Here is a 113444-nt window from a genome sequence, read left to right as displayed (position 1 = left end):
TTGTCTGCAGTTTAGACAGGTTAAACATTATTGGGAAAAGCCTATGTGGAGGGAGTTGATGAAGTTCCACCAGGAGTGGCGGCCGTTGCCCAGGATGGTGCCAAGTACCAGCGAGAGCCTCAGCTTTCCCTGAATTTCATTTGCCGGTTGTCAACAGCCGGTAGGATCAGGCCCCACTCCTGCAAGCTCTATTAACATATAATTGGATTTGTTCAAAGGCTTCCCAAACAGCACTGTTTTATCTCATGCCTTGGTTATCTTTCTCGCATTTAACAATCGGTTAAATAAAGGGCACAGGCAAGCGCGAACAATTCTGCTGGGACCTGCCTGTGCTTGGCCCAGCTGCGTGGTAGCGATCAATAACCTACTGATGTTCCAGCCCTCGCACAAACACAAGTTGGCTTGAAACGCAGAGTGCACAGTTTATGTCTCTGTCTACTGCCCGTGCATGTTACTTAGAAGGAAAAGCAACTTAATTTCTTTAAGTTTGACATTTCTGAACACAGTTGTTATTTCTATTAACTATTAAAATTATCTAGATTTCACAAAAATCTTGGAAAGGTATTTGTGTACTGAAAGCATTCATGTAAAATGTGAAATCATAAGGGAAATTTTGTGTAGGTATGGATTAAGTGTGGCTTAAGTGAACAGGATTTATGGCAGCTATTTTTTACTAAGAGAATAAAGTAAATTATTACAATTTAAAAAAAAAGTCTCAGAAATTATTGGTTTTGTTAATTTTTGCCTTTAATTTCAGGTATTTTTGTATGCCTTCTATTTATTTTATTATTGAGACTTTGCAGTGAAATTGAAAGCAGAGCTCAGCAATGCCCTAAGTTTGGACAGAAATTATAACCTCATTGGAAAACAAACCAAATCTCTGTGTAGATGCAGGTATGCTGCTGCTGTTCTGCACTCTCTATCTGTTAAAATTCAAAGAAAAAGATCTACTCTGAGATAGAACCAGAAAGAGAATGTTTCCAACTAACTGATAGTGCTGAATTTTTTGCTGCCAAAACCTTATTTTAGACACATAGTTTTCTGGAAACCTACAAGTAACAGCTTAAAAAAAAAAAAAAAAAAGTTTTATAATATGACCAGGCTTCCATTGCATGTGGATAAGTTATTTACTTAGCTTTAAGTACACTGTATTAAACTTACCTAAAGCCATAGACTTCAAAGGTAGGATTGGCAGTGTGCAAGAGGCTATGTAACTATCATTGTTGAGGTACTTCAAATACTTAAGAAAAATATCTGTTGACAGGCCTGAAAACTGGCATTTTCTGGCAGTGCATATTCAGTGCACTGAGAGCTATAGAAACGATGATGGCTCAGTGTCATTTCCTTGCTCCTCCACTGTACCTCTGGAAGGAAATCAGAGGTCTTTGTATTTTCTAAGCTCCTTTTATCTTAGGCCCTTTGAAATTATCAAAGGAGCTAGCTAGTCAAAACCAGCCTGGAAAGCGACAGCTGCTGATTTTACCCCCATACATGCCGTAATGTGGTATTTAGTCTCATGAATCCTATAGCAAACCTTATTCAGGCAAAAATGTATTTACCCTTGTTTAAGTAGAAAACAGTTAAAAATGGAGGAGTTGAAGTCATCTGCACCTTAAAGAGAGAGATGCAAGGACAGGGACAGCATGTGTCCTGAGCTACCTGTCTCGGGCATCAGACTTTGACCTGCTACTTCACGCTTTCTGAGACAGAACCTAAGGGCATAAGCAGCATCAAACAGCACAGCTACACAAAACACAATCGGCACTCGGAGGTGATCCTTCTGCCTTTACTTTCTTACCTATAAATGGGAAGGATACTTACTTAGCTCCATCTCACAGAATGATGGAGAAATCCATGCTTCCATTTCAGGCTTTGTAGACCTCTGGCAAAACTAAAAACACACACAAGTGTTGTACAACCAAGGTCATAAAATAAAGAATGAAACTGAATTTTCATATGAAAAGATTTAGGGGGGTTTTGAATGTGTAACGGTTTCTTGAGATCAGCTTTTTTCCCCTTTTTATGCCAGCTGCTAGTTTCTACTGGTCTTTTTGGAAGGCCTTGAAGCAAGTCTTTCATGACGTATGTGCTCTTAGCCTGAACCAGTGACACGATCAATCTTCTGAGCCACTGTCATCTCCTGCACTTTCATGACACAGTGCTTACACTGCTATATTTCACTGAGGAAATGAGGTCACCCAAGACTCACAGACTCCTAAATACAAATGCCTGTTACTGTAGAGCGAGGCAGAAAAACAGGAGCAACCTCAACCCCGGCGTGACTGGAGAGCAAGGCAGCCTGAACAGTCCTGTCACGCAGGACATACGATCAGGATATACTTGTGCATGGGGCCACATAGCAAGACCCATAGCACAGGATTTCTGCCAAAGAAATCCGCTTCTCTCCATCCGGCACAGGGATGAGGAAGAGAGAGAAGAGCTGCAGGACTGCCCTGTACATGCAAATAATGTCAGCACTGCTGTGGAGGAACAACAAAACTGGAGCAAACAGTGTGGAGGGGAAAGTTGAAGCCACCTTATCATTTAATAAACTCATGCCTAATCAATAAAGAAGCAAAAGCAAATACAAAACCCCTGGAGTCCCTCCTGCACAAAGGACTGGGGCTTGAAGTAGGGCTAGCCCCTTCACAAGCTCTGGAGCTCTACCCCACACCGAGTTTCAGACCCATTTAAACTTCCGAGCAATTCTGATCAGCACTTTATGGACACCAGCTGCAGCCGTGGTCACTCCAGCCAGGGAGGCAGCACCGCCTGCGCCTCCTCTGTGGACGGGCCCCACCTTGACGGAAGGTGGGATGCAGCAGGCGGGTGCAGCCACAGAAATACAAAGCAGCAGCATGCAGAAAAATAAACCCATAAGGTAAAAGTCAGAAGGAGAACACACAGCCACTGTAAGAAAAAAGGCAGGGGGTGACAGAAACCTGGTAAGCTAACAAAGGAGGAGGAAGGAGGAACTGTTAGAAGGGCAAGAAGGTTTATCATTAAAAAAATACCCTGCTCTTCCCAATGTGTTTATTTTGGGAACACATTCATTGTGCATGTGCAGCTTATCTCTGTAGCTCAGAGAAAAGTATAGATCAGCTCTCCGCTGTCACCTCGACTGACAGACAGCTGCTGCTGCAGTGGAGTGACAGCTGAAAAGCTGCGCGATTGATTCCAATACCGTCTTGCTCCATTGCAGCTAACGAGAGGTTTGTGTTCATTCTGCTTTTATTGAAGTGATTTCTTCTAATTGCCTATTTAACACGTTAAAAAATACCGGGAGATACAGGTCAGTGGTCCAGTGAGCTGATGTTCAGGCAATGTTTTCCAGGTACAAATGAAGATTTGCTTATGCTCAACACAAAGGCTGCAGAGAAAAAAATTAATGATCTTATCAGGTAAAGCAGGTGTTGTGGTCACACCACCAAGGTCACTAGCATTAACAAAACACTCTGAAAACAGAATTGTGGCACGTTCCCAGCAAGGTGCTGGAGTGTTGTAGAGATAATGTGCTCAGCCTCGAGGGGAAAAAAATATGATGCGCTAACACTCACTAACAGCTGTTAATGGCAGAGTATTGTGGACAGGAGAAGGATGTTTGACCTACCAGTCCTTTGGAGGAAGATGTAAACAACTGGCTTGATTCCCTGCTGCCTTGCCCCTGCTATGGCCTTCTATGCTTGTACCAAGTAAATGCAGCATATATGCTAAATGCTCTCACATCGAAAGAGCTGAGTTTTACCACCACTTGCACGGATATAAAAATCTACGGAAAGTGCAAGGTAGGGGAAAATTAGGACCTGGAAATGCAGGAAGAGGAGCTTATGCAAGTACAAAGTGAACAGGGAGACTCAGAAATGCAGTTATATAGCGACTAAATGAAAACAGCATCTTTTAACTCTGCTAAGTGGTGCCCCAGGAGCCTTGTGAGTCACGGCTACTTGCTTCCATGACAAAAATACATTGTTATTGCCTCTCTTTCCTGAGCCCGCTGCAGAGCCATTGCATCTAGAAAAGAGACAACACAACTCCCTTCTGGATCAGCAGACCGAATAACCCAAGGCCAGCTGCACAGTTCACTTCTGCCGAGCTTACACCTGCAGAAGGGCCGCCACAGCCCCTGCCTCACTTGGCAGTGCAATGGCATTTTGTTACGCAGAGCACAAGGCATACCGTCGCTGGAGCTGGGACACCCTTAGCCCTGCTCCACTCCGTTAACAAATCCATACGTGCCTTACAGCCTTGCTGAAGGCGGCAGTAGTGTTTCACCCACCACAACTTTTAATACTGATAAGGGTGTACAAGCAATAGAGACGCGTTTGTCCTGGCCATCTCGGTGTGAAAAGAGATCAAAAACTATTTACCTGTAAATGAGCACATGGATCCAGAGGTCACTGCGTGAAGTCACCACAAGGTGTTATCAATTAATATGTATAATATGACTGAAATAACCAAGGAGCTGCTAAAGTCCTGTGTACAGCCCCCATCAGTTAATATGTAAAATAGGGAGAGCTTAGGAACTAACTACTAGATAGTGGGACTTTGTAAATAAGTAGGATGTTTAAATCAGAAAAGGTAAAGGATTGTGGTCTGGTCAATAAATCTTGAAGAACAGCACGGAACTGCCAAGATTAGGGAAGAAGTAGGTAAAAGGTAACTCCTACAGGGGGACATCACGACCGCTGACTCATTGACCACCTCCTCAAATGATACCACCTACTCAAAAGAAGACAATGAAGGAAGAAGACAGAGTCTGCGCACTAATTTACATGAGGGGCGAAGAAGAACGAACCAATCATTAAGGAAAATAACAATGAATATGTATTAGTTAAGTGTATAATTATGAGGATTTTTGAAACAAGGGTCTGCTGTCTTGAGACAGGCACCCATTCATATGCATCAACGAAATTAGCTTGAAAATACCTCGACACTGTGTGTTATTGGCTTGCACATTGGGTAAACAAACCCTGTTTGTGGGACAACAAAGGCACTGTGAAGAATGTATGTAGCCTACAAAGACCTCCAGCAGCCACAACAGATTCTTTCTGAAGACACAGAGTCACTGAGAAATATCTCACTTCAAAAGGCCTTGGAGCCAATGAGGCTGAAATTCCTAAGCATGACTTCAGAGAGGGGAGAGGAACTGTGTGGGGCCTGACAAAACCATCTACTGCTAGAAGATCAACATGGTGTGCATCTTTTCTGAAACCCAAAGTGCTGCCCTGACACAGATTTAACATTCAGCTGAAATTTTTAGAAACAAAACTGAAGAGAAAACCAGAGCGTGACAGTTTGTGCCATCTGCATGGAATACGAGCTTGAGTTTTAATAGCATCAGTTATATCATTATTAAAAAAATATTTTTATATTCAAATCCATTTACTGATTATAAACCCTTGAACAAAAAAAGCTAGCGGCATGTGCATTTGCACCTGCTGCCTTTGTGTGCTCCAGCTGACTTCTTGCATATGAAGTTCTGCATCAGTGGGGAAGGCAATACCCTGGTAGGCATCCTTCCCCCTTTCCCCATCCTTCTTCTGATGCACTAGTACAGCAGAGTCTGCTAAAAAGAACACCCAGAAATACTCAGTGGGGTGAGGGGAGAATAGAGTACTAGAAATTAATACTAGTAGAGAGGAGGCTACTATTGTGATGCAATGAGAGCTGTATTTTGACAGTATCCTCTGGTGCTTGCACTGTGCAGCCACTCAAGACTTTACTATGCATACTCAGATCTTGCTGGAGACTCACTACCCCCTCAGCTGCACAGCCAGTATTTCAGGCTATTTCTATTTTTATAAACTTCCTAGACATTTTCCTCATCTTGCATTTAAAAATGTTATCTTTAACTGTATCCCAAGCCCCTCCACCTACTAAGCCATTTGCAATTCCTCTACCAGTATTGAAATAAATGCTATATAGAATCAGAAGCCAGAATCTGCATTACAGCTTCATTACAGAGAGAACCAGAACAACTAGAGGAGTAAGACAACTTGTATTTAATCAAGAGTTTATACAATATGTTGCAGGTTTTTTCCTTTTAGTTACATTTGATAGATTCTTCTTCCCTCAGTAGCTACATTCCCAGTTCGACATGTTACAGACCAAGCTAAGCACTCTTTCCATCTGCAGTTCCTCAGGCTCCAGAAAGACTAGTTACAGGATTAACTAACTGCTCAACAGTATTTGCATCTGCAAACTAGTTCTACTTGTCACATCTGCTTGGCAGCCCAACATCAAAGCAAAGCAGGAACGCTTTCCCCTGCTTGGGCACCAAATTCTCCTCCTGCAGCCAGACCTCGCGGCTGCATTAGAGAGCGATGGGTCAGCTGCGGTGCCGGAGCAGCGTGCGCTGCCCCACCGCCTACGGAGGTGTCACTGCACTGAATTCAGTGCAGAAACAGTTTAGGTAAGGGGTGAGAATGGCTGCAAATGTTTTTTCAAGAGTTTAGACAGCAATAAGAGCTTTACACATAGCAAAAGCCAAACACGCATAACCAATCTATAAACCTTCCAAAATGTTGGAGACCTTGTTCCTTTTTCCTGTATTTTGGCCATGTGCTCCTCCGGTACCCTTCGATCACAAGAAATGCACCTGAGAAACGGCTTTTTGAGAGAACGGATCAATAGAAGCACTACGTGTTGCTCTTGAATTCCAAATGAAGTGATGTGTTCCTACTTAGGATGCCTAGAGAAAGATTAATAATGCACACACCTCTGTTGCTTATTTGTACAAGACCAGTTTCCCTGCTCCCCCCCGCAACCAGCAGTAAATTTAAGATGGCAGCCTAATGTTTGCAGCTCTCTGAGAACAAGTAATAGGAAAGGTAGCACCCAGCTGAAACCACTGTATTCCTTCTATTCACGTTAGGTTAAAATAAAGTAGTTTTGCAATAGCTGACTCAGCCTGGATTTGAATCCAGGATCTAAAGGCAAATTAAATTTCACCATCCACGTTAAGAAAGCAATTCAGCTTCTGAACTGGATCAACTTTGATGCCGCACTAAAGAATTTAGTTGAAATATGGTATGATGAAAGACTCCTGTTCAGCAGCAGATATAATTATCACACTGATCTTAATCAGATCATGAACTTGACTTTAGGATTCCCAAAGGAGTAGTGAAAGCTTGGTCCAGTTACACTGAACTTGGTCCAGAACACTGAAGCTTATCCATCAATATATTACTAGTTCTTTGATATGACAGATGCTTGATGAGTGACAGAGCAAATGCCTTTTTAACTATGATTTTTAAAAAGAATTCTTAAACTGCACTAAAGTGTATGCTGTTATCTTTGAGTGAAAAAAATATAATACATGAAAAGATTATTACAGAGCACACAGAACACAGTTCTTCAAGCACTGGTTTCAGACTTAAAAACATTTGAACACAGGTTCTCTCTGTGGAGAGTCACTTTGTAACCAATTCAAGCCTTTAAATAGCTATTGTTTTAAAAAATTGTCAGCTACAGAAATTGTTTTTCCCTCAGATTCCAAATCCTGCCAGGCCAGGTTGATTAAAACGTTGCATTAAAAAAAAAAAGGGGGGGGGGGGAGGCAATCTAATCACCCCTTATAAAAGTGAAAACAGCAACTCAATTTTTAAAGCATCGTGAACAAAAGGCTATAGCTCATCTATCATTCACATATGGATTCATGTAATGATTCTTCAATTAGAATTATTATCTATACAGCAGCTGAAGACTGAGAACTGCTGATACACTGCAGATGAGAACATTTGCTAGTCTCTGGGCTCCAGCCTTTCTTAAAAAATGATGATCGCACAATATAGATTGCTCGGTTTATATGTGTATTAAGCTGCAATGCCAGCATTTACATTTGCAACATTACAATTTTGCTTTCTTAGGCTCAAGAGAATTTGCTGCATCTGGTAGATTTTATTTGCTTTGTATCTTAGGCAATCGTTATGAACAAAGTGTGAAAAGACGGGATTATTGCTCAAGCAGTCCTTTGTTTTGTTCATTATCTCAGATACTACAAAAGAAGTAAACTAAGAGTGGGCCTGTGAGATGGGTCATTCAGTGTCAGTTTGCTTGCACTATATTATCCCAGAGCTATTTTTATAAGGCAAGTCCATCTGCTCCTTCATTCCTTTCACCTATATAGATAGCGTAAGTTGTAATATCAGAGGGAAAGAAAAGCATCTTGCAGAACAGTTACAGGCACCATAAGGGAGGAAAGTCACTTTGGCGATTCAAACTTCAGCAATCTGAGGGGTCTCTGTCTAACCACATACCCTGCCCCATTGCCAAATGCTACTGTCTTCAGAAGCAGGTATCAACAGAATATATGTTCTGCAGAAGCAGAACGGGAAATGTGCTAGCTCTACAGCCACCGTTTTTCATACCTGCAATGCTCAAAACACACCTCAGTTTCAGTATTTGTTAATACACTATATGAACTGTGGCAGCTTCCGAGCAGACAGATCACTTTGCTACCTCTGCTACAGGGCAGTAACTTTTGACAGAGCAGCAGACTAGGTAGCAAGAATGGTAACCTCCTGAATTTCTCTTTCTGAATCCTCAGCTCTTCTGGAATATTTCAAGTGCTTGCCCATTCCTATTTCACAGCTGGTAATCACATGCTGTGACTTAGAAGATGACAGAGATAGGTAGCTACATAAATAGTAGCTGTGAGATAGCTGCACTAAATGGGCATGTGTTCCTGGTGCTTCTACAGATTCTTGCTGTCTGAACCCCAAGTACATTCTGAAGCCCAGGGAGCCTTCCTAGATGTCTCACTAGTAACATGGACTCTGGAGACAGCAAGTTGGCTTTTGCAGATTTTTGAGGTATGTGGAAACCTTTAGTGACATGTGCCTACGTAGAGATTAGGAAAAGGAGTGCAGTTAATTAAGAAGCTTCTTACTTCACTGTACAATCTTAGAAAAATCTTCATAGAAGACAAATATTGTTAATATATTTGTTTTACTCTGCATAGTTTGACAAACCTATGCCCATGCTATTACCATCTTTCACAGTACTACTTTTAGTGGGTGAGACGTGCCATAGCCATGAAAGCTCCCCATATCTCATATACAAAGGAAATGAAAACTCTGCTAATGGCTGTATGTTCCAATATTATTTCACTACTTTATTATAGATATTAGTGAATAGAGAATAAGTGATTTATACTCTTCTTTGGAAAATACTTTTTATCTACTGAATCTCCTAAATAACCAATTCTTCTCCATTTACTTGAAAGTATATTGCCATTTGAATTACTTAAAATTTCATTATATTTATAGTGACATTATATAATGCTTCCATCTCTAAAAAAATACTAACTGAAGACATTTAAGGGTCAAAGCAAGCAAACAAAACTGAAAACTGGTACACGAGCTTACCAAACTTAACATAACACAAATATTTAATTCAAGAGTTTATACACATGATGGGGCACATTTCTCAAAGTATTTTACATTTCCTGACTTCAGGTGGCACCACTAAGATTTGCGAAGAGATGTAATGACACACAAATTAAAAATGCGTTTTTTCTTTTTTTTTTTTCAATTAAAGCCATCATCTTAAAATTTTTTTTTTTTAAGTAAAAAAAAGTTTAAAAGGTCAAAATCAGAACAAACCACTTAATTCTTTCCCTGGATACTTGTTTATAGAGCTTTGTTGAAATTTTCAGCTTGATTTCAAATGGGAAACATTTCGAAGACAGGAGAAACACTACCTGAGAAAGCAGTTCAATCTATAGTAGAAGCAACTGAATTATTTGCAGCAGATAATTTATTACGAGAACATAAAAAGTAGAGGTTTCTTCCTCTCAGAGAAGGCAACTGCTGTTTTCTTTATTCAGTTTCAGGATATTATTCATCAAATGCTTATTTTAGCTGCCACCATAACCATACACCTCCCTAAACTCTCGTAACAATAGTTCTAATGTTCGTGTTATGTGACTAGTCATTTGAATCAGTAATTTACACTCATTCAGGCACTGAACAACAACATCAAAAACCAGGAAGAAAGGTATCACTAAGGCCTTGTGGTTTTCACTGGCTGCTCCAATATACTGAATATTGAGGCAGTGAGCTGCAGAGTTTTGGCTCCCAAGCTTGTGGATGAGCTTTACTGACTGGAAAAACTGACATATAGCATACTCTCGATTAAAAAAAAAGGGGGGGGGGCAGGGAGGAAGAGAGAGAGGGAGACAAAGAAAAGAAATTTACATCTCCTTATAGCCACAAGGACTCGGTGGCCAAGTTATATTACATTTCTCCAAGGATGTGTTTGTACAGCAAATAACGACTGTGACTGTAGTCGGGGGAGCCATACCTTCACAAGCTTTAATCAATCTAACATGTAACTGTAGCAATAACAATGTAGAAGCAGCAGTTCAATTTAAGCTTAAGATACAATGGACCTCACTAAATTAGAGCACCTTCATGATGATTAGCATACTAATAACTTCAGCATATTAACACCACCTCTTGTATCAATTCATTTGAACATGCCGGATAGACAATCCTTTCAAAAACACCACTATTTTGATTAAGCAATTTACACAGGGCTCTGAAGGATACATGTCTCAGATCCCACCAAACAAAGTAACTAGAGTATTTCCTAACATTTAGAACTCATTAATTGTGGTATCCCCAGTATTACTACATTACAGACAAAGAAAACGTCTTTGAACATTAAGCTCACTTTGAACAGTAAATGACATAAAAACTACATATATATAGTAATTGCATTTAAGAATAACTAAAAGTTTTACAACCTACAGGACTGTCACTGTAGTGATATGGAACCTTTGTTTCATGAACAGACTCTGAATCTATTGTTTGCTTAATGAATTCAAATCAGCAACTGCACACAGCCACAGAAGCAACAGTGCCAATGGCAACAGACACTTCAGAAATGGAGTCTATAAATTTTAACAACAATGGACTAAAAATGCCAAAATACCCTGAGGTCTCACTGGCTCTTGAAACTGCTGCATTAATCCCACAAGGCATTCCTCCTTTTCAGTGGGTCTCTGACCTGATAGCCCTATCAAAGAAAAGATGAAATGGAAAAAAAGACAAAAAAGAAGACAAAAAAAAAAAAAAAAGACGACAACTGTACCTCTCGACTCCACAACCTCTTGCTTTCATTATTAAGATCCCTTTCGGTTGCTGAACTATGCAAATAGTTTCCAAGAGCTGAGTACTGACAGGATATGAAGTATTCTAGGTTTTTCTTTGCCACTGAGGGCTGCTTTGCTCTAGGCAGTTCATGAGAGGGAAGAACACCTGAAAAACACTACTATTCCAACTATCATTTCCTCATGCAGTTTCAACATTGTATTTAGTAAGGGCTATCCCAGCACTTATATAAATCTTCAAAAAGAAATGAGAAGTGGCAAGTATGCTGACGAGAAATGAGATATTTTGAGAGCACTGAAACATTTGTTGCTGGATGGTCCATACCTAGGAAGGAATTCAATCACTGCCACAGAAAAGCCTCTTAATCAAAAACATGTGAATACGCATTCTGTGATTTGCTGAACACTGGTCCAAATAGTCACCCAGAGACTGAAAGGACAGCTCAAGGTCTTTATGACTGTAAAGCTTTACTTTGGCAGATATTAAGCACATTTATATGCTGCAAAAAACTTGTGTCTGGGCCTCTGTCTTGGAAAGAGTATCACCTACTTTCTCTAAAGCTGAATTTTGCCCAACTTTTTTTTTGTTGTTTTCAGATCAAGAACAAATTTTCTGCACTGCAGATTCACAATGCTAACCCAATACAAACCTGACATACTTCAACCAAAACTGTATCTCCCTGTGCTACTAAATCTGTATCTTCTAGTCCTCAAGTTGTTCTGTGCCTGTATTAGAATTACTTATTTCATTTACACTTTTTTCTTTCTTTGCTTCTTTTCTAGAAGTCTTCAAACACTTGTCGAGTCTTTTCAGGAATACATCTACATCTTGCTTTTTAATTCCAATTGCTGAGGCAGCATTGAGGTAAGCACAGGGATAGTCATTTGCATGTGACATAAAGCCTTTAAAAGTGTAGTTATTCACTGTTTGTACAGACCCACAGGGAACAACCCTGAAACAAACAAACAAAATTGTGATTCAGTTAAAGATGCCTTGGATATTTTATGTGATTCCCTACGATTAACACATTTACACAAGTTCCTATACAGTGTAGTACCTGCTTACTCTAAACAAATTAATGTAAGGCAGCTCAGATCAGGCGTTCTCCAAGTTAGCGCCCAGGCATCACTACGAGTGACAGTAGTAGCAGATCCTGAATTAGCTCAAGTCTGTGTGCATATGCATATGTCCCTCCCCCTCTTCAGTTAAATTATTAAGGTCTTTACCACTGGTATTTCTGAACTCCCCAGTGTGGGGGGACAAGACACCTGCAGCAAACTTTCCGATTCTATAACAAGTCCTAACTATCTGACCTGCTCTGTCTCTGACCTGGGTCAGTTCACCCCTCCCTGGGCAACCTGATGACCCTGATCTCCCCAGGATCACCGTATTGACAGCAGCCTTAGTGCAGACATTTGCTTGGCATAGTGTACTGCAGTCCAAAATGTCTGGGTTCAAGTGACTCAGAGAGTTCAGGATCCCAACTTCCCCCACCCTGCCCCTTCCTCTCTACTGTATCTTCCTTCTCCTCCCATCCTATGATGTTAACTTCATATTTATTCCCTCCTTGTAGCGGATACTTTTTGCCACCGCTTTTACCTCTTTCTCATACTAACAGCCTCTACCTATTACACCCTATTTCTCAACACTTTCAGTACATACCCATTCCCTGATAAATCAAGACCCTAATCCACATCCTTACTTGTTAAAGGAACAACTCGCCTTGTGGCTATAGTTAAAGCCTACATGAGCAGTTGACACCAATCAATTGATAAGAATTTACTACCTCTATAGAGACATTCCCTTCAGTTCGTAAAAGAAACTGCATTCAAATACCACTAGGATTAGCAGATCCTTCCACTGTCCAAGTGCTCTGACCACAGGTTATGCAAAAGGCAGTAGGCTACTGAAGTAGGGAGTTGCTATTACTACCACTGACGTTCAGCACAAGCATAACATTTAAAATCTGTTGAAAAGCCGGGTCAAACAGTGTATATGCTAAAAATTAATTACTCGCTTATGTAAAAAAGGAAAAACCTGATACCTTTATATCAGGCAAAGAATTAGAGAGTTTTAACTTCAAAAATTGAACCTCTTGAATCATTTCAGCCAAAGATGACTGAAACTGCAGGACAAGCCAAGGTTAGGACAGGGAAATTAAAAAGACCATCTAACTACAATACATACAGATTTACTGTCATTCATCTGTGCAGGAAGTGGAATAATCCAAGCTAATGAAGCATACCTCCTGATGTGGAAACATTCAACTCTGCTACAAAAAAATGACATTAAGTCTATGGCAGAAGTTAGCATGGCAGCAGTAATATTCAGATTAAGGAATCCTGCCAAAACAAATTTTAAATAATTTTCTTCTTCTAAATGGTTTAAACCAAAATCATTAAAAATTATTTGGCTTGCATTTCCATGTACCAGTGTCTCTAAGAATAAATTCAGCTCAGACTGGCTCAGGTTGTAGATTTTAAATTTTTTTTTTCTTTTTGTAAACACAGTTAGTTCTGGGAAGCAGGATTTTCTTCCATGTGACAAAAGGCTACGTAGAGTATTAAAAGCTTATTCCTCTGACATCCAGCACAACCGTATTTGTGCTGCAATAAACAAAACAAAGATCTGCCCTAAGTAGCTTACAACTTAAGATCAGACAACAGCTGGAAACTAAATAAAACCAAGGGATACTAGGGAATAATGACACTAAATTAAATGGGCATAGATTATCTATTTAGCCTACCAACGCTAACAAAGGGGTCTCATTGCTAACTCAGGCAGGTTGACATTATTAGCACATAACAGTGAAGAAGGCGGCTGTATTACTCTCTGACTCGTTATTATCAGACTGTAATCTGTAATCATGAAACAATTGGTACAAAACAAATATTACAGGATTTCATAAAATATATGCTAATACAACCCCCCAAATTTTTCAACTTCATATAATCCTCACCTCGCTCCAGAAACTTGTCTTGTGAAAAGCATAGATCCAAGCTGTGTAACAGCAGCATCATTATTTTCATCTAGATTCTTCAGTGACATGGCTAAAGTAACAAAAGGTCAAGTTAAAACTACTACAAAGCTTCTTTTTCTCCAAAGAAGAACCACAGAGGACAAGCTGTTTCCCAACAATAAAAATCTAGCCAAATGTTTGTGTTCAGATACAAAGAAAAAAAGAAATATGAATACTACATTTCATAATTTCTAATTTTCCCACAAGCTGTCATAGATTACTTCTTTGGTTAGACTGTACGTAAGGCAGATTCTGCACAGGTAGGCAATATTACTTTGGTGTTCAGCAGAATTTTTGGTTAGAACAAATACCTTGAGTAGGAATTCCATAATCTCTTCTACAGCACTATAAGATGATAGGCAAAATAATTATAACCTAATTGATTTTTAAAGTATTACTGCATGCTCACACCTTCTGCCTGTCTTGATTACAATAAATGACTATGTTGGACAGGAGCAGTTCTGTAAAAAAATAAAGGGCCCAAGTCACTACTCTTACTTTTATAGGTTACCTTATTGGGTTCAATGGTTTCATATCAGCCTAAGAACAATTTAATGGACTGTAGTGAACAATGTTTAATATATAGGAACTGTATGTGAAAGTGCATTATGAATGCACAGTATATTGGAATTTTTTTTTTTTAAAAGATAAAAACCAGCAATTACCTAAGGAAATGGGATTATGTGGTGTGTCTAACAGTCTCTCATTGTGGTTATCTGCCAGCTTCTTCAGCTCACTTGAAAGATAGGAAAACATCTCCTGGAAAAAAAAGATGCAATATTTTTGTTATTAGCCATCAAACAGAGAAAATAGTACCTATTTCACAAAACTGTTAAGCCTCCATTATAACCTACAGGTGCCCAGCTGATCCTCTTTTCATGTGTACCAAGTAAGTGGACCAGGCAATTCTCTGAAATCATTCTATAAAGAAACAGCTCCATTTCCTGAACACTGTTCTTCCCCCTCAAGCTGGTACAAAGCTCTCTATCTGCTCTACTTGGGATGTCAGTCATTCTCTCCGTAGCCCTGAAACCTAGGAACCTTGAAGAGATTCCCACTGCACAGCAGGTCTTACCCCACCCCACTCCCGCAGGAGCTTTCCCCCACCCTAGCCCCCTGAGCCACAGAGAACAAACTGTTACCATCACAGATGGCCACCTTATGGCAAATTGCTCCTTATTTTGCTTTCTCTCTATTAATACATTCCAGACTAAGTAGTGCATTTTGTTACCATGTATCACACAATCATAATTACCACTAGTGCATAGACTTTTTCTGTATGAGAAGGGCAAGACAGTCTCTTAAGGAGATGGCTATGAGTACACATTTGAATGTATTTTGTTTCACACAATATATACTCTCCTGAATATTCAGCTCTATTGTGTAGCCAGTCCTCTTCCTGGGACCAACCTCTCCTGTTCAAGCCTACTAAAAGAATGGAGATATCTGAATTTCTACTATCACTTAATTATATTGCACCTTTATTGTGAAAGTGTCATAAAACTGAGATTTATAAATCACTTGGCTCAGATACAAGTTACACTGCACATAAAAGGCTGCTTCTCTTACTTTATCCATATTTTATTTCCTCCTTTTTCCCTAGTAGTAATCTATGATAATTGCTCATGCTCTTCCTCAGTTTAATATCTTCCTCTTCACCTATCAGCTCAAAATACTTCTGGACAGAGTGAGAATAAACACCAATCTTCTTACTATATTCTTTGGCTTCTTCTCCATTCTTTTTAATGCTTAGTCTCTCATACAAACTAGCAGAAAGATACAGACACTGGGTGGTCTTCTTGAAAGATACTAAACACCAGATTTTTCCTCTTTCTGGCCATAAAGATTGTGCTGCTCATCTGCTTCAACGTGACTGCCTGTTTAAGCATCCTCATCAATTTCTGGACCTGACAAGTGATTTTTCATTCTTTAAATAGTGTTGCCTCTTCTGTTTGTAGACCAGTACCCTGTTCTGACCTGTGGACTCTGACAGATACAAATTACAGCTCGTGATCAAAATTATGTTTTTGAGCAGAACCTCCCAAAGGTCTTATGAAACCAAGTGAGCTTTGTGGTAGCTAAGTTAACAGAATGTTACAGCTGCTTTTCTTGAGCCACTGCAGTGAACCCAGTCTCACTTCATGAGTGACCAAATGAACACAGCTCTTTACCTGTTCTTCGTAATACCACAGAATGAATTCAGCCAGAGAGGAAAAAGTACCATCTTGCTGTCTAAACAAATTAGGCTATTGATTCAACAAGAGAATAAAGCTTCTGCAATACTTGGAACAACAAAAATTTTGGGAGGCATCTATGGTTAATTATCAGAAGTTGAAATTTGTGAAAAATCATTCTTATTTTTCAGAGGCATTTGTAAATCAAGTGATTTTATGGTTTCAATTCAGAGTTTATTTACAGTTCACCCCGTGAAGCTGAAAAACATTTATGTTTCAAATGTTCAGACATTTTTGCCTTCCTTCTGGTCCCTCACTGCATATAAACACATTACTCATTTCTTATTTGCTTTCCACAATAAACATCACCAATGTGTTAGCCATTTTATTAGTATTTTTTTGGAATCCAAATCATAAATTAATTTGTGCTCCCTCTGCTGGCTATTTACTTCTACAACTGAAGCAAAGTATTACAGAAATACACATAAATTGTGTCTACTATGGAGATATTGGTGAAATTAGTACTGAGAAAAACCTGTACTAGAACAGGAAAAAATTCCCAAGTAATTAATTTTTGTGTGGTACCTAGGGAATTCTCTGATGCATCTCTTACAGTATTTATTACTGAAAGGACTGCAAGTTGGTATAACCAGTTACCCACTGTATAGATGTATTAAATTAAATTAAGATTAAATACCTGGGTTATGAGGTGAGCCTTTACATACATAGGAATTTGTTAAAACAAGGGAGAATGGAGAGACAGCAAAAAAACCCAAAACACCCAAGTATGTATTTTCATCAGTTTGACTGAAGCCACCTGAAGACAAATCCAAAACTTCCTATTTTTATGAATGACACTATTTTTCATCTTTCCATTGGAAGCCCTCTAGATATTTTATAGTTTCACAAGTTAAGCAGTTTGTTGCAAAACAGATTAATGGCCTTTCCAAAAAAAGGAAAAAAGCAGTATTTTTGTGAGGTCAAATCTATAACCAACCTCTATTATAAAATATTTCTGTTACATGGAAAATTTATAAGCACCCTAAGCAATTATATAAAAATGAGCTCTTACATAATTGATTTTCTGTGGTAGGCACTCAAGTTTTCTCCAATGAAGCTATTATGCTAAAGTTGCATTGAACAACCCAAGCACTAAATGTCAGTTAAGTTTCATTATTTAACTCACTCTTTCCCCTTAGAAACTTAACACAAAACCTAACCAGGCTAGTGAAATGAATGCTAAACTACGTGAAAACATCTTGCACTTCTTCTGGTCTTTCTAGCACCTAAAACAATAAAATAGCTCAGAAAGTATGAAGAACAAGTCAACAATGGTGTATGTATCAAATGTGCCAAATTACTCAATTATTTGGACAAAATGGCCTACTTCCACATACATATACAAAAATGTTTTCAAGTTTTGTAACAGTTATTAAAAATATTTGAATCATACAGTATTTACATTATAAAACTATTTTTTAATAGAACCTACACTAATATGGGTGACCCTTCATTTGTTGTTCCATTGTGATAGGCACTGTTCTTCTTCCAAATGGAAATAACTAGAGGGAAACAAGTAAGGAAAAAGCCAGTAACTCCAGAGAAAAAGCAGAAGATGGGGGTACTAAATATGCCATTAGTCCCATATCAGTGACAGACAGACAACTAATGAAGGCCAGAAAACCTTTTGTGTAACCACCCAGCTTGCTTACGCTCAGAGTCTGTAGCACTCTGCCTTCCTCCCTACTTCATTCTTATCTGAAAAGATGAGTTGTCCTCAGAGAAGAGCCATATAGCTGTTCATGGCACTGAAGAAGACAAAGCAGAAGAGTAATTTTATAGCCTCTTTGTACTAGATACAGACTGCCAACTCTCATATGCCATACCTAAGACTGATCTGGTCCCATCTTAAACTACTTTGCAGCAGCAGCTGTTTATAATGCAACCATCATAGCCTCTCTTCTGCTTTGCATATTAGACTGACCAGCTGTATCTGACCTGTGAACTGATCAGACCACTTGGCACACCACTTCATGCAGACAAAGAGAGGCTGCAGTGCTGAGCATGGAGACCTGTTAATACATGCCCCAGAGAGCCCCAGTAGAAGGCTTACTTTCTTGAAATGCAGCCAAACACAACAGTAACTGTTCATGTACGTGTGTGATACCTACATATACCACATACCCTCATATATAGATTCTTCTGCATTGCAAGATCAAGAATTTTGTTCTGAATTTATAATATACTGGAAAGTTTTAAAAATATGAAATTAGTTATGGAACTTTTAAATCTTTGTATCATATAAAAGTAATCCAACAGAAACTGCCCAGCAAGTCTTGCCAACCCGATACGGTAACACTAATGCTGACAATCACCACACTCATTTTTTTTAAAAGGTCTTTCTTAACAACGCCAATCAACATATTTTTTTCTTCAGCACTTGTAAGACCTTGCGATCAGGCTCCTTGTGGACCATACCTCTCTAATACATGCTTTAAGTATGTAGGCCTCTTTGAAGCTTCCATGCGTAGTTGGCATTTGTTCAGCTACACAACACCATTTAAGATAATGAATACATTCAGTTAAACTATCTTGCCTCCAGCCACTCTAAAGTTTGAATATGATTCCACATATTTCACATGAGGAAAATCCTGCAATATTCCCGCATGTTTGACAAACTACAGTGTAGCAAACTGACTAGACAAAAAAAAAGAGTAACAAATGTCTGTCTTGTTGTAGGAATATTTGATTTTTTGCAATTTTAATATCCAGCATTAAATGGCTTTCTTCTTCTTCTTAAATTCAATCACAAGTAGAGCAGCAATATAAACTCACACTGAACTGTACAAATAATTTATTCCTATCAGAATAATTACATCAATGATAAACCATGAAACATAAACCCAGTATTTTACTGAATTGTAAAACCCAAACAATGTCCTCCCACTCAGGGTGATTTTAAATATTTTAGATACATACTCCATAAGGACATAAAAATTACTCCAGTTAATCACTCTTAGAAAGTATACAGACAGATGGATACAGATATAAAAAGCTCCATCACATCCCAAGTAACACAGAAATACATTTAAGAAAATCAGAATTATCTTGATCATTAGATTAAGGAAAGTCTAATGAGGAAATTTGTAACTGCTGAAAACAAAATGAAGCTATCATGTCTTCAGTAATATCAGTATAATAATGACTTAAATGGATTAAATGGACCACACTGGAAAATAGTTAACAGGTATTAAACCTGGTATGTAGGCTCCTGAATGTGAACCCTGAATGTAGGGTCCTTGGTCTCCATCAGTTCTAAGGTGTCAATTGAAGTCTACTGTTTATGCTATTGCACAGTGTAACCACTGTATCTGCTCGAGCGTAGGGAGGCTCTACCGAAGGATCTGGACAGGCTGGATCGATGGGCTGAGGCCAACTGTATGAAGTTCAACAAGGCCAAGTGCCAGGTCCTGCACTTTGGTCACGGCAACCCCAGGCAGTGCTACAGGCTTGGGGAAGAGTGGCTGGAAAAATGCCTGGCAGAAAAAGACCTGGGGGTGCTGGTCAACAGCTGGCTGAATATGAGCCAGCAGTGTGCCCAGGTGGCCAAGAAGGCCAATGGCATCCTGGCCTGCATCAGAAATAGTGTGGCCAGCAGGAGCAGGGAAGTGATTGTCCCCTGTACTCGGCACTGGTGCTCAAATGCTGTGTTGAGTTTTGGGCCCCTCACTACAGGAAAGACATTGAGGTGCTGGACCATGTCCAGAGAAGGGCAACGAAGCTGGTGAAGGGTCTAGAGCACAAGTTTTATGAGGAGCGGCTGAGGGAACTAGGGTTGTTTATTCTGGAGAAAAGGAGGCTGAGGGGAGATCTTATCGCTCTGTACAACTACCTGAAAGGAGGCTGTAGTGAGGTGGGTGCTGGTCTCTTCTCCCAAGTAACAAGCAATAGGACAAGAAGAAATGGCCTCAAGCTGCGCCAGGGGAGGTTTAGGTTGGATATTAGGAAAAGTTTCTTTACTGAAAGGGTTGTCGGGCATTGGAACAGGCTGCTAGGGAAGTGGTTGAGTCACCATCCCTGGGGGTATTAAAAAAAGCAGGTAGACAAGGCACTTCAGGACATGGTTTAGTGGGCATGGTTGATGGTTGGACTCAATGATCTTAAAGGTCTTTTCCAACCTAAACGATTCTATGATTCTATATTTGCTACATGTGGCCTGGTTCAGACACACAAATACATACATGAAAATAGAGAGTTTTAAGACCTGACAATGCAGAATATGGAACACAACATAAACTGTACTGAGAAAGCCAAATGAGTTGCTACAAAATCATAACCTTTAGATAAAATGAGTTCTTTAAAAGCAAAGATATTAACAAATTTGGCTATGGATCAGCTGTCATTATCTGGATTACAAAAGGACCTAGAATTAACAAATTTGACTCCTGATCGGATGCCATTATCTGCATTACAAAACGACCTAGAACCCTCTACTCAGATCAGAAAACCACTGTTCTAAACTCCACATAAACATATAAAGAGGACTACTGAAAATTTAGAGCAAGTGAGAAAACATTACTGTTGCTGGTCGTCTTCCATCCTTTCTCTGGAAACATCAAGGCTAAATACAACTACTGAAAACATTCCTTATTAAGCTTCATATATGGCCACCTTTATTCAGACACTTGGACAGCATGTGTGTTACTCCCTTGCTCTTCTGTCCTCAGATACATCACCCCATTTTACTCCTTCATAGCATAACACAATCTCATACTCTTGGACAATTGCACACCCCACAACTGCCAGCTTGTCAGAAAATCCCACTCCATGTACATGCTCCTCTCCCTCATACAATCTCTTACCTTCCTATATTAAACAGTTCATCTGTGTAAAAGAAAAACTGAGTGGACTATTTCTTTCCTTGGTTGTGGGAGATTAATCTCTTCTCAGTAATATTCTGGTCTTTCTGGCTTGAGCTCAAATAACCTGAAGTAACACTCATGTGAATAAGGATAAGGTAAAAAGAGAAAGAAAAAAAAAATACTTGAAGTTTTTTATAGCTGACTTTTTGTGTGAGTAGGTGTAGCTGCACTGATATAGAAAAGAGTACTCAATGTCAAGCTATAAATAGCTCCTGCTGGGAGCCTAATATCTCTGCCTCTGCTTTCACAGAGCACAAGCAATAAACTATCACCATTACATTTTTACAATTCAGGAACAAACAGATTTAAGCAAAAAAAGGTTTCTATTTCTACAGCAAATCCAATAAAAGAAACATATTTACACCATATATAACGCTGTGTTTATAGAGTATACTCACATATGAAATAAAAAGACCTGAAGTTGTAAAAATATAATGCTTTATTCACTTTAGAAATCTACTTCCAAGAAAATGACATGATTCAAAATATACAGCTATTAATTAAGACATTTTATTTATGAAAGAATTATTATTTATGACTTGGAGAATATTTATATTGCCCATTATGTACCTGCTACCAGTGTAAATCTAACATAAAAATCAGCTTTGCAGAAGACAGAGATAAATTCACTTGAGATTCTTTTGGAGATGAGAGTGAAGGGGGAAAAATACAATTTGCTTTTAATGAAGACACAAACTGTACCTGGCAATACATACAACAGTCCAGAATAAAATGTTAGAAACTGTATCGCAATAGTGGCAGAAGTGGTAACTGCTTTCAGTGTTTCAGAAGCCATGTTTTCACTTTAGTTGCACAGATCGCTTCTTAGTCATTGTAAAGCCACTCAGCTGGTTTGGTTTTCTATAGTCTAGCTATTCCTATGGGATCTCAATTGCAGTTCAGAATTTCTGGATGCCTCTACAAGGAGCTAGAAACAAGTCACAGCATCCAGCACTATTGCCCTGCCATGTAATCAGAGGCATCAGCAAGCTGTCAGCAGCAAACAATTGTAATGTAGTTTCTAAATAAGATAATGGAACAGATCATGCATGATTTAAAACTATTAACTTAACAGTACTTAATTCACAGCATTTCCTTACATAAAACTCTCTACAAAAAGAATCCTTTGTGTTTATATATAAAGATAGCAAAATCAGGCCTGTATTATGTCCAGATTTAAGGACAACTCAAGATGTACAGGTTCCAACCTTAGACCACTTGAATGTTTGTGCAATGCAGTTATACCCAACATAAAACATATAGTCTGTGAGAGGCAGAGAAGAAACCTAGCTCTGTATCTAGGTGAATACCTTAAATGACAGTATTTTTCTCTTTTTGTGGCCATGCATAGTATTTATAACCTAACCAGAAGCTGTGATTCTCCAGAGAATGTGGTACACAAACACTTAATTAAACACTATCATAGCACAAAGGCACAATAGGGCCAAATGAAGAACAGCAGAGACCCCTGGGTTACCTCTGACTGTCCGATCTGATGCCCTAGTCCTGGGAGCAGCATGACCATGATGACACAGCACAGTAATTCTCAGATTAAGCTTTTGTGGGCAAAATTCCACTGTATTAGTCACACTTTAGAACAACAAATATGAATACTGTACAAGATAGTACAGGACCTCAGTTTAGCTTTCTGGATTGGAAAACAACATGGAAACCAATCTTACTCATGAGCACCATTTAGCCAAGAAGTAATTATATCATACTGCCTTTCCAGATTCAGAGCTGTGAGCTCAGAAATTCAATGGCTTTCTAGACAGAAACAGGCTTTACCACACAAGGCAGTTTTGACCAAGACTTTGTTACCAGCTCACTTCAAGAAAGTGCTGCTTGCTAGAAAGCTTACCTTTCTTTCTTTCAGTAACTGTTTGTAGCCACTGGCACCGAGAGACAGAAGTGTAATGAGGACATCTAAGGAAGGAGATGCAGATGCTCTTCCTGAAAAAAAAAAACAAAACCAAAAACAACAAAACCAAAAGAAACCAAACCCAATATACAGATTAAATTGGCAAAAATAAATATTATGTGAAAGCAAGCTGAAAACCAAGCTTTCTGCAGTTATTTGGCAGGGATGAAATGGGCCCACGAACCAGTAGTTACCTGGGTACATTTTGCTGATCTCCTGAACGAAGGACTCATTGAAGCCAGCAATGATAGCTCCACCTACTGGAACCATAAAATTTTTGTCCAAGCTCTGCACAAAAGCATCTATCCTGCCTACCCGAGCACCCTTTATCAAAAAGGAACAACAACAAAAAAATAATCCACAGCATACGTTAGAAAAAAGGAAACAAGCAATAGCATGATAATTACACAGCAATGTAATGGAAATAAATATAATTCTTGAAACTCTCTCCGATATTGCATTTGTGATGAAAAACGAGAAAATCACAGTACTACCTTTTCTTAGCATTGCTCACTGTTATTACCATTACCTGCTTACATAGTACCTTACAAATTCCTATTTTGCTATTATTTAAAATATTGATCTTAGCTCCTGAAAGTCTAAGTGTAGCTTATTTTCAACAACAACCAAAAAGAAAACCCTTGGAATTTAATGGGAATTATACAGTTAAAACTGTACAACCCAAAACATTTCAGATTCTCACAGTAAAAGGCTACAGGTTAATGCTTCATTAGAAAATAAGCAGCTTTTTCTTGATACATGTATAAATTTCCATTAAAACAAGAGGGCTGTGACAGCACTCCTTCTTATAAGGCTGCTTGCCTTATAACTTCCTATGGCAGATTTCCCCACTTCCCAGAAAACAAAACATCCTTATGCCTAACCACTCAGATATTCTTAAAGGAAGAAATGTAAATTCTGCAGTACATCTTCAATTTGAGTAAGATGCTACTGTGAACTGTACAATTAAACAGTATGCAGCATAACAGAACCTGACAGGCATATTAAAGAACATACATATTAAAGTATATTCAAATACATACATATTAAAAGTACTGCAAACTAAAACCAAGAAATAGAAACAGAGTTAATACCTATGGCAAAAAGGAGTGAAAAAAGCAGATCCAGCTAAACCACAGTTATTATTTCTATGTTTTAATAGCTTAGTGCATGGGAGATAGGAAGAAGCACTCCGAGTTTGTCAGCTTTTTGATGGCAAGATGAATGCCAGCAGCTATCATTTGATTTAATTGACAGGAAACCACCAGAGGAAAAGCATGACAAATGAAATGGTCTCAAAAGCTCTTTCCCATGATACTCTTGCAAGTTCTGTTCACACTGTGCTCAGCATGTACATACTCCTAAGTATTCATTAATAACTACTTCCTCACAGACAGTACATTTTCTATTGCAGGAAATAAATTTTTGTAAATAAATGTAAAACAAATCAGAGCTCAAATGTATACATTTGCATAACCGAAGAACAACCAACCCCCCCCAAGCAACATATCAAGAAGCCAAGAAGAAACACAGAAACCAACACAATAACAGTTCTATTTGCAGCTTTATAGTCTGAAAAGATTATCATTAGATACATTTCATGCAGTAAAAATCAGCAATTCCACAGCCCCCTTCATGTTAGTATTTCACTAAACTTGTGCAAGTTAAATACAATAAACATATACCAAGTACGTTACAAATAAAGCATATGCCATTTTCTATTTCACATATCACTTCAAGTTTCATCAAAATCCTTCAGTCTCTCAAGACTTAGAAATGCCAACATGACATTACTGTCATAATTATGTATCAAGTCGGTCTGTGCCCAGTTAATAACATAATGTCTTCTTAATTAAAAAAAAAAAAAAAAAAAAAGACCGGCATATTTTAAATTCATAACAGTTCAGGATCCCCTGAATCCTGTTAAAAAAATAGCCACCTATTCTTTTGACACGGGCAACAGAGAGAAAAGAGAAATATTGAAGAAACAGTGCACACACATTGCAATGAGCAAAAATGCAAGAATTCTAGGTTTCTTGGCTGATCTTAGATATTAAGCAACCCCCTCTTCAAACTAAACAGCAACAGAAATTAAACTTTTTCAAACATAACATTGAACTTAACCCAGTTTCCTCAGCTGTTCTCTGTACCAACAGTATTTTAGCAGTGACAGCATCTATAAAGTGTTGCTGTAGAATCTTGTACCTTCAATTGAAAATCTGTAACTCACATTCTGTTGAAGGCTTAATCCCTATTCAAGTATGACCCATTATTTTATTTTTAATCAACAAGTTCAGGAAATATTTTAAGAAAGCTTATTAAGGACATTTTTCCATTAGACACTTGAACATAAACAAAACCTAAATAAATTTGGGGTTATTAAATAAAAAGAATGTAATAGAAATAACAAATATTATTTTTAAGTTCTATTTCCCTCTGTTCTGCTTTCTTAGAAAACTGTTCAAATATCAGACATGCGTGGGATTAGTCTCAAAGCTGTGAAACATCCGATAAAATTTGCTAGTGTTGTCTACAATCAGAGATTTACTTACACTTGTTAAAAAAATTATTATTGGAAATACACAGCTCCTACCTGCTGGATAAGATGCATACATTTTGAAGATTGAACTCCATATGCATTGTTGACAATATGGGGAATGTCATAATTAGCACAAATCACAGCCAGTTCCTCCAGCCTATGAGCATAAAATTGTAATTTAGAGAAGCATTGATAACTGTAACTAATGTTACAAATCAGACCATTAAAAGACTGAAAGGTCTACAAAGAAGTCAGAATGAGAAAAGAAACTTTTTTGATTAGTGCCTTAAGGCAGCACTTGTCATCTTAAGCTATAAAGGTTAAGAAGAAAATTCTGTTAGCTTTTACATACACTACAAATTGTTGACCTGGGCTGAAATTTTTCATGCTTCACTGAAAAGTTTTGTCTGTAAACCAGTAAATAGATCCCAAATCATTCTGCTTCAGATATAAGCATTTTTTAATACTACTTTAAATGATAACTAACAGAGCTTTAGCTATTCATACTTTTTTTCCTTTTCTTCTAATATTCAACCTGAAAATAGCCTAATGGAAGTTTCAAGATGTGTCTTAGGAATGAAAAGTATCACATAACAGGAAGTTTGTACATGCTTCTGTTTATTTCAAAGAACTAATATTTCAACCCTTTGGCTGAAATCTCACTTGCATATTTCAGATAAACTGATTAACAGAAAAGATATTCTTCAAAGGAATGGAAAGTCCTAAAATATCTGAATGTGGAGATGAACGAATTAAAACTTTGTTCAACTGTTTACTCAGAAATAAAGACAACTCTTTACTTGCCTTTAGAAACCCCTGAAATCACAGTGAGCTGAGCCTGGATTGATTTCTCAGTCAAACTAGGATTTATGTGGGTATATAGGTCATTTTGGGTGAGGGCTTTCATCATTTTAAACACATGTACTTAGTACCCTTTTTAGAAGCACTCCAATCATGCTCTATTTAAAAAAAAAAAAACCTCTTGATTTTCCCCAAACTTGTAAATATATTTTAGAAATAAATCTATTTGAAAAAATAAGATAATATCTAATAATTTAAAGTGATGATAAAGGTAATATTATAAAAAAAAAAAAAATCGGGAAACTCTAAACCTCCAATGCATTTTTACTCTATCTCCTTCTGTACAGCCTCTCACTGTAATTTACTGACATTCATATAAAATGTGACAGAGTATGAAAACATTTTCCAAGAGGTGACATTCCTCTGCATTCTATTACATTGCCTAGTGTCATTTTGCAATGCAAAATTCAGCTGCAAACCTCAGATTAAATTTTCTGAACCTCAATCCTTAGGAAAACATCATCATCACTGTATCATCCCTAAAGAAATTGCAAGTATTTAATGATTAGCAAACACCAGTAGTATAATGTATGTATTGATCTTCTACAGTCAAGATATTTGTCAGGAGCTGCATGTCCAATAATTTTTCACATTTATCAACATCCCGAATCCTGAACTATGTAACATTAACAGAATACTTTGGAAACATAACACTACACAGGAAAAAGTTTTTGCCTTCTGATCTGCTGATCTTTATCAGACTCATTCCTCACCTTCGACAGACTCAAAGAAAAACAGTTCCCCTCTTACAGGCTTCTTTTCAAGTGCAGGTTGAGAATTTCACCAAACTGGAAACATAGAGGGTATACTGCTATGTATGTTTGTCTTTCTCACCTCCTGAGACTTAAAGGAGCAATACTCTAGCTTCTACAAGTACTGAAAACAGAAAAGTCTCTTTATTTTTCCTAAAAATATTCTATTGAACAATCAGGTCCGTATTACTACACAGGATGAGAGTGCTACAGTTTGAAAAGAACATGTGATTATGCAAGGGAAGCAAACAATTATGCACAGCACTTGTCTGCTTCCAAGGCTTAAAATGAACCATTAGAAGTGCTGCTAGTCATATCAGAAAAATAAAGCATTCATGTAAGTTTGGCTACTACTCGAATTCTTAAAAGTTACAAATAGGACTTACAGAAATATTTTCCAATTTATTCTTTCTTTCTCTCCTGTTTGTGAAAGTTCATAAAAAGAAAGCTTTGCTCTTTCTTCTAATATTAATGAAAGTAACAAGATACAGAGTTCTGCTAAGTACATTAACTAAAAAAGACACTTATTTTTTCCTTTAGTTCTCTTTTAAATACAGTAGTTTTAGACACAACTCACAGCAAGTAAAAGGCTGAGAACTGATGTCTTTCCAAGGAAGGGGGTTTATACACTAGTGAATTATTCCCATAAAGTTAAATAATACTTCAAAAGAAAGCTATAGGTACACAGGCATAAAAACTCTTACCCTGACCTTTTAATGATCCTAAGCCACTTAAAATTTTAAAACACCACCACCACAACTACACAAAGCCTTACAAATGCAAGATATTTAAAAATAGACTTTTAAAATGGTACACTCCAGAAATGCTGTAAGGGATTTTCCTTCCTGCAGGAAGATGGATCTTATGGCCTTCAACAGTTGACAGTACCCTTTAAATAGAAAGTGCGTTCAAATCCTCCTGTATCTGTGGTATATCATAACACAGTGCCACTACCTAATAATTCATCTCTTAGTTGCAGAGGACAAAACAATTGCATGTCAAAAAGAGGAAGCAGATAAGGAAAAGATTCATTTACCCAAGCTATAAAATAGACCATTCAATTTTGATAGCTGTGATTTAAGTTAGCCAATAAATCTGCAAGTCAACTTCAAGCAATGTTCATAGTATTCTGACAGAATTATATGGTTTTAACTTCCCTCTAGCAAGTGGGTTAACCTATGATAAATACTGGGGGTTTTTAAACGTAGGAAAACAGTGAAACATATCTTTACTTGCCATGTTTCAGAGTCAATAACGTTTCTTTCCTACATTTGCAAATATTCAACTAAATTTTCCAGATAACAAAGTAATTAACAAAAAAGCACGCACTGCAGAGGAACTCTAAACATAAGTCTTTTCAATTTTGTTATAAATTAAAAACAGTTGAAGTGGAACAGCTGAGACACTACATTTAAAACCACATTAAAAAAAGACATCTTGCTAATATCACATCCTTCAGTGTACTACATACAGGCCCATAAAAATATACCTGTTCAATTGCAAAACCTAAGGAATTTGCTTCTTGATACTTATTTTTGTAAGCAATAGAGAAAGCAGTTTTGCAAGTAACAACGGTGCTCATTTTGAACAAATGACTCAATATACCAAGTACTTTAGGCACCTCTACTCCAACATGTCATTTTCAGATTGAGAAGTTTTTCAAGTATTTCATAACCAAGGTACACATTGAAATAATGTCTCAGATGCTCTATTTCCCATCCATAACTGTAATGTTCATCTCAGCTTCAGCTCGTGCTTGAATGACATCTTCGTAGCAACTATGCAAGTTATGTACATGGACACATAATATCAGGAAAGAAAGAAATGTATTTTAAGTTTCTTTTAATGATGATTTAACAGCTGGAAATTATAAGAAGTAGTACCATGCAATCAGGCAGCAAATGTTCAAACCAAGATAAGTTACAGCAGGGGAAATCATATGTTATATAGCACATCTGCCCTAGATACTTCCAAGAGTTTTCTTATATCAGTATATCTTAACTAGCCCTATAAACATCAATATAATACAGAAAAGAGTACCTCAAGCAAAGATTTAAAAATTAGCTGTAGGGCTTTTTTTTTTTTAAAACTGTATTAACACCCTAGGAAAATTCAGAATTGGCTAGAGGAGAAGAGTAGAAAAAGCAACAGTAATATTAAAATGTGGCATTAGCTATGGAACTACATTTCCCGGACTACGTTTCTATGAAAGTCTACTTCTACTACTTTGGTGAAATCATAAGAAAACCACTGCCAAAATGACATTCATTTCACCATGAGAGATCATCATTAACCTCAGTTATATGACGGAAGGAAAACCACCTGCACTATTCTCACTTTTTAAATAGACTTTTCTGAAAGTACAACATTGTTTCAACCTGCCATTTTCCTTAAGCAAGGGGATTAAAGTATCTTTACTAATTGTTGGCAGTAATTAAGCAATTTTAGGAAGATGGACATTCAAAACATGGAAGTTTTGTTTGTTTGTTTTACAGTAACAAATAACACACTTCTTAAAAGACGACTTACCTATCAGGTACCCTTGGAGCAAAGCAAGACGTTGTAGAATGCACACAAAGAATATTTTCAGCTCCAAGAGCCTTGATTTTAGCCTCCACTGCTTCAATGTCTGTCCGTAGCTCATCGCCTTCCAACACATTTTCTATCACCACAGGCTCAAAACCTGACCAAAAAAAGCAAGACCTGAATGTATATCATCAAATCTCTGACTAATTGTGGGGTTTTAGTTCCAGTATATATCTGAAAAATCTTCTTGCTTCTGTTGTTTCAACAGATTCTTTCAGACTTGGATTAAGAACACAGATACATAAACTGTTTTATTGTACAATGTCCATATAGCTAAAAACTACAATAATATTCTTGTTAAATACTGGACTCCAGACAAAAGCTTACCTTACATTCTTTCCATGCAACAGCAACAGGTTTGAAGATTGTTTTAAAAAAGTAATAATTTCTTCCCTTCCAATTAAAGAAAAAAGTTTGAGTGGCACTCTTGTAAAACAGTAGCATACTAAAACAGCGTCTCTAAAAAAGGATGCCATTAGATGTAGCAATGCTATAATGATCATTATGAATTGGCTTTCATCATAAGCCTCTGCCTTATTCAATTCATAAACTTCCAAATTACTTCTTAAAAGATAAAAATGTCTAATTTGACCTCACTTTGAAAGTAAACTTTGTCATATCAAAATCCAAGCTATTTCCCTAGTATTTTATTTTATTTTTTTTTAAGTTTCCAGTTTAAGTTTGTATTTAAGATGTACAACAGCTGAACCTTGTAAGGTTGTTTCTCAAGGACACATATGAGAAACATTTGAAAAAAGGAATCTATCCCCTTCCTCTAAATGCTGGAATGTTTCCAGTTTTGGAATGGGCTGCTCAGGAGGGATGTTGAAAAACCAGAGAGGGTCCATCAGAGTGCTACCAAGATGGGTGTGGTACAGCGCGCACAGCTTAGAAAGAAAGGCTGTTAAGAGCTAGACTTTTCAAGTCTGAAGAGGCTAAGGAGAACATCCAATAACAGCCCCCAACCATCTGAAAGGGAATTACAAAGACAAGAGAGCCAAGTCTCCTTGGTAAGATATAATAAGAGGCAACGGCAACAGATTTTGGCTTGAAAGATTCAAAATAAACAGCAAGAAACGCCTTTTTTTTCATTCAGAGGATAGCACAGCACTGGAACTGCTATCCAGACAGGTCGTGCAATCTCCATCCTCAAAGATTTTCAAGATTCAGACAGACAAAGGCATGGTTGACCTAACCTAGCGCTTAAAGAGTTTTCTTTCTTAAAGAGGAAAGCCTGTCATGCTAGTTGCTCGAATTTCTAGCTTATAAATAAATAAATCAGAAAGGTTTACAGAATAAAACACTGGAAACCATATATTCCCTTCCCCAAACAGGTGTGACATGGCAGCAACATCATGCCAGTTGAAGAGGCTATCACTTTCTTAAAAAGAGAGATGTTCAGGTTACTGAATGAATGTAAAGAAGAGGGCAGCGGAAAGCGAAAGAGTGATTTCCAAAGCAGTGTAACATGGCAACAGCTATGTGAATTTTTCCTTCATGGCTCAACACCATGCCTTAACACTGACTAAGTAAGGCTCAAACTCTACAGAAGAACTCGGACTAGAATGATTTATTGACATCGTTAGCCCTAATCTGGTTTTCAATTAGCAATCTAGAAGGCAGAGATTACATTTAATAGATAGTTGTTAGATACCTGATACCTGCTTCTCACTTACTTTTAGTTGATAATTCTTTTAATTAATTTTGTGATAGCTGTCTTAACTATTAAAAAAATTAATAGATCAATTATATTTCCTCACAACTGTCTCCACTACAAACATAATTTCCTTAGCTTGATGTTCTACATTGAGCACAATATTCGAAAAACACTCCCACTTTTCTTATATACATGTTCTATTTGTTCTGATCTGATTCCTTTTAAACACCTCTGCATCTTACCTGGACAGAATCCCGTCCCTGCTTCCAATTGTTTAGTCATTTTTATGTAATGATTCTTTTATGCAAAATATAAATGTGTCCTAGGAACTAGGACCAGAATCTATGCCACCACCTGCAGATATGTGCACTGAGCTGGAAAATTATGGTCTCCCTCACTTGCCGTTTCCTTGATCCCATGCATCTGTCTGCAGGAGGGGACAGCTTCAGTGCAGGGATAGACTTCTACCCTTAGCTTACTTATAGACTGATAAACAAGGAACTCCATTTGAGAGAAATTAAGGTTTGAACTAAGAAAGACACCAAACTCATTTCCCGAGTGAGCTGAGTGACACTGTAAGATTAAAAACAAATAGGGCAGCAAACACTTCCCATGCTCTAAAAGAAAAGAATGTGCAAATCAGACAGCTTGTCACCTTCTGATCACAATTCCTAGGACACATATGCTTTCTGCATAAATCTAAGAGAGAGATTTGAACCATGAGCCTTGGTTTTACATAACTCTCAGGACAGCAAATTAGGCATCTAACTCTGAGAGCGAACTGTAACTTCCTTAGCATTGTGTTCTCTATTGACTACTTTAGACACCTCTGTACCTCAGCATACACCTACATTTTACAAGGCATTAGGAAGATAACTCATACATGTGATTGCATGTTAGAAATCAGGAGTGTAGAAATAAAGCAGTTAGAACTACTATGCATTACGCCTTTTCGGGATCTGACAGCAAGCATATGAATTGATCACTCTGCTAGATGAAGTTTTATATCTGTTAGAATAACACACAGCATAATCAGTCAGTTCCTTCTTACCTGCAGTTATCATTGACTTAAAGCAAGATTTCTGGTCTATACGTGGCCAGATAATGTATTTTGCCTTTGGTCTCTTGTGCCGCAATGTCAAAAAACACAGAGTTAGACTCATGCCAGTTGCCATAGGAACCACAAAGCAATTGGTCACTGTCCGGACACCTGCCCATAAAAAGCAAGTCAGAAATTGACATGAAGAACCCACGACATGCCCCCACAAACGGGAGATATTTTCAGATTTACACCTACCAGCCAGCTTTATAACATCCAGAACTACTGAATTAGTAAGTTTGTTCAAAAGGCTAGACCCTGCAGCTTTAGGCTGGACTGCAGAAATATCACCTGACCTTCCAATTCCATGGATCAACCTAAACAAAAAAGGTTGAAAACATACATCAAGGTTTTTCAGATCCCAAAGCAATCATTCTTGCTGACTGAAAAGAACTTAATTTGATAAACAATTGTGGAAAATGCTATATCCAATGCAACATCAATATATGCCATAATGAGTTCCATTGTAACAAACTACATGTATTTGTATGTTTTTTTAATTTTTTTTTTTTAACAGTAGATCAAGTAAATGTCCCAGTATGCAAGTAAAAACCTTGAGAAGACCTATAGCAGCAACATCTTTAGCATCTGGTAGGCTTCCTTTTAGGCGCGCCTCAGCACTTCTTGATGTCTGTTGGATTAGCATTATAAATGCTGACATGTTCAGACACACAATTCCAAGGAAAACATAAATCAGTTACCTATACTGTAGCATACCACAGGCATAGTGGTATTATACAGAAACTCCCCCTGACAAATGCTTCACCTCCATTGGGCAAAGAAATAATATATAATGTGACAAAATGTTCTGAAAGACAGTTAGGTTAACGTATCACTTTGCCAATCTTTTTCTACATCTTCACTTCATCTACCTCATTCTACTATTCAATATTATGTATCATGCAATACCATCTCTCTCTGCATTCTGTTTATAAATTATGTTTATAAACTGTGTTTATAAATGTTGGATATTATTTAGCACTTTTCAGGAGTGCAGGATTCTGAAATCGTTTATAAAACATAAGCTTACAGAACTAACTTTACCCATGGCTGAAATGGAGCAGCTGCTCAAGTAAGCTAGTAACAATACACATCTATTTATGGCTTTAATTCTGTTTTTGTCTTGGGAATAGAGTAAAATGCAGTCTGATGAGTGTACGGAATTCGGAACTTCTTGGAGCATAGTTTTACAGCTTAATTTTTTTTTCCCCATTTCAAGCTATAGGTTGAAATCAACAATAGCTTGATAATTAATTGAAACTTACACATAATCCTCACTCCATCAAAAATATTTTCTTCTCTCGTTCCTGCTGTTATGTTCTTAATAGCTTTCTCACGTTACTACTTTCTTTTCTGCACACACGTAATCCTTCCTAAGGAGCAATCCTCCCTAAGACTGGCCTTAGAATTTATTAAGCTGAAAGGAAAGACAGCTTGAGAACTACCTCCTGCTACCTCTACCACTCCCAAAGTTACCTGTAAAACTTACTGCAAAAATAAGTGGTGTGAAGGATGCCTCTAAGCTTTTCCTTGCTATTGCCGACACCCATAGGTGAAGGTGAGATGGCAGGTGACAGAGCTGCATCAGACCAACAGTAGCTAAGTGCCAGCCCAGGCTCTCTCTGGCCAGAAGCTGGGCATGCTTTGTCTAGCATTGTCAGAAAACAATACTTCCTCAGATACTCTCCCCAGTGTGACCCTCTACCTCCCTCACCACACATATCCTAGACTAGAGAGCAGTACAGAAAACAAAAAAAAAAGCCAAACTGATGTATTACTGGCTTTGTTCATTAATTTTTCATGGTACTGTAGGGCTTATGAAAGCCATTAAGCCTAAGTAATTCAACTTCCATACAGTGAAGCTTACTGAACTTCTGGTCTCTAACATGCTTTTGTGTTAATCTTTCAAGGAGAAACATTCCAGGGAATTTCACTTTGTTTCATTCCTGTTAGATAAAACATCACAGTAAGGTACTCAGCACAGAACTCTATGCAAAAAAAAAAAAAAAAAAAGTATATTCATAAAGAAATTAACACAGAGCCTCCAGAACTATAGCATCCAACATACCCATCAAGTGTCAGAAGGGCTACAAGCTTTTAAAAGCTCTTCTTGTCTTTACAGATCTCCTTACTTCATATAAAATCTATTACAGATGGACTGGGTTTTCATGTGCATTATCAACTGATTACATTATAAAGATATTAATGAATATAACAAAATACAAATAGCTGTTCACTAGGAACATTCGATACTTTACAAATACAATATGCAGTAGTTTTTAACAATATGCAGATGAAAAAGATGTGCACTATTAAAAAAGGCAAGTAATGCATAGATTATTTTAAAACAGGAAGACCTCTACTTCCCTTGCATGCAGTTAACTCAACATCTTAAGCTTCTACCAGTTCAGCATACAGGACATAACCCTGACAAAACATTTTTGTTTCATTCAAGACCTTCCAATGAGTTATTAACGAAAATTCAATACAGAAATTTTTATCAATTCAATAGCACATTATATTGTTTTTCTCAAATGCTGTCAAGGTCTCAGATAACAACACACAATAAAATATGCCATTTGAAAGCTTTAGTAATAAATCCGAGTAATTCAAATTGCCAATAATTTCTACCTGTAATGCCTTCGGGCAACAAGTCCTGATGCCACTCTTCCTTCTCTCTCACCCACACCACAGTTGCCCAGAAAGTTATTGCTATCCATTATAGCAAGTTCATGAAGAAAGAGCTCAATGGTGCTTTCATCCCATCCATCTTCAGGACATTTTCCCTTAATAATAATAATAATATAAAGGTAACTATGAAACTCGGAAATTAAAAATGAACAAAACTTTATGCAACTTGTTTGATTAATGTTACCCTTCTTTCCCACTCTGAACAGCAGTTTGTATTTTCATTATGCTGTTTTATATGATCTAATGTTATGAACCTGTATTCAGAGAAAAGTTAAATAAAGATTTTTCCATATATTAAGTGCAATTACATTAGCATATCCTGATATTAAAATAGTCAGGATATTTTTCACTTTCAAGTATTCTTTAAGGCACACACAAAACTACTGCAGCACATACACGTTAATTACTCCCTAGAAGACTATAGGTTATTTGATGTATTCTCTAGACAAGAATCTACTACTACAGGAATTCAACAGAGAAAACTGGATGAAAGGGAGAAAAGTGTGTATTATAGAACCAAAAACATTAATTACGTGCAGAAGGGAAAGAGTTTCACTTGTAACACATCTTCCTATCTGCATATTTTCCTTTCTAGTTATTATCTAACAGGTAAGGAAACCACTTACAGAATATAATGTGTCCAAACCTTCAACCAGAGACATGCTCTTTCTTATGCTCTTTACTGCATTAAGAACTGCACTCATCTTTGCAAATTGCAGAAAAGATCCTCAGAGGAAAGGTACCCATGAACCCATGAAGCATTACTATAGCAGCTCAGCAGTTCAGAGGCTTTTTTACACATCCCAGTAACAGTAAAATTCATTCAGTAAAACTAATTCACTTCTGAAGCGTGGCACGAGAGTTAATTTGAAACAGGGGATGACGTGACTAAGGATGTTCGAGAACTGAAACACCTGAGAAGTCATCCATACTGATTTCTGTACACTGGAGACAAAGAAATGCATCGTCTTGGCACCTTACAAGTATCATTTTTTACCTCATGTAATACGCTAGTATCCTATTGTTTTAAAAAAAGTTTAACTGTTTGCTGAGCCCTTCTCAGCAAACGCACAACCTCAGGCAATCTTTTTTTTTTTTTCTCCCAAGCGCGGCCTCTCATGTTAGGGCTCCGCGTAAGGTCTCTGCCACGACGGCAGAGCGAGCCGAGCTCTCCCCAGCCCCCTCGCCCGGGCCGTGCCCCTGCCACAGGGCCGCCACACCGCTGGGGGAGCTGCAGAGGCAGAACGGCCCGGGTGTCCGCGGGGCCCGGCAGGCCTGCGTGCTCCCGGGGCTGTGCGGGGACGCTCCGGCCGGGGCCGACTGCCCCGCGGCGGGCGGCTCCGTGCTGCTTTCCCCGACTGCAGGGCCGCGGTGCCGGGCGGGGGCCGGCCCCGATTACCTGCTCCAGCAGGGCCCGCAGGCGCAGCTCGTGCGCGCGGCGGCCCTGCGCCCCCTGGCGCACATAGGCCGCCGTCACCAGCCGCTCGCTGGAGGCGAAGTTCTCCGCGTTCATGGCCCAGGAGCGGGCGGCGGGGCGGCTCCCGGCGGCACCGGCTCCTGCCGCCGCTCCCCCTCAGAGCCGGCGCGGCGCTACCTGCGGGACCCGGTCGGTTCCCGCCGGAGACGGACGAGGGGTGGTGTTGCGCAGGCGCCGCCGAAGGAGCGCCGGGGCCCCTCCCCTCACGGAGGCTGACCCGCGCCCGCCCCGCCCCGCCGCCGGCTCCCGTGCCGAGGAGCGGTCCCCTCCGGGGCGACCTCCGACCGGTGCAGGCAACGGGAGGCCTCGGCCTCTGGGCGGAGCTCTGGGCCGCCCCCTGCTAGAGGTACAGAGGCCGCACGGGGCCGCGGCGGCCTTTGCCCGGAGCCGCCGTGGGGGGAGGCTCCCTTTTCCGCGCTCGGGGTGGGCCCGCCACAGGCAGCGCGGGCTCCCGCAGCCGGCGGCGTCCCTGCCTGAGGGGGCAGTGTGTGGGGGGGGGAAGCCCACCAGAAACTAGACTTCTTGGCTGTGAAGAACCCGTTGGTGAGATGTGTGTATCCCCCCCAGCCCAAGTTTAGTATTAGACTGTTGACAACAGCAATGTACCTTCCCTTAAGGTTCCGGTCGGGCTACGAGCCTTTTCTGCTCCTCACAACGCTTCCGTGAGCAAAGGTGGTAGCGTGACTGTCCGCAGCAAATAACGGCAATCTGCTCCCTTGGTGCAACTGCAGCCTGGCCTACCTGCCCGGGCTGTGGGGGCAACGCAAAAATTGCATTATAGGGAGAAGGACATGCTACTAGGAGAGAGCTAATTTGCTTTCTTTTTTTAAGTTACTTGGGAGAAGACAGTTACGCTAGCAGGTAATCTGGGACAGGCATTGCACCTTTGCTAGGAACTGCCAGCGAAGCCTCAGCAGGTGTAAGCTGAGCTGGGGCACAGGGGCTCCTCGGGGCGCTTAAGCGGCCGCCTGCCTCTGCTGTCCTTTGCACTCGGGCAGCCATGGGCGCTGGCAGATTGCCAGTTGCCTTCCTATTTTAGGAACCAGTAGCAAGCGAGAGTGCAAAAACTGAAGAGGTGTGTTAAGTACACGGTATGTTTGTTCCAATGTTTTGTTTTAACCAGTCTGTACCTGGTCAACTGAATTTGTTTATGAAGTCTTACCTGATCCTTCTGTTTTACAGATCTAAGCTCAGGAGGCTAATTAACATGTGAAAAGTACATAGTGACCATCCTGCTTCTGTAGGTTTATTTAGCCTGATTAGGATCTTTCAGGCGTTCTGACAGAGTGGTCTTACACACCTGTTTGGCTTGTTGGCTCAGGCTGTAATTAACACAATTTCTTAGTCCTTTTGAACATAAAGGCTTTGCAAGTTGAATTGTCCCACTTCTTAGTCCCCGTAGTCATCCTGCATCTGGATTGTTACGATGTGTCGTGTTGCTGTTAATTTGGAAACAGCAAGCAGCTCTTCATCTTGTTCTTTATTTTAAAATATCACAAGAGGGCGCTCACCTAAAGCTAAAAGTGCACGATTGTCCATGTATTCCCTTTTTTTTTTTGGTCTGTTTTTCCCGCTCCGATGTTTCGACATAGTGCTCGGATATATATTATAAACAGATGACAAAGTATGCTCTATGGATTAGAAGGACTGAGACAAAAGTGTTAGCATGAGGAAAATGATCCAACTTACTTGCATGATGTAATTGCTAGTAATTTTTAACCAGGTGGCTAATTGAGACTATTAGCTACTCAGAATTAAAATTAATAGTTTGTTAATAACTATGATGGTGAAGTGTATTTTGTTTAATTGTGAGCTGTCATAGCGTTTGAACTCTGCACTACTGAAGACTGAGGCAATGTAAAGGCTTTGTTAGATCAAGACCTGTGAGCAAGTTACAGAATTCCCATTGCAGTAGAAGATGAAAACTAACAGTTAACTGCTTTTAGACATAGGCTAGCACGTGTAGTTGAATCCCTAAACCAGAAGAAATAACTAATGAGTTATTTCTTGGTTAGTTTATTCAAAAGAAAGAGCTTTCAAATGTTTAGAAACCCATGGATGAACTGTTTAACAAGAACGTTATTGAAACAGCCACAACTCACTTGTAACTAATGCAGCTGAAGGGAGATGCAGCCTTCCTTAATGGTCTGCTGGGCAAAATGTCAGACTTCTTCCATTTTGGTCTGATCCTTTTTGTTTGCTTCACACAGAAATTAACATTGGTATAATTTTCTGTATAGAAAAATTACATCCAGTCTCTGTAACCTTCATATACTTGTTTACTAGGCATAAAATGGCTATTCATCTGGAGTCGCAGTTGACCAAATATGTTCACTTTTAACAGAAAGGACTGGAAACAGAAATGCAAGTGTGAACAGATTTTATCAAATGTTACAGATATTAATAGTTACGTAAGTAAATCACACTCAACTTAGTTCCAAAGTCCACTGGCTGACAGGTAACCCGAGACAAAACAAACACAAGTCAAGCATTTCAGTACAGTTTTATTTTGTCAGTAACCGAGCAAAGTAATTTTCTTTCCGTGATCCAGGTTATGTACAGAATGAATCCTTATATAATGCATAATTATGATAATAATGAATAATAAATATGTGCAATTACTATTTCAGCTGAGAACTGACTTGGTCCCAGTACAATCCAGAATCCCAGTTCTATACGAGTACTTCATGCGTGTATCTTTCTCCCATATTTCACCAAAATCTTTGAGTGCTGCACTGAGGAAAACCCCTCTTCTATGGAGAGGTGTGGGGGAAGGCATCTACGTCAAACTCTGATGCAGTGTGCTGGGGTTATAGTTGTATTCTCTTTCTTCCAGTTAGTAACACAAGGATGGTTGTGGGAGCACGGAAATAATGACAATATTGTTTTCACTTGTATTATTTTTAGGTTTCCTTTTGGAAATTACCGCGATGGTGTAGAACAATGTCTTTTAAAGTATGGGGAGGGAGAGCAGCTGGCTAGTGTAAAGTAGTGGCCAGGAGATGAGCCTGTTTCAGATGTAAGAAATAAAGCAAGTTTGGGGGACGTTTTTGGTAAATCACTGGTAGTGAAAACACTGCAGGCGTGGGGGCCTGTGGCTGTGATTTCCAGGAGGAACGTTGAGCAGATCCTGCCGCTCTTAGCCTGTCTTAAACTACCTGCAGACTGACACCAGCCGCCCGCAGCACCCGATGCTGCACCAGCGCTGGCAGCAGCAGCAGCAGCAGCAGCAGGACCTCCCTCCCCCGGCTGACCAGCGGCGGGGACTTCGTTGGACGGGCTCTGCGATTCCCCGAGTACAATTTTGCCGCGAGGCGTAAGTTCCTTGCAAACTGAGGTGCTAGACCCGTGACTGGCAGCTGGCCTGGAGAAGACTTTGGAGCCCTTACCGACCCCTCCCGCGCCCGACGCCGGCTGCCACGCAAGCACACGGGCTGGTTTGGGGACGGCTGCGCAGCCCGCGGGCGCGGGGACACCCCGCAGGAGCCGCTCGGGGCCGCGGCCCCTTTAAGGCAGGTAGCGGCGGCGGGGGCGGGGTGCCGGTGCCGCGCGCATGCGCAGGGCCGTGACAGGAGCCGCGGCCGCGGAGCGGGCTGTGGCGGCCGGCAGCGCCATGGGCTGCGGCGGGGGGGCCTGAGCCTGCCTGGCGGCGTCCGCCTGCCTGCCTCCCTCCGCCTGCCTGCCTGCCTCCCTGCCTGCCTCCCTGCCTGCCTCCCTCCCTCCCTCCCTCCCTCCCTCCGCGCTGGGCCCCCGGCCGCCCATGGCGGAGCCGGGTGCCGAGGAGCCCGACGAGCGTCTGCTGCTTCTGGTGGAGCCGGCGCCTCAGGCAGGGCCACCCTGGCGGGGGCCGCAAAGGGTGAAAGCCGCCCCCGGCGGGGCTGTGAGGCTGTGTGGGGAGCTGGGGCTCGAGGAGGAGGAGGAGGGTGAGGAGGACTCGGGGCCCGAAGGGGATGGAGAGGACGAGCCTCTCCTGCGGGCGTCGGGCCGCGGCCGCCGAGCGGGCGCCGCCTGGGACAAGGAGCCCCGCGCCGCCGCAGGTACGGCCCGGAGCCGCCGCCGGGCTCGGCTGAAGGCGGAGGGCAGCTGCAGGGGGAGCGCCAGCGCGGCTCGGGGCAGGGTGGCTTTGCTCGGGGAGGGCTGACGGGGTTAGGCTGCCCGGGTGTCTCCGGCGGGAGAGGTAGCCCGTGCCCGGTCCTGCCCTGCCCTGCCAGCGAGGCTCGAAAAATACCTGTAGGGACTAGTACGCTCGATGTGCCGTGCCCGATGCTTCCTTGAGGTGTCCCTGTCTCACAGGGAGCTGATTGCCAGCTTTTATGGGAAGGCAGGGTTATCAGTGAGGGGCAGAGGTGCGTTGCCCTTGCTCGGCTTGTGGGCTCGCTGACGAACAGTCTTTGAAGGGAAAGTGCTGTGAATGGCTCGAAGTTCAAATGCTTTGTCTTTATGTGCAGGGTTGCACGAACTCACTTACGTCTTCGTGAGTGTCTCCACTGTTACTTGTCCTTGTTCTCTGTCTTCTGTTTTGCTGGGCTTTGCTTTGTTTGTTTCTGTCATGTTTTTTGAAACTTCTGGCTTTGCATGTTTTGCAGACTGTTCTGTGATGGGACTGGCTGCTGCTTCCTGAACACTTGGCGAACTCTGTCAAGTTTTCTATTTGTCAGGCCTATTCCAGCAATTACTTACTGGTGACCCCCATCTATTCATCCTGTAAAGAAAACTTTACTATGTTTCTGTTCTTTGCTCCAATCATCTCTTCGCTTCTTTGTGCCATCACGTGTGTTAAGAGTTTTAGATGTGGACTCTTCTGTCATGTTTTTGGTTTTCATCAAAATTTATCTGCTTTCCATGTTTTGAAATCCAGTCTTGAAGAGAGCAAGTAATGTGATGTGAAAACTCAGAAATGCAGGAACTTAGTTATCAATTTGAAAAGAAGCATAAGCGTGGCTGTTATCTAATTCTAAATATAGGGGCAAGATGATAAACTACACAATATTTATTGCTTGATTTTTTTCCTTTAAACTTTCAAGTTTTCTGATTCTGTGCGACTTTGTAAATAGATGTACATCTAGGAAAGGTTGGCTGATGAAAATCTGTGGACTTCTATCACTTAATAGCATTTGCTGTTGTAATTATACCATAGGATTTCTTGCTAGAGACTGGTAAAAATTGTTCCTTTTGCAACAATGGTGTATTAAATAAAAAAAAACCAAACCAAACAAAAATAAAAATCCCATCAATTTGAGCAAAATAAGTTATGCTAGTAACTTTTTTTTTTGGTAGCCACAGAGAGCTTTTGCTAGTTTACTGTGTTTAACTATAAGAAAAAAAAACAACCCCTCATCTTTTGACCAATGGCCCCAAGTGCAGACCAGACCTGTAATGCAAACATGCCATTAAAATGTTAGAGTTCTCATGTCTTGTTCCCACAAGACTTAAGATGTGTTAATGAGACAGTGCCTCTAGCAAAACATAGTAGTTAATGCTTCAGAGTGGAGACTAGAGCCGTGGGTCTTGCACCACTGGGGAAATTAGGATGGTGAATGCAGAGATCCCTACTTGGGATCTGCCCCAAGAGTATGTAAGAAAATCTCAGAACTGTGATTGATCACAGCATCTCATCTCTTGCTCTTGTTTCCTTGTCCTTACCTTTTCTGTGTGTCTAACACTTGAAGGTACAGGATTGTTTCACATGTCAAGTGGAACAAATGTGCAACAGATGTTATTCCTGCATGTTATTGCAACACGGAGAGTGTTTTTATAATGGAATTATGGTCAGAATATGAGACTGTATAGAAGAAGATGGAATTGTTTGAAGGGACTACCTTTAATCACATTAGTGTTAAAGTAGTATAAAGCTAGTTTAGTATTGAAGGAGTTCATACATATTACTCTTGTAAAGTGTATTAGTTTAGCTTATGCTAACTTGACGGAAGAACAGGTTGAGGTGTATACGTGGATGATAGTATTCGTACCTTCTTTGGCATATCCTCATCATTCCAGTATAGCAGCTTCACAGCCTTAGGCCTTGTCCAAATTAATTTGAAAAAAGTTATTGAGCTTGGTGGTTAGACTGTGTGTGTGTGTGAGCCCTGGTCTACTGAGTGGGAGTTTAATGAGAAGAGTAGTTTCAAGAGCAGTTGCAAGAAAAACCTTGATTAGTTATAATTGTAAGTTTAGAGACTGTACTGGGAGTAAGTTGTGACCATAACATACTTTCACAGTGGAGAACTTGATTAAAATAATTTTTGAAGAAGAAACCAACTCAGAAACCCCTGCCATATTCAGCAAATACTAGCTTCAATGAAAATGGCTTATTTTCACATGGAGAGTGTTGATAAACTGAAAGGAAGCTTCTTAAAACTGCCAGTTTCCTTGTTTTCAGCCTATATATTTTTTGTACAGCCACTTCACTGTGGTAACGAAGGCTTTCCAGTAGCACAGTAGCAATACTGAACAAATCGTAAGTTTCAAAAATTATTTTTTTTTTAATTTGATTTTTAATTGAATATATTTTTCCTGCAGTTATCTTTTATGTTAGAAAAGACATGGTTGAAGAATTTCCTCAAGGCAGTGAGACTTCTTATGGTTTTAGCTTCTGGAATGAATGCACACAAATTAAAAACTGACCTCTGAGAAAGTTGTCTTCCAGATATACAACTTCAAGCCCTGTGATATAAAGTTTATCTGTAGGTCCTCTTCATCTGGAAGATTAATGTGCAGAGCAACTTAATATGGATGTTGTATTTCGTTTGGTAACAGTATAATGCACAACCTTGATTTTGCTTTCACTGACAGAAATATGTAGTAGTTGCAGCTCGGCAGTGTGATGTGATGTTTCTCATGTAGAGATAGTTGAGGCTTGAATATAGAGTAAGAACCACTGCTTTAAAGTGACTTTTCCCTTAAGTGTATTGTGGGTTTTTTGGTTTATTTCCCTAACTCACTTAAGTACTTTGTGACAGGGAAGTCTTAGAACCGTTTCCCTCTCTCTTGGTGGCTGACTCTATGAAATGCGATTTATTGATTGTCCCTGACACTCCTAATGAGTCTTAAAATTAAACTGTAGTTTATTGCAGAAGTATTGGCCAAGTAGTCTAACAGATTCTGATCCAATGGGCTACAGTTGTTGATCCTTGAGAATGAGCTGTTATTAGTTTTAAGGCTTCCCTTCCTGTTGCCAACTTGTATTAAGGTTTTCTGATGTTTTATGCTTTTTAGTTGTTTTTGTCTGGAAGCCATGTTATTATTTGTGAGTGGTTCATGCAAGCAAGTGGTAATGCCCTAGAAAACTTCAAAGAATGTGCTGTGCTACAAAAAGGTGTTCCAAAACATCAAGAGTGATTTTTATTATTTATTTTTTTATTTGGCTGTCCACATACTGTTTAGGAGTACCTTTTCTGAATGGATTCTGTGTCAGTTGTCAGTTCAGAATAATGTATGTGTTTTGTTTTATCTTGCATTTCTTCAAGTGCTGCAATGGGAAGATGGCGACTTCATCTATGAATGTTTAATTTAGAATAATATAGCTGTTTCTTAATGCAGAAATGAACCCTAATGCACAGACCCATGGAAATGCACTCTGTAAGAATGTGGATTATTTCTAGCCTTAAGTAAGATACAAAAATCTACAGTTTCAAAACTTGCAAAGAAATAATTTGAAAAAGTTTAAAGAGCAACAGAAGTATTAACTCCTGGCAACTTCTTTTCTAGTAATCTTTCTAAATGTTTGCATAGAGTCACAGAGTTTGCATAAATGCCTGCATAGAGCTGATCTTTTGGTCAGTATGTAAAGAAATTCTGCAAGTAATTGATAGTGTTTTAATGTTGGAATGGTGGTGGCATGCAGTACTTCACTGGGATATTGGTGCCGCTTGTCAGTGCTACATGTAACGGATTGTTTTGTGAATAACATTATTGTGTCTTAGCAGATAATGAACGTTAGCCAAGCTGTTAAATGAATGGTATGATACCATTGTAACAGTTAGTGGGTGATGGACAGTTTACGTTCAGGTAGCTTTCTCTACTAAAGGACACAAAAATCTTAATAAAAATGTTATGTAAAATCTTCAGCATTTTTTTTACAGATATGATTTTGAAGGGATTTTTCTCTTATAGTCTTCCTTATGTAAATAAAATTTTTAAAAAAATCCTTGAAAAGTATAAACACTTTGCAGGGGTAGTCTCAAATTAGTTGTTGCTGATTCAGCTGATTTACTTTAAACAAAAGGTTGATTAGATGTGGGTAGGTCAGTGGGAAAACTTGCACTGATTTAATGGACCGGATTTTTCAGCCTGCTATTGAATGGGCGTTAACAGGAAAGGCTGTTAGCTTTTCAGTGTGTTTACTCATGTTGTTAATTCGTAGTAAAAATTACACTTAAGTTTGCTTCTTTTCTTATTTTTCAGGGCATACAGGACATGCTGCTGATATGAATATATTTTTAGATGATCCAGAATTTGCAGAAATTATTCTGAGAGCAGAACAAGCTATAGAGTGTGGAGTTTTTCCAGAAAGAATCTCTCAAGGATCCAGTGGGAGTTACTTTGCCAAGGATCCAAAAGGGGTGAGCATGTTACTGCAAAATCAGAGACACTATCAGCAACAAGTTTACAATGGAAATTTAAAAATTCTATTTAAATGGAAATTCACTTAAATAAGTTGTTCAATAATTTATGGTATGCCAAAATCTCTGTTGGAAAAATCAACGCAAATAATATTTAGATTTCTAATTATGTCTTGCAGCATAAGCTAAGCCCAAGTAACTATTATTTATCTGTTGCAGTTTTATGATGTTTTGAATGTTCTGCATCGAAGAAATATGGAGGAAATAAAAGGGCCTCTTTAATGTCTGAAAACAATTCAGAAATTCTGTTGTTCAGAAGCTAATATTTTGGGTTTTGTACGTTTTAATTGATTCTTGACACAACTGAGCTTCTGATTTGGGTACTGTTTAGGTTTCTATATAAAAAAACCTACCTTTTTACTTGTACTTGTCTGCTGAATCTTAACTTGAAGATTTGGTTTCCCTTCCCTTAGTGGTAAATGGTACCTTGAATAGTGATCATCAAAGAGGTGTCCTAAGGTTACTTTGAGGCAGAGAAGTAACAGTTGCGTAAATATCTTGCTTGAAAAGTTACATTGGTTAGCATTATTTAGTAAGATAAAATGATGTCTCTGACATCTTTTCACATTGTTTTCTTTAAATCAGATATACTTTCTCTGCTTACTGACCTGTTCCAAAAAAGAAGACTCCCAACCCCCACACCTTTGTTAATATGTCATATCTGATTTTATTTTAAGCTCAGTCAGCAGTCTTCTGGTCTTAGGTAGATGTAGGTGTTCATTAATCCTGAAGATCCCAGCTGTGTTGGACGTGGAAGTTGTAACACTTTAAGTCCCTAGGTTTTCAGAACATATTCAGGTTGTTGTACTTACCTGCATCCCCCAAACTGTCATTTCCCATTTGCTTAGGAAGTATTATTTTTTTGTTTAGCTTTTATTCATATTATTGGTCATTACATATATTCCTGTTTTGCCACTTAATTTTCATAGATGTTTGGTTTGTTTTAATGCCACTTTTCTGGTGGTAAGATTTTACACTTTATTGAATGAGTGATTTTTAGAATAGTTACCTGACTTAGAAATAAATTCACATATTTGTATTAAGATGGAAAGTGGCAGGACTACCCCTTCAAAATCTTCTGCACATTGCAGTTCATACTCCTGTGTTCCAGGAACATTTGTTAGTAATGACCCCCTTCATTCTGGTGGAGGAGAGCCAAAGTAGGTTGGGAAGTAAGGTCTCTTTTTGAAACTGGAAAAAAAAAATTCTTTCTCTAATGGCTTTGTGGGATTCTTGCTGTCGCATACAATGCTGTTAATATGAAAACCTGTTCAAAGTTTCAGCAGACCTTTTAAACTTAAGGTCACTTCCCTACTTCAGTAGGTTTTCAGGTTGTTTGGTTATATATACATATTCAAAATTTATACTGTTTTTAAAGAGGTATTTTAAATTAGGATTGTATCTTATTTCATACGCAATAGGAAGAAATCTTAGTAAGTAACCAAATACTGGTTTAAATCAATACTTTTTCAAAAATTCAGTGCATGATGTGTCTAAAGAGTATTCTACAGTGTTATGCTAAAAATGCTTTAAAACTGGTTAAGTGGGGTTTTCTGGAGTTTTTCTTAATGCTGTGCAATTGAGATCTTTTAGTCTTAGAAAGTTAGTTAGTAGGGAAATTACTAAAAAAAGAATCATACTTGTTCTGGATTTCCATATGTGCAAATCTGTTTTGTCTGAAGCCTCTCCAGGCTGATTTTGCGGTTTTTTGGTGACTAGCAAATGCCTGAGAGACTCACTGTGCCCTGGGGCTAATGAGAGAGTACTTACACATTATTTTTGTAACCAACAGTATTTTGGATGGAGCAACTTATTTCCTTGTTTCTTATGTGGTGATTTTCTTGTTGGTTTTACTTCTGGTTTGCAGTGAAGTGTTTTTCTTCCTAGTTAAGTTCATAGTAGTGACTTGCCCTCCCCCTTCATGCAGGTCATTGATTTGAATGTAAGTATTTAGGAGAAATAAAGACTAAAAAAACACCTTTTTTTTTTTTTTTATGTGGAGCAGAAAAAATTCATTGCAAAATATGAAAGTATTTGCCAACATGGGATTGTGAGAATAACGATACAGAGTTCCTAGCTGACTTTCAATTTTGCTTTTATTCTTTGTGCTAAATTTAGAGTTTATCCAAATTTGTTACCCATATTTAAAGGTCTGATAAAACTTCATTTTGTCAATAGTGCAACTGCCATTTGTAGAGTGGATTTCACATTCTGTTTGATGGAGTATTGTATCATTCTACTTCAGACCGGTTATGTGACTTGCTTTCTCCTATTCTTGAGTAATCTCCTCTTCCTTATGCTGGGGAAGAGTTTATTGAAGACATGCTAAGCCTTCTTACTGGTCAGTTTCTGAAGTGTTTACCCACACTAATATCAAGTTACAGGTTGTACATCTTATTCGCTGCTTTGGGTCTATCAGAAAGATAAAACTAAAATTGCCTAACTAAATTATTAACTTTTTGCATTTATTGGCACAGTTGTATACTGATATGAAGCAGGTCAGTACTTAAGCAGCACGATTGCTGAAGTGTTGAATATTTCTGCATTTGTTGTTCATTGTGTAACCAATAAAGTAAAAGACATTGTGTCTGTTACAAACTGTTCTACAAAATGTTTTTGACAGTTTAGCTATTGGCTAATTGGTAATGCCAATGGAGTCAGTCTAGAAATTAATTTTGACTTGCAAAATTACGACTCGCCTTGGAAGCTTGTTCTACTCTGATCCTCAACAGCAGTGGGTCTGCAAAATTTAGCAAGGTTCTAACTTCAGTGAAACCTTGAAAACCATATCTAGATTTGATAGTATAGCACAGTACAGTCCAGGCAAGTAATGGAATGAGCTAAGCTCCTTTTTAAAATGGGCAGTTTGTAGGAAGTATTATCCAAAGAGCAATTCAGAAAAGAGATAATTAACGGCTTGGCATATACCACGAAATACACCACTATGTTTCTGGGAAATGAAAAGCTGCTAGCTTTGTTTTGAGCAGGTAGATACCTGTGATTCAATGGGAAAAGTTTAAATAACTCTTTAACAATTCTAAACCTAACATTAGAATTTTGACTAAACTAGTATACCAAGTAAATTCAGTTTCCAAAGTGTTGTCATTTAAAAAAAAAAAAAAATAGTGTGTTCAGAGAACATTGCAGCCTTTCACATTGCATAGCATATTTATTGTAAGCGTAACCTTTTGTGTAGGTCTAAATTGAATTGTGTCTGTGCAGTTGCATAGAACTTGCTCTTGATTTTGAATGTAACTGTAGAATCACAAATAACAGCATACCGAAAACAGAAGAATTTTTGTCAATTTGTTTCCTGCCCCTGTTCATAGGAAACTTATTTTATAGGATGGATGCAAATAATGATATTTTGTAACTTATTTCTCCTGGTAGTTGATGGGAATGAATCAAAACAGATGGACAAGACAGGTGGTGCTACTAATGCCTGGTGTCTTGTGTAATCTGTTTACAAATGGAATGAAGTTCTCTGTAGTTAGTTTGTCTTGGACAAAGCAAGATTGTCTTGGGCAATCTTGGACTAGTTAGATTGTCTTGGACAAAGTGGGTGAGAATTCTCTAGAAGCTAGAACAACTGGTCAGGTCCTCTCCCTAATCTGGTTGAATAGGCAGTTACTGAAGCAGAATGCTAGTTCTGACTGCCAGCAAGCTTGTTCATGACTTAAGAGTGTAAATTGGCTATGAGTGTTGGTGCAACAACAGGTGGTATTTAGCTCATTGAGATAATAACTTTTTTTTTATAATGATTCAGGAAAGTACTAATATGGGAAAATGCTTCTTAAACAGTTGTTCTTAAATATTTATTAGATACGAATTTGATTTACTTACCGTGGTCCTATGGGAAGGAATGAAGATACAGCATTTCTACAGCATTTCACTTGAGCTATGGAAGAGTTATTACATGGACTTTATGCACTAGGCTAAAGTTTATCAAAGATAACTGGAAGGTTATGTATTTTAGTGTAGTAATAATCTTGTGGTTCCAGGTTAACAAATACAGTCTCACATATAGGAGGCACCTTGAGAAATCATCTATTTAATGCCTGTGTTGTGGAGCAGGATCATTTTAACATGATTCCTGATGAATATCTAACCTGTTGTTGGTGGTGTCCTGTTTTGGAGACTCTACAACCTGGCAGTCTGTTCCAGTCTTGAGCTGCTCTTAAAGTTCAAAGAGGTTTTTTCTTTCCATCTTCTCTGCTGGGATTTAAGCCTATCATTTCTTGGCTCATTAACAGTAAATGTGTTTTTCTTCTTTTCTCTATAGCAACCTATTACCGTAGTTCATTGTGCCCCATTTTCTTTTGGGCCAAACAATCATAGAGTCTTTCATTATTAACATTTTTTTGTGCTTATTCTCATTGGTTTTTTCAACTTTCTCCAGTTTAACAGATTTCTTGAAGTGTAGTGTCCAAAATTGGACACAGTACTCTGAGTAATTTTAAGCTTTACTACGCATCTCCAATGTAAATAGTAGCTGATGTGTGTGTGAACCATTGTCAGCTTTGAGTTGAGGAATCTACAACTGTGCTAAGAGACACCACCTTTTGGAATTGCAAAGTGCAGAACATTTTGATCCATTCAAACTTAAAGCAATAAATAAAATAGATAGAAAAGGTAACATCTGATTATTAGCATTCTGTATGTTTGTCGCTTTCCTGGAACCATTATGTCTCTGAAATATCTTGTTGATAAGTTAATTGGTGGGCTGAAAGTGATTTTTAAAACTACTTTTACAGCGTCCTTTTTAAAAAACTTAGAATATAAAAAAAAATCGTATTCTAAAATGCAGTCCTCTAATTTTAAAAAACTAGTAAATGTTAGCTGGTTTGGATTTTTCTCTTATGAAGAGCTTATTTTGAATTGGTCCTACTTCTAGACAAGCATTTGATGATAAATTTATTTGGAATACCATTTTGTTAGTTTTATTATTTTGTCATCTAAAAAGAGCAACTGTAAAATGCAATGTATAGTATCTAATCAATACTTTCAAATAACTAATTTTCAAAATAATTTTAATCTTTTGCAACTCAAAGTATTTATACTTTAATTTTGTATTATTTATCCTAGAAAATTATTGGAGTGTTCAAACCCAAATCTGAAGAGCCTTATGGACATCTAAATCCAAAATGGACCAAATATTTTCACAAAGTTTGTTGTCCTTGCTGCTTTGGCAGAGGCTGCCTCGTTCCAAATCAGGGATACCTCTCTGAAGCTGGTGCCTATCTTGTGGATGACAAGCTGGGGCTAGGAGTTGTACCTAAAACTAAGGTAAAAGTTAAAATACCTAAATTATTGAATGCAAAAAAAAAAATATAGTGACAGATTTGTGAGTCTCTGGACTGTAGTTGTGGAGACATCCTTGTATATCATGCATTATCCCTAAGTCATTTATGAACTATTCCAAGTCCAAAGGCACAGTGGTTTGGTGTAGAAATAATGACTGTAATTTTTGTTCTAAAGGATAAGTTTGAGATCTGAATTGAATCTCTGGAACCACTTCAGTTTCTAGCATGTTCTGACACTTTTGTGCCTCATGTTTTGGTGAGATGCAAAAATTGCAAAAAGCAGCATATAAAGATTCCCATTTTTGTTTGAGATAAGTAAAATAGCAAATATTCACCTTTTTATATAAAATTTGTCTTTTGGAAATGCCTGATGCTTCCTTTTTGCTTTTTTGACAACTAAGCTTAAAATTTACTGTAAACTTATAATTGAAATAACAAGGAATTCTGAGCTGTGTTCTTGACTTTCATATTTTAAGGTTGTCTGGCTTGTCAGTGAGACCTTTAATTACAGTGCAATAGATCGTGCAAAGTCAAGAGGAAAAAAATATGCTTTAGAGAAAGTGCCAAAAGTTGCTAAAAAATTTAATCGAATTGGACTACCTCCTAAGGTAAGATGAAAAATAAGTAATCTGTGCATTTCCTGATTCTTACACAAAACTGAATTTAAGAAAACTGAATAAAAAGAAAAAAAAATATAGGTAACTTCAACAGTAGAAGAAAAACCTTGTTACTTGTTGAAAACTATCTCTGAATGACTGAAGTTTGATAAATGTGACTGTTTCTACGCAAAATCTATCCCACTTTGTTACATCATTCCTTCATTGGAACTATTTTAATAATCTTGCCACTTTTTGTTTCAGTTTGCAGTCTAGCTTTCTGCTGGAGTAGTAACATGTTAAGATGTTGTACATGTCTCACTGTTCTTTTCTTTCATTTTCTTGACTGCTTAGTATATTTCCCTTCAGTGTCATGTTTTTATAATGTCTAATTGTTTCTCCCCTGTAATTTATCTAGTTCTTTAATTTTTCCTAAATCATGATGTTTTGGTTCCCCCCCCCCCTTCTATTGTTTCTTTTATTCTTTTAGGTATCCTATTGTGGGTCCATCCTACCTTCCTTTCATCTTGTGTGCAGTGCTCCACTGACTAAAACCTCACATCTTTCTTGCCTAATGGGCCTTTTTGTAGCACCAAAATATCACCACAGTGTTCTACTCCTAAACTTTTAAAACACAGGTCATGTACAGCTTGGGTAATTAATTTGTGTCAGTTTCCAGCAATTTTGATCCATGTGACATATGTTATGCAAGCTTGTATCAGCATGGTTATTTCACGTGCTATGTGTTTATCCATGTCTCTGCATGTGTGCGTCTGCATTTTACTTCTTGAATATAAGTCCTCTTTTGAATTTTAATCTTGAGCACCTTTCCTGTTGCCCACACATATGGAGCCTATGCCATCTGTAGTTTTCTTCCTTGGACTCTTTTGGGAAATGTATTTCAGCCATTTTCATGCAAAAAGTGTCTGTCTTGAAAAAATGTATGTTTCATTGATGAGAACAGCAGCCTTAAGCAAGTTTTTTAGAGAGGAGGATTTTTTTCCTGTTGATTTTGGTGAGTTTCCTATGAACTATTGAACCAAGTGTTTCCAATGAAAAAGAGAATAGATGTTATATCTTTTGCTTTATTTCAAATATTGCTCGTGATACTGAGTGTTCTTTTATGTTGAGCTGTCTGGCTATGTTTTATTCCCGGTGAACTCAGTGAGTGTTTAAACAAATAAATAAATAAAAAAAAACCCACCAAAAAACCTAGAAAAAACCCTCATGATTTGAGTCTTTTTTTTAGAATTCAGGAATGAAGAGAAACCACTTAGTAATTTTTTTTAATGTCATGCTTCCTGTGTTCTGAACTTTGAAAGTATATAATCAGTTTTTCTGTTAATGTTAAGATTAGTTATGTGACCTATCCAAGTGCATTTTCCAAAAGCAGTTTCTTAATGTTTCAGGTTGGCTCCTTTCAGCTGTTTGTTGAAGGATATAAGGAAGCTGACTACTGGCTCAGGAAGTTTGAAACTGATCCCTTACCTGAGAACACAAGGAAAGAATTTCAGTCACAGTTTGAAAGATTGGTTATCTTAGATTATGTCATCAGAAATACAGGTATTTGTTAGTGTCTCTCGGTATCTATCTACTTTTGTGAGGCAGAAATGGTAAGCAATGCTGGCTGAAAGTTGCTGCTGAAGGCTTTTAATGCATTTCAAATGCTTTTTTCACAATTGAAGGCCAGAATGTGGCATTTTAAACTTTAAAAAATTTACTTTGGATTCAAACATTAAATATTGCAATATGACAAAATCCAAACAACCCGTTTTGGCTGTTACTTGATACTTTAAAGCAATGTAAGAATTCAAGAAAAAATACTTTATGCTTGAATTCTCATAGTAGGCTATTAACTGTCTGTTTCCCCTGATTAGGATAAGGAATGGTGGGGTTTCAGGAACCATAAGAAAAGCCATGACTACCATTCCTTTTATGCTAAGGTGGAGCTGATTAACAGCACAGTTTTGCATCAGTGCAAAATAGTTCATATTGTGACTAGGCACTGAAGTACAACTGTGATATATATCGCTTGGTTTTCCTGCATTCTTGTTTCTTTCACTCAGAAGATGGGATTCTTCTGTTGACTATGTAGGTGATCTATTTCCTCAAGAATCCAAAGGCAGTTTCATATTTAAAATACTTCCTTTGCTGCTTTGTCAGAGGTAGGCATCTTTACTCTTCTTCAGACATACCAGCTCTAGTTAATTTTCCTTTTCTTAAATTCACTTATTAGAAAGGAATCCATCTGAAAATAAGTCACTCTAACCTGTGGCTTTTTAGAAGCAAACTGAAAGAAAGAGTCATAAGAATGTGTCATGATTTAACCTCAGCTGTTAACTAAGCACCATGCATCTGCTCGCTCACTCCCCCTTCCACCCAGTGGGATGGGGGAGAGAATCGGGGGGGGGGAGGGGGGAAGTAAAACTCATGGGTTGAGATAAGAACAGTTTAATAGAACAGAAAGGAAGAAACTAATAATGATAATAATGATAATAATACTAAAATGACAATAATAATAATAAAAGGATTGGAATATACAAAACAAGTGATGCACAATGCAATTGCTCACTGCTCGCCGACCGACCCCCAGTAATTCCTGAGCGGCGATCTACCCCACCCCAACTCCCCCCAGTTTATATACTGGGCATGATGTCACATGGTATGGAATACCCCTTTGGCCAGTTTGGGTCAGCTGTCCTGGCTGTGTCCCCTCCCAACTTCTTGTTCCCCTCCAGCCTTCCTGCTGGCTGGACATGAGAAGCTGAAAAATCCTTGACTTAGTCTAAACATTACTTAGCAACAACTGAAAACATCAGTGTGTTATCAACATTCTTCTCATACCTAACTCAAAACATAACACTATACCAGCTACTAGGAAGAAAATTAACTATCCCAGCTGAAACCAGGACAGAACATAACACTTTCTAGCTGCTGCTATGGTCTTTCACATTTATCAAATAGATCCCAGCGTTTCCAAACAAATACTGTGTCCTGGGACATTCTTAAAATCATAAGAAAAGTACTCAAAATGCAAAACCTCATTACGTGGATTATTCTACCTTCATCTAATACATTTAGTCATGATGGAACATGAAAATCTTCTGATGGATGTTTAACTAAGCTTAAGGGAGCACCTTAAGATGACAGAAGGACCTACAAATCCATGCAATCATCCTCTATCTAAAAGACCTTGTCAAAGCCTTCAGTGTCTCAATTTTGTCTGAACGGTGCAGATGTTTTCAGCTTCTGAAAGGCTCTTCAGTTTTTCCCCCCTCCATCTTTGAAGAGTCTGTTTTCTCCATGTAGTCAAATATCACACTATCTATAATTTTGGAGGCCCTCTCCCTTTCCCCATCAGCATTAAAAGAAGCTTAAAAATTAAGTCATTGTGGTTGCTGCTGCTGACAGGTTTTTTTTTCCCCAGGAAAAGCGCACACTACAACCAATCTTTCTGCAGAAAATGGATTAAAACAGTTTCTTGTAGTTTTCTTGATACTTTGCTGTATATTCAGCCAGTTGGAGAAGCTAAAGCAGTAATACGTACCTAAGAGCACTTGATAAATTTTTGGTGTTTCCAGTAAATCGGTTGCCTCATACATTTCAGTAAAGCTAAAACACATGTATTGTGGTGGAAAAAACTTTTTGAACAGTTTTGCCTGACTCCTTTGGTAAATTCTCAATTTACAAGATTAGTCATTGTATATCACTTTCGGTAATGATTTCTTTATAAATGACATGTTGTGACATGCATTTTCCTGTTTAAAGACAGAGGTAACGATAACTGGTTAGTCAGATATGAAAAACAAGATGATGGACTTGATCTGTCAGATAAGGTAAGAAAATTATACTCTGAAACTTATATTCTTTAAATTGTTTAGTTTTATAACTTGGTCTTGGCAGGGGATTAAGTGCATGACTTTAATCCTGGGGCATGGTCTCAGGAATTATGATAACTGCAAATTATTCTAGACAAAATGAATGGAAAAGCTATTTGGTTTAGACTCATCTGGATAGAACAGTGCTAGAAGTTATTTTTATTGTTCTGTATTTTTTTTCTTTACTAGCTTGGGCTATAATAATAAAACTGCCTACTGTTGCTCAAACACATTTGTTCAGCTACTTACGTGCTCTGCTTATCTTGTATTTGGGGAAAGGGCTCCTTTTTAATGCTGGTAGAGTAAGAATTATAAGTGCTGGAGTTTATTTGGATACTGCTTTATATTGTTTAAGTTGACTTTAAGCAGTGAAGCTAAAAAGTATATTATTTAGTATTTTTAATGTATTTCACTATTTTTGTAAGCACATAGATATCACTTATTTTTGAAATATTCCTTCTATAGGATAGCCAATGGACAACAACTGAAGAATCTACTATTAAAATTGCTGCAATTGACAATGGTTTAGCATTTCCTTTTAAGCATCCTGATGAATGGAGGGCATGTAAGTATTGTATTCTTCAATAATCTTCCTTTTGGGAGTGTAACTGCCAAATAAGTATTTTTTATTTGTGGTGGTGTAGTAAGAAACTAAGAAATCATGACTGTAGTTATATATTGAATTTTTAAATAACATACTCTTCTTCAGAAAGTTAGCAACAAATGCCATGTTTGCAATGGCGTATGTGATTTAGTCCTTGTTCATGTTTTTTTACCCTTATACCTTTAAACAATATTAACACATGGATATTCATAAACATACTACTGTATGTAAACTGATGGTGGAACTGAAACAATTTAGCAACACTTTTCTCATGTGTTTTCTTGAAAAACATGGTGGAAAATTACTTGAGTGCAAGGATATGCAAGTTATCTCTCAAATGGCCAAATTTCTATTTCAAAACACAGGGTACTGTTGTAGGTGAACAAGTAGACAAGTTAACATGTTATTTTTACTTGTTCTCAGCTTTAGCTTCCTTTGTAGAAGTTAATCTTTGGTGTCTTCTTTAACATCTGGTAATATTAATTACTCTTACCGTATCTCTTGAAAAAGCTGTTTAATAGCAATTATGTGAAAAGTTAAGAATGTTTTGTTCAGCATGCTTAGAAGGCGGCATTTTAATAAACTAAAAATGTTACTAAAAAAAAGTAGCTACCTTTTTGTTAATTCTTCAGTATGAGTCAAACATGAAAGATTTCTGTTTGATTGTAGCCATTATTTTACTCCAAAGGAAGCTGTATTACTAAACTAGGATAAGGCCTCTACTGTTGCTTACAGTATTTAATTTATATACCTTTTTTACTTACTGCTTCAACTAATTTTATCTTATTACTTAAAATATATTTTCACTGTTTGGAAAAAAGGCTAAGTAGCTGTAAAGCTGCTTTTGTAAATGTAGCCAAAAAGTGTATATGCGGTAACAATGTTGTGAAAAATGGTGTGTTACTGAGAACTTCCAGTAGGCAGCAGAGTACTGTATCAGTGGTAAGTGCTTGAGAATTTCATTTTTGCCTGTTGTTAACGATTAAGTGTACTGTTTTTCTGCATTAGATCCCTTTCACTGGGCTTGGCTTTCTCAAGCAAAAGTTCCTTTCTCTCAGGAGACCAGAGACCTAGTTCTTCCTCGCATTTCTGATATGAACTTCATACAGGATCTTTGTGAAGATCTTTACGAACTATTTAAGGTGAATCGAGTGCTGCTTTGAATTGAGCATTACTGAAATAGTTAATACCTGTAATGGAAGAGTTAGGTGGTTTTTCTTTCTGTGAATTTAACTTCCGTATGTCATGATACTGTGCTATTTTAGCTTTAACATTGGCATGGTAGAAAGGGTTTCTATAATTGAGGAAACTGTGTCACTAATGTGGCTAATTGATAGTAATCAGCTCATCTGAAAACATAATTACCTTTTATATATCTAAGGGTCACATAATCAATTAAAGCTAGTTAACTTTTATAGCACAAATCTTTGTGAAAACTCCATTTAATGTACCTGTGTGGTGTGTATACACTTAAGATAAACTGTAGCAACCTGAGGAAATCATTAATACTTAATTTTACATACATATATTGTGTGAAGTTGATGCTGAAATCTTGACCATGTCTAAAGTAAGTCAGACTTATTTTAAAGATACTGAAACTGTGCTACAGTATTGACATGTAAAGAATTGTTCTTCTCTGAAACATTCCATAAACAATTGTGTCAGATGTTCAAGTGAAGTAATCTAAATGATCAGGATGGAAAGAAATGGAAATTTTAAACTTTTAATGAAAATGCAGCTGTAACGTCAAAACTAGATCCTGAAACACATTCGCAGTATTTATGTCTTTGACTCAGTTGTATTCAAAGTGACTCTGGGTTTTCTGTTAAACCCAGTGGAAATTGAAGTATGTAATAAATCTGAAGGAGGAAGTATTCTTTTGCCAGAGTAAAATGGGAGACAGAGCAGTATGACATTATGTGATTGTATTAAGCCTACCTACCAATGCCCTAAAGTGGTATCCACTGATGTATTTTACTTTTATGATGTGGAACATACTTCGTTTTCACATATGTAAACTTGCTGCAATAAATAGACTTTTTTGTGGGTCATACTATGACTATTTGAAGCTTCCAAAGATTATTATAATGTTGGTAAATATGATTGTGTGTTATGAAATTGATGAATTTGCATGCTAAATATATAGCTAAAAATAAATAGGTCATTTCCTATAATAACTGTTTGTTTTCTTTAATGAAGACTGATAAAGGATTTGACAAGGCTACTTTTGAAAACCAAATGTCCGTTATGAGGGGGCAGGTAAGACTGCTTTTTTACATTTTTATTTATGTATTTAATTTGTCATCACTTCTCAGCTGTTCTTTTTAGAGCTACAAAAACTGGCTCCTATTCAATTGAAAGACACTTGATGGTATTTTCATCTGAGAAGACTAGATTTCTCTCTAGATTTTGTTCCTATTTGCATATAGGTGAGACAGCAGAAAGCATGTACTGATTTTTTTTTTTTATTTTATTTTTATAGAAGATGATTTTCTTAATGCAGTTGGGTTTTATTGCTTTTGTGGGGGATAGGGAAGGACTTCATACCTATATTTTCTTAGAAGGTGTTTTAAGAATGAAACACTGAAGAAGAGTCATAAACTTGGATGGAAAATTTGGTGGGTAATTTCGTTACGTTATTGAAATAAATGTGACTTTATTTTGGAGGGTTAACTTGATTATTGAAATACCTCTCACAAGAAAGCAGTATTAGGGGTAATAAAATTTCTTCATCCTAGCAAATGTCAGAACCATACTTGGAACCAATCCAGCCATTTTCAGATTAGAAATTTGATGATAATTAAGTGTTGGGGATTTTTAACACTGAAACAAGAGGGAATGGTTTCTCCATCTTCTTGCTGTTCTAAAATTTAAGACTGGTGTCATATACTGGAAAACAAGCTTTAGCTAAGAACAAATTATTTAGTTCGTTGTAGGCATAAAACAGTGATTTGTGAAAATGTAAGGGCATTGGACTAGATAAATTAATAGTCTCATTTGCCCTGAATTTATTGAAACTAACTTCCCTGTGTTCATAAATTCAACATGAATAGTTTAAAGCCAGACATTCACAATTCCTAGAGTGGCTTAATCCGACCTTTTCTCTGTATGATTTATCAGGAAGTACCTTGCACAAGACTGCAGCTCTGCTTAGTCAAACATCATCCCAGATAACACTAGTTATGTGTGGTGGCTAAAAGCCAGCAAACCTTACTTATTAAATTGAATTATAGGAGTTATTTCTGAAATAACTTTTCTGAGAAGTTTGTGCAGTCACTGGAAGGTCACTTCTGAAATATACATCCATCTTAAACTGTCTTAAGTAGCTTTTTTGTGATGAGACAATTGGCTACAGGGAATCTGTTATTTAACAGAAAGCTTAAGGAAAAAAACTGATTATATAATTGAGAGAGATCTAGATAAGGTTGTCTAAATTAATTTCCCACTATAAAGGCTGCATCTGGACCCTTTTGTCACACCCTTTCCCTGAGGTGAATTTCAACAGAGATTTGTTTGGGGTTTTTTTTTCTTGTTGGTTTGGGTTTTGGGTTTGTTTTGTTTTGTTTTTTTTAAATCTCTCTTTAGCTATACAAGAATGTGTTTCACTGTGGGATATGTCAGGTTTTCAGGCATGGTTTTAGGGAAGAAATGCAGATAATGAGTTATTCTTGGAAGTGATTAGAAATACATCAGCAAGTGATGCCTTTTAGCACTGATTTTAGACTTGTGTTTGGTGTAAAACCAAAGTATGTTACAAGGGCATTATAGAAGAGTTGGATATCTAGATCACATAATGGATTCATTCAGTTAAGATAAATTTGTGGGATAGCCAAAACATCTGTAAATACATCCTTAAAAATGAAAACTTTAAGAATTAGAAAATGAAGAATCTAGTTGATAAAGATAAGGAGGCTGAAGAGAAATATATCTTGCACATATGGGGGGAGGCCTTTAAATTTAAGGTACCAAAAGTAGCTAGAAGCATATTTTTGTCAAGCGGGGAAAAAAAAATATTGGGAAGGGTTTCAAACCCAAGATAAACAGTTCTCTCAAGAACACAGAAACTAAGCAACCAGGTAACACAGATCTACAAAGGATTGCCTTAGAACTTAGAAAATGTAAAAGTCAAGTGGAGTTGCTGGAAGAGCCAAATTGCAGTAAACCGTGCAAAAAGACTTTATCTGTCAGGGTTCTTCAGCCATGAAAGTGCAGAATGAGCAGGGGATCAGTAAGTCACACAAGGAATAAAGGGGCATTGTGCAGGGGGAAAAAAAGGCCTGATGTTAAGGATAATGCAAGTGTGTCACCAAAACTAAATTGAATACTTGCTTCAGTTTTCAGCAGGATAACATTGAACATGGAGTAAATTATCAGGGTGGTTCATGAGCACTGAGGTTTTTGGAAGGAAGATAACAGACTCCTGGGAGCTGAGAGCTGAATCATATGGCTTCATATCTTCTGATATGAAAATAATTTGTAGCTAAACTCCTGGTAGATCCTGTGCTAAATACATGTTGATTGCTTTCTCGTAGGTTTTTTTCATTAAAGGTGTAATGCTCTTAAGTGATGTGCTAAATTTAAAATGCTCTTAGATTTTTGTCTCTAACATTTTCCAAAAATTCGAAGAGGATTGCATGAAATATTCAAAAAAAGATAGAAGGGTAGTCAGATAGCGGTAGGATGTCATAATGTTACCAAATAAATAAAATACTTCTATTTGCAATAGAGTATCTTAAAAATAATTTGACAGTGCAGTCCTCTACAGAATTGATTTAAGAGTGGCATCTAAATTTATAATCCTGTTAGCCACAGTTTTATTTGTGTGCTCTCACCTTACCTGCTTTTACTCTTTTAGATACTAAACCTTACTCAGGCATTAAAGGATGAAAAAAGTCCCATTCAGCTTGTTCAGATGCCACGTGTGATTGTGGAGCGAAGTAGCACTGGAAGTCAGGGCCGAATTGTTCATCTGAGTAATGCGTTCACGCAGACCTTTCATAGCAGGAAGCCTTTCTTTTCCTCCTGGTAGCAACAAAAATACATGGGAATCGTAAGTTTCTCTTAACTTTAGGAAGCTACTTCTGTGTAAAAGCTCTGCAATAACGTATTTCTGCTGTATACCAAGAGGTCTGACTGCCGACACCTCAGAACTTAAATTCTAAAGACTTAAGAAATGTATTTTGAATGTAATAAAAGTTTACAATTTTTGTGTCAAAATTGTGAATTCTTATGTCAGGGAATGAGAAGAACTTGTCCATACTGTATTTTTATAGGCTAAATTAATGTATTCTGAATAAGGGAAGATACACAGTTTGCATATGCTGAGAAACTACTTTTGAATACAATAAGAATTCTTTTTGTTTCATATAAATGTGAGAACCTATACACTATCAATTTCTTTTTATATGGTCTTTTAAAAAAAAAAAGTGCAGAATGTTATCTTTGATTGTGAAAATGCTTTTCTTTGGAATTTCTTCCTGATATTTTAAGCTGTTCATAGATTTTTGTAGGCTAGTTACTTGAAAAGTCATACACAAAAAAAAAAAAATTAAAAAAAAAAATCAATCTGTCCTTGACAAACAAGTGAAAGAAAGGGTGAAGGGAAAAAAATGCTCCAAGTAGGTTTTTTTGCACGTGGGGACCAAAAATAGTTAAATAGCTGAATTACAGCAAAATTCAACCTGAGTAAGTACACACAGTTCCTACTGTGACAAAATAAACTGAGTGTACGTTTCAGAGGTTGAAATTTCACTTGTGGCTTTTAGAACTTGTGTATTTAAGCACACGTATGGAAAATTGTGATATTTCTTTATAGATCCATCACAGCGAAAGAATTGCACCATGTTGTTACAGGTTTGTTTTGCCATATGGGTATAAATGTGTTCATCAGTAGTCACCAAAGTGGTTCTCTACTGTTAACAACAGAAGCACTAACGTGTTCATCACAAAGCCAGTCTGCCTTCTAAATCTCTATCTAAACACACTGTTATTTTTTTTTTGCCTAGGGAAAGGGGGGAAAGAGTAATACAGAGAGCACAGAGAGTTACTGTTGTGCCCTTAGCAATGTTGTGCTCACCTGCCCATTGCCATTTGCATTTATGTTGAAGTTACATGGTTTAAGACATGATGGTCATGTTTCTAGATCTGTGGCTTATGTAACATGGTAAATATTTTTATTTTATTAATTTTCTGGACAGTTAAGACCAGGAACGGGAGAGAAACTGCTGCTGTTATGAAACCTTCAGTATTTCAGACATTGCTGGATTTTGTAATTCTAAGCAATACTGTTGAACTCAAAAATAATAAAATGCTTGTATTTTATATAATTTGGAGTGGATGTAAATATTAATGTAGCATGTCAGCAATTCACATGACTAACTGGAACGTATAAGCCTTAAATGTAAAACTCACCGTACAGTGGAGTTCAAAGCAAGATTGAAATGACCACCTTTATAAACTTCCCCTGATTTCGTTTTTATCCAGACAGTTTATTAAACAATTAAAGATGGTGTTTATGTACCAGACATGCCTATTGAAGAAAATAAACGTCACAGTCTCAAAGGCACGGGTCCTGGGCTCCGCTGTGTTATTTGCCGTGCAGGAAGCAGACCCGAATTTTGGTTTATTTCGTCCGTGTTACTAACGGGAGTTTTCTCCCCGGGCGGCGGGGCCGCCGCACCGCTGGGGGGCGCCGTAACGTCGGCTGCTCCGCTCCTGCCTTACCCATCGGGTGGCGAGGGCTGCCGGGAAGGAGGCGGTAACATGGCGGCCAGCGGGGAGGGTGACCCGGAGGGCTTGTGCGGTGCGGAGCGGCCGGGGGCGGGCGGGCTGGCCCTGCTCGGCCTGGCGCCCAGCGCTCCCAGCTGTCCGCACGGTGAGCCGGGCGGCGAGGGGGCCGCTCGGGCGGGCTGGGGGCGCGGGCCCCGCCGAGGGGAGGAGCGGGGCCGGCCGGGGGCTCTGACGGCCCTGACTGAGGTGGCCGCCGTTCCCGGGGGGGTGGGGGTTTGACACCTGCCTGAGCGTCTCTGCTGCTCGTCCGCAGCTGCTCTCTCGGCTCCCCTGCGAGGGCTTGTGCTTTACAGCAACCTTTGGTAATGCTTTATTCTGGAAGCGTGAGACTTGCAGCGGAGGCATTAAAACGGATCTGTTGGTGTCCTGTGTGTCATCCTGTAATTACGTTTGTCGTTTAGGTCCTGCTCTTCTGTTTGTAAAGACCAGCCAAGGAAAAGAGGAAGGAAGAAGATTTTATGCATGTTCAGCTTGTAGGGATAGAAAAGATTGTAACTTTTTCCAGTGGGAAGATGAGAAGGTAAGAGAGCGCTGCTTAAGACTATAGTAAATATTGGCGATTTTTTTCTCTATTTAACAGAAAATGGCGGGGGGGGGGGGGAGAGTATATTTTGTTCTGGAAATGCGCGGCAATTGCTGTTTTGTAAGCTTTGTCTAATAGTTGGTATTTAGCAGAGCTCTTGTTTCTGTCAGGAGAACATGTTGCAAGTATAACTTTAAGGAAGGCTGTGTACATTTTGAGCAAAACTGGCATTTGTTTCTGTATTGCCAAAACACTTAGGTATTTGAGTTACGAAGTTTGCGAATGCTATGCAATGTTGAATAAAATAGGACAGTTCTGGTCCCAAGATGTTCTCATCTTCCATGGTTAAGACAGAGAAAATCTGATGGATACAAGCAAACTTTGGTCACATAATTGTAGGGTAACAAAATTGGGATTGATATGTATTCATGGAGACCTTGCTGCAGTTTTTGTCCACTACGTTTTGTGTTGCTTTTTCTGTTTCCTAAATGAGTATCTTGTGTTGCGGTCATTGATCTCAGCAGGTTGGCAGGCTGGAATTTAATTGTGTTCATAAGCGGTTCATTGCTGGGCTGGTTACTACTGAAAAGTTGCATAAAGAAAAGATGAGGTGATTAATCACTTGGTTGGGTAGATATATGTGGTATTCCTAGTGAAATTTCATTTTAAATTTCACTTGTGTCATGGTGTCTTTTGTTCTATTGAATTTTACTGTATTCCCCTTTAAACAAATCAGTTCCATCAGTTTTGCGCAAATGTCTTGAAACTCTATTGACTGTGAAACCCTAAGTATGTTTTGTGGGAACAAAGTAGAAGACTCAGAGAAGAGCATGTTATTTTAAAATAATCACACACAAAAGACTTGGGCAACATTTCTACTGTCATCAGTTGTTCAGGATCAGATCATAGTTCTTCAGAGGTGATGCAACTGCTGGCATGCATTAATGGAAAGTATACTTCTTTCCATCTTCATCATAATCATGTTTTGAGTTTTTCTCTGAGTATGACATGTAGTAGAAGAATGAAATTCTTCTATTTATTTTACACACAGTTTAAATTCACGAGAGACTCGTGTTGTTTTGCAGCATGCTTCTGTGCTGCAGTCATGCTTGTTCTTAAGCAACAATCCAAAGAATGTGATAATTTTTCTGCACAGAGTAACTAAAGCATAAGACCTTTGATTCACCCTTTTTGTTTAATATTGAGATTTAATGTACAATACAGAGCGATATCTGTTTGGTTTGTAACTTTTTATATACATAAATTTTACAGGTATCAGAAACTAGGCTTGCGGCACGTGAAGAATATAATAGAAATCATCAGCCGCCTTTTACACACAGGCAGAATGTGGAAAGGTATTGTTAAATATATTTTCTTCACTAAAAATCAAGTAATACAAGTTTAGGTACTCTGAATGTAGAAGTAATATCTCAGGATTCTTTAAAATATGAAAACATACCAGAGGGATTTGGAAGAATAAGAACTCGTTGACTGCAATGGGAAAATAGCATGAAACATCTAATTAGAGCATGGTAGTTTCAACCCAGGAATTGTTTTGTTTTTTTTTTCTCTGTGTGTGTATAGTTCTTACATTAGTGCTTATTATGTGCTAACAAGAGGTCAGTACTAGTTTCAGTTCAAACAATTATTCCTGACTTCAATGTGCAAAAGTAACAGGCTTAACGTTGTGAAAAGAAGCAAAGGTAATACAGCAACAAATAATGTCCAAGTTTTCTGTATAAACATACAGGACTGCTTGCTGGTAGTGAATATAGAGTTTTCACTCTGTAATCCAGTTATTTTACGGGGAATCTCAGTATATTTGGCCAGCGTATTATATGCTTTTCAAAGTGTCCTTTGAATATTTTTTCATCAGTATTCATTCACATGTATATAATGGAGTTTTGCAAGAGCAATTTAAACTACATTGCTTGTTTAAAGGCCTGAACTCTTAAAAAACATGAAACCCCCTTCATAGTTCCCCTTCATATATTTTATAGAGGCTTTTTCAAAGTTTGTTCCCTATTGTCTTTTGTATTTAAAGGTACAAGAATTTTGTTCTGTTGCCATTATCGAAGAGGAGGTTTTGCCAGGAATGCCAGCAATTGCTGTTTCCAGCTGAATGGGAAAAACACTTGGATCACCAGCTCCTGTGTAATATCTCTACTGCCCAGTTAAAAAGTCCCAGTCAACTTCTGTATCCACTGGAGAATAAAAAAACAAATGCACAGTATTTATTTGCAGACAGAAGCTGCCAGTTCCTACTGGATCTTATTATTGATTTAGGATTCAGACGAGTGCTCTCTGTTGGAACACCCAGGTACATCAGTGAGAATTGTTACACTTTCAAATAATATTTCTCTCAACACTGTGCAGCTTACTAATATATAAATAATCAAGGATTCTCCCATAATAAGAGGTTCACCACTCTTTAGTTGGTTGGGATTATCCAAGCATCTAGTGGGGTCTTTGAGCTCGTAAGGTACAGGAGAAGATTGTAGCTAAACTGACAATAACACACATTCACACTTTAAATGCCCTGCTTTGTTTTTTACAGAAGTGACAATGAGTTTCTTTGCTTATGTTTGGTTTTTTTTGTTCATGGTGATCCAGTAGGCTCCACTGACTTTTCATCTTTTAAGACTAGCATATTTTTCTAACTTTGAATATTAGCTAAGTGGAATCATCCAAATTCAGATTACTCCATTTTCTTTATCTGTTTGGTTTTAGGTTTAGTAAAGTACGAGGCATTCTTGTCTTGCAAGATTATTTCTGAAGCCAATGATTATGTGTTAAATTTCTTTGCTCCAATTATACTTCAGGCTTCATGAAATGATCCAGTCAAAAGCATCACAAGGAGAAGATTTCAGGGTTAGAAGCCTTCTGCTAGATATTGATTTCAGGTAAGTTTTGACAAATGTTTATCTGTCTGAAGAGTATGTACAAAGATTTGTGTTCTTATTGCTTTAAAAGATAAATTGGTGGTTGTTTTCCCTTTCCTGTCTCTGCATCTCTGTTCCTGCACACATACACAATTGACATCCAGTTTATGAGAAAAGTAATTATACTTAGTAATTCCCAGTATTGGTATGTGTTGTCAGTAATCGGAACCCAAAGATGTTGTTTTTCTTAAGGCCTTGTTTTCACTGTAAATGCCCCTTAGGGCAGGCAAGAAGTTGTTTATATTTTTCTACTACTATTAAAACTTGTTTTACAGGTATTCACAGTTTTACACAGAGGATGAATTCTGCCACTACAACATGTTTAATCATTATTTTTTTGGTGGAGAGGTAAGGCCAAGTATTTCTTGAGTACTTTGTAAGGAAGTACCTGCTGTTGATGCAGAATTTTGTAAGAAAGTCATGGCTAGTCTAGTAGAAAACAACTATCATGAGACAAAAATGGTCAACAGTACTGGAAATCAAAGAGTAACAGTGCCTCTTCAGGAATTCTCTCCCCACTTGATTCAAAGATAAAGTTGCCTATTAAATGTATGCTAACTAATGTTACTTACACACATTAACTGCTGCTTTTATTAAAATGACAGCTTGGTGTGAGTTGTTGCATTATATAAGTATTCATTAGCCCTCTTCCTGTGTTGTTAAAACAGAATTAATTGTTTTATTCCCAGCCTTTAGAGACCCAGTAGATGCCATGGGACTCGTTCACTGGTACTTGAGGTGGGAGGGAAGAGGCTGTTTTTCTGCTTTGTTCCAGGCAATCAAGGTCAAAAGGTTAACCTTGTCATAAAATGAGGTTGAATTAGCGTAATTGTTAAAGAAAATGCTGATTTTCTTTTATATGTCACATTGAGTGCTTAATTTTGAGTTTATTAGGTAACCTGCAGCTGTAGTTGGACATTTATTGTAGCTTTGTACAGAGAATCACAGTGTAATTCAATTCCAAACATTAATTTCAAACATTTATCCCAATAGCATACTCACTCACTCTTTGCTCTTCCACTGCCATTATTAGTAAGCCACCACTGATTTGCATAAACATGTTTATTGCAATACCTTTCATATTATGTAGGTAATTTTCAGATTTTTTCCATTCTAAAGGCTAATTTTGAATGGTATCTGGAAAATAAAAAGAATTGTCTAGAATGAAATGGGAGGCTGGTCTGAAAGCCTTACCTTTGAATTTTTTTAATCCATTACTGTATTCAAGTTTTGTATTTTTCAATTAAAACAAAAGACTGTTCATCTGCATTATAAACACTGTAGTGTTCTTTTCAAGGTGTGAAAAGGTGACATCTGTAATGACACTGTATTGCAGCGTATTCAAGGACTGAATTGCAGCACTTTTGAATGTGTATTTGTGTTAAAAATCTGGTTTTGGAATGCAGTTGAATCTAAGTAATAGATGAGAGAACACTGCAAGATGGCAGTGAATACATACCTTTTTACATTTCCTTCAATAATATTGAGTCCAGGTTAGATTGCTAAAATTTGAACATGATGTATTTTTATAACCAGTATGGATTCAACTGGTTTGCAGGGGACTGAATTTTTTCGCATTACTTTGATAGTGCTTTACAGAATAAAACTAAAGTTAAAGGGCATGAATAAAATGTATTCTGAGCCTGAACTTTGCTTTCTTGCTATGAATAACATCTTTTTTCCAAGTAAAATTTAGTACCCTTAGGAAGAAGACTATCTTAGGAAGCTTGAACTGCATCTGCCCTTGATACATTATCTCTAACTGAACAGGGCACTTGTTTTCAGTGCTTCAAATCTAGTTGGTTTTTTTGAATGCTACACAAAGGGAAATTCACCTCCACAAGAGGAAGTAACTTCCATCTTCAAAGTTGAAACTTCTAAAATAATAATTTACAAGGACAATATTTTTACAGTTCCAGTTCTTGAATCTATATTTCTGAAATTAACCTCTGTTTCTTACAGGCTGCATGTGAAGCTTGTAGAAAATTCTTACATCAAGACAATGGTGGAAGAGTCATTATGGTAACTGATCCCCCATTTGGAGGTTTAGTGGGAGCACTGGCTGCTAGTTTTAAAAAACTGATGGCAATGTGGAAGGAGACTGGAAAAGAAGGTATGTATTACAACTGTGATTCTTGCTACTTGGGTGAATGTGAACACACATGTTATAATTTCTAAAGATGAACTACTATATATCTAATTTACTCTCCTGATACTTCTAGTTTAATAATACCGAATTCTCTAAGTCTCTCTCAAAAACTTTGCAATTAAAATGGACTTTAAAGGTAGAGAAGAATAAGCTGTCAAACCAGTACCATTGCTTACCAACCTAGGCAGGTGACAAGAGCTGTTAGTTAAGTGGAGCTTACAGCTCCGCATATATAAAATATGCCAAGACTTTGTCGCCTAAAGGAACTAGTTCTTATGCCCAGCAGGATGTACATATACATGTATTCAGAATGTTTACTGTAAATTTTTCATGCTTCATGTACCTTGTTTTTCTTTAATGTACATCTTTTCATTACTAGGTCATAACAACCAAGAGATGCCCATGTTCTGGATATTTCCATACTTCTTTGAGTCTCGTATTCTTGACTTTTTCCCAAGCTTCAGTATGATGGATTACCAGGTAAGACTGAATCCAGTGAATCTGCTAAATTTCAGTCATGTGCAATGTGAACAGGAATATGAATGAAAGCAGATATAATGGTAGCACTAGTCTGTAGATGGGCTGCCTTCTTGAACTTCAATTTTGACTTGGACGTACTGCAAACCCTGTGGTGCTCATCATGTGAAGCCCAGATTCTGTATTTGTATTAGTCACACCTTTGACAACTTTGTCACACTCCTACAGTTTATACATATCTTTTAACTTACTGCCATCTGTCCATTAACTCATATCTTCTGCCGGGTTTTCAGTGTGACAGAATTTGTAGGTGCAAAATTTCGGCAGGTGCATATTGCAGAGGTGAGAGGTAACTCGAAGAAGAGTGTTTCATTCTTCCCAGATGTTGAAATGTCAGTAGCGTGGTGGGTAATGCCCAGCCCTGGTCCAAAAAAAATTTAAGGTCTTTCATCTCCAAAACTGCTGGGACCAGAGTAGAGTTACAACAATGGAAAATTTTGGAATTATGTAATAAATGAAGTTGTCAGTGATAAAGCAATAATCTGTCATCAACTTCTCCAGTATTGTATCCATTCTGTAAGTTGTTTAAGAATGCGTACATCAGTGACTTTTGAGAGCTCAATCATGGGTGTTCATGGTGTTAAAGTTTTATTTTCTCATATAACAACTCTGCATAAAGTTTGATGTGGGTGTTCTGAACAACGTATTTGTATCTTGTAGAATGGAAATTTGTGCTAGGCTAGACTCTGCATTCCTGCTAGTGCTCAGAGATGACAACTTCTTTGACAAGTCTCTGAAGGCAGTGCTGGAAACAGCAGCGATGACTGGATTTGCAACTTCGTAATTATTCTGAGATTAAGATGCATGTCAGCTCTGGTACTGCCAGATAGACCAAATGGTATAGTTCCATTTTTTTTAATGGGTTGCTCTTTTGTAGGACAACTGCAATGTTATTTTAGATATCTCATGCAAAAGAGCAAAAAGGGATAAGTAAAATAGGGTTATTGTACTGGGAACTTAGTTTCTTGAGTCTAGCCTGATATTATGGTTGCACAAATTTAAAAATAAGTGAGACAGAATACTTGCTGTAGAATTTGTAATCTAATTTGGGGTTAGAGTCTTTTATATAAAAACTAAATTTCATAAGGCACATATAAAGATGATAAATATGTAAATAGTTCTGCCTGTGCTTAGCATTCAGTTTAAGACTCTTTTTCTATGGTTTTATTTTTCTAGGTAGACTATGATAATCATGCACTTTATAAACACGGCAAGACAGGTCGTAGACAGTCTCCTGTCCGTATCTTCACGAACCTGACCCCAAGTATGATTGTACTTCCTGTAGAAGAGGGTTATAGGTAAGATGTGTTAATGCTCAAGTGGCTGAAAGAGTGCGTTTGTTCTTAATTATGGCATAACGTCTCTAAAGGACTTTGGGATGGTGCTGTTCAGTATCATCATGCCTAACTTTTGGATGCCAGGCTCAAGAGCACATTTGTCTGTCTCATTCTAAGGTTGCATGTTCTATAAACAATGTGTAGGAGAGCTGGGCACCTAAAAAGAAAGTTACATTTTCCAGTGTGGAATGATGAGATTCCTCAGCTTGTCTGTAAGAAATGTTGTGTACACCTACGAGAGAGATTTACAGCTATGCCTGATAATCAGCTTGGTTGAGACAGTAGTTAATAAAATGAACGCTAGGAGAAGCATCAAGGACAAAGGAATGGATTTGGTTTGATTTACTGCTGATAGTGTTGCTAATTTGAATTCAAACACCTGAATTTTACTATTTGGATGTACTGTGTCTAATTGATTATAAGGCTCTGGGCCTAAGTGGTGATTTTATGCATCAAAACCAACATCTTTAATTTAGCAAAGTGATTTTGCAATCCTTGTATTTATTGTTGAGCTTGTATAAAATTAATTGCTTTGTGAGCAAATACTGGACTAGTACATTTATAATTTTTTTTTTTTCCCAGGTTTTGCACTATTTGTCAGCGGTATGTTAGTTCTGGTAACCAGCACTGCAAGATATGCAATTCATGTACGTCAAAAGTAAGTATTTTGACTTCTTTCTGGATGGTAGTTTTAGCAGTAGTCAGATAGTAATTTCTGTAATACCTGCTCTGGTAAAAACCTATTCTGATACCGATTTCCTTGGGAAACCCCAAAGAGTTCAGTTTTGTAGACTCATTATTAACTTCACAGGACATCATTCATAACCCACTGGAAGTTAATTTCTCTTTCCCCGATTCCTTTGTGTTGGAAAGAAGACAGGAAAAGTTTGCTACTTGCCACTTACACCATACCTTATTCATCAGCGGTCTGTTGACACATACATTTCTTCTTATGTTTCGAAGTTGTAGAACTTGCCAATTTCAAAATGCAGCCACTTTCCTGCGATTGTCACAGATTCTCAGGACTGCTGTTTCTAAGTTACAGTCCTTTCTACAGAGGACCTGTTTCCGTAAATAATGGGGACCATACATCAATGGTTCAGTTTTAAGATAGAATCAGTGGGGTTTTTTAAAACAAACAAACAAACAATGCATTTATTCATCTTTTGTAGGATGGTAGACGATGGAAACATTGTGTTCTTTGCAAAAAATGTGTAAAACCCTGTAAGTACAGAAAAATAATTTTCTAAATAAAAGTACACTTGTTGTTTAAGCTGTAGTCCAAAGAAACTGAGATTACAAACCGGAAGAGAAAATATTCTGTAAAAGAAATAAAATGTAATCATTCAGAAGACATAGAGTAAAGGAAAAATCTCAGTTTCACATGAGTAGCCATTCGATAACTTACGTATATTTGCACTGTGTGGAAACATGATAAATTCTTGTCAAGGCGTACTAAACCCCATTTGTATTTGTTATGGGAAAACTTAAATATTTTTATTTGTCATATAAGTGTTTCCTGGTTTTGTAGACCTTTTCATTAGAATTTCATAAACAAATAGGCAATTACTAAGATGTTTGAGAGGGCATGATCAAATTATGTTGCATACACAAATGAAATTGTATTTATAGCTGTGTTTAAATAGCTGAAGCAAATAATTTTTGTTACTGATACAGAAATTGCAATTTGTAAGTCCATTTTAACATCTGGACTATTTTTCATGTTAAGATCACATAGAGGATAATAATTCTAATGGCAAAATAATTCAGTTATATTGAAATAGTTACACAGTATATCTAATGAAGAAGCACCTGGCTGCCTTATGAAATGTGGTAACGCACCAGAAACTGACTACATCCACCTCTGTAAAACTAAAACAAAATCAAAAACCTGGTAATAGAGCCTGTATTTAAAGCTTGGTGTCAGAATGATCATTCTAAACCTTTTCAAGATCATAAATCATGTTCCTTGTTTTGCAGCTTGGTTTCACTGTAATAATTGCAACTGCTGTGCTCTTCAAAACCACACTTGTGAGAAGACTGATGCTGGCTGTTTTGTTTGTGGCAAGGCAGGTCACAAGCGCAGTACCTGTCCCAGTCTCTCCAGCAGCAGAACAGCTTGCCAGTAAGTGTGATATTGCATTAATATAATAAAAGATAGCATTCAGATGAGATTAGATCTTATTTCACAGAAACAATTTAGAAAGAGATGATTTTTGGCTTTGGGTGCTGATGTCAGCTTTCACTATTGCCTGCTTGCTGTGTTGCTGGGGTGTATATACTGAAGGGAGGATATGATAAAAACCAGGCAGGTCACTTACTGTGGCTCCCAATTCCTTAACTGTGGCTTTTCTTTCAAAACTGATTTATATGGATCCCAAACTTGGTGAATGGTGCATGGGGATAGCTCTGTCAAGAAGATTCAGTATTAAAGTAATGAAGCACTTTTATCCCTATCAGATTCCTCACGAAAGGGCAAAGAAAAGAGTCACAACACTTTTTATTGCTTCCTGGCTCTTTTGCTGTGTTGTGGCATCTTTTTCTTTTTTCCTTTTGGTATTTCAGGTGATCTCTGTAGTATGGTCTAAATCTCCACCATGTAAGATCTGCATTAATGAGGGTCACATTAAGTACTTCTATTCTACCATGATTGTGCTTCTGTAACATACACAAGCACATACTTGTATATATCAAAAGACAAAAAAAATGGTGTGTGATGGTCTTCAGGTGGATCTAACTGAAAAGAGGGAAGGGGATTTGCTAAGAGATGATCCAGCAGTTGGCTCAGTCTTTCCAGTTTGGGATAGTTGACCCGCACTTTTGTAACTTCCTCTCCAGAGTGCATGGGTTTGTTTGTGATTCTTGACTTGAGCGGCTGTAGCAGTGGAAATACAAATCTTCCCTCCTAAAAGACGTACCTCTGTTGCATAGTGAGATTCAGATAGTTAACCTCCTGGATTAGCATCAAGAGATTCATCAGATGCCTGCTGGATGGTAGAGGACTACAGCTATGTTGCTTCATGTCCTGCTGTGACATTGATCTGAGTTTTGGTTATGGAGTATTAGAGAAAAAAGGTAGCAATATTTCATTTTACATATCTCTCTTAAAAATTCCCTCCTTTAATGTTTTTTTTCTTTGCTTAAAAAAGTAAAAAGGATACTAAAAGAAATTCATGAAACCTCATGTTTCTTCCATGAAGTAAGATGTTATTCTGTCCATTGTAGTGGAACGGTTTAGTCCTTTCAGGCCACGAGTTATTTCTTTTGCTGATTTATTGCAGAAGATAACTTCGGTTTCTTTTTCTAATAAAAACACCTGTATGTTTTATTTGTTAAAAATTATTCCATATTTTGTGCTATGAAATACATCCTTTCTCAGAGACAGAGAACAATCCATTTGCTAGTTATATTTAGGTCCTGTATTATTTGCAGGAGTCTTCATAATGTTGTTAAACCTGATGTAGTTTCTTCTAAGCCTTTCTCTCATATATTCATGCATTATATATTGAGCATGAAAGTCTGTATGTGCTTTTTTTGTACTTGGTGAGTGGCCTTTCTTAAGTTTTCCACATCCATTTAAAGGTAAATGCTGAATAAGTACATAAATGAAAATTAATGGCAGTAAAGTGGACAAACAGTTTTAGGAAGATTAAATGTCATAACATTGTAAGATGGAATGTTCCTTGTACTTTTTGTGACAGTACTTCTGAGTTCATACACTTACATGGACAGATTATTTAAAATACCAGCAAATGTAGAAGTACCTTCTCCATTTTATTCTAATCTTTATGTTCCTTTTTTGCTTTACAGAGCTGATGAAAAGCAAAAGCAGAAAACTCTAAAGAGGGTAAAGATGGGTATCTGTAAAAGATCAGCTATGAAGCACGCCATATTCTCCAGGAAGAAAGTAAAGAATAAGAAAAAAAAGACGTGACTTTTCTTGCTGATACATAGTTGTTAATATTTTTTTTGATGGCCAGCCTTTGTTTCCATTTTCTAAAAATGTTAATATTAACATCCAAAATAAAACCTGATTGAATAAAAAGGGACAATTCTTTTATTATACATCATTACTGGCACAAAAAACCCGCTAAGTAAACCATACACTTACCACGTATTTGTATAATTAACAGTTTTGTGTGTTTAGGATTAGCTATTTGTCTGATTTAGTGGGAGTCTGAAGTTAAGGGAGGAGTACTGCTGAGAGGTGAGGTGTTGGTGGATACTGTGGTTTTGCGGTAGGTATCGGGGGACTTGGGGCAAAGGAGGAAGTGAGGTTGGGTGACGGGAAGGCACAAGTTCTTAGGAATCCACTCTCTGTTAGTTCCAGTCCTCTCACAGAATGGCTTTGGGGTTTTTTTGAATATTCTCTCCAAATGGAAAAAAGCCTAAGAGCAAAAAAATAAAAGGTATTTCAGAAGCTTAGTAAGTGGAAAAAAGTGACTTTGTAAGTATGTTTAAATTTAAAGTACTTCCACGCGTTAAATGAAAAAAAAAAACCACATTAGTTTTAGTATTTTGGATTGGCACTGCTGACGGGTGGGTTATGTTGTAAAAATGATTGAACGGAGTGTCGGTGCGGCCTGTTCTTGGGTGTAAGCTTAAGAAGAACGAAGGTTTGTATTGCGGCAGGAGGGGACGAGCCTTCCGCGTTGTTCCCCCGAAGTGAAAGCGGCATCGCTTCGCGCTGCAGGGAGGCGAGGCTGGCCTTTCCCCCGCCACTAGCTGTCAAAGGCAGCCGCCCCCCGCCGGGGCCGGGCCCTGCCGCCAGGCCCTCACGGCCGCCGGCACTTCCCTCAGCCCCGCGGGGGAGTGAGGGGAGGCAGCCCGGGTCCCCCGCCGGGGGAGAGCCCTTGCCCCCCGCCGGCGGACACGCGGCAGGCGGGGGCCTTGTCCCTGCGGGCAGAGCCTGGCCCGCCGCCCCGCGCTGCCCGCGGCCAGCGCCCGCCGCTCCCCGGGCTCGGCGCTGAGGCGCGGGCAGCCGCGGCGGCCCCGCTCCCCTCGCGGCCCAATCCGCGCCGCGCCGCGGCGCCAAGCGCCGCCTCCGGAAGCCGGGAGCGGAGGGCGGGAGGGCGGCAGGGCGGCGGCGTTGTGCGGTCGGGGGGGCGGCCGGCGGGAGCGCCGCCGCCATGCCCGCCTTCCGGCAGGTGGGGGAGAAGCAGCTGCCCCAGGAGGTCGTCTTCATGGCCTGGTCCCCCAAAAGGGACCTCATCGCCCTGGCCAACAGAGCGGGGGAGGTGAGTGCGGGGGGCGGCCGAGCCGGCGGGCCCGGCGGCGGGAGCCCGCGGCCGCGCTGGAGGCCGCTTCTGTGGGCTGACAGGAGGGGCGCTGAGGAGGGAAGAGCGGCCGCTGCTCGCAGGAAAGCGCTGCCTTTTCTCTGCGGTCGCCGAGATGCCTTTGCTGTTGTCTGTGGTGAAATTCTTGTGAGCTTAGCCGTGCGTTTAGGAATAGCAAATTTTTTATAGAGCTTCTTGCCGTCCTTCCTTTTTTACTTTCTAATATCCAGACAAATTCGCTGATGATACTCTCATTGCCTGCGTCTGTGGGATTTTAAAGTGCATGGTATTTGGTGTTTAAATTACATCTATTTTCAGATATTTTTTTCCTGGAACTGCCGTATGTGATCACGCATGAAGACAGACTGCTGTGCTTTCAGGCTGTCTGTGCTGGAGAGGCGTGGGTAACCCCTGTTGGTTAGAGGCTTCTGGGTTTATACAAGGCACAGCTTATTTCTCTGAATTGCTGTATAGTTAATAGTATACTGCCCTTTAAAATAAGTTGGGGGAGCACGTGATATTTAAGACACAGGAGTTATTAAAAAACGGTTAAAAATGTGCATCTTGAACTGATTTACAAACTGGTATTAGTGGGAGAATGTGGTTTGTTTTTGTCTTCAATGTGTTTGCTTTGAAGGTTTTACTTCATCGGCTTGCAAACTTCCAACGAGTGTGGAGCTTGCCTCCAAATGAAAATACAGGAAAAGAAGTGACTGCTCTTGCTTGGAGACCAGATGGCAAAAGTAATGTCAAGTATATGAGGTGATATGGTGCAATAAAAATCCTGTTGGAAATCAGTGAAAGTTGTGGTGATGATACCTCTTATCTGTGAAGGAACTTTTCAAGTAAATTGTGTTTGGAGAGAAGGGTGGCTTAATTTTATGTAGGTTTATTCAAAGTAATAGAGAGATTTACACTGTTGAAAGCAATTGCAAGAAAGATTTGCAAGACGGATTCATGTCCAAAATACTGCTTTTCAAGGTATAGCAAAACTTCAAGCTCCTAACTAAGCAGAATATTTTTGTATGAACTACAAAATTTATTGGGAGAGAAAAAGGCTGTCTGATCAGGGTTGACTGAAGAGCTTAGCCTATTTAGCAGAGGCTAAAATTGCTCTAATAATACACCAGAGAAGAAGAAAAAAGCCTTTTCCTTATCAACAGAAATGTTGAAATTAGTATCTTAATAAATCTAGGCTGGAAATCAGTTAATTTTTTGACTCATTAGAAGTGGGAGAATGGGAACAATCTTCTTCCGTGACATGTGGGTAAAAATACCTGTATTGTTTTATGATGGAGTCTGAGGAGTTTAAGAAAATTCTTTTTAAGCTTGGTTGCCTGTGATTACAAGGAAGTAAGCACGGAAACCTATGCCTAATATATGCTTTTATGGATGAATAAAGTTAAGAAGGTGATGCAAAAGTTGCTCAGGAAGTCTTAAATTGTATTTTGCTGTAATAAACTCCAAACATTCCTGGTGGACAGTCTTTATATATAATTTTGGCCTCACATTTGCAAAAACTGAAGCCTCTTGCTTTATTAGAAGCATATTCACTTCAATATGTAGATAAATAATTGTGAGATCAGGCCTTTGACTTAAATCTATCACCTAAAATATGATACGAGTTCAAGCTTTCATTCTAATAAGTAGATTTCAAATGAGAATTTGGAAGGACTCTAAATAGAAAATTCTGTCCAGTAGTTGGCTTTGAAGACACATTATTTTCTAGTTTAATATAAAGTACAAAGTTTTGCACATTGGTTATTTATACATTTTACTCATCTTTCTCTAGTTTTGGCTTTTGGCCTTACTGATACCAAGCGGATTATTCTGTGTGATGTAGAAAAACCTGAAAGCTTGCACTCCTTCTCTGTGGACTCGTCTATTACATACATGCATTGGATGGAAGTAACTGAGGAAAGCAGGTGAGTCCGAAAAACCCTAGAAGTAAATTACGGGCTATGTAGTGCCACCTTACTAATAATTTATACTTAGTATGTTACAAGCAGTCATATAAAATAATATAATATTCCATAGCTGTGGCTTTTTTTTTTGCCACTTGGCTAAAATTTTCCTTTTTGTCAGAATAGATACTTTTCATACTCTTATTTTCAGTGCTGATATCTTAGTCTTGTGGTTCTTTAGACTATACACAAAAATTTCAGCATGATCTTGAGCGCTCACCTCTTAAGAGCTGCTAAATCTAGTGTTAGCTTGTACAGCCTGTCTTCGGATCCAGTTTACTTCACTACCAATTAATTTATTAAGCTAATTATGATAATGTTGTTATGTTCATCTATTTTGTTAGTCAGAATAAGTATTGTATTTAAATCTTTCTTCACTTGTGTTTTCAACATCTTTAGTTTGATGCTTACATCTTTCATGATGTGCCTTTGGTGTTACATCCAACCCTACTGGCAATTCGGTTGTGGGTGTACTTGCTTCAGGAAGTCAGATTGCCGCTAGTGACCATGAGCTCTGTGGCATTATACAATTCTCAGCAGCACTTGTGAGCTGGAGGATATCATTGTGGTCCCTGTTTCTGTGGTCTTACAAAAACCTCTGATATGCACCTTATTGCAGTGCAAGACAATAATTAAATAAAACATTTATTTAAAAAAGGGAGGTGGTGTAAGCCTGACTTGGGATTTCCCCCCACCTCCAGAAAAAAACGGTCTTAAAATAGCAAGAAAATAACTGCATCTTAAATGACTCTAGCATTCTTCTTCTGATGGGAATAGACTTATCTCCTTATGGGGGAACGTCATCCTTCTGGCATCTTTAAGGTGTGGTATTAAGTATTGCACTTTAGTCTTCCTGTCAGTGTAACGTGTCCTTAAAGTGAAGCTTTTTGGGGTGTAGGTAGGTTGTACTGCAGGGTTGTACAGGGTTTAAACAGAAAGCCTCTGTTAGTAACTGCATTACAGATGATGAGGGATTTGGTGGCAAGCTACTGAGCCAGCAGATACAAACTTTATATTTTCCTTCAGTGGAAATAAAAAAAGATTTTCAGATTTCTTTTATTAATTTGATCATTTGATAAATTGTAAAATGCCCTATAAAGGATTACCCTCTGATATTTGTAACTCTAGTATGTATTGACTATTGAGTATATGCTGTAACTTTGAAGTTAGAAATTCTCTTCCCCCCACCCACATTTTTACAGATTGGGTGTTAAAGACAGTCTTACTTCTTTTCCAGTGTTCTCACTTCCTTTTACAATGCTGAGGATGAATCAAATCTCCTTTTGCCTAAATTACCGGCGCTACCAAAAAAGTAAGCATTATACTAGTCAGCTTGAGAAGCTACAATTTGTCATTTGTTGTCATTGTTTTGGTTATTTGTCTCTAATGCGCTACAGATGCTTTGGATTAGATGTCTTCTCATTGTTATTGAGAATAATTATTTTGTTTTTAGTTACAGTACCACTGCAAAAATTTTCAGGTAAGAAATTGTTGTCTTATATATCTCTATTTTTTTGTTTTATTTTGTTTTCTGGTATTGAGACGAGCTACATAAACCCCAATCATATGTTTTGTATTTTCAGTGAAGAAAAGTCAGATGAGATTATGAAGCTTCTGGGTGATGTAAGGTAAATTCTGTATGTGGGTTGTTGTGGGGCTTTTTTTGTTGGTTGGTTGGTTTTTTTTAAAGCATAAAATAATGGCTAAGTGGGTTTACTTCTAAGTTATCCATAATCTGTTTTTAAGGATCCTGGAGAAAGGATATGGAATGTCTCTTTTTTTTCATGTACAAAGATAAAGTTCAAAGAATATATTAAAAAAAAAAAAATCTCCATCAGTTTACACCTTTTCTCCTCAATTTAGAGGGATTATAAGGCACTTTATCAGCAACTGTTGTTGGTGCCATATCTTCTTTTCCTTAGAAGATTTCTTGGGGTGGAGGCATTTTTTAATGCTTGTTATAGACGGGGAATTCCTGTGGGTTTGCATGAGTGTGACAAAGCTAAACTTAAAATTATCTCTGAAATCAGCTGTATTAGGGTTACTTTAAAATAAACTTCTCTTACTAGGAAACACATGAGCAGCAGCTGGAGGACCTGTAGTTTAGCAGACTGAGACTGGCTTTGTGGAGTGCTTGTAGTGCATTTTTGAGGAGGGCGCTTAATGCCTGTGCCTTATTTTTCCATTTGCTTTCTTTCACTGTTCCTTACAGTCTCACCACTAAGAATCACTTTCCTTATTTCAAAATCTACATCTCTGTCTATCACCAGTTATTGCTTTTTAAGACTTGATACCTCTTCTTACAGAAGGAGAGACTTGCTAGAAAGAGAGACATTGCAGCTGTCTGTGGTGTAGGAGCTTTCTGGATTCTGTGCTCTTTCATCTATTCAATTAATCAAACCAAAAGTTTTTCAGATACTGTTTTGTTAAGTTCCATCTTGGCTTTAACAGAGACATTGTCCTTTAACATATATTTAGAGGTGTAACAGGCAGAAGTTGCAGTTAATTTTCTTCTATCAATAAGGGGATATGTAAAACATTCTCATTTTTTATGTTGGAGAGCAGTACTGCTCACTGTAATGTAAGCAAATATATGTAGTTGAAGATGTATGGGTGTATGACAGCAATAGACAACCTCCCTGTCCAAAGTTTAAAGTTTTAAACATAGACAGAAAGGAAGGGGTCACAGAGAAGTATTTTCCCAAGTCATTGTAGCAAGTTGATTTTAATAAGTGAGCAAAACACAGACCTGTCTGTCCCAGACCCTATTCTTTGAACTGGGTTTCTGTTTCTGATGCTGTTGTTGTTTGTGACTGTTCTTTGCTGCTGCATCCATTTCAAATGTTTATTGCCTTTGAGGTTTTGCTGAGGAGTGCCACTGAGTGACTGCAATGAACTTACTCTGCATGTAGTTAGGATAAAGTCCTGGGAATACAACAGTAGCTTTGTGAGCTTTGCAGCCTGTATTGGTAGGTGGACTGTTGCTAGAAACTGTTACTTTTTTCTTCTGGAAGGTATAAAGTCAGTGAAGAAGGACTTCTGTGCCTAAATTGTGTTATTTATTCCCTATTCTCTCAGTTAATTTAGTAATTGATACTCCTTCTGTAAATGTTAGAGGCAGGTCTTATCAATGAAATCCAAGCTAATATTTTTTTTTGTTTTTAAATTTCTTGGGTCATAGACAGTAGCACAGTGTTTCTTTTTGTTCAGTGATTCTTTAGAGGATGTTTCATAAAGGGATGGTATTTAAGAATTATATTTGTATGCTCATCAACACATTCTTCTATTTTTATAGGCTTAATGCTCTTGTCCTTGGTGGAAGTTCAGGATTTATTGAGATTTATGCCTATGGAATGTTCAAGATTGCTACAGTAACTGGGGTATGTTACGTTCCTTTCCATATTTTTTTCTTCATAATATACCAAATTATAGTTGAATTGAATGAAAAAATACATATGTATGTTTACACATAAGTGAAACTGGGTTGCTGAATTTTAAAGAAAAGAATAGTTGTTTCTCTCTATTGGGTTGTGTGGATATTGTTGGAAAGACATTCTAACTCTGGCAGTTTTAACATCTTGTTTCAAATGAAACAAATTTCAGCATTAATCCACAGTAAAAAGAGTGTTTTTGTTCCTGACCAGTAGCTGAAAATTCTTTGGTTTTACACTTTGTTTTTATGTGTCACTGACCGCAGTCGTCTTTGTATGTGAATATGTTAGAGCAGTAAATACATCTTAGAGGAAATGCAGTATTTCATTAATTTTTAAACTGGAATCCTTCAGGTGGCAGGTTCTTGTCGTGGACTATGTTTGTCTAGTGATTTGAAATCACTATCGGTTATTACAGAGATACGAGACTCTTCAGACAGCGAAGCAGAGATAACATATTTTCAGGCAAGTAAAGTAATTTTAAAATGTTCTTAAAAAGTAAAACTGCTTTTTTCATTACTTCCTGGTAGCTTTATTGCTTTCCCATTATTTGCAGAAAAACCACAAACTAGTATTTCCAGCTTTTCTGAAATTGACCCTGATTTAGATTTTGGATTTATCATGTTAACATGCAGTTTCACTGGTGAGACTGATGATGACCTGAGCCATTCTTTTAAAATATTACTTTAAATATAACATTCATTTATGCAGTTACAGTTACTCAGATTTTCTTCATTCTGCACACAAAGGCATAGCAGCAATGCTGTTGATTATCCAGTCTATCCAGAACAGTCATCCTTAAAACTATTACTGTTAGAACTCCAAAGTGGGGAACCTTATCAGGAGTTTTTATAGATGTATTAAAAATATTTATTGCCCCTTTGAATTAAATGTATTTCCCTCTTAAAATCAACTTTAAGGAAATGAGAAATTACAGTTTTTCTATGGGTCCTCCCAATCTGTCTTTTCATTTCTGTAGTCTAAAGTTTCTTGAAAGACAAATCATCTGTTAACTGTTGCTTGTTTCATTTGTTATAGCTGGACACTAGTCTGTTATCCAGTTACTTGCCTGAGGTAACTCGAATGGCCCGGAAGTTTACTCACATTTCAACTCTGTTACAGGTACAGTTGTGTTACAGCATCCTTTTAATATCACAGTTCTTAGAGGCTTTGATATTCTTAATGCAAGTAAAATAAATGTTTTCTGGTAGGAAGCTTAAGCTGGTTTTAAGTAAAAGTAGAGCTCTAACTTGGAATTTGATGATAAATTTTATATAATATCTACAGTATATCTTCCCTTTGTATTGTAACATCCAGTTTTTGCACATGTTTTGAAGGGGGGAAGAGGGAATAACACTAATATCTGTATCTGTATTATAGTATATAAAGTTGTCATTGACGTGCATGTGTGAAGCATGGGAAGAAATATTGATGCAGATGGACTCAAGACTAACAAAGTTTGTACAGGTACTGTAGTATTAACCATTCTTTTGGAAAAACGTTTTTTGCAGTAGCTCTGTTGTTCATGTTAACATGCTGCATATCTTAATGTTTAAGCATAATGCCCCCACATAACAATCTCTAAGTTCAGAGGCAACCTGGAAGCCATTGTGTCTCAAGTGCTCTGACGCTGAAGATACCCGAGTACAATCAAGCAGGATTGTATTGTGATACTTCTTTATATTATTTATTCTAAGTTATTCAGAAGTGATAGTTTCCAGCTTGCACATCTATTGATCAGTTGCTTTCTATTTAAGGTTGTGCTCTTTGTACTTTAGTCAGTGATAAACTGAATACTGTAAATGTTGAGTAAGAGCCCGCCAGCACTTACAGCCTAGTTCAACAGAACATGTATAACAGCCATGGTTAAGATGCTCTTGGATTTGCTTAAATTTTGTGTTCATTGACCATGGATAGAAGTTAATTGAATCAAATAATTTATTTATTTTTTTTAGATAGATTCTTGGTGATGGGAAACTGCTTAGAATTTTTACTGGGTAATACAATTGAAAATAACTTAAAATACTAGAAAATTTCCAATGATCAGTAGTCTGATCTCAGCATTCAAGGATATGGGTAGGTTTTCCGATATACTTTAATTGAAGTGTTTGCGAGCTTATTTGGTAGCCTGGATTTAATCTCTTCACCAATCTGTTTCAATCATTTTGACTGACAGGAAAAGAATACAACCACTTCTGTTCAGGATGAGTTTATGCAGCTGTTGTTATGGGGCAAAGCAAGGTAGTTACTGTTGTTTTATCTGAGTATGCATTTGCATTTGATATGGAAATACAAAATGAATGCATATTTGGTTCTCTCCCCCACCCCATTCAGTCTGGAACTTCAGGCGTTACTAATGAACCAACTGACAGTAAAGGTATGTTAATATTTTTTAACATATTAAAATAATCTATTTCAATATCTTTAAATCACTGTTCTGTTAAGTTAACAGAACATTATTATATGTTCATATTTCTTTTTTACCAGGGTTTAAAAAAACTTGGTCAATCCATAGAGTCTTCCTATTCCAGTATACAAAAGTTGGTCATAAGTCATTTGCAGAGGTAAGTCACAGAATGTCCAATGAATTACAGATAAAATGACATGTTATATGCTTTGCTAAAAGACAGTATGCTATATTGGTGGGTCTTTGTATGTAGGTATGCTGGTGCAGAGACCGTGATCATGGCAAAATGTACTATTTTGCTTTTGGGTAATGGAGAACTATTGAAGTATTTTGAACAGTCTCCATGACACATCACCTGTATATCACTGCCTGGTGTGTTTATGAGATATATGCAAAATATTTAAACCAACTTTGTGTGGTGGTTAAAATCATTAGGACAATATTTGGTTTTCTGTGAAGTGATACTTTAACTCTTACATGCCAGACCACCTTATAAAGCTCTCTACTTTGCATATTAAATGAGAAAAATGTAGCATGCAGTGAAGCAGTGAATTTTCAAAGCGTGACTAAGATTATGCTTCTTTGCTCTGCCTTCCTAGTGGCTCTGAGGCACTGTTATACCACTTGAGTGAATTGAAAGGAATGGCTTTATGGAAACAAAAATATGAGTCTCTGGGATTAGATGCATCCGGAATTGAAGGTACAGTAGTGTGTGTGTGCTACTTACCCGCTCTGATTTCACTTTTGAAAGGTTGATAATAACAGTTAGCTCTTTTTGCAGAGGCTATTACTGCTGTTGGTTCTTTCATCCTGAAAGCAAATGAGCTGCTTCAGTAAGTATAAAATCTGGAGAGTTTAAAAAACATGCCTCTTGAGTTTTGTATCTAAGGGGAAGCATGTGGCTGGGAACAGAGGAGGTTGGGAGAGCAAGGCTGCTCTGTTGGTGGTGAGCTTTTATCTTGTCTCACTGCATCTCATAGACTCACAGCCCAAGAATAGTCTTACTTGGAAGTTTGCATTGGTCATTTTTTAAAAAATGGATAGTGCTTGCAGGCCTTTCTATTGTAAAGATGGGACTTAAGCCTGGAGCAACTTGTGACATTTAGATTGGGTAATTTCTTTTCTTGTTTCTTGCTCAGAGTTATCGACAGTAGTATGAAAAACTTCAAAGCATTTTTTCGATGGCTGTATGTTGGTAAGCTTGATGACATAGTAAGCATCCAGTATCTGTTTTGTATTGTAAGCATTGAAATGTCGGCAAGTAATTAAGCCAATCTTAGTTTTAACCATCCATTTATTTCTATCATAGAAAATTTCTGGACATCTAAAAGGTTACAGTTGATGAGGCAAGAATAATTATAATATTAAACACATAGGTCATAAATTTTATAGTTCTCAATTAAACTTAGTGTATGTTCAGTGAGTATTGCGTATACCACTGTAATGTTACTCCAAACTGTTGTCTGCTTTATGAGCAATTTGCTGGTCTTGACTTGGAGAAATTAAAGGACTTAATTTAGTTTACACCAAATTTGTAGTCTAGCTCTCCTTTACTGTGTCACTTCCTGTTTTCTCCTGTGCAGACCTAGTTAGCTGTAAGGTTATGCACAGATGTAAACAGTCTCTGAATGTCTGGATGCACTTAATAGTCACCTCCAATCGTAGCTGAGTAGTTGCAGGTAAAATGTTGGAAGGAAGTGCAGAATGCTCTATTTTAGCCTGGTTGTTTTTATAAAGTGGTTATGAATAGGTTTATAATTTTTAATTGATCTTTTTAGAACTACTTTACAAAAAACTAAGCAGTCTTACCAGGTACTGTAAAAGCACCAGAAATGCAGTGTTATCACTTACTAGCAGGAATATAATAATTTTAAAAATTGCTAGCACTTACTAGCAGGAATATAGCAATTTTAATTTTAAAAATTGCAGAAAGCAGAACTATCAGAGTTCTCTGTCATAGCGTTAGAACTTTCATTATTTAAATGTTCACTGTGTTTGCTTGTGTTGAAACTAAACAGAACTGTTTATCTAAGCCTCACTGATTTAAAATTACTTCTGTGCAATTCTCTTAAAACATTATTCTGGGCATGACAATATTCATGTATTTTATATATATCCATTTTACTACTCTTAGTATGTACATGAATAAATTCTTGTGAACGCTTTTTATAATAATCTTATCTCAGTCTTGTACAGGGTACAATGCAGCTGGAAATGATTAAAGACGAAAATTCTCCAAGATTTGTATTGTAAGCTAGTGAGGCAAATGAGGCTTAATTTCGGTCTCAATTCATAATTCTTCATTCCAGACTCTCTTGCTTCTGACAAATTAATCTTTCCTATTTTATCAGCAGTGTCTTATTATATAGCTATGGAAAATTAAGAATATTAGGAAAGCCTATTAATATTAATGAAGTAAGAATATACTTTTTCCCTCAGCCATGTTGAGGATGTCAGAAGATCATGTGCTTCCAGAACTGAACAAGGTAGTAGTAACATTTTCTGATAAATGGTGGTATACTCTGTATTCTGCTTGACTTGAGAGCAAGATTAAAGTTTATTTTTGTTCCAAAACTTGAAGGATAGTGTCTGTGTCATTTCTTTGAGAAAGTTGATGCCTGCAGATTCGCACTAATGTGCTGTCTCATATGAATTACTTTTTCTGTTTTCTTTGTTAATACTACTCTTTTTAGTACACTGTATGTGAATGCGAGACCTCTGTGTATAGCAGCTCTTTATATGCCCTAAATGACTAAGTTAACCGGAGTGGGATTTTAACATCTTTACTAATGCCTTGGTAGAGAAGATGGAGTACACCTGTTTCAGATTTGCAGACACCATCACACTGGGTTAACCAGTTAATAACGCAGAGGTGCCCTCCAGAGGGAAATAGATAGGCCGGAGGAGTGGACAGATAGGGACCTCCTGAAGTTCAGCAAGGACAAATGCAAGGTTCTGTCCTGGGGCAGAGTAACTGCCTGCAATTGCACAGCAGGGCCTCAGCTGGCTGGGGAAGCAGCTCTGCTGAGATGGACTTGGGGATGTTGGTGGATGTAAGCTGGGCATGAGCCAGCAGTGTGCCCTGGCAGCAAAAGCGGCCAAGAGTAACCGGGGCTGTAGTAACAGGAGCATGGCCAGGAGGTTAAGGGAAGTAGTTACCCTCCTTATTTAGCACTCACCAGATCGCATCTAGAATACTTGCTCCAGTTTGGGGCTCTCCTGTACAAAACAGACATGAATGAAATGGAGTTAGTTGAGCAGAGGGCTCCCAAGCAGGTTGGAGACTGGAGCACTTGCCCTGTGAGGACAGGCTGAGGGAGCTGTGCGCGTTCAGCCTACAGAACATGTGTTCTGTGCTCGTTGAAATGTATTTCTTAGCCTTAGCTTTTCTCACCTTTTTTTTTCCTTTTAGATGACTCAAAAAGATATCACGTTTGTTGCTGATTTTCTTACTGAACACTTCAATGAGGTAAGTTATATTGGTTTGCCAAGTACAGCATCAGTGTATTTTTGCTGCCAAGAATTGAATCTGAAAAATCTTACAATAAAATAATTCAATCATCTCTTTGTACACTACTTCTCATTAACTTCGAGTTTAAATAATGGTTTTGTTTGCATTATTTTTTCAGGCACCAGAACTTTACAATCGTAAAGGAAAATACTTCAATGTGGAGAGAGTTGGCCAGGTAAAGAACTAGGGAATAAATGGAAAAAGAATAAATGAGAAAATCCTTAATGGAGAAGGTTTTAAAGCTGTGCCCACTTTTCTTCTCTGTCCCTTTTGCTCTGTGTTGCACACTCCAGTAATGGTAAAGGACAGTATTTTAATTACTTTCCCCTATTATTAGGAAAAGGAGCGTTTAAAAACATATCTTATGGTTTTACCTTATACATGCTGTATTTCTAGGAAAAGGGTCAAACTTCTTTGCAGCCAGCAATAGTAATGTAAAACTGAAATGTGTTTGTTGTCTTTATGCCATTAATCACTGGATTTCAAAACATCTGTGCTCAAGCTTCATTTAAAAATTGGTTTCTTATGGAAATATCACTATGTGATCTTAGACAATAATTGATTTTTCTTATGTTTCTAGAAGGGGTGGAATATTTAGTTTTAAGACTAGGGCATGTTAAATTAAGGAGAAATGTTTAACAGACTCGTGAGGGGCAGTGTTGGAGGTGAATTCTAATGTCCCTTATTCTTAAAATGCAATCTTACAAATGTCTGTTTCTTTTCTAGTACTTGAAAGATGAAGATGATGACCTTGTATCACCACCTAATACAGAGGGAAACCAGTGGTTTAACTTTCTTAAAAATAGTACTCATCTTAAAGGTAACGTGTGCTTTAGTAAAAAGTGCAAGTGACTCAAAGATATACTTAGAATGTAACAAATACAGAAGAGTAATCTGTTTTTTCATGCTTACGAGTTATTTCTATAGTGTTAGTCATCTGAGTAGAATAAAATAAATGGGCCTTGTTATTTTACACAGTTTTTATATAGCTGCTTACCCAGTCAATTACCATTTTCTGGGTACCAGGAGTTTCTTACCTTTTATGTACCAGTCTCGGAAATGTTGGCTTGGAAGGAATCCCAGGAGATGTCTGTTTTAGTAGATCTTAATTCCAGTTCAAGGAAGTAATAATTACGCTTAGGTCATACCTGGGGGAAGTGTCCCAACTTGTTCTCTTTCATTGGAGTCTGAGACTATTTTGTTCATTAGCGGTGAAAAAGAAGTAAGAGACTAGAACAGGCTGATGGTGAAAATGATTCTTGTTTAACTTAGAAACATAGACTGTAAAACTTCTACAGCACAAGCTATCTTGTAATAGAATTTGCTATAGCTGCCTTTTTCTGCCTATTTAATGCCATAAAAACGGGAAATGGTAGCATTTTCATTTGGAAAAATGTACTTTTAGACATACTTTTGAAAATATGTTTGGTACTTTAAATGTGTAGACTACTCGACTGGTCATTTCTGTTACTACCTAAGATTTGTTTGTAGAGATGGTTTGTAGGTGGTTTTGTTGGTATTAATTTGGCAAGTATTGAGATGTTTATAGGATCATAGGACAAGTAAAGCTTCTGTCATTGACACTTTCTACCTTTCTTTGGTGTTTTATATTGCTTTGTTGGTTGATGTAATTTTTATCATTTTTACAGCTAAAGATTGGAAAAGAAACAGGTTATGTACTTAAAATAAGTAATGAGATTTATCTCAAAAGCTAAATGTTTTATTACAAAGTAGTTCATTTCATAAGAACGAATCAGTCCTACTGAAGGCAAATCATAGCTACTATGGAAAGTATGGAAATTGTTTCCTTAAACAAGATACTTTGACAACTGTGTTTCTAGCTCTTGGGTAAATGCAATTCTGTCTTTTTGCAGTTTTGAATGGGCTGTGAAGAAAAGCTGGAGGGGCAGGCAGGCCTGCATTTCTCATTCATTTATCTCATTCCATATTGTAATCCAGTTAGTTCCTTGAGTTAGAATTTATAATCAGGGAATAATCTAGGCAGTCACCTAATCCAACCAAAGCAGGGCTAATTTTGAAGCTAAGCTGGGTTGCTCAAGGCTTTGTGCAGTTGAGTCCTCTGTGTCTGCAAGGATAGAGATCCTGCAGCCTCTCTGGGCACCCTGCTCGAGTGACTAGCCAGTCCTTGTGAAAGCTTTTTTCCTTATATCTGATTGGGATTTCCCTTGCTCCTCTCCTTGTGTGCAGCTTTGAAAATGATGTCTTCTGTAACTCCTCCAGGCAGCTGAAGAGACCAATGGGTTCCTCCTTGTTAGCCCTTGTTTCTCTAGTCTGAACGAACCCAGCCCCCTCAACTTCTTGTAGAGCATGTGCTCCAGCCCTGCGACCAACTTATTGACCACCCTCTGGGCTCATTCCAATTTGTCACTTTAATAACAGTGTAGTATGTTTTTAAAGAGATACAAGCATTTTTTAAATGAACTTTATCTGTTTACAGAAAGTCCACTTCTGTTTCCCTACTATCCTGAGAAATCACTGCATTTTGTCAAAAGGCAAATGGAGGGGGTCATTGATCAGTGTTTACAAAAGCCAGCGGTAAGTTCAATTTATATAAATGATAAATTTCTTTTAGGGGTAGCAGTCAACTGAAGATAGTAGTCATGCTTAGTAAGGCCTGAAGTTTTAATCTTTGCCTTTGAGTGCCTACAGCTTAGGTGGTAGCATGTAGCCCAGCTTCACCACTGCCTGGATGTCTCAAGCGTTTGGCTAGGGAGAGCATAATGGGGGATTTTTTGTTTCATGTGTTCTGTTCCCACATTATTGGGTTCCATTTTTAATGCTAATTAACTTGGTGTATGTGCTGTGTACTAGATAACTGTGTGTTAGTTGGCTAACTGTGCCAAGTTAGTTGGCAATACGTTAGTCTATATATTACAAAGAAACGTGAAACAAGTGTATCAAGTGACAATAGTGTTTGCATTAGGGATGTTTATTTCAGCATAAATATTGGTGGATTTTTCTTTCAGATGTGTGCCGGTGTTTTTGTTTTGTTGGTTGGGTTTTTTGTCTTAAAATTGTGTGTAATTATGAATAACTGCCTCCATTTTTTTGGCTTATTTTCATTATATTTGTTAGGATGTAATTGGAAAGTCAGTGCATCAAGCAGTCTCCATGTCTCTCTACAAAACTTCTCAAAGGTATTTCTTTACGTTATTTCTGAAGCTCAGCTGCACAAAATTACAGTAGCATTTTAAAAACTGGTTTGGTTTTTCCTTTTCAGTGAAGATTCCACACCTCAATTATTTAAACTACCATTTCTGTAAGTATGCTGCTATTCCTTGTTTTATGTCATTTACCAATTAATAAAACTTGTTCTAAATTTTCATTTCCTCCCCCCACATTACAGGTGGAATGACAAAACATCCAATATACATTACGTTCTCTTCACCATATTAGAAAATTCTATTTCTAAAATATACATTTTGAGGAGACATACTGATACTTCCAGGTAAGACAAAAAGAAAAAAAAAAGGAAAAAGTGGTTTGTGAGCATCAGCACATGTGTACAGAGACAATTACAAATTGAAGCTATTTGTAAAAAGAAGGATTGAGCAGCTCGAATACAATCTTTCTTGGATACTAGAGAAAATGAGAAGGACATTAGGAAGTGCAGTAGGAAACTGCAGCAGGAGTTTGTGTTTTATTAGACTCAGAAAATCTGATCACAAGACCCAAGATGGTTTTATGCTTAGGAAAAAAACCAGGCTCCCTTAGTTTTGTTCCTCACAGAATTACTTGCTTGTGCAAACTTGTGAAAAATTAAAGGGAATCATGCTTTCAGGGTTGCTTTGTCTTACTGTAAATATTACTCATGGATTAACCCCTTGCAGCCTGTAATTTAATACTCTAAGGAAAAATGGGAGGTAGACTCATAGGTGCAACAAATAGAGTACATCTCTTTGGGGTGTAGCTTTGTGTACCTGGAGGAGTTTCTGTTTCCAAGATGCAGTTTGTCACTGCCTAGTTTTGTTGATACAACTGTTTAAGATGTATTCTGTCAGTGGGAATGAAATGACCTGGGTTTAGAAAACAACAAAAACTCCTCCTTTCTGTAAATTACTGATTTTTATAATCTGTGTCATTTAACTTGAGGAGATGATGAACTGTGATAGGTATGGGAATTTTTAAAGCAGTTTTACTGCTGAAGAAAGCACATGGTGAAACTATCATTTGTGTTTCCATTTCAGAGCTGCTGATGACAAAATTACAGACTTGTGGTGTAGTTTCTATCCTATTTCCTCCCTTATTGAAGTCTAAATCTGTTTTCTGTAGATTTGAGTAACAAGTAACTTAACGGACCTGACACTAGGACAATTAAGCCTAGTTCAGCAAAGAAGAACTGTATCCCACAAGCCAGACACAGTTTCCCATAACTCCATTAGTCACATTTTGCTGAGGGGCAAAAGAAATCAAAAGGTTCCCATCCACCAGTTACATCGTTTTGGGATGTAGCCATGTATTGTGCTAAGCTTAGACAGGCTTACACCATCTCTTACCACAGTTGCTGTTAGAAATTTTGGATTCTCTATGAACAGAAAAGAAAGTGGTCACTGAGATAATGAACACTGTTCTTCTAGGTCTGTCAGTAATGGAATTCTTGCAGTAGAGTTTGGAAACTTCTTGAACAGCAGTATAAATGAGAGCTCAGACTCCGGGTCAGTATATTTGATTTTTCTTCCAGAATTGCAGGTTGCTAAATTTAAGACCATGTTTTCTAGTGTTTATTTTACATGAACTTCTCAGGCACTGTAGTTTGGCTTTTATTCTGAAAGTTACTACTTCAGATGCTGGACCAGCTTGTATTCCCTGGCTGAGTCAGGCTGTAAGAAATGGCACAGGTGCATGAAGCTGCAGGATTGTGGGAGTCTTATTTTCTACTTCATTCCAAGGTCAAGTAAATTTTAGTTTTCTAGTTGGAAACCAGAGCTTTGGCACACGTGCAAGAAACAAAGCTAGCTGGAAACAGCTCTTGCTTATATCTGTGATTGTATTGGGTCTGGCTGAGATGGAGTTAATGCTCCCCATAGCAGCCCTCATAGCACTGTGCTCTGCATCAGTAGCTAGAAAGGTGTTGATAACAACCAGTGTTTTGGCTACTGCTGAGCAGTGCTGGCACAGCATCAAGGCTGTCTCTCCAACATTTCCCCCCCCCCAATGGCAGGCTGGGGCAGGGCAAGATCTCGGGAGGGGACATAACCAGGACAGCTCACCTAAACTAACCAAACAGATATTCCATACCATATGACGTCAGCTCAGATATAAAAGCTAAGTAAAGGGAGACGGAGGGGGGGCATTTTTTCTTCCGGAGCAACCACTACGCGTACTGAAGCCCTGCTTCCCAGGAAGTGGCTAGACATCGCCTGCTGATGGGAAGTAGATAATAATATCATTTGTTTTTCTTTGCTTTCGTGCGCGACCTTGGCTTTCACTTTATTAAACTGTCCTTATCTTGACCCACGAGCCTTTTGTTATATTTTCTCCCCCCTGTCCAGCTGAGAAGGGGGAGTGATAGAGCGGCTTTGGTGGGCACGTGGCATCCAGCCAGGGTCAACCCACTACAGTGATGTTCTTTAAGTAAGATGGAGTGAGACTTGATATGCCTGAATGAAGGCATCTTAGAAGGCATGGCAGACTAAGCTCATCCTTTTCATGCAGAAAGGCCAGATGTGATTGCCCTCAGTATCTTCAGTTGTGTTTCTAAATTTTCTTTGGTGTTTGTGTTTACTGTTTCTTATATTTCACCTGAAATAGGAAAAAATAAGATTGCTAGTAAGTTGTTTTGGTTTTTTTCCTTCAGAAGCATTTTTCCTGCACAATACAGGAGTCTGCCATGGTTATGGCTGTCTTTCAGTGTCTTAGCTGCATAACTGACCTTTTCTATCATTTATAGTAAAGCTCACTGTTAACTACTGAATACTTTTTAACGTGAATACTGTGCAACTTAAAAATATTTTAGTTCTGTATTCCCTTTTATTCCTTGATGCTTTCTAAACTATTTTCCTATAGATGCTACAGTTGTTTAGATGCACACTTCTATGATGATGAAACTGTAACTGTAGTTCTGAAGGAGAGTGTGGAACAAGAGGGGAAGGAGAGAGTCTTGGCTCAGCTGCCTTTATCTTCAGTATACACAGATGAGGACCAAGATAAGGAATTAATCTGGGATTCTACTAAAAGGTACTGAAAGACTTCGAGCAAGTCTGAAAATGCAGAACTGAAAAGCAGATTAAGCAAATATTCTAACTGTATACAGTTACACATGTTTTGTGTGTGTGTAAATATTTTAAAGACAAGAACTCTTTTGTGCCAGGGAGAGTGGGGTGAGGAGATGGAAGCTTCCTAAACAGTTTTTGTGGGTTTTTGGGGGTTGGGTTGGGGTTGGGTTTGCTTTTTTGAGACTGAATACTGCCCGTGCACATGGCTCTCATGAAATGGGAGGACCAACTGAAGACATCCTGTAGAATCAGAAATCTTCTTTTCTTTAGAGGATGCTAACTTTGCTGGTCAGAGTACTTGAATTTCGGATGTTTTCAGCATATTTGCTCATATACTTCTAGCTTGTAATAAGGATACACAGATATTTCTTCATCTTTCCCCTGGTAGTCACACTTACAGCTATTGTCAGCTTAGCCTTGAAACATCAGAACTGGTGCCTCTGTCTGTGTTGGCATAGGGAGAGGAGAGCATCTGGGGGAAGTGAACACACACACACAAAAAAGGCCAGTGTAGTTCAAGTGGTGAGTCCAGACTTAGTTGTTGTGCCTCACTTGCTTCTTCTTTTTTCTCCCTATGCCTCTCTGGTGGATTGCTTAAGATAAATTTTTACCTCAAAATAAAGAGCCATACTGAACTGTAAATATATATATATTTATTTTTTTTTATGCCACAAAGAAATTGCGTCTTGCAGAATGAACAGAAAACTTGAAAAGCAAGTGAAAACTAATCCTGGCCACTGTAATAGGCAGGGAGTTCCTTCATACGGTCCCTATGAGTAGGGTGAACTGGAGTGATACATGTTTGAAAGGTCATGGAGGCCAAACTTCTGTGTAAGTGGAGGCATTGCCTCCAGGACTTTGTTCAGGAACTCCTCTTCTTGCAGAGGAGAGTTTTGAAGGAAGGCCATCCTCCTGCTCTAACTGTTACTTGTGGGAAGATGAGGCTTTACAATTCCCTTCTCACCTGCTGTAATCTTCTACCTCAGTTGAAACACGGTGTGTCTCCAAAGTTGGATCCCCCGCTCTAGAATATGTGTAGCAGTGTTATGATGGTTTCAAATGCTTATCTGCTTGTTGCATATGATACAGTAAAACTTAGACACAAAAAACTGAACTGACTGAGGTTTTTCTTAGTACTGAAATTGTCTCTGATGTACTAGCTTTGTGCTTTTCTTCTTGCTATGTGCAGGCTGGATGAGCAAAGTGGTGAAATATCCACACGTACTGTTTTCTTGGAGAATCAGTGGAGAGTGCTGGAGAATATGAAAGCTCAGTATGTTTCTGTAAATGGCATTAGAAAAGTTTCCTGTGTGGTAAGTACAGTAACTGTGAACAAGCCTGTAAATTATTAAAGAAAACATGCTATGACTGGAAAGAGTGATAACCTGTTTCTGCTAATTTAGTGAGATTTATCAAAACAACTTTTTTTTTTTTAACAAATAGATTATTTTCTCATAATCTGTTATAAGTGTTTCAGGATACAGTCATACCTCTCTCATAACATAACACAACATGGAAAAATTTTAACGGAAGTTAATAGATCTACTTGCTTTACTTTTCAGCCTGCAGAGCAGTAAAAAAGTTGCTAATTTCCTTGATACCTCCATTTCAAAGATAAGGCTATTTTCAAAGCTATTGGCTGACATTTAAAATGGTATTGGTGCTTTTATTTATTTATTCATTAACAGAAACTTCTTAATGTCTCCATAGCTAAGTTCAAATCTCCGTCATGTGAGGGTGTTTGAGATGGATGTAGAGGATGATGGGGAAGTTGAGGAAGAAGAGGAAGAAGAAACAACTCAGATTGCAGCTGGGGAACCTGATGAGCTAAATCAGTCTGCAAATAACCAGGACAATGTGTGTGGTGCATCTGCTGAAGAACTACCTGATGAAACTGAAGAACACGAATCAAGTCTGGATCCTTGACATAGGCTTTTATACTGGTAAAGGGACAAGACTGTAATCTAACTTCAGGCTGCTGAGATGGTGTATCCTGTACCTACTCAAGCAGCTCTAATAGGATGTTGTGTGTCAGAATTCTGTATTGCTTGTCAGCTAAGACTGTGTTCTAGAGTGTGTTTATTTGACCCTTTTTTGTCTGGCACATGGTTTGGTATGAACTAAATTTCCTTGAGAGCTTTTCCATTTGCAGTGTTTTTATAGGTGAGGAGAAAAAGAAATACCAACTGATGTTTTTGTAGTTAACCTGTTCAGTCCTGAATACTGTTATTAAGATAAAATGAACTTGTGTGTGAAAACAACAAAACTCGGGACTGAATTCTTTTCTTCTCAGACTTCGTGTTCTAGTAGTGGGTACAGAAGCTTCCTGCAGAGCAAAAATCTAAGAGTGTATGGCTGACAACAAGCTTCCAGATCAGCATAAGACTAGTTAGACAACAAAATTTAGCAATTGTTACTTAAATACATACTTTTAAAAACTTTTGATAACATCTGTCCTCAGTAACACAGTATTTCAATCCGTGCAGTTCTTTAGTCCTTGGTGCAACATTTGTGTGTATGTGTGTATGTTTTGTCAAATGTTTGCGTGTCTCAGCCTGCCTAGTTTCTGAGAGATTGTTCCTGAAAGTCTGTCTTTTCCATCTGGTATTTTTGTAATGAAAAGTTATAACAGAGAGTATATTTTTTTATTCTGATGTGGCATTGTATGTTGTGCATAGGCTTCAGCAATTTATATATTGCTGTAGGAATGACATAATGCTAAGCAGTAGAAGCTAGAAACAGTGTTTAGGAATCTAAAATATTTTCTTCTTCCCTACTAGCTGTCAGAGTCTTAACTGACTTAAAACTCAGCTCTTTGAATGAGCAATGCTGCTAAACGCATGATCTTTCTTCAGAACAGTGAGTGTACCTTGTATTTGTGAAGAGGACCAGGTCTCATGCATGTGATCCATTCTGTACTTCAAAAATAAATAAATCTTCTGAAATTGCTATTTGGCATTGCAAAAATCAAATAGTAGACTTACCCTCTTTTTCTTGTTTTGAAATACGCCATTTTTAAGTAACTTTTTTAAAGTGGACTTTTGAAGTGTTTGGACTGTTTGGGGGAGACCCTTGTAAACAAAGCTGTTCAGTTTTAAGAGAGACTTCTTATTTTTTCCCTTCCTTGCCAACCTCCTTGAAAGCTGCTTGCTGTTTAGTGTTCTTGTCTAACAGATGCTAATGGTTGAAGGCACAATGGAGCTGTAGGACAGGAGGGGCAGAAAGGCCCATTCAAAAATGCTGTGGATTTTCTGTGTAGAGCAGTTACTCTTGATGAGAAATTGCTGCTACAACAGAACCTACTCAGCTTAAGCCTGGCCTCGTGTTCTTCAGGGAAACTTTTGCTTCTGATCTAACTTTAAGAATTGTCACACTAGAGTGCTTGGAAACAATTGTTTTGCTCTGCTTTTTGCCAAGTAGTTTTAGTCCATGAGCATATGGAAATATGATCTGTCCTGCCCATAATTGTTTCTAAATTTGTGTTAATAGCAGGTGTGTCCTGTGCCACAGGGGCATGCCCTTCAGAAATCTCCTTGATGTTATTCTGTGCATCATTCTAGTCCAGTCTTGGATATACTTGAGTCAATGGGAGCTTTGTTTCTGGCTTGGATAAGTACATGTGCACTTTCTACAGTTCACAGTGACATGATATGAATGCGCCAGTTTAGGTCAGTGCTTCTGAATGCATTGCTGATTCCTTCTGTGAAACTTATTTTTATTTTGTTACCAGATTTCTGTAATAATAAATGTGTCAGGAATGTGCTTACACATCTGTTTTCAAAAGAGTGATAGGAAATACGTGATCTAGAAGTTTTTCAGGATTTTGGTGGTGTCGACACAGTGATCTCACTTGACACTTTGATCTCTTCTTCATCATCCTTTTTTTATGCTAACTGAAAGCTCATTCAATCTTTTTCTGCAGGGAGTTCTCATTCTTTCTTGATAGTGTTGTGGTCAGAAGAACTTGTATATTCTTAGTGTGCACACAATCCACTCTTTGTAATACTAATCTTCAGGTCTCTTAAGAGTCATCTATTGCTGCCTCTTTTTTAACATCTACCTGTTTTGTATGTGGCATTTCTGTTCTTTTTAAAGATATTGGGCAACTTTTATTTTCTGCTCTTCACCTTGTGTAGTCGCTTTTCCAGACCTTTTGTCCATGTATTTTCTGCCTGATCTGCGTGACTTCAAAACTTGCCACATTGCCAAGTTTCTGTTTCAATCTCTCACCAGTTGGTGCTGGTTTGCTTCACAGCCTGGGCATGCTGTGGTACCATTGCCTCCCACTTACATGGATTTCATTGCACACTCGCACCTGCCTTCATAAATGACCACTTCAGCTGCTCAGAAAGACAGGAGATGTGGATGGAGACAAATAGTGAACAAAAGCTTGCTTTAGTTAACTGTTTCTTTTTGCAGAGCGGAGGAGGGATGCATATTTTTGTAACAATACTTACAGTTGGTCCTAATGCTGCTTTGCTTTGAAAAACCTACTTAAAAAAGCTTTAAGCCCATACGTAAACCTTGACAGAATGGGAAAGCCATCTACGTAAGTACTTAAGTTCTTCAGTAAGTTTCTGTGGCCTATGTTTAATACCTGTAGTCAGAGTTGGCTCCTGTGTCTTGTTACACATTGCAGTAATATCTGAGAATATCTCTCTTGCTACCTTGAACTAGCCGTTGCTCTTGGAATTGTGACTCTCATCTAATTTCTTGCTTCACAAGCTGGTTTAGGGGAAGAGCTGGCTTAGCTTGTGCCGTGGAGCAATGGTAGCAGTCTAAGAAGGACATTTTGGAGAGGGGAAGGAAGACTTCACCATGGATCATTTCATAATTAGCAGTAAGAAGAATGCATTGAATGAGGAGAGGGTATGAAAGGAATTGTCACGGGGTGAGTTTCAAGGAGGGAGATGCAAAATAACATAAGGATCTCTATGGAGAATGCCGCTGTGGAGGAATTCTAAGGAAAAAAAACACCTCTGGAAGTGGAAGAGAAGAAATGCCACTTGTGGGTGAATAAAATGCATTTAACTATACCTTTAGGTTAAGTAATAGAGTTGCTAGCAAATCATTCTGGAGACCATTGGTGCCAGCAAAGTCCAGTGTTGAAGTAAGTTATAATGGGTTATAAATGTAGTGTGGGTGTTCCAGCATTCTTCCCCCAGGGGGTATTATATGGCTACTGCTCACAGCTGGCAGTTTTACAGCTCTGCTTGCAGCTCTCTGCAAATTATGTAATCATGCCTGCTGCTGTGGATCAGAAGACCTTGGGTGGTTTTATGCAGTTCTCACACTTAACCTAGAGGATAAAGTAAGGAATCCTGTCATGTTTAGTTCTTGCAGTTCTCACCAGGAGCTCTACCTCCTAGAGTGAGCCTATTCTTACTAGGAGAAAAAAGAACCACTTAGGGCCTAGTATAGGAAATAAGGAGACTCTATGTTCAAATCCATACTCCTATTGTCATACAAAAGGAATTCAGTCCCATGTCAGTAGAGCTGTTGAATGTTGAATTTGGTGTTGGAGTTCTCTTACTAAGTCACTGAATCTGTTCTGCTTTGAACAAACCAATTATTTGTTTGCTTGGCTGAAAAATGTTTGATTCTATGGTCTGGAGATTAGGGTATGTTCTAGCCAGCTGAGAAAGTGAGGTTCATGGCTTTCTTCCAAAGTGACCAGAAAGTAGGATTTGAAGAAAACCCTCTTTTTCTCAGCCTTGTGATTCTTTCACAGATTTAGAGGTGCAATCATTTTTCCCTGTACATTTTTTTTTCTTAAATTAGTTATTAACATAAAGTCTTCAGAGATTGACTTTGCTTCTTGTAATTCTCAAGAGAATTCATATATAAATTCTGTAATGAAGATGAAGACTTGCCCTCAGGTGCACTGAAAATCATTCTCTTAAACAGCCACTACAGATAAGACCCACAGGGGCAAAGGTAAGGAGTTTGTTCATCTGGTCACGTATTTACTGTAGACTGTTGAGGTAACCTGCGGTTTCCTGAGGATAGCACAAAGACCAGTGCTTTCAAATGTTGCAATAATCGGAAGAAAATAAACTTTATCTTGCCATGTGTTGAATTAACCGTATTCACTTCGTAGTGGAATCCTACTAAACTAGAAGCAAACGGACAATGCTTTTTGCTTTCTCTTTTAGAAATGTGTAGTATTTGTGATGTCCCCTCTCTTGCAGCTAATCTATAGGAGGCTCAACGCTTCAACTACTTAGCTAAAGTTCAGAATATTGAAATGCAGAAGGAGGATGGAAGGCATCATTGGGCACTGTGGTTTCCAGTGTATATTAATTTTGAGGTGATGTTATTTTTATCACTTGCATGAAAAACAACATACTATTTGCCCTAATTTCTAGTTATTTTATTTTTCTAGGAAGTATTATTAAGGCAGGAAGATGAACTAGTGAGTAAAGCAGATGAGAGTTCTTGATTTTTTTGTGGTACCTAGAAATAAATCTCTTCTAAATTAGTTTAGTTTCTAGAACTTTTTTCAACGTGTAGTAATCCCTTGGGTGAGAGAATATGGAGTGCATACGGTCTTATTAGAAGACTATTAAAGAAAGTAGTATTGGAAGACAAACAGTTTATAACCTACGGCCAAACTATGGTTAGTTCACTTCTTGCCTTAAAATACTGTGCAGTTCTGCTGTGCACTGAAACAATTCCTTTGCTTTGTTCTGCAGAGGTTTATAATTTCTGTAGTTGTCTTTCATGGTTGGTGATTACTGAAATTTTGGAGAATTGTAATAGATACGTTAAGACTGGTATGAATGGGAATGTCTGGGAGTTGGAGATACCAGACGGAGCAGCAGCAGCAGAAGGGCTATCAGAATGGCATGTTTTGAAGTCACTTAGATTAGCAGGTCATCAAAATCCTGGCATGTGTCTACGTGCAGGTGGTCAGGAGGCGAAGGACCTGAGCAAATGAGAAAGTCCTGATGACAGTTCCTGAAGGGTACAAAAAGGCCTATCCAAAACCAGCACATGGTTGCCAGCCTAAGAAGAGCCCGAAGTGGTAAGAACTCAATAGCTGGTGTCCCTTTTTCTCTGTGTTGTCACAAGGAGTCCTAGACAGACCTCCTGGATTCAGGAGTCTTGGCACCTGAATCTTGCACAGGCTACTTGGGACACACATCCAGGTGCTTGTATGTGGATATGAGGGTGTGAGTGAATGAAATCACTTTTGTTTTAAAATGAAAAGTTTCCCTTCTTACACTGCCTGGCTATGTGGTTTGCTATGTTGCTGCTGCAGTGTTGATTACATAAGAAATAATGGCAAAGAGGATGGATGGATGTAGCCAGGCATTTTTTTAAAGATTGAAAGGACAGACCCAGTGTAAAGAGAGCATGAAGGGAAAGTGGAGAGCAAGAACTGGATGCAAAGCTTTTTAGCAGTGTATCTGATGAGATCATTTTGGAAGACTTAAAATACCATTCCAGAGTTTAGGGGTATGTTGATTTCTCTGTGGTGTCTATTAATCATCCTGATGTTTGAATGCAACTTAAAAGCAAGTTGCTTTGGGCCAAATTCCACCTTTGATTGTCCCTGTAAAAGGTCACTGGAGGCCTCCTGGACACAATTGAAGGCAGAATTTTTCATTACTTTCCTACTATGTTTATGACAACAGTTAGATCAGACCTACTTCTTGGTCTGGTTTCTCGTCAGAACTTGTGACAGAGATTGGACTTACTGTGGTCATGCATGGTCAATGATATCATGACTTACCATAAATGGATAAAAAGAGTTCCTTGTACTTGGTATGAATGTCCAGACTACAGTAAAAAAAGATATAAACCAGCAGAGTTGAGTGCTTCATATGAATTTAAAGAGACACTGATGTTCCTAAAATGGTGCCCTACAAGTAATAAGTGACCAAGGCTTTCAGTTCCCCAACTACACGTTTCGCTTCTGCCTATGTTCTAAGTTGAAGCTCCCTGCTTAGTAGATAAGTCTCAGGGTTGATTTCTGCCTTCTAATAAAAGCAGCCACAAATCTGAAATCAGAAGTGACTATGTGACTGGGCTGTCACTTTTGAGTTACTTTGCACCCAGATGACTTTCTTACAAATTTTGAGTATTATTTCAACTGCAGGGATATCTACAATGCTAGATGTGCTGTGCTCCCAAATAAGAAGACATGGTTTGTACCTGGGAGATTTGTGTTCAAGAACTTTTGCTGGTGATCCATAAATACATGGCTAATTACAATGTGTCTTGGTTTTCTCCATTTTCTGATCTATTCAATTTTAAAATACTTTTAAAAATAGAATTAATATTTTTTTCATGTGAAGAATCACTGTAATTGGCAAAAGTATTGAAATGATCACATGTCAAATAACGGATGTGATATCCTCTTATAAAGATGCAGTCTGTATTTTGGAGAAGTTTGAAGTTACCAAAGGTTGAGAGAAAGTAGGATCTGATTTAAATCAAGGGATCTGATGGCTCACTCAGGAAGAATGACACTGAGAGTTGGTTTGAGTTGGTTTTCAGGGAGGTGATAGATTGAGATGGCCAAAGTGTAAGGGATTTTAAACAAATTGCAGCTGGAGGAGAGTGAAGAGACACTTGGTCCCCTCTTTCCTGTCTCTCCAGTATATTTTATCTTTGTAGATTACTGGTAATTCCTTGACCTGAAGCTTGATTGCTCAGTACTGAGTGAAGGAACAACCTTATCTGTCATGGGTGAGTATATTGACATTTTACTGGCATGATCTCCGCTCTAGCCAAAGTCCTGTGCCACCCTGTCCTTAACCCAACAAAACCGATCCAGGGTCAGCCTTTGGTTCTAAAGTCCTGGTCAAAGGAGATCTCCCAACAAGAGGAGAGTGCTTCCCTCCTCTCCTCCCTCCTAGTTTAATACTGAACAGCTACAAAAGCAAAGCTTAGAAGATGTCAGTGAACATCCTCATCTGATTGACTTCATAACATTAACATCAGAAGAAATCTGCAAGTCTTTACAGTCAATAAGAGTCAAAGAGGAGTAGTAAACAAATACAAGAAAAATGTTTACAATTTGTTGAAATAAAGTGCATTAACAAAAGCATCAATTACGTATTTTGTAGAACAAAATCCATCAGGAACTCCAGTTGCAAAAGCTGTCTCTGACTGAAGTGAAGCTGTGGCAGAGCCCTTGCAGGCATGTTGGAATTGGGTTGTCTCAAAGTGAACCAAGGCAGAACTTCAAAACAAGTGCATCCCTGTTAATTATAATTTGGTGGGGGGGATGGTTCTGAACAAATGTAGGTGAAATTTACCCCTTCCATTTTCCCACAATGCTTACTGACTTTTTTTTCTTTTTCTGTGTTACAACTAGAAACTTTCAGATTTAAGGTTCTGTAACAGACCCAACCTTCCCTTTTAGTTTTTCTGCTTGCCGTTAGATATTGTATTATTCTTACTCCTTAACATCCCTCAGACATGCTAACATGCGTGTACTTATGACAACAGCACATGTGGCTCAGTTATTGCTGCATTGAATTTGTAATCTGAGTTGAACTTGACTTGCTAGAGTGGGATTGTCCAATCTGTAGTGGGCCACTTCCAGTAAAACACCACCAAGGTTAGTTCAGTTTGCTGTGGTTGCGTCCCCTTTCTACTATGCAAAGTATACACAAGGAGTATTCTTCCTATATAAAGAATAGTTCTCAGTGCAGTCATCTGGCTGGAAGTGGCATTGCTTGCTTGTTAGGTCATATTATGTCCCAGGTTGTGCAAGGTGAAGCCTGTTTTAAATGAACAGCTTGTATCCTTCAGTCGGTGTTTCTCTTGTTCACCTGGTGTTCACCATATACAGTGTGGTCCTAAGCTCTTGTTCATGGGTGGGACTTTGCTGTAGCTGTGGCTAAACTGCTGTCCTCTGCCCTGCAGCTCCAAAGTTGTGCTAGCAACAGTCTGAACTCACAAGGAAGCTTTTGTATCCTCAGACTATTCCTGAGTGTAATATTTTGATCATGTGAGAAGCTGCAGGTCACTCTTGGTGAACAAAGTAGCCCACTTGCAGACATCTGCAAATGCTTTTAACAGAAACCTGTCTTCATTGTTCTTAATTCTCTTTCATGCTGAGATCCTTCCACAACTTGAGCCTGGACACATACTTCTCTTTATGCACACTTTGTGCCTTGGGGAGATAGCCAAAGTTTGTATTCAAGTGATGATATTTTAAAACAAGCCATTGAGTTAACATCAGAGAAAGGTTTAAATCTGGAAACTCTGCTTGCCTGCCTTCCACGGAGCTTCAAGGAGAACATGCAAATTCAGGATCAGCTTGACTTTTGCAAAATGAACATTTGATGGGTGTTCTGCAAGGTCCAGACTCATGCTCTGATTTGAGTATTGCCAGTTATGACTATTTTTTCTTAACTTTGGATGTCATGTGGTTTTGAACATCTTAGGATGCTTGAAGTACACAATGAGAGAAACTTAACTTTATGGAGCTGTTCTGTGAATGTTGGGGGTGGGGCGTTGGTGAGGGGGTATTTTGGTGTGTGTGTGTTTTGGTGGTTTTTTTAAACTGAAATCACTTTTTGTTGTCCATTACAGTTTTATTTGTCATCTAGGTCTGTGGATTTATAGCATGTGTGTTTTATCAGGTAATGTCATGACTTCATTTTCAAATATAATATGAAGGAGGTAAAGATGTTCAAAGCTCTAACAATCCTTAAAAAGGATTTGGGAGGCATTTTATAGCAAACTGCTGTGACTGTCTCAGGAATTAAGTATGACTGGATTGAGACAGGAGTCGAACAAGAGACTTCCAGGTGCTACACAGAACACTACTGGTGTTTTAAGGGGATAGCATTTTTCCCAGAGTCCTCACTAAGGGTTGGACATAATGTTTCCCTTGGTAACTATATTATCTTTCCACGCTCTTCATTATTGCCCTCTTGTTTGTTATCATCACTTTTGGGATGGATTTTGTGATTGTTCCTTAGCTGATCTATTGCAAAGTCAGTGTTGCTTGTACCACTTCTATCCAGGTGTCTTTGCTCACAAGAACTTTTCTGCTGCCTGTGCTTGAAGAGTTGTAGTAAGCATGCAGGGAAGACAACCTCTTTGCTCAATTTAGATTCACAAGAGGATACCAGACTTGGCAGTAAAATAAAGCTTCATCATGGCATTATGTCACTAAGGTGTCAGCACTGCGAAGTGATGTCAGTTGAGATTGTTTCCTGAAGCTCCCTCTCCCAAGAAAGAGTTTTATTTTAAATTCAATCTCTCTGCCATATACAGTTTGAGTTACTGGCGTTGCGTGTCAGTGCTTCAGCAATATCTGAAAATAACATCACTCTGCAACATGTTGAGGTTGGGAAGTATTATCTGTTTTGCAGGATGAGAAACAACTGTGGCAGGACATGGATCATGCCATACATTACCTTCTTTGTCTTTCATTCTTCCAACTGCTGCTTTGATATAGCAGACTTCCTCGGTGAAAGTCTGCTTCTCAAGCCAGGTCTTAACATGAGGTGAGGATTTGCCTTCTCTAAGGGCTTGGGTTTTGCCTGTGGGGAGACAGCAGTGGTGGAAAACCTGTACTGGTTTCTGCAATCAGGGCAGTGGGTTGCTGTTTTATGGTCTAATTTTTGGAGACTGCTTCCACTGTGTTTATCATAACCTTACTTAATCCTAATCAAGCTTCGTAGTTATTTACAGTAATGATCCTAAATACCACACATCATTATTGTTAACGCTTTAGATCATGGCCTGTGATTTTTTTGTTTTTTTGTTTTAGAGAAGGAAGACCTTTCATTCATTTAAAATCTCAGTACTCTTCCTACATATCTAGAAGCCCTCTGAAAATGTGGGGCTGACACAAGGTGCTGTAGCTCCATGATAGTGGGAGGTCTGTTTTGAGATGTGAGGGAATGTATTAGTAGCCAGCAAAAATTTCAGGCACTGACTTTGAAAAAACATTCAGCGTTGCAGATGGCTGTGTAAGCTGCATAGGTGACACTTGTTTCAACTTCACTAGTTCTGTAGAAAATAGAGAAAATGTCATATGGCAAAAATAAGTAAACTGTTTTTGTAATCTAATAGGTTCCTTAGTTAACTTAAACTTTTGGTTACAGGTAAAACTCAGCTCTGATTTTTTTCTGCGCACTCCATGCTCATGTTCCCCAATTTTTAATCTATCTAATAGTAAGGAGATGCTTATATAACTGTATTCTTGACAAAATCCTTAATTTAATGCTTCATTTTAAACACTTGCAGTTCTATAACAGATGATTTTGAAGGAGCTGGTTGTTAATGTGAAGGAAACTGCATTTGTGTTTTCAGAGGACTTCCTATTCAATCAGAATTGTGGGCTATTTTAAGTATTATTTCCAGGATCTTGTTTTCTCAGTTTATGAAAGTGTTTTAAATAAAATGGGAAATATTTGATAGTACCAGTTAGACTAAGCGTGTGGGGAATCTTTTTCGTTCTAGTAGGCTTTCCAAGTGTTATTTTAAAATATTTTTCCGGAGTCGATAAATTCTCTAAAAATAGTTTTGTTTTGTCAAAGCAGGAAATAATTTGGAAGCACTGAGAAGAATAGATAAGTGAGAACATCCATGAGAAGTGAAGGTGAGTACAAAGTCCCTCTTCCTACACCGACATTATCTACATTATGGTGAAAGAGTTTTTGCTCCAAATGTTGCGATCCTCCCAGTGTCTTTAATTCCTCATTGCAATACCTGATTATGGGATTGTTTTCAGACATTTACTGAAGTAAGTATGTGAGGGAGGCACTATTTCTGTTACTCATTGCTGGAAGTTGCTTCATTGTTTGGATGGAATTTACCTAGCATTTGCTCAGTAATGTAAACATTTGGACAAATATTCATAGTTTCATATAACTCAAAATCATTTAGCTAATAGGAGAAAAACTACTTACTAGAAGTTGATTCTTTCTCAGAAGCTTGCAGCCAGGAGTGTTACAAATCTCTCAAACACAGTATTTGAGTTGCATGATCTCACTGCACTCTGGTGTTACTTGTGTTGCAGAGGCCTTCTGGAGAATGAAATTAGTAGACTAAGTCCTTTTTGTTTGTGTTTCCACACTTTGGATAATAAGCTGTTTAGTTTCAGGAAAAGCAGTAAATGCATATTCCTCTCACATTATGTATTCAAATACATGTTTTTGAAGTTGTCATCATTTCATAAAATATAAAACACAGGCCATCACGAAGACAAGATAGATAGAAAAACTGTTTTTTCTAATCAAGAAAATTCCATTTCACTTGATACTGAGGTAGGGAAGGGAAAAGAAAAAGCCCTATGTGTGTATCAAATGTGTGCCAAATTTTCACTTTTACTGAAAAACTAAACCCAGCTTTGTCACTTGGGGAAAAAGAAAAGCAAACCAAGAAAACTATTTCAGTACTTTCCTTTAGCTAACAAAATATTTGTCTGTATTGTCTGTATGTTACCAGACATATGCCAGAGAAAGGGTCAGACAGAAGGTACGGTCAGTGTCATTTCATGTTTTCTACATATCCCCATAATCTTTAACAGTGGAGTGTTTTTCAGAACAGTTTTCTGGGTGCTGTTGATGGAGGGAAAATATTTGGTAGATACTGGCTGAGAGGTTGTTTCTACTAGCATGGGTGGGATATAAGAAGGTCCACAGTTGGGAGTGGATAAAGAATCCAAAAGGGTCAGTCATCAGTAATTTGGGCAGAGCATGGAGAGTGGGAGGTGAGTGTGGGAGGAAATGGGAGAGACATAGGTGGAGACAATATTGGGCAAAGCTGATGACACGAGACCTTGTGTCTTGAAAATGGGAGCCAGTGAAGACTTCTAGAGCAGCCCCAACTTGACAGATGCGGAAGGACATTTTGTGTCAGAGCAATTTGGTTCCAGTATGAAGTGTGCCTAGAGAGCTACTTCTTTTTCTGGTTTATTTCCACATACAAAAATGACAATTAAAAAAAATATAAAAGGAAAGAAAAGAAAAAAAAAAACCTAAAGGAAAAAAAAAAGTAATTTTCTTTAGCAGACTTCCATCAAGTAGGAGGTCCAAACACATTGCTGTTCTTAACAATGTTGATACAATTTGTCAGCAATTCTGCAGAATTTATTTAACTAATGGAATGCATCAGCCCTTGCTGAGATGCACCATTTGCTATATAGGAGGGGTAGGCATACGAAGGAGTATAAAGTTGCCTTGCATCTAAAAATAGAAGTTTCTGGCAGAAAGCAAATGGAAATCTGCGTCATACATTTTTATTTGAAGGAAATTAACTGTAAATCAGATCTGGACATAAGACAGGATTTGTCTTAAAAATAACACAGTGTTTCTATTTGAAGGAGTGTATCTGTAAATCATGTCTGGATGTAATGAAAGGTTTATTTTCAAAGTGGTGTAGGCAAATGCTGATAATACTAATGCAATGCCAAATATGTAATGCCTCTTTTTTAAACTCTGAAGTTTCTTACCTGTCTGGAAAAATGTGAATTAAAACAGAGCACACCTTTTTGGTGCCTTCCAATACCTGCCCAGTTACTGTTTCTGCATGCTAATAAAGCTGTTATTAGCTTAACCCTGGGTAACTCAAAAGGTTCACATAGGCAGGTGGGGCTGTGCTTTAAAAAGTCCTGTGCTGCATCACTTAATTAAAAAAGAAAATCTAGACAGTTGTCCTTGTTGTAGTATATGCAGTGACTTAACATAGTCTTGCTTTGTGCCAGTCCATTAAATGCCAAACAGCCAAGTTAAATGCCTAAGTTCCTTTAAAAATCTGGACCACTGTGTATGGATCCGCAAACAAGATACAGTATAGTGGTGGAAGTGTTTGGATTTGTAAAAATAAGCTACTGGCTGGTGAGTGCCTATGCACACAACTCTTATTTGGTAGCACGTGTGAGGTAGCTACCGTGCAGGGATAGTGGAGTCAGCTTAATGGCACCATGTAATAAGGGCATGCTCAAGGGCAGTTTTTGTGAAGTGCTTAGTGTGCCATAAATCCATACCCTGCCTTAGCTTATAGCAACTCATTTAGGTAGTCATGTCTTCATATCTTCCTATCAAGTAGAATTGTTTTTGGTAAAAGAACAACCTGAACCTTCTTTTTAATATAATTCTAATTCACCAGGATTAACTGGATGTTTTGTGTGTCTGTGAGAGGTTCTGCACACCAGGCGGGTACCTCTGAAAATCTGGGCTTCAGTCAGGAAAGTTTTCCTGAGAATGGGACTGAAGCATTTGGGCACATGCTGCTATTGTTATGAGCACATCTGAAATACATGTGGACCTGATGCATGCTCACAACAGACTGGTGTAGCTTTTGGTGAAAGGCATGATTTTTATTTTTACTGCCTCTGGATAAAAAATTGCCAGCGTTCAACCTTGCAGTCACTGTGCAGACATTGTAGGGTTGGTCTGTATATGCAGAGTGGCCATTTATCAAGGATTTCTAGATACTTGATAGCCCCATTGGACCAGCAGTTACCTAACATACAGAAAACACAGAGAAATGGCCAAACAACATACCTAGAGGGGAAGAAATGGGTCTGTGTGGGAAGAAACCCTTAGAAGTTCAGTGGTACTACTTCCTGGCTGCTGGGTAATTTGCATGTTTTAGTACATACAGCACTGCAATTATTTTAAAGGTCCAGGCGTTTGGCACATTCCTTACTTTCTCAAAGCCAGACTTTGACTTTGTACCAGGGGACAGAAACCATGGAAAGCTTTTTATACTGTCCTCTTTCCTTTATGTCATTTCTGTTTCAGCTGCAGATCATGTTTGTGACTTAAGATTTCTGATTAAACCTGTACTTTCCCATTTCTGACTACTTGTGATGTGATGCTAAAGGAATATTACTGTGCCTTCTTGGCTGGTCCTTCAGTTGTTAGACTCAGCTAGGAGTAGATCTGGGATGGTTAAGAGTGTGAGAGCCCAACTGGAGAAGACAGACAGAAGCATTTTTCTCTTTGAGCAGACAAAGCTGTTTAAGAAGAAGCCATGAGATCCACTATTTTGTATGAAACAGGAGGTGGGGGAAAGGAGAAATTGTATTGTGAAGTTTGATTTCAGAAACCTTCTGTGGGTTTACTGTGCTACTGGGGAAACTAGATGCTGGGGGAGCATGTGGCTGGAGAGAATATGGGCCTTAAGAAGCCAGCTCTACCCATTACTTTTATTACTCACATATTTTGACTACACAGAATTGCTTTTTCTTTTTTCCCTCTGCTCGTTTAGGCTACACTTGTTTAGTCTGCCTTCAGTATGTATATTTACTACCCTACATTCAAAGTGATCTCTTGGTAGTAATTGCTGAAAAGTCAGTTTCTAAGAATATTCCACCTACCCAAATTGTTTGCAATAATAAGAACAGAGAGCAAATGCAGAAAATGAGAATACAGATTAGGTGGATTTGTTTTTTAAATTAAATGAGTGGAAAATAGTTACAGGATTTGTTGTTCTCTAGCTGTAAAAGCTGCTATTGACTTCCTGTTTGTCTTCATCTTAAGTAAACATTTATTTCTGGGAGCCTTCAAGCAGTCTTTTTCTTTATATCAGATGCGCACTTCAAATGCCAGTGTCTTCTGCTTAATGACCTGTCGGAGGCCTTGTTATGCTTTCTCTATTGACCTAATTGTTATGTGTGGGAATCTTCTGATACAAAGGTGTGTAGGTCAGCCAGTGTCGGCAATCTTGTCCCATGCTTTGACCATTTGATCCTAAAAGTGCTTTGGGGAAATGTGCTTTGCTTGCTAATGACTTCATTTGGCCTACTTAAATCTGTACTGTCTTCATTTGTGCAGTCTGAAATGCTGTGGCTGTATTATTGGCACTTCAGAAATACAAGTTTAATCCTCCTTCAGAGTTTGTCCTAAAATGACTCTTTGTATACTAAACTTATCATGATCAGTTGTTGTAGTGGTAGTTTTGATACATCTGTGATGTTCTGAAAGGCAATATTTATAAAGGAGAAATTAATATGTTTTATCAGACCAACAGATATAGCTGGAAAAAAAGCAGAGTTGCTTTAAGGAAGAAAAATGCTTCTTCAGTCCCTGAAAGTTTGTTACAGCAACTGATTGGTTGAAAAAACCCAAAATATTACTTCTCTGTAAAATCCTATTTGGCTTGCCTTTTGAAAAAGCTTAATGACCTTCTTCTGAGGTCATTATAATCTTCTACTCTACTCAAATAATAGCTCTAACTGAAAGTGGGGTTTGTCTGAATTAACCAGATCAAGAGGGGAGAATGATTTTACCTCTATATGGATTCAGATGAAATGGCGGAGTTGTTGTGAGTTAGCATCACGTTCCCTAAGTTTGTGTCTGATTCAGTTGTTTGGTTGCTGTCTCAAGATGCTTTTCAGAAGATGTCTGAAAGAACTTGAAGAAAAGTAGTATTCTGTGTGCTAGCACAGATAAACTAGAGCTGGTGGCCTGTGGGAGTCCAGAGATGAGAATAGAGACCCTGCTCCTCCTTTCTTTCCTTTCACTTGCACACGGATTTGCCTTCTAAGCCATGGCATGAGGTCTGCTCTTCTTTTCCAGAGCAACTGCTATGTTTCCATAATCTGTGTGAGCAGTGCTACCTTGGAGATAGCACTAGTGAGGTGCAAAGAAAGACAAGCCAGTTTTCCTGTTGCAGATATGCTGTGGTTTGTTCTTTCTCCTCATCTCATTCACCTTATGTTGCTGCTGTAGCTGGAAGAATAAAGCACCCTTCAGCTGCATCTCTTTGCTGCCCCAGGAAAGAAAGATTGGAAAAATAATGCTGGACTCATTGTGCCATCCTTTCCTGTCAGGATTAGTGGATAGCGTGTACCGAAAAATAGTTTGGACCAAAGCAAAATAAGGTGATTAGAGAAGCTTTTTCTTCCTTTCCTGATAGAAACAATAGGGGACCTCAGCCTCGTTGTAAGGCTTGTTTTGAAAATATCTAGTAATTATAGGATGAATGAGCGATTTGTATTGCTTATTTATGATGCCTCATCTGGATTTGCCCTTGCCTGTGAAGCTTCATTTGAACCTCAATTAATTAGATGACTCTAATTAAAGGATGGCCTTTGATTTGAGAGCAGGAAAGCATGTTTGCATGGAAGCTACACCCTCTTCTTTATCTGACAGCATCCTTGAATGTTAGCAGCATGTAATAATTAGGCGTGTCAAGTTATGAGTTGATTCATCTTCTTTAAGTGGTCCCAGAGGAAGAGGTGGAGGGTGACTGTTCTCCAGAGGAGGCTGCAGACAGCAAGATGAAAATGTTTCTTGAGTGAGTATTCTCAATTCCTGATACTGCCTTAGAATACCTAACGGCTAATATTTAAGTTCTTGAGCTCTGCAACATCCCTGAATTGCAGACATGGAGGCAAACTCTGCTAAAGTGAAAGATAGGAGAGTGAGCAGAAACACAGCATACACATCAAAGTAATGTAGCTATGTTGGGGAAGTAGACCAAAATTAGTTCATTTTATAGAGATAAAACAAAATCTTCAGCATGCTAGTCAGCACAGCACTTGCATCCCTTCCACCTGCTTTGTGTAGTTTACTGTGCGTGTTTCAGCAAGTCCCTCTTACACTTAGTCCCTCCTGTGGCTGGTAAAAGTAATCAGTGTCCTTTTGAATATGGAGCCCCAAACACCACAAGCTTTATGAATTATTTGTTCTAGGGCGGATTTTCCAGGGTCACTAAGCACTGTTGATCCAGTGTTGAATTCATGATTTAAGCTAACAATGTTCTTTAGCTCTGATTTTGGATGGCAGTCCACCTATGTGTGGGTGCAAGTGCATCCTGAAAAGAAGTTGTTATTAATTATAAAGCAGACTCAAAATACAAAGTCAAGTCCTTGGTTCCCTAGAGTCTGTAATAGCATCCAGAAGTGGCTAACTTTTCTTAGGATGTTCTAGCAACTTTCTGGTACATGTCAAAAGGACAGCCCAAGCACAAAACTTTGTTCAGATTCCTGTGTTTGGGCCAATGCTCCATGGTCGTTATCTTACACCTGATTTGATTTCAGCAGCTCTGGTACTAGAGAAAGAGTGGGGCCTTCAAGTACATAGGAGGGGTGATGGCAAGGTCCTACCTACAAAGTAGAAGAGCTTTGTTTCGAAGAAGAGGGTGCTGCAAATAGGAGGAGAATGAACAAATAAGAGTGAGGTTGGTTGGTTGGTTTGTTTTTTCTGGCTCTTCTGAGGAGGAAGCCACTATGCGTTATCCAATACTTTGAGGTCTCAGTCTGGAGGAACTTGACTAGAGTGAGGGATGTTGCAGGAAGGAAACTGAATTAGGAATTTATACTACTAATTTCTATTTGTTTTATTTGCTGTTATAAGGAATCTGCTCCTGGAAATACAAATCCTAACCCATGTGTTTCCCTTAAAGAAAAATAATTTTTTTAATGGTTTATTACGAAAACTTTCACAATATTGCCATAATTTAATAAATAAATAAAAAAATAAAAGCTTGAAAACTTCATCACTGGAAGAAGATAGTTAAACATGGAAAAATTCACAGATAATTTTACTGATGTTTTGAACCTGTAACTCCTGTGAGATGAGCAAATGGTGTAGGATGAAGCCATGTATCTAGAATATCAGAATTTTTGCCATTAAATTAGAAGATCAGTCCCCAGAACAGAAGCTAAGTCCAATAGTATCTTCCGCATGAGGTCAGGGTTCAGTCTTCAGATAATTCAGTGTGATGATAAGGCATAGGCATTGGTTAACAGTCATCGCGATAGGGTGTCATCTGTGGAGTTTCTTCCTGCTCACAAAGCAAAACTAGCAACTTGTTTATCTTATTTTTAAGATGTTAACTCCAAACACAGTCAGGGAACACCGAAAGCTGACATAGAATTAATCGTCAAGAAGCTTTATCAATATTAAGGTCGCTTATACTGAGAAGAAGGTACTAAATGAAAATTACAATTGTAATGCTAATTGTAAAATTGATGGAGGGAGGGGAAGATGGGACCCAACCTTTCGTCCTCCTCTAACTTGCCTTAGAAAATTTCAGAACTTGGCCCACGCCTGGCTGACACGTTGGTGCTGTAAAACTTGTGTTCCCAGCTCCAGCTAATGGGATATGTCTGGGAACTCTCAGGTGAGGGAGGCAAAAGCGTCTTGGAAGATATCCAGCTAAATATCAGCTGGGTTGTGTTCTACACTTGCGATACTTTTGTTTTCAGTCTCCTAGCCTTATCTGAAATCTTCCTAAATAAACTTTTGTTTGTTTTGTCTTTAAGATCATTTGGTACCGTAGGGGACAAGGACTCTCAGGGTGATATCAACAAACGTTGCAGGCTGCAGATCTGGGCAAAAAAAAAAAAAAAGGATGTATTCAGACACCCCTGTGAGAGGACCATGGTCAGGTAGCATGGGGAACACAAGGCCTGAGGTGGTTTTAGATCATAGCACAAAGGACAACACTGGGGTAGACCAAAACCGAATGCCTCTCCTGCAAGGGACAGACAGGAGAGTGACTCCCCATTGCTCTGGGGGAAACCTTAAACCACCACCTGAGGGGCTTTGCACAAGAAAAGGCATTGTAAATATTGGGGTAAGTAGGGGAGG

The 113444-nt window shown here is 38.3% G+C and overlaps 4 protein-coding genes across 11 annotated transcripts; 3 read left to right on the top strand and 1 right to left on the bottom strand.

Annotated features, from left to right (window-relative positions):
• Nucleotides 1–10290: 10290 nt before the first annotated feature.
• Nucleotides 10291–37003, bottom strand: SEPSECS (Sep (O-phosphoserine) tRNA:Sec (selenocysteine) tRNA synthase). Its single transcript, XM_052780328.1, has 11 exons — nt 36738–37003; nt 35279–35433; nt 32846–32964; nt 32600–32758; nt 29835–29988; nt 25747–25849; nt 23348–23477; nt 23094–23185; nt 14802–14895; nt 14077–14167; nt 10291–12069 (listed from the first exon to the last, which is right to left on the bottom strand). Exons 1-11 carry the CDS (start codon nt 36849–36851, stop codon nt 11820–11822), a joined length of 1461 nt encoding a protein of 486 aa, XP_052636288.1. The 5' UTR covers nt 36852–37003; the 3' UTR covers nt 10291–11819.
• A 3536-nt stretch (nt 37004–40539) lies between these two features.
• PI4K2B (phosphatidylinositol 4-kinase type 2 beta) lies at nt 40540–63124 on the top strand. 3 transcript variants are annotated; one of them, XM_052780326.1, is made up of 11 exons: nt 40540–40852; nt 45219–45376; nt 50522–50722; nt 51216–51347; nt 52745–52898; nt 55104–55171; nt 55679–55778; nt 56826–56959; nt 58017–58076; nt 60673–60867; nt 63008–63124. In XM_052780326.1, exons 1-10 carry the CDS (start codon nt 40576–40578, stop codon nt 60844–60846), a joined length of 1458 nt encoding a protein of 485 aa, XP_052636286.1. In that variant the 5' UTR covers nt 40540–40575; the 3' UTR covers nt 60847–60867; nt 63008–63124. The 3 variants fall into 3 exon arrangements, with proteins under 3 accessions (XP_052636286.1, XP_052636287.1, XP_052636285.1); XM_052780327.1 differs by lacking the exon at nt 63008–63124 and having other exon boundaries at nt 45228–45376; nt 60673–62382; XM_052780325.1 differs by lacking the exon at nt 63008–63124 and having other exon boundaries at nt 60673–62382.
• ZCCHC4 (zinc finger CCHC-type containing 4) lies at nt 62542–74207 on the top strand. Of its 2 annotated transcripts, XM_052780323.1 has the most exons (13): nt 62542–62691; nt 63008–63126; nt 64402–64484; nt 65174–65449; nt 65952–66032; nt 66347–66419; nt 68034–68184; nt 68600–68700; nt 69934–70055; nt 70677–70752; nt 71267–71318; nt 72075–72219; nt 73905–74207. In XM_052780323.1, the coding sequence occupies exons 1-13, from the start codon at nt 62580–62582 to the stop codon at nt 74026–74028; spliced, it is 1515 nt and encodes a 504-aa protein (XP_052636283.1). In that variant the 5' UTR covers nt 62542–62579; the 3' UTR covers nt 74029–74207. The 2 variants fall into 2 exon arrangements, with proteins under 2 accessions (XP_052636283.1, XP_052636284.1); XM_052780324.1 differs by lacking the exon at nt 71267–71318.
• Nucleotides 74208–75204: 997 nt separating this feature from the next.
• ANAPC4 (anaphase promoting complex subunit 4) lies at nt 75205–105807 on the top strand. 5 transcript variants are annotated; one of them, XM_052780320.1, is made up of 29 exons: nt 75205–75331; nt 76008–76113; nt 77163–77295; nt 78572–78646; nt 78788–78814; nt 78918–78962; nt 80630–80714; nt 81120–81230; nt 81804–81887; nt 82146–82232; nt 82942–83006; nt 83100–83142; nt 83253–83329; nt 83772–83872; nt 83954–84005; nt 84312–84367; nt 85612–85661; nt 86585–86641; nt 86802–86858; nt 87410–87503; nt 89142–89239; nt 89780–89841; nt 89925–89963; nt 90051–90152; nt 91282–91359; nt 92711–92881; nt 94109–94232; nt 94630–94862; nt 105438–105807. In XM_052780320.1, exons 1-28 carry the CDS (start codon nt 75224–75226, stop codon nt 94843–94845), a joined length of 2403 nt encoding a protein of 800 aa, XP_052636280.1. In that variant the 5' UTR covers nt 75205–75223; the 3' UTR covers nt 94846–94862; nt 105438–105807. The 5 variants fall into 5 exon arrangements, with proteins under 5 accessions (XP_052636280.1, XP_052636279.1, XP_052636281.1 ...); XM_052780319.1 differs by lacking the exon at nt 105438–105807 and adding an exon at nt 95213–98998; XM_052780322.1 differs by lacking the exon at nt 105438–105807 and adding an exon at nt 75601–75770 and having other exon boundaries at nt 75255–75331; nt 94630–98998.
• The last annotated feature ends 7637 nt before the right edge of the window (nt 105808–113444 follow it).

Source organism: Harpia harpyja, chromosome 2 (assembly GCF_026419915.1).
Source record: "Harpia harpyja isolate bHarHar1 chromosome 2, bHarHar1 primary haplotype, whole genome shotgun sequence".
Classification (NCBI taxonomy): Eukaryota; Metazoa; Chordata; class Aves; order Accipitriformes; family Accipitridae; genus Harpia; species Harpia harpyja.
Note: the sequence above shows the minus strand (reverse complement) of the source record. Positions and strands in the feature narration are given on the sequence as shown.

Bases quoted from the DNA above. Each gene is read 5' to 3' on its own strand.
- SEPSECS (XM_052780328.1), bottom strand. From the start codon at position 36,851: ATGAACGCGGAGAACTTCGCCTCCAGCGAGCGGCTGGTGACGGCGGCC. The intron at 32,759-32,845 runs GTAGGTGTAAAT...TTTTATGGGCAG, and splicing joins GGATGTTATAAAGCTGGCTG to GTGTCCGGACAGTGACCAAT. The intron at 14,168-14,801 runs GTAATTGCTGGT...TTGTTACTTTAG, and splicing joins ACATAATCCCATTTCCTTAG to CCATGTCACTGAAGAATCTA.
- PI4K2B (XM_052780326.1), top strand. From the start codon at position 40,576: ATGGCGGAGCCGGGTGCCGAGGAGCCCGACGAGCGTCTGCTGCTTCTG. The intron at 45,377-50,521 runs GTGAGCATGTTA...TATTTATCCTAG, and splicing joins TTGCCAAGGATCCAAAAGGG to AAAATTATTGGAGTGTTCAA. The intron at 52,899-55,103 runs GTATTTGTTAGT...TCCTGTTTAAAG, and splicing joins TTATGTCATCAGAAATACAG to ACAGAGGTAACGATAACTGG.
- ZCCHC4 (XM_052780323.1), top strand. From the start codon at position 62,580: ATGGCGGCCAGCGGGGAGGGTGACCCGGAGGGCTTGTGCGGTGCGGAG. The intron at 63,127-64,401 runs GTAAGAGAGCGC...TAAATTTTACAG, and splicing joins TCCAGTGGGAAGATGAGAAG to GTATCAGAAACTAGGCTTGC. The intron at 68,701-69,933 runs GTAAGACTGAAT...TTATTTTTCTAG, and splicing joins TCAGTATGATGGATTACCAG to GTAGACTATGATAATCATGC.
- ANAPC4 (XM_052780320.1), top strand. From the start codon at position 75,224: ATGCCCGCCTTCCGGCAGGTGGGGGAGAAGCAGCTGCCCCAGGAGGTC. The intron at 83,873-83,953 runs GTACAGTAGTGT...CTCTTTTTGCAG, and splicing joins AGATGCATCCGGAATTGAAG to AGGCTATTACTGCTGTTGGT. The intron at 84,006-84,311 runs GTAAGTATAAAA...TTTCTTGCTCAG, and splicing joins AAAGCAAATGAGCTGCTTCA to AGTTATCGACAGTAGTATGA.